At 40.4% G+C, this 114,963-nt stretch overlaps 1 protein-coding gene and 1 non-coding gene across 6 annotated transcripts; one reads left to right on the top strand and one right to left on the bottom strand.

Moving 5' to 3' along the window:
* Positions 1-20,846: 20,846 nt before the first annotated feature.
* CLINT1 (clathrin interactor 1) lies at positions 20,847-92,243 on the bottom strand. Of its 5 annotated transcripts, none has more exons than XM_055285455.2 (12): positions 91,967-92,243; positions 52,616-52,720; positions 51,905-52,001; positions 49,379-49,487; positions 48,260-48,424; positions 44,835-45,012; positions 40,762-41,008; positions 38,551-38,620; positions 29,487-29,561; positions 26,283-26,575; positions 23,905-24,109; positions 20,847-22,545 (listed from the first exon to the last, which is right to left on the bottom strand). In XM_055285455.2, the coding sequence occupies exons 1-12, from the start codon at positions 92,005-92,007 to the stop codon at positions 22,199-22,201; spliced, it is 1,932 nt and encodes a 643-aa protein (XP_055141430.1). In that variant the 5' UTR covers positions 92,008-92,243; the 3' UTR covers positions 20,847-22,198. The 5 variants fall into 5 exon arrangements, with proteins under 5 accessions (XP_055141430.1, XP_055141431.1, XP_063498728.1 ...); XM_055285456.2 differs by having other exon boundaries at positions 23,905-24,055; XM_063642658.1 differs by having other exon boundaries at positions 26,283-26,569; positions 91,967-92,192.
* On the top strand, positions 44,304-44,410 carry LOC129487016 (U6 spliceosomal RNA). Its single transcript, XR_008659158.1, has one exon. It is a non-coding gene; the product is annotated as a U6 spliceosomal RNA (small nuclear RNA).
* Positions 92,244-114,963: the final 22,720 nt, after the last annotated feature.

Genomic DNA, 114,963 nt, shown 5'->3' with positions numbered 1-114,963 from the left:
CTACACTCCAGCCTGGGTGACAGAGCAAGACTCTGTCTCAAAAAAAAAAAAAAAAGCTATGTTCATAAAAGCAAATGCAAGCCGGGCGTGGTGGCTCATGCCTGTAGTCCCAGAACTTTGGGAGGCCGAGGTTGGTGGATCACAGGGTCAGGAAATTGAGCCCTTCCTGACTAACACGGTGAAACCCCGTCTCTACTAAAAATACAAAAAATTAGCCGGGCATGGTGGCACGTGCCTATATTCCCAGCTACTTGGGAGGCTGAGGCAGGAGAATCACTTGAACCCGGGAGGCGGAGGTTGCAATGAGCCGAGATCACACCACTGACCCCAACCTGACGACAGAGCAAGACTGTCTCAAAAATAATAATAATAAATTAAATAAAAGTAAATGCAAATTTCTTACTAGAAATTGAAGAGGTTATTTTGGGGAAATTTTGTAAAACTTTAGTATTTAATGTCTTCTTTAAATTTTGAGCTCTATTTTCTTATATAATGAAGGCTTTTGCCAAGTCCCATATAGATACCCCAAGTCCTCTTCAATTTATTCCAATGTGTGGCTTAAAATGTTATTATTTTCCATGTGAAGCAAAAAATGTTGACAGCAGTATTCTAGCCAGCAGCTATCTCAGGAAGTCTGAAGACTATGAAGAAACTCATTTGCTTTTGCCCACTGGTGGTAGGAGAGGCTACTGGGCTTTGATTTGGGAAATCAAGCCATGTCAAAAACAGAATTCAATCATGGTGACAATGAATAGTACTTCATAGAGGTGTTGAAATGATTCCATGAGACACTAAATTGAAAAGCACTCAGAATGATGCTTAGAATGTAGGAAATACTCAGTGAATGAGAGTTGCTATTACCTGGTACCTTGATAGCTAAAGCATTGGCAAATTCTGTTGATTCTGTGTCCACGATGCCTCAGCTCTGCTCTAGACTTTACTTTCCATTCCTATTGTCTCACCCCACCATAATTTATTATTTTACTACTGCTCACCTGGACAGTTATATGAGCCTCTTAATTTGTCTTTTAGCTTCTAGGGTCTTTTTTGTTTTTTAAGTGACTTGAAGAAGAAGTTAGAGTCTTCATTTTTTACCTACCTGGTTCAGTTGAGATGCTTTAGACTTCAAGAAACAGAGTACCCAACTAAAACTTACTATTTCATACATTAAGACGTCCAAAGTTGTTATAGTTGGTTCAGCAACCAAACAATTTCAGGGCTCAGGTTTAGGGAACGTGTGTGTGTGTGGTGGGGGGCGGGGGAGCGGTTGTTGTTTCCTTGTGTTTTTTCAGACAGAGTCTCGTTCTGTCACCCAGGCTGGAGTGCAGTGGTGCAATCACGGCTCACTGCAGCCTCTGCCTCTTAGGTTCCAGTGATCCTCCTGCCTCAGCCTCCCAAGTAGCTGCCACTATAAGCATACACCACCATGCCTGGCTAATTTTTGTATATTTTGTATAGTCAGGGGTCTTGCCATGTTGCCCAGGCTGCCCTCCAACTCCTGGACTCAAGCAATCTGCCTGCTTCAGCCTCCCAAAGTGCTGGGATTACAGGTGTGAGCCACCACACCCAGCTGTGTGTGGCATTTTGTTTGTTTGTTTTGTCTTCCCCCTCATGGTCTCAATAAGGCTGCCATAGCTCCAGCCATCACCTTCACTCATGATAACATCCAAAGGTATGGAGGAAAGGAGTTTTCTCCCTGTGTATCTCTTTTTACCAGGAAGGGAAATTCTTCCACAAAGCCTCTTACATTTCCCAGAGTACATCGACCTTAAAGCAATCACAGGCAAAGAGGAATGGGATTACAATAACTGGTTAGAGCATTCATCATTCATCCCTGGGCCTGAGCCTACATTCCCTAGGCATAGCCTTGGCCCTATACCCAAACGAAATTGGGACTCCTGTAGGTGGGAAGGCATGATGGCTGTTGGTAAACAACCAACTACTCCAGCCAGTCCTTCCTACACCCCCTTGGCAGATTCATCAAGCATTTCCTGATTGAACAAGGGTCCTCTACTGTGTAAAATCCCAGTCCCCTGGCCTGAAATTAAGTGTTCGGCTCCTAATCTATCAGACAAGGTCATATTTTCCCAGAAAAATCCTCTTGAAGAGTCTGACACTTTTTTTTCACAGCCCCTCATCGCCTTTTCTGTAATTATGCATGAATTTGGGGACTACACGAGTAGTGTCTCTGCCCAACCAACTCCAAAATGCAACCTCCACGAGGATTGCGTCTTTTTCTCACTGTTATACCCGGTACCTAGCACAGTACTTGAGCATGAAAGGTTTTCACAAATATTTGTTGGATGAATGAATGTACGTACCTGTCGAAGGGAGCAAGAAGCAATTTCAACAGTTAGATATGTAATTTGGCAAAAGCAGGTTTCTATTTAGCTATCAAAAGAGGTCGAAAGAATTTGGTACCTCGACATCACCAACATTTTGTTGAAGGACTAATTGCCAAGCCCCGTGTACATGTGGGACCATTAGTAATTCTGTTGCTATGCAAATTAAAACAGTGATGTATGATTTATAGCTTTAATAACATTCTGAAGGCTCTTAAATTTTAATCACTTGCAACATCCTTTTTAATATTCAATTACTTTATTAACTAATTAGGTCACTTACTGAAAAAGCACATAAGGCTGGTGCTATTTTAATATCAGCTGAGCCTCACAAAATACCTTTGAAATGGTGCAAATGGTTTATTTATTTTAAACAGATCATTAAGATGCTATAATTAATAAACTAATTACAAAAAAAAGGCCCAATAGTGATAGATGCACTAATACAATAGCAATGTCCGATGGATTACTTATTTTTATATACATACATCAAGGGGCAAAAATTAAATGAAAACCCCCTGTAAAAAGTACTTTCCTAAATAATTAATTTTGCAATGACTGATAACCCTATCACGGCAAACCTAACTTGAGGCTCGTTCATTACACAAATCTGTAATGTGTACTTTCGTTTTATCTAATGACACTCTGGATGGAAAATCCACAGCAAGCGAAACTTGGTCTTCCTTTATTACTTACAAGAGCCCTAATTTGCAGACATAGTTGGGCACTTCACCACTTATCAGTGCGTTGGAGTGAAGCGAGCCTCCCGCGGGAGACTCAGGACGAGACATATACCGGGGCAGCAGCATCCCTGCTTATTGATTTCTCGGCACCGAGTTAAGGTCTTCAAAGCAAACAATGTGAACAAAGAAAGCCGGGGCCAACCCTGCAGGGATTTTTCACCCAATATTCTCAAAGGAGACTGTGGATCGCAGCACTAGCCCTGCATTGCTAATGTACAGAGCTGTTGGGACTATTGCTGGGGTGGGGACGGGGGCGGCTTTCAGGCTCAGAGTAGAATTTTATTTCTGAGATCAGGGTTAAGTAAGAGTAACTAAATCCTTTTGTTGAGTTGGGAAAGAACACTGTCAAATCCTGAGGCCAGGTCATTTTTCTAGCTCAGAATAATAATTTTTTTTTTTTTTTTTTGAGACAGAATCTCACTCTTGTTGCCCAGGCTGGAGTGCACTGGCACAATCTCCAACCTCCGCCTCCCAGGTTCAAGCAATTCTCCTGCCTCAGCCTCCCGAGTAGCTGGGATTACAGACGCGCGCCACCATACCTGGCTAATTTTTGTATTTTTAGTAGAGACAGCGTTTCACCATGTTGGCCAGGATGGTCTTGAACCCCTGACCTCAGGTGATCTGCCTGCCTCGGCCTCCCAAAGTGCTGGAAATACAGACACGAGCCACCGCACGCGGCCTAATAATAAAATTTTTGAAACATAATAGCCAGTCAGGTGTAGTGGCTCATGCCCGTAATTCCAGTGCTTTGGGAGGTTGAGGTGGGAGGATCACTTGAGGCCAGGAGTTCAAGACTAACCTGGACAACATAGTGAGACCCCCAGCTCTACAAAAAGTAAAAATAAAACAGCTGAGCGCTATGGTGCACACCTGTAGTCCCAGCTATTTGGGAGGCTGAGGCGTGAGGATTGCTTGAGCCCAGGAGTTCAAGGCTGCAGTGAGCTGTCACCACACCAGTGCTCTCCAGCCCGGGCGACACAAGAAGATTCCTAACTCAAAAAATAAAACAAAATGCTAGCCACCATTTATTGAGTGCTTATTATCTACTTACTAGACACTGTTGTGGATTGCCTGTAGTGTCTCCTTGAATATCCTTGCACACATCAAAATCTACCAAACAGCTTTTCTAGGGTTCCTTTCAATTCTAAATTTTGTAATTTTTTTCTGCTCTTATTTTCCCTGTGTTTTGCATATTCCATGGTATTTATCCTGTCAACATTGATTTCCTAAGCTCCTTTTAGGACCAGGCAGTGTTCTAACCTGGAGACACTGGGTGAACGGGACAGATAAGTTCCTGCTGTGATGGCATTTACATTCTACTGGGGGAGACGTACCATCCACTTAGAAACAAAATATAAATAAGAACTTTAGATGATGCAAAGTGCCATGCATAAAAAAAGAAACAGGAGGCTGGGCACAGTGGCTCATGCCTGTAATCCCAACACTTTGGGAGGCCAAGGCGGGCAGATCACGAGGTCAGGAGTTCAAGACCAGGCTGGCCAACATGGTGAAACCCCTTCTCTACTAAAAATACAAAAATTAGCCGGGCGTGGTGGTGGGTGCCTGTAATCCCAGTTACTTGGGAGGCTGAGGCAGGAGAATCGCTTGAACCTGGGAGGCAGAAGTTGCAGTGAGCCAAGAGCTCACCATTGCGCTCCAGCCTGGGCAACAAGAGTGAAACTCCGTCTCAAAAAAAAAAAAAAAAAAAAAAAAAAAAAAAAGCGAAAGAAAAGGAAAGGAAAAAGAAACAGGAGAATGTGATAGAAGGTGTCTGGGGTAGCTCTTTGTAAGTCATCAGGGAAGGTCTCTCCAAGGAAAGTGACATTCGCAAATAGACAGCAGGGTCTCGAACGACTGGAAGCTCTTGTTCCCAGTTTTACCAATTGTTTTCCGCCTTGTGTCCTTTTCGAGTGGGTGAATGCAGAAGGCAGCGAGGGGAGAGATACAGGGATGCCAGGTGTGGTGAGAGAGAGACTGAAGGGAAATGGTAGATAGCATTATGATGTCACCGTCGTTTTCATTATTATTAGTTGCTTGCAATCTGCCTATAAAATGAATGTATGTGCGTTTGGCTGTTAGTGTGTGTCCGGGTAGGTGAAAAACTGCAAAGAGAGCTATTTCTCATTCTCTTACTTCTTTCCTGTCACTGTCATGCTCTGCGAGTTGTAACAGCTATGTTTAATGTATTCCCAATCTGTTTCAGCACCTTCGCGATGTGTTGATGGAACTTTAAAATATTCATAAATTTCTACATTGCCCCACGGATGCTAAGTTCTTTGGAAGAGCAGCCTAGCCTAGGCGATAAATCTGACCCATGGGTGCTGCTCGAATATGTAGAAAAATATCGTTTCTCCTGGGTCTCAAAGGGAAGACATCAGAAAAGACACCCTTAATCTCTTAATTGGGAACTAAACAGCATTCCAGCAATGTATGGTGGACCAAGAGAGCTTCCTTGGTCCCTTATCTGGTGGGCTTACTGGCACTTTTTTTCTTTTTTACCCTTAGGAACCGATATATATATATATATATATATATATATATATGCAATTCTGAGCACAAGCTGAATTATGTCTCAGAGGTGGATTAAGAACATAGTTTTCAAATGAGACAAGAAAAGGTTAAATATAAGCAGACCCCTATATGAATAAATGAACTACTTTGGTAAATAAAGTTACTATCACATTCAAATAAATACACTCAGCCCTCTGTATCTGCGGGTTCCATACCCTTGGATTCAACCAAGAGCTGATGGAAAATATCCAGAAAAAAAAATTGCAACAACAAAAATAATACAAATAAAAATACAGTACAACTATTTACATAGCATTTACATTATATTAGATATTATAAATAATCTAGAGATGATGTAAAGTATATGGGAATTTCAGAACAGAAATCTCTGAGGAAAAGAAAGAAAGAAAAATTAAATAATAGGCCGGGTGTGGTAGCTCATACCTGTAATCCCAGCACTTTAGGAGGCCCAGCGGGGGCGGATCACTTGGGGCCGGGAGTTAGGGACCAGCCTGGCCAACATGGTGAAACCCCGTCTCTACTAAAAATACAAAAATTAGCTGGGCATGGTGGTGTGCACCTGTAATCTCAGCTACTCAGGAGGCTGAGGCAGGAGAATCACTTGAACCTGGGAGGTGGAGGTTGCAGTGAGCCTGAGATCACACCACTGCACTCCAGTCTGGGTGACAGAGCAAGACTCCATCTCAAAAATAAATAAATACTAATAATAAAGTGTATGGGAGGAGACACATAGGTTATGTGCAGATCCTACACCATTTTATATCTGGGACCTGGGCGTCTGTGGATTGTGGTATCTACTGGGGACCTGGAACCAATCCCCGACGGACACCGGGGACGACCGTAGTTGTGCTTTCCTTGTTCACCAACCCAAAATAGATGCTAATCAAGGATCTAAGTCAAAGGAGTGTGTTAGTGATTCTCTAGCATTAAGGACAAGAAGAGCTGTGAGTTTTGCCGTGAACTTGGAGAAGAAAAAGCTAGTTCTATACATCTTTCATGTCCTCAAAAGAGATGAGAAGGCCCTTTCAAAGTCTTCACAAAAGCTTCTATTTCTCATTGTCATGGTTTTCTCTAAGTACCACATGGTTTAAAATAAACTTTTTTTTTTTTTTGAGTTGAAGTCTCGCTCTGTCACTCAGACTGGGGTGCAGTGGCACGATCTCGGCTCACTGCAACCTCCACCTCTCGGGTTCAAGTGATTCTTCTGCCTCAGCCTCTGGAGTAGCTGGGACTACAGGCGTGCACCACCACACCCGGCTAATTTTTGTATTTTTAGTAGAGATGGGGTTTTACCATGTTGGCCAAAGTGGTCTCGAACTCCAGAACTCGTGATCTGCTCACCACAGCCTCCCAAAGTGCTGGGATTACAGATGTGAGCCACTGCACCCAGCCCAAAGTAAACTATTCTTATTCTACTTTTGTTTCATTTGATCACTGGCTCACTGGCGTTGTAACAGCATTATAATCTACAAATTGTCATTGCAAATCTCTGTGTCTGCCACTTTGAATATTATTAAGTAGGTCTTGTCTAAAGAAATGAACTACTTGTAAACCTTTTTTTTTTTTTTTTTTTTGAGACAGGGAGACAGGGTCTTGCTCGGTTGCCCAGGCTGGAGTGCAGTGGTGCCAACATGGCTCACTGCAGTCTTGACTTTCCAGGGCTCAAGCGATCTTCCCAGCTCAGCCTCCCGAGTAGTCAGTACTGCCGGCCTATGCCACCACACCTGGCTAATTTTTTTTGTATTTTTTGTAGAGGTGGAGTCTACAAAAACCAAGCTGTTGCCCAGGCTGGTCTTGAACTTCTGGGCTCAAGCAATCCTCCTGCTTCCATCCTTTTCACTTCCGATCCTCTCAGTTTGGCCTTCTAAAATGCTGGGATTACAGGCGTGAGCCACTGTGCGTGGCTTTGTAAACCATTGTTTTCGAAAAATAAATTCTGAATTATCAATAACTACTAAGAAAAATTGGGGATCACACTCCATCTGTGATCTTTCCTTTTTAAAATTTAGAACTGGATCAAGATGGTTGGGTTTTGAGATCTCCAAAGGACAGTAAAAAAAAAACAGCCTTCGAGCCCTCAGATGAGAGGGTGACCCCTGGACACACATTTTCTATGTAAGAGTGGATTCGTCAGGGTCCTGTGCTCTCTCTCACTTTGCCCTCCCTCTGGTGCAGCTAGGGTGTGAGAAAGCAAGTGTGCTGAGAGGAAACAGCCACAAACACAGTAGTGTGTGTGCTGGGGCTCAGTAACTCGTTTTCACAGCTGGTAGTGACCACACCTTGTTGACTGAACATCCTATCAGTAAAATAGTTTGTGTACCACCTCCAGGTATAAAATAGATACCTCGGTTATTTGTGGTGGTTCACACCTGTAATCCCAGCACTTTGGGAGGCCAAGGTGGGCAGATCACCTGAGGTCAGGATTTTGAGACTAGCTTGGCCAACCCCATCTCTACTAAAAATACAAAAAGAAAAATTTAGCCGGGCATGGTGGTGCATGCCTGTAGTCCCAGCTACTTGGGAGGCTGAGGCAGGAGAATTGCTTGAACCTGGGAGGTGGAGGTTGCAGTGAGCCGAGATCTCACCACTGCACTCCAGCCTGGGCGACAGAGTGAGACTCTGCCTCAGAAAAAAAGTAATCAAAAAGTTAGGTGTGGGGCTAAGTGTGGTGGCTCATGCCTGTAATCCCAGCTACTCAGGAGGCCAAGGCAGGAGGATTGCTTGAGCCCAAGAGGTTGAGACCAGGCTGGGCAACATAGTGGGACTTGGTCGCTACAAAAAATAAAAAAGAAATTAGCCAGGTATGGTGGCATGTGTTGTGGTACCAGCTACTTGGGAGGCTGGGGCAGGAGGATCACTTGAGCCCAGGAGGTTGAGGCTAGAGGGAGCTATAATGGTGCCACTGCACTCCAGCCTAGAAAAAGAAAAAAAGAGGCCAGGCGCGGTGGCTCATGCCTGTAATCCCAGCACTTTGGGAGGCCAAGGCGAGTGGATCACAAGACCAGTCTGGCCAAGATGGTGAAACCCCGTCTCTACTAAAACTACAAAAATTAGCCGGGCGTGGTGGTGGGCGCTTGTAATCCCACCTACTCGGGAGGCTGTGGCAGACAATTGCTTGAACCCATGAGGCGGAGGTTGCAGTGAGCCGAGATTTCCCCACTGCACTCCAGCCTGGGCGACAGAGCGAGTCTCTGTCTCAAAAAAAAAAAAAAAGAAAAAAAAAAGAAAGAAAAAGAACAGAAAAGAAAAAATTTAGTGTGTGATTATTAAATTTAAGAATATTCATCTACTAAAAATCACAAAACAAACAAAAACCAACCAAAAAAACCCCCAAAGTGCCATTCATTGGGCAACATTGCTTCAGCTACTGAAAAACCAGCACTGTATCTGCCAGGTCCTCCTGTAGTGGGTTTGTGCAGGCTGTCCTGATGACACCTGTAATCAAGCCGCAGACGGTATCCTCAAGTCCATCCTGTACTTTCCTTTTCCATTTGGAGGTGGTAAGATTAACAAGGCTTGGCAATCTGCCTGGGTTCCTGGGCTTTGATGTGATGTAAGGGGCCAGGCCTTGCTTCCTCCACCCATCCGCTGATTTGAATCACTGAGACGTAGCCCAGGAACCTCTTCCCATACCATAGATCTGTGCTTTTTGTTAAGAAAGATGATCTCATTTGGTGTTAATGGTGCTAAATATTTGAGAATTTACTTGCATATTCTCTGGAAATAGCCCATGTTTTTCTCCTCCATCTATCATACAGGTTATAAAACCTCAGTTTCATCTTCCGGTTAATGAGGCTAACACACTTACTACTTAGCCTAGTGCAACTGAAACATGGTGAGCAGAAGAGAGTCCATTCTTTTTTTTTTTTTGAGAAGGATAAAGAGGATATGCTGTATGGCATGGTGGCTCACGCCTTTAAAGTCAGCACTTTCTAAGGCCAAAGCAGGCAGATCACTTGAGCCCAGAAGTTCAAGACCAGCTTGGGCAATATGGTGAGACTCTGTCTCTACCAACCAAAAATATATATATACAAAAATTAGCCTGGTGTGGTGGTGCACACCTGTAGTCCCAGCTACTCAGGAGGCTGAGGTGGGAGGATCTCTTGAGCCTGGGAAGTGGAGGTTGCAGTGAGCCAAGATCGCACCACTGCATTCCAGCCTAGACAGGTAAGACCCTTTCTCAAAAAAAAGAAAAAACTCAGACCCAGTGCCATAAAATTGTACTCTCCTCAGTCACTTTAGTATATATTGTACAGAACTGCATAACTGCATATGTTTATACGTATATATTGCTGTGTGGAGTTATGAATACAAAACGACGTGCAATTTAAGGAATTTTCAGGGGCAATTCTGCCGGGCGCAGTGGCTCAAGCCTGTAATCCCAGCACTTTGGGAGGCCAAGGCGGGCGGATCACGAGGTCAGGAGATCGAGACCATCCTGGCTAACACGGTGAAACCCCGTCTCTACTAAAAATACAAAAAATTAGGCGTGTTGGCGGGCGCCTGTAGTCCCAGCTACTCGGAGAGGCTGAGGCAGGAGAATGGCGTGAACCTGGGAGGCGGAGCTTGTAGTGAGCCGAGATCGCGCCACTGCACTCCAGCCTGGTGGACAGAGCAAGACTCCGTCTCAAAAAAAAAAAAAAAAAAAAAGGGCAATTCTAATCCCATCCAATATCTGCCATATTCCTGCTTCTACAATCAAACTCACAAAAGAAAGTGCAACTTCACTCTGATACCAGCTCACAACTTATCATGAGAATTTGATGGAATAATGGCATAAACCTCTGAGCACAGTGCCTGGCACATAGCTGACAATAAAGGTTACTATAACCACAGTAATAATGTTACTGTTATTGTTTTCCATCCAGTAGGGAATGATCAGCTATGAGTGCCTACTCCATGGTTACTATTGATATGATTATCCAAGTGGAGGGAGAGAGGGAGCTATCCCTCCCCCTAGAGTTACTGAGTTTTCATAGAGAAAAATGGGTATTTCAACTGACAGAACCTGAGTCCAGGTGAAGCCCTCATGGTCCTGGTGACAGGACTGGCTGGGAGCAGTGTTAGGGGAGGAGAAACAGGCACTAGATGTGCCGAGAGGGTGAAGCAGTTTCCTTTGGTTGGCACATGTGAGAGGAGCTGGAGAATAAAAGCCAGGAAAGGTAGCCCATGGTTAGATAGCCTCGAATACCTGGACTTGATTCAGGTGGGAGTGAGGAGCCATCGATAGTTCAGGAGCTGGGGAGTGATGAACAAGACATTTGAAAAGATGGAGAGGCTAGAAACCTGGAGACCAGTGACGAGGCAGCCGCAAAACTGTGAGAAGTCATCCTGAGCTCAAATGAGAGCAGAAGCAGAGGGAATAGAAAGATACTGGCTGAGGCCGGGAGCGGTGGCTCACGCCTGTAATCCCAGCACTTTGGGAGGCCAAGGTGGGTGGATCACGAGGTCAGGAGATCGAGACCATCCTGGCTAACGCGGTGAAACCCCGTCTCTACTAAAAATACAAAAAATTAGCTGGGCATGGTGGCGGGCACCTATAGTCCCAGCTACTCAGGAGGATGAGGGAGGAGAATGGCGTGAACCTGGGAGGCGGAGCTTGCAGTGAGCCGAGATTGCATCACTGCACTCTAGCCCGGGCAACAGAGCGAGACTTTGTCTCAAAAAAGAAAAAAAAAAAAGGAAAGAAACTGGTTGATTCAGGGCAGTGATAATCCTGTATATTTTCTGAGCAGACTTTGTATATTTTATTGGCTTTTTTGTTTGTTTGTTTGTTTGAGAAGGAGTCTCACTCTGTCGCCCAGGCTGGAGTACAATGGCATGGTCTCGGCTCACTGCAACCTCTGCCTCCCGGGTTCAAGCGATTCTCCTGCCTCAGCCTCCTGAGTAGCTGGGATTACAGGCACCCACCAAGCCCGGCTAATTTTTGTATTTTTAGTAGAGACGGGGTTTTCCCATGTTGGCCCAGCTGGTCTCGAACTCCTAACCTCATTATCTGCCCGCCCTGGCCTCCCAAAGTCCTGGGATTACAGGCGTGAGCCACCACACCTGGCCCCTGCTGAATTCTTGTATGAATATTGCAATATTTACATGAATGGTACAACCCGTCCTTCCCTACAGAACCACTTCCCCCTGTCATTGAACTAATCCGTCATTTTAAGTTGTTGGTGTTTGGCCTTCCATCTGTAACATGGGCTTACTAGATAAGGTAGTCATGGTGGTCATTTTTATATAATTTTGGGGGGAAATGGGATCTTACATCCCATAAATACAGTAATAATCTCTGTGTAGAATTCAAGTGATGTTTTCTTTTATTTAACAAATGAGTCACACACAGCCGAGCGCTCTTACGCTTTTACACATTTGATGCCATGAGTTCTTTGAGAGACAACCATACTTCTCAGTTTGTGATAGCACACCACATTTGTTATAAATTGCTTTTCGTCTTGGGGAGTAGGTGAGCCTGAATTCCCATTTTCTTAACTTACTCCCATGGTGTGCATTTTCCCTTATTTTCTAGCCATGAAATGAATTAAAAAAAAAAAGAAATAATGAAGTCTAAAGGCATACTGAACTTTCCCCTTGAAAAGGCCAAGTCGAGAAAATGGAATCCGTTAAAGACCCTGTGTCGAGGTAAGGAGAACAGAAATAAAAAATAAGCCAAGGCTGGGTGCGGTGGCTCACGCCTGTAATCCCAGAACTTTGGGAGGCCGAGGCGGGCGGATCACCTGAGGTCGGGAGTTCAAGACCAGCCTGACCAACATGGAGAAATCCCGTCTCTACTACAAATACAAAATTAGCCAGGCATAGTGGTGCATGCCTGTAATTCCAGCTACTCAGGAGGCTGAGGCAGGAGAATCACTTGAACCCGGGAGAAGGAGGTTGCAGTGAGCCGAGATCGTGCCACTGCACTCCAGCCTGGGCAACAAGAAGAGCAAAACTCCGTCTCAAAAAAATAAGAGCCAAATGACAGTTCTTCACAATTAAACACAAAATTGCTATATGACCCAGCAATTCCACTTCTGGGTGTACACCCAAAATAATCGAAAGCAGGGACTTCAACAGATATTCGTATACCCATGTTCACAGCTCTACTCACATAGCCAGAAAGTGGAAGCAACTCAAATATCCATTGACGGATGAATGGATAAACAAAATGTGGTGTATTCATTCAATGGAATATTACACAGACTTGACAAGGAATAAAATTCTAGGTTGGGTGTGGGGGCTCATGCCTGTAATCCCAGCACTTTAGGATGCTGAGGTGGGTGGATCACCAGAGGTCAGGAGTTCGAGACCAGCCTGGACAAATTGGTGAAACGCTGTCTCTGCTAAAAAAAAATTACAAATATTGGCCAGGCACGGTGGCTCAATGCCTGTAATTCCAGCACTTTGGGAGGCCAAGGTGGACGGATGACGAGGTCAGGCGATTGAGAACATCCTAGTTAACATGGTGAAACCCCATCTCTACTAAAATAAAATAAATAAATAAATAAATAAATTAGCCGGGCGTGGTAGCACGTGCCTGTAGTCCCAGCTACTTGGGAGGCTGAGGCAGGGGAATTGCTTGAACCTGGGAGGTGGAGCTTGGAGTGAGCCAAGATAACGCCACTGCACTCCAGCCTGGGCAACAAGAGCCAGACTCTGTCTCAAAAAAAAAAAAAAAACTAGCCAGGTGTGGTGGCAGGTGACTGTAGTCCCAGCTACTCAGAAGGCTGAGGCAGGAGAATTGCTTGAACCTGGTAGGCAGAGGTTGCAGTGAGCCGAGATCGCGCCACTGCACTCCAGCCTGGGCAACAGAGCAAGACTCCGTCTCAAAAAAAGAAAAAAAGAAAAGGCCGGGCGCGGTGGCTCAAGCCTGTAATCCCAGCACTTTGGGAGGCCGAGGCGGGCGGATCACGAGGTCAGGAGATCGAGACCATCCTGGCTAACACGGTGAAACCCCGTCTCTACTAAAAATACAAAAAATTAGCCAGGCGTGTTGGCGGGCGCCTGTAGTCCCAGCTACTTGGGAGGCTGAGGCAGGAGAATGGCGTGAACCCGGGAGGCGGAGCTTGCAGTGAGCCGAGATGCAGCCTGGGGGACAGAGCAAGACTCCGTCTCAAAAAAAAAAAAAAAAAAAAGAATAAAAAGAAATGAAATTCTAGAACATGATATAGCATGGATGAACCTTGAGGACATTATGCTAAGAGAAATAAGTCAGTCACAAAAGGACAAATACAGTATGATTCTACTTATATAGCTACTTAGGGTAGTCAAATTCATAGAGACAGAAAGTAGAGAGGTGGTTGGTGGGGGATGCAGAAGAGAGGGCTGGGGTGTTAGTGTTTAATGGGTACAGAGTTTCAGTTTGGGAAGATGAGAAGTTCTGGAGATGGAGGATGGTGATGGTTGCACAATAATGTGAATTTAAGCCACTGAACTGGACTTAAAAATGGTTAAAACGGTAAAATTTCATGTGTTTTACCTCATTTATACACATACGTATTTACCACATTCTGCACTTACCACATTCTACACATATGGTATGTATATTTTACCACAATTTGAAAAGATAAGCCAAATGGCATACAGAAGGTGGTTAGAAGAACTCCCCAGGGCTTGAATTTCCAGTTTTCTTCCTTAGCCATAGTATTCTCCTAAAACATATCTGTGAGCACTTGGATGAGAACAGTGATGGGTACATGTTTGGCTGTGAAAGTGTAGGCTCACCTAGGTCTAATCTCCCCTCACACAGGATATAATCTCAAACAAGGCTTCTGTGGATACAGTGTCCCTCAAGACATCTCAATCAAGAAACTGGGGAAGTGTGCTCATCACCACACCACAGTTGGGGTAGCACTACTCACTCTAAGGGCCCATTTAGAACAGTAAACACCAGAATCGCTGTCTGCACAGGGAGTAAGGAATTTCTTCTGAAGGACTCAACAAATGATGTTTCCAACTTAACTGCAGATTTCATCCTAAGAATTTTCAAATTCACTGGAAGTCGGTCTTGCACCAATTTGATGCTGACATTTCCTGTCTTTCCCATCTGGAGGTGACTCCTTTGTTTTAAGAAGTCTTGGTGAACATGTGGTTTAGTGGAACAAAATGGAAGACGTTTTTGAGACACAGACGTTCTATGTAAGCCTCAAATCAGGCTCTCAGGGAAAATAAGTTGTACATCAGAAACACGGCCACCAGTATGGGAAGAGTGTCAGCACGAGTGTATAGATACAAAGACATGAGGAGCTAAGAGTTGATTGTTAACCTCCCAAACTCAATTCAATGTGACAGTGACACTTCACAGCACATTGCATCCAATCTCATTTGAAGCTGACAAAGATTATTTCTGCTTTACATCTATTGGTTTATTAATGGTCTACAGCCTCTTAAGCAGATGCATATTCATTAGGTAGCCAGCTGTTAGGAGGTTCCCAGATGTCGAATGTAACTCTGTCTTGGAACATATTTTTTTTCTTCCTTATCATGAAACAAAGTAATTGAGGCCTTATTAAAGAACCAGTTAATTACTAAAGCGGTACCTTATGCCACCCTTTTTATCATTCAAATCTGATAACTCTTGGGACATCTAAAATTTTTGGTGAAGAGATAGTATTTAACAGCCAATCTTTATTATGTATTTTATATAGAGATAGATACTGTATGGGTAGACAAAAGTTATGTGCAAAGTTCTTAACAACTGACAAATTCTTTTCCTTGATTCATCACAGGAATTAGGTCTAAGGGATAACACTGATAAACCTAGTAAATTAGTTAAAATTAAAATACTTTTTCTTTTATCTAACTTTATTACTTTCCTGTAAAAGACGACTTGAAAAATGGTTCTTTGTGTAACCCATGCTTCAAACCTCATTTTATATTTTTCATTAAACAGTATTTTTTTCCTCCATCAAAAATAATGTAGTTCAGCTACTGGCAATCCAAGTAGGGTTTTCAAATTGCCAGGTATTTCTAAATGCTCTTTAAAACCCTACTCTAAATATGTCAATTCAAATATTCCTTGAAGAACTTAAATCTAGAAATTCCATTTCTACTTTTATTTGGTAGCTGGACATCTCAATTCTATTTCTCAAGTGCAAGAATCACAGCAGCAGATGAAAAATGGCCGAGAGCACACAATATTTCCAATTCTTGAGTGCACTTTTTGAAATGGATTCCTCAGCCACGCAATTCCGTGCCATCCACCTTTAGCCTGCGGCTTACTCTTAACATATCTTTTGATCCCTTGAGGTGCCTTTGTGTTATATTACTACTCCAAATCTGCTGGATTTTTCTGCTCTCGGATTTGGCTAAGGTCTTTCTTATGCTAAGTTATATCACCATTTCTACAAGACAAAAGATTTACCCTTCAGATGAGATCAGTTTTTATTTGCTCTGTGGCCCATCTCCTGCTGTTGACCTTTAGAAAATGCAAATAGATTACATAAACATTTCAGGGCTTATTTTAAAAACATATTAGTTAACAACCCTTTACTAGCTGTCCACCATGTGTGGAACATTACATGGCACCTGGGGACAACGTGGTCAGAAGGCAGGGATATGCAAGAAAAAGCTGACTATCTGTGTGGCATGTACTATATTCAAAGATCTGAAATATTAATAGAGGTGAATGAGGGCAGTGCAGTAACACTGAACTTGGATTCCAGGGACCTGTCCTAGGAAATGTGGCTTTCATAACTACCTTGATCTCTCAGTCAGTCTCAGTTTCCTTGTCTATAACAAGGAAATAATAAGTGTCTTTAACTTTTTGGGTTAGAGTTATTGTGAAAATCAGGCAAGAAAAGAGTGTGAATCCACTCTGTAAGCTGTAATATGCAAATGCAAGTTATCACTATTTGAAATACTCAATTTGCATATAAAAACGGTCCCTTAGATACAAACAATTCATATCTTTCACATATAAATGAACTATTAATGCATTTCAGGTTAAATAGTGAATATATCAAATCAATATTACCAATTTTCCATTCAAGTTTCTTAAAGCCCAAGTAGAGTGAGCCCTATTCTATATGACAAGTATGGCAAGGAAAGCAAAAGGGGCCTTCAGAATATTCCATTTCTGGTGGTGATAGCCCCCTCTGGGGAACTTTTGAGGAAAATAATGATCTCAGCACGCCAAACGCATTACTAACGTCGTCCTTGCCTATCTCCCTGATTCCACTCCTTTTATGCAGAGCTCCAGCTACACCTATGAGCTTCTCTGGTAGCTCTTTCTCCACAAGGAGTCCTCACACGTGGAGTTCTCCGTGGCCAAACGGCACTCTCTCTGGCTTAGCATGGTTGTCCCCTTCTCATCATTCTTCAGATCTCTGTGTAAAAGCTCCCTTCTCAGAGGGGGCATCTGGAGTGATCCCACCTAAATTAGGCCTCTGCTCCTATTCTTTTCTAACAGCACCATGACTAGCTCCTTCAGAACACTTAACACCTGTCACACTTCCATGTGATCTTACAGGTTAGTTTCTGTTCCAGTTAGCGTAACACGTAACAGAACTATAAAACTATAAAATCAGTAGACATGCACTGTGTACCAGAAGAAATCATCTCAAAAACTGAGCAAATGCTATGTCACCAATTTTTCATATTCAGAATCCAGGGGGGCAAATCTCATGTGACAGGCATTTTGCTGATGACTGGTGAAAGGAAAAGCTAAATTCTTTGTACCTCAAGCAGGTCATCTTATAACCGGAAAAAATCAAGTAAATGGATACATAGTATACTAGGGAATCATCTTGTCTGATAATTCTCCATAGTTGCAGTTGCCAAGCCAGAATGGGGACCACTGAGGGGCCCTGCGACCATTCCCAGAAGTTGCAAGTTCCAACCTTTTCCAACCACCTACCCCTGAGACCAGACTTGTTTCATAAACTTCCTCCAAAATAACATATCACAGCAGGTTGAATGCGGAAACAAGTAAAAGAGCCCAGCTACATTCTATTATGTTGGTGCAAAAGTATCTGCAGTTTTCCCACTGAAATGCCAAAAACCACAATTACTTTTGCACCAATCTGATATTATGTCAGATGTGAAAGAGATTCGCAATAATGTACAACAATGCCGCTGTTCTCAGAAATTTTTATTTTGGAAAATATAGCTTATAAAGTTGCAGTTTGTTAACATGTAATAATGGGTTATTGTGAAACCAACGAATAATTTTAAATCTTTGCACTTTATATTTCAAATACAGTAAATATTGTTAGATGCAACCCATGTAAATAACAGCGCCTTGAAGTCCTCAGTTTTTAAGGGTGTAAAGAGGGATCTGAGACCAAAATGCTCCATAGACCAACTGTTAGCACTCTTACTTCATTACAAAGTAGAAAAAAGTGTGCTTGGAGCATTTAAAGACCACAACTGCAAGATGTACAGTTAAGAAAAATCAGGCCAGGTGTGGTGGCTCATGCTTGTAATCCTAACACTTTGGGAGGCCAAGGCGGCAGGATCACTTGAGCTCAGGAGTTCGAGACCAGCCTGGGCAACCTGGTGGGACCTTGTTTCTATTAAAGAAAGAAAGAAAAGAAGAAAAATCAAATGGAAAGGAAAAGTAGGATTTCATAGTTCATAATTCAGTTATTTAAAATGACATTTAAAGAACAGGAAACAAAACCCACTTCTGCCCTTCAGGGCTTCAAATCCCTGGGAAGGTACACCTTCAATTGGCCATGTGCTGATTTGCCGCCCATTGGGGTAAGCAAGCCCAGAGGAAAGGGCTGCGGTAGCTACTCATGGCTCCATGGGAACAATGTATTAGGCAACGCTGCCATTTAATAAAGAAGGAAGACACACAAGAATTAAGGTCATAGGCTGGGCAGGATGGCTCACAACTATAATCCCAGCACTTCGGGAGGCTGAGGCAGACTAATTGCTTGAGCCCGCGCGTTCAAGGCCAGCCTGGGCAAAGTAGGGAGATCCTGTCTACTAAAATTAAAAATTTAGCCAGGTGTGTGGCACACACCGGTAGTTCCAGCTACTTGGGAGGCTCATGCGTAAGGATTGCTTGCACCCGAGAAGTTAGGGCTGCGACGAGCCGTGATTGTGCCACTGCACTCCAGCCTGGGTGACAGAGCAAGACCTTATTTCAACAACAACAAAAAAAGGAATTAAGGTCATAGTGAGTTAAAAAATCCTTTCATGGATTTCATTTAGTCTTTATATCTGATTGTTCATCTGGGTATTAGAAGAATAGCAAGATCAGTCAACAAAACTGCAAGTCAATCAATTAAAAAACTGATCTCTATAGCTTGTAAAAGTGGAGAACATTCTAATGAGAATTGTGTGGCAAATCTTATACTAAGAGCTCACTTTAATAGCTCTCTGCCTCACATCTAAACTAATGTGGTAAGAAATGACTCAATACATTCACAGAACAATTCATTTACAATTTCCTTGACAGTTAAAAAAAAAAAGTGGAGTTAAATTCATGTAGCTAGTAAAACCCCTTAATTAGAAACCAACTTACAAGTCTCTCAGGCTTTCTTTACTATACTCTGCTTTTAGGAATAAAACAAGAATATGAACTTTTGAATTTGCTGTGTAAATTGACATGTGTTTAGCACAGTGACTGGCACAAAGAAAGTTGCTGATATGTAAGCATTTACATAAAGAATGGGAGGCAGAAAAACATGCACTGCACATATGCCAGTGCTGGTGGACCTCACTCATTTAATTATCCAACATTTCAAGACTTAAGTTCATTTTGGAAAAAATGAGGGCCCAGAGAGGTCAGGTAAATTCTCAAGGTCATGCAGATGGTAGGTAATTGAAATGTGCTTCCCAGCAGATGGTCTTTCCACAATGCAGTCAGGGCTGTCTTCAGGAGAGCTGAAACACACAGCATTTACCTCAGAAATCCATTTAATATAAGGTGTGCTCCAGGCTTAGTATAGATTTAGCTGTATTTCCTAATGTCTCAGCTAGGAAACTATACCACCGTGCTTTATCTTCAAAATGAGACACTGCAAAGTTCAGAAAGATGGCAAATTCTTTAATTCATCTGCCAAAACCTCTTTCATAAATAAATTTGAGAGAAAAAAAGTACTGACCCTTCCCTCCAAATATAACTATGGCCTCAACTTGCTAGTGATTACCCTCAAACCAACAGTATTATGGTTATCATTCAGGCAATTAAAAAAAAAAGGAAACATCTAACCAAAGTGCTATTTAAAAACAGTGTGTATGGTTCTTGAAGACATCAGAGAAGTGGAAAAAAAAAAACAAAACCCTAGAGGGAAGGAAACAAAAATGAATCTAGAGTGGCCGTGTAGACTCACCATACGTAAATTGCTGGAACAGTATTAACTTTCCCCTCACACCATTAGGCAGAATAAAAAATTGATACAAGCAGAAAAACTTTGGTTGAAGAAGGAAAGGGGTATAGGATGGGCTGAAGGAAATCCAATAATGAAAGAAAGGAAGAGTATTTTCTTCCCAACTCCGAATGATTTGCGGGTATTTGTGCCTTTCTTCAAGTATAACTTAGTAACCCCTTCGGAGACAAATCATTAAACTGGACAGACATTCAGTGAGACAACTGTTGTTTTTCTCTTTCAATGGGCTCTGAAAGAAAAATACTGATAAGAAACTATAGGTTGAAGTTCAAAAAAAAAGAAGATATAACGTAGGAGGGCATGATACAGAAAATGCTTTAGAGGTCAATCTGATTAGAAAAAGAATTAAAACACAAAGGTTCAGATAAACATTTACTTCATCTAAGAACCATACATATTTGAGAAAGTGCAGATATACTTCTTAAAGAAAAAATTTACTTAAGATTATAGGTTTTAAATATCAAGGACCATATTCTACTATGCTGCCACCAGAGGTTGGCTTGATTGCTCTGAAGTAACAACACTTGAAAGCTCCTATTCTTTGAAACTAAGTTAAACACACTGAATTGTTGAAAGATTAAAAACCGCAGTCAGCTAATTACACTCACTCTCATCTCTTATTCAGCAAATGAATCACTTTTCATTACCACTTAGCTGAAGTACATGAATTTCTGCCTAATTAGAAATGTTGTAGATGGAACATTAGCAAGAATGGAGCAGGTCAGGATATCTTTGCTGCTTCATTTTTAATTCCTAACAGTAGAGTCTGATAGGAAAGAATAGAGAAGTCATTAAATAATTTTAAATTATTTATAAAAATTACTTTGCCCAAATTATAATTATTTTTTCCCCAAATGGTCTCAAATGTCTAACAGAATGAAATAAAAAGCAGTTCAACATTGATTTTAATGAACATTTTAATGTTATGTATAACAGAACATTATGAATATAATGGAAATAAAGTTTTATCAATTTAATAAAAAAATTTTCAACATAACATGGGGAGGTAATAATTTGATATCTTATTATAGTATTTATTTTGAAAAATATTCCCAGCTTGAGGGTAAAACAATTAATTTTGCATTCCAAACTCTAGAATCATGATTTTCATGTGAGCTTAATGCAGAATTACAGCAGAAAAACAAAAACATTTTAATTAATTTCCTTTGTCATTAAATCAATAAAACCTTTGACTGCTACAGGTCTCCTTTAATAATATATATTTAACTCCTCTATTGGAACCATATTGCTAATGCTGTATTATATACACTCAAAACCAAAACAAAACAAATACTGTATAAAATCTGAAAGCAAACATTGAGTTGTAACATTTATATTTAACTTAAGGTTTTAATGGATTTTTACCTTTGCAGACACCCAAAAAAAAATAAAATAAATATTTTTCTGACTGTTCCTGACTTAAATGATGGCCACAGGGATAAACACGGAAGGAAGCCTTGCCAAGTTAATCACTGCAAATTGTAAATAATGACTGCCAAAAACAAACAGAAGTTTTTTTCTTTTAAAGGAAACCATAGAGCAGTCCTGAAAAAAAATTTTTCCTAGTTCTGCACAGGATAATTACAGCAGAAGACATGGGAAAAGTCCCATAGCGATCACCAATTGCTTAAAGAGGTTTTGTTACAATAAAAATTTGGATAGTATAATAGCAGTGTTGCTGGAACATTAGCAAAAGTATATACATTCCAGTTACCTTTGATTTAGCCATAATCACATATGTATGCTTTTTTTTGGACAAAAATATATATTTTTATAAAAAACTGATCATCCAACTTTAATGATTTCATATATGGACTCAAGAGTGGTAGTAAAAGGAACAGACCCAATTATGACAAGGCGATCCAGGGACAGAAAAATCAAGTTCCTCAGGAAAAGAAAGTATAAAATTAGAGATTCAAACACATTTATTCAGCCCTATTCCAGTCTTCCCACAAATTATGCTGTTAAATGGGCTCTTCAATTGATAAAGGCTTTCAGTGGTCTCACCACCCATTTGTGGTCTATCCTCACTGGAAAAAAATGATTCTGACTGCCTTATCTGAAGTGCTCTTGCCTGGCCCTCTGAAATACTGGATATTTCATTTTTATAAAACAGCCTTTTTGGTTCTTTATGTAGATTTACTTTAATTACTTGATAAAAGAAAGGGTAGTTGATTAGCATTTTCCATCCCAACATCACCTATCTGCACAGCTAAAAATTCTTCATTCAATCTGCTTCTTTTACAGTCTCTTATTTGCTAAAATTGGCGAAATTTGCAAAGGCATCTTGCTTGGGTTGCACAGTTCCAGAAGTCATGGCTATGTTGGGCATGCCCATTCCCATTGTGCCTGTCAAGCCCATCCCAGCAGCGGACATCCCTATGTTCATGTTCATGCCCATCATGCTCTGGTTCATCATCGGAGTATTTCCAAGAGGGGCCATTCCCATGGTGCCAGTCATCACATTGGGCATGCTCATAGGCATGGGTCCCCCTATCAAAGCATTAGTTTGGGGCCGGACAGGAAGCATGTTTGATGGAGAACTGAGGTTCACAGCTCCAAAACTTTGAGTCATCACATTCATAGGCTGCTGCATATCTACCAGAAGAAAACAGACAGAAGAACTTTACCACAATAAATTCTTAGGTTCATAGAACAGAGAACTAATAACTTCTTGACCATTTATACTTCTTTAACCCCAATAAAATTCCTTTACAGTGATTTTATTAGAAATCAATTACTCTGCACTGGTTCCTCTTGAGAAATATATTCAGTGACTATTGGCTCTGGTTCCCCAATGATGTAGAAACAGTAAGAGTAGACTGGGGAAAAACAGCCAACTTAAAAACATTCCTACAAAACCTACTGTTAAATCCTACTTAACAAGTTGTCAAGAGCTAGTGTGTATCAAAAATCTTAAAAAAGTTTATATCCTTTGACTTATTCTATTTTTAGAACATTCTATTAAAAAAATCAGAAGTATGAAGATTTATACAAAAATCTTTAAAAAGTTTATATCCTTTCACTTATTTTTAGAACATTCTATTAAGAAAAAAACAGAAGTATGACGATTTATACAAAATCTTGATTTTTAATAACAAATAGCTGGAAACAACTGAAATAATTAGCAAGGGAAATCATACACTAATATAACTATCAAGAGCTAATAATCATTTTCCTAAGAATATTATTCAACACAGGGAAAACGATAACTTAATGTTGAATAAGAAACAATATAGAGAGAATGATCCCAAGCATTAAAAATATGCTTAGAAAAGATGGAAAGCGGCTAGGCGCGGTGCCTCACGCCTGTAATCCCAGCACTTTGGGAGGCCGAGGCGAGTGGACCACCTGAGGTCAAGAGTTCAAGACCAGCCTGGACAACATGGTGAAACCCTGTCTCTACTAAAAATACAAAAATTAGCCAGGTGTGGCGTTGCATGCCTGTAGTCCCAGCTACTTGGAAGGCTGAGGCAAGGAACTGCTTAAAATTGGGAGGTGGAGGCTGCAGTGAGCTGAGATCGCGCCACTGCACTCTAGCCTGGGTGACAGAGCAAGACTCCATCTCAAAAAAAAAAAAAAAAAGAAAACATAGAAAGAAATATGTATTAACGGTAATTACCCCTCAACAGCAGAATCAGATGATTTTTGTTTGTCCATCGTATTTGCCTATATTTAAAAAAAATCTGTACAGCAAATTTTTATTTTAGTGATCAGGTCCTTAAAACTCTCCACAATACAGTAAATGTTATCAGGCCAAGAATAGAATATAAAGTAATTCATTGTGCCAGGAGGAATATCCAGTAAATATTATGTGAAAATATCTTAAGTGAACAGGCATTTCGTTAACTGTTACAATTTATGTGATATATTTTTATTTATAGTTTGAAGTAGTCCTGGCATTAAGGCAAAAGACTGCAAGTACACAAAGAAGTGGGACGTCTTAAGGTAACTTACTCTGTTGCTGAATCATTGTATTCAGTGATGGCTGCTGGGGTTTGGAAGGCTGCATACCAGGTAGTAAGTTGTCTAGGCTGATGTTTACACTGGGGTCAGACCAAGTAGAGGGCAAGGTTTTGCTGACTGATTTCTGGACCATATCTGTATTCTGATTATAGAGAGGATTAGGCTTCTGCAGCACTGTGCTAACATTTTGCAAAGGCTGGAAAATAGAAAAATTGCTCTAAAAATTAAGCATCTGTTCTATAAAAATTATCAGATGGCAATTTAATCACAACAATGAACTTCTGAAACAAAAAGAACCACTAATGTTCTATGCTAATGTCTTCAATACCCTGAATCGTTAGTTTCCCAAAGAGGTTCCTCTGAAGTAGCTTCCCAAAGAGGTTCCTCTGAAGTCCCAATCAGGTTTGAGGTAGATAAAACCAACAACTTACCTACACTAACAATTATTCTCCCATCACTCAAAGTCTAGAAGCTACCATCCCTGGCAAATGCCTAGGGGAACTACCAACTTTAGGTTAGTATAGCTTTAAGGAGATACACAAGTGGAAATTTATTCTTTCAAAACAGAATTCAGAGGCCAGGCGCAGTGACCTATGCCTGTAATCCCAGCACTTTGGGAGGCTGAGGTGGGCAGATCAGTTGAGGTCAGAAGTTCAAGACCAGCCTGGCCAACAGGATGAAACCCCATCTCTACTAAAAATACAAAATTAGCCAGGCATGGTGGCACACACCTGTAGTCCCAGCTACTTGGGAGGCTAAGGCAGGAGAATCGCTTTGAACCAAAGAGGTGGAGGTTGCAGTGAGCAGAGATCGTGCCACTGCACTCCAGCCTGGGCGACAGAGCGAGACTCTGTTTCAAAACAACAAAACAAAACAGAATTCAGGATATGATGTCTCACATTATACAAGGATATAAGGCAAAACCGTCAAAAAGCAATTTATATTTCACATATCCTGACTGACATTTCCCTGTTCTGTGTATACTTTTACTACCTAAAGTGAGCAACACTAACTGAACTGATTAGTATATGGACCAATGTAGGAGAAAGAAGAAATCCAGGAGAAAGAAGCAGAGGTTCCTAGTGGTTATTGAGGATAAATGTGTAAAGGACAGAAAAAAGGAACAGGAAGAGGAAGAATAATTAAAAATGTACCAATGCAAAGAATTACGACAGTTACAATTAAGACTGCAAATAAAGTAGACTGACTTTATGCTTAACTCATACATTAGGTCTTATTTCTGTTATACAGAGCAGTCACCTTTCTGCTTCTTTCTTCTTTTCCTTCATCCTAATACCCCAAAGATGAGAATCTACACATTAAAATGAGTAATTAGCATCATAAACACATATTCTCAATAGTTTGAGTCAAAAACAGCAAGTTCCTGGTACCAGACACATATTTTCCAAGCCTGCACTTGTTTGAATTCTAAGCTAGTACTAGGTAATTCGGATTTAACTATTAAATAGTGAATTAAGAAGCTCCCATTTTGGTTGTTTTTCTTTATGAAAATGAAAGTTGAAAGATGAGCCTATAAAACATTTATATAACGTAGAGCAGGTCCAGAATTGGGAAGAACATTCACCATTCGAGAGAATGATTTTCCATATTAGCAATAATTATTTACAACCAATGAATGATATTTCTTTAGGGACATGACCAGAAATTTTACTAAGTGGATACTTGCCATGAGTGAAACAATATCTCTATTTCTTTCTCTTTTCTTTTTTTTTTTTTTTTTTTTTGAGACAGAGTCTCACTCTGTTGCCCAGGCTGGAGTGCAGTGGCACGATCTCAGCTCACTGCAAGCTCCACCTCCTGGGTTCACGCCATTCTCCTGACTCAGCCTCCCAAGTAGCAGGGACTACAGGTGCCTGCCATCATGCCTGGCTAACTTTTTGTATTTTTAGTAGAGACTGGGTTTCACTGTGTTAGCCAGGATGGTCTCAATCTCCTGACCTCGTGATCCACCCACCTCAGCCTCCCAAAGTGCTGGGATTACAGTGGTGAGCCACTGCGCCTGGCTTATTTCTTTTTCTTAAAGACAATTTAAAAAAACTATCAAATACCAATTTGTTATAACAATAAATTTTTGCCATGTTCCTCCTCTGTACAAAGGCACCATGTTTGGCTTTACAGTGACTACAAGATGGGGAAGAAGGTCTTGCCTTCCAGAATGCAAATGACTATGCTAGGGGAGAGTATAAGGTAAATGAAATGTGCAAACGCGTATATATACACACACAGACACATGTTCATACACATAAAAAGGACTTGCTTATTCTTGTTTTATACTAATCTATCATTAGATGAGTTAGAGCATCTCAAAGATTATAAATAACAAATTCCAAGGGAACCAGACAACTTACCTGTGATCTTGACATAGGCAAACCAAGTCCCACAGTATTAGTGCTCATCATAGAGAAATTCATACTCTGGGAAGATGTCATGGTTGCCTGGGATGAGCCCATAAGATCAAACAGGTCTGAAGAATTCGAGGCAGCAGGAGGTGGGCCTAGAGCTGATTGGGAGCCACTAACAAGTTCTACTGCTGGCTGTGAGGCACTGCCAAAGAACTCGCCACCGGAAGCAACAGGGCCTGATGGGGCTTGGTTGAAGGCACTCCAGTCACCAAAGTCTCCATTCCCACTTGTTGCTGTTACTAAGACAGAAATAACTCTAAGGGTAAGAAACTTCATGAAATGCACAGAACAAATATAACAATCTATGAACCGAAACAAATTAGAGCTGATCTGAGTCCCCCCAGATTAACATCTGCAGGTACCATCTCCATCTGGACAGTATTCTTTCTCATGAATATTACACGAGAGTTAACGAGGTGGCAAAGAAAAAACAAACCTCCCAAATATAAAGTAAAATCCATCTCTTGGCAGCTCTGTAGGTGACACATTGAATTTACCATAAAAAAAATGGCCAGGCATGGTGGCTCATGCCTGTAATCCCAGGACTTTGGGAGGCCGAGGCAGGTGGATCACAAGGTCAGGAGATTGAGACCATACTGGCGAGCACGGTGAAACCTTGTCTCTACTAAAAATACAAAAAAATTAGCTGGGTGTTGTGACACACGCCTGTAGTCCCAGCTATTTGGGAGGCTCAGGCACAAGAATCACTTGAACCCGGGAGGCGGAGGTTGCAGTGAGCTGAGATTGTGCCACTGTACTCCAGCCTAGGTGACAGAGCAAGACCCGTCTAAAAAAAAAAAAGAAGAATTTCTCACTTATTTGGCCATACTTCCACTGACAATACAAGGGCTATAACCTTAGCACATTGCCTGCTTCAACTGGGACCATTTATTTACAATCAAAGAGAGGAGGAAAACTCATGTAATATTAAAAAACACAACCAAGCCAGAAACAAGCAAAACCCTATCATTACACTTTGCAAGTTTAAGGTTGAATGCATAAAATCCATACTCTTAATCACTACAGCCTTATCAATTTACCTCTAATCAATTTTTATATTGAAAGGAACAAATAAATATGAATAAATGGAAGCTGAAAAAGCAAAATGTGAACAAAGAGTTACATAAAAACTGTCATCTGAAAGCAAATAGTAAGTGTGTACCTTCCAAGTTAACACCATCTCTTTGCACTCCATGTTCATTTACAACTTGGAAATACATTTTGTCTAGCCTAAAAAGTGACCAACCACTACAATACCATGTCTCATTATGCTAAATATCAAAAGAGAATAATAATAGGGTGAAGTCTTTAAAATTACATTCTTCTATTACCATATTAAAATGTAAGCACCCTTGAAAGAGAAAATAATTCACTTAGAAACTCCAAGTTCTACTAACAATTTAATATAAAAATTGGGCTAATTTCTTTACCTCAGGGTTTTACTAATACATGTCTTTGATCTTTTTTTTTTTTTTAAGTGACTGCATTAAGAGTTTTACAGTTAAGTTCTAGATATTAAACAATTTAAACTAAGTAAGGCTGCTAGATCAACGTAAACTTTTATGCTGATTTTCTACGTGCTTGATCTATAATGCAGAATATGAATGGAAACTGGGGCAAAATGTGTTGCCCCACCTGAAAAGTTCATATCTGAAATGATTAAACACGGGAGGAAAAGATTTCTAGTGGGGCATATATTATTCAGAAATGATTAATCATTGTTGCAATGGTTTCAGCCCCCTGCGTAGTGGTGGTCAGGTTATATTAATCACATGCATACAGATGAAGAGATGTATCTCTTAGGCAACATTAACATATTCAAATTATTTGCATAGTAGGCAACTTTATATACATAAAAACTTTGAGAATTAGACAGGGAAGCTGTAAAATAAGGGTAACGTTTACGTTCCCTTTGGTTTGCCTAAAGTAAACCCTTAGAGGGCATAATCTTACTTTCAAAATGAAGCAGAAAATTATTCAACAATTCTAGTTTCTGGAAAATACTTGGAATTTACAAAAATAAGTAGTCAAAATAATCCCAAACCATTTTACAAGCTATGTATCTTTTTTCCTAACTCCTCACGAACCTAACCAAATATTATTAAGTATAAATTTTAATCCAGTTTAATATAACAGCAATAGATTATGTGACTTGTGATGAGTAACAACACTAATTCAGTTAAATTACATCTTTTCTCCCTGCCTCACCTCATGCTTAAGATTCTCATAGCTAAATTTTAAAAATATTCTCAAACTTCAGACTGACCAGATTTTATAAAACAAATACCACAACCTCTTCACAACCTTAAAAAAAAAATTAAAAGGACACTTAATAATGAATGTAGCCCCTATTCTATTAGGTTGGTGCAAGAGTAACTGCGACAATTGCACCTAATACATACCTCTATAGACACTATCCTCAAAAAGAACCATGACAAGTAACACTGTTCCCAGTTTTAGAAAGTTGAAGGCTCAGAGGCTTTCATAAAGTTAAACAGCTACCATATGGAAGGGGTAATAAGATAAAAATATTAATTAAAAAAAGAAATAGGCCTTTCACCTCAATCCTTGATGTTTAAGCCCATATTCTGTTTGAATGCTGTTTGTTTTAAAATTCTATTCTAATAAAGAATGAGAAAGTTTTGCCTGAGGTTCAACTGCTCATTTTAGGATATGTCAAAATGAAGTTCAGTTATTTTTCACATAAATGCTTTTAAGGCATCTAAATTAAGAAAGGAATGCATTTTAGTAAGATAGTTGGCCTGATCCCAATGTTCCTAACTTTCGTTCATGAAAATCATAAGCTAAACTAAACATAAACTATAATATTCTTGCTGCTATTAAATAAAATGAGATGATACAGAGATACTCACATCCTCCTTTCCCTTTCAAAAAAGCTAAACAAGAGTCACCTATGAATACGGGCAATTTTCTTTAGATGTACCTGAGTCTGTGACCAAAATAATTCATCTGGCAAATTTAAGGCATCTGCCCAATAAAATACCTTGCGAATAAATTCTTTAGGAATTATGAATTATGAATACTACAAGGAGAAAAACGACAGAAAGAAGCTGACTTGGGGGGAATGGGAGTTGTTTTTAATAACCTTTTAACCACCCTAGACTTCTGGCCAATCAAATCGAATCATACCTTGGGAAGGGAAACTGCCTGATGCAGCAGCTGAGCCAAAGTCAGCAAATCCTCCGAATAAATCAGCTGATCCTCCTAGAAGTTAAGAAAAAGTGAAAATTGTTAGAACTAGAGAAAAATTGTAAATAATTTCCGGAGGCCATTTTAGTGCCACACAAAAAGTACCTACTATTAGAGGCCCAGATGCCTCATAAAAGCTAAAGCTAGTCTGTTGACCTAGATTTTCATGTCACTATGTTCCCTATGAGCTACCATAGACTCTTTTCCCTTCCTCAGTCCTGTATCTAGTAAGATAAATGACACTGTATCTGTGGTTAAAATTATCTCACTAATATTTCACGAGCATAATGTGGAAAGAATACAACTTATCTAGCCAATTATGCTCTTTATAAGGAGTCTTCAATGGATTCTAAAACCTGAGTAAAATCCTGCTGGGGAATAAGATATTCACAAGACAAGTAAATAAAATGCAGGATCCTTGATTGGACCCCGGATTTTTTTTTTAATTGCTATCCTGAAATGACAGAATTGAGACACTAGGGAAATCTGAATGTGGTCTGTATATTAACAATACTGTTTTAATGTTAAATCCCAAGTATGATTATATCACGATCATAAAGGAGAATGTCCTTGTAAAGAGATATAGGCTGAAGTATTTTAGGGGCAAAATGTCATGACTGCAACTTCCTCTCAAATGATACAGATGAGCCAACAGTACACAACAAACAAATAAAAAGAACGAGAGAGAGAGAGATAAAGAAAATGGGGCAAATTTTCTGTACGTTTGTAATTTTTAAAAATAAAAAGGGAAAAGATGAAGTCCACTTCTATAAAATCATTTTAGAGTCTGGTGTGGTGGCTCATGCCTGTAAATCCCAGCACTTTGGAAGGATGAGGCAGCAGGATCGCTTGAACCCAGGAGTCGACAGATCAGCCTGGGCAATATAGTGAGGCTTCGTCTCTACAAAACCTTAAAATATTAAACTGAGCATGGTGGTGCGTGGCTGTAGCCCCAGCTACTCGGGAGGCTGAGATGGGAGGACTGCTTGAGCCCAGGAGGCAGAGGTTGCAGTGAGCCAAGATTTCTGCGCTCCAGATTGGGCAACACAGTGAGACGCTGTCTCAAAAAAAACAACAAACAACAAAACAAAACAATTATTTTAAGCAGAGACAGGGAGAAATATCAATACAATAGTTTTGGTGGACGTTTTCCCCCGTAGTGTTTACTACATAAAAGAGTAAATACTTGTATTTTGTATTTTTAATGCATGGAAAAAAAATAGCTTTTTTGCTACTTCTACATAGCTGTTTTTAAAAGGGTAAGACCCAAATTATAAGTCTGCAGATCAATCTCTGTGTGCGTAACATTACGTTCTGACATAAAATTTTATTTGTAAATACATGGGTAAGAATATTTACTTTTACCTGTAATTTCAATTATAACATTATTTCAAGTTGTAATATTCCTTTTTTTCTCAACTTTGGTGAAATAGACCAATATCCGAAACTTTAAATAGTTGTCCTTATTTTTATCTGTCCTTAAAGATTTCACCTCTTAATAGTCACAACCTTAGAAGTCTACAGCAGTTCAATGATGGTGCTTTTAGTGTTATGTGAACATTGTATGTGTTACATCACAGCTGCTTAGCCCGCAGTGCTTAGAAACTAGCCAGGTGGGACTGGAACATCTGGGCTGCACTCAAAACACCACCAGGGACAGCTTCCAACATCTGGTGCCATTTCTGAATTGTCTTATCGCTGCAAGACATTCTGCCCCATCTGCTACACTCAACTGGGTTAATTAAACTAGAACCATCTCCCCTTCTTAATATATGGCCAACAGTAATAAAAGGAACAAATCAGTTTCTGATATGTGTGCACTTGGTATTTCTTTTTAATGCACACTTACTATAGTCGACTAGCAGCAGGCATAACTAATTCCTCATTTCTTCACCACAGATGCACATGCTCATATATATATATATCTCCTCACTCACCAGTTGACTAATGCCAACCAAAGTGAAGGTGCTTCAATTCTATCTACACTACAGCTTAGTCTAATTTTTACTTCATCTAAAAGAGAGTATCACAGTGATCTGGTTTTCTCTTCCTTAAAGGTACATACATCATGATAAAATGTGACAAGGAACACAGAAGTTCAATGAGTTATATATGTTTAAACCATTTAAACAAGCACACATGTTAATAAAATCTAGCAAGTAAATGAATGCTTCAAACAGCTGCTGCTTAATATTCATAAGTTTGTTTTCTGTAAAGTTCCTTTATGTTAAAAACATTGGTCAAGTATACTGTTGGGTAACAGAATGACAGTTAATCAATTAATATTAACGGATTTAAAAATTAAAGATTATTTTAATTTGCTTCACTTAAGCAGTGAATAAACATCAATATATAACTTATTATACCAAACGAGTTAGGGATTTTCTTTTCTTTTTTTCTTTGTTTTTGAGACAGAGTTCCACTCATCACTCAGGCTAGAGTGCAATGGTGCACTCTCAGCTCACTGCAACCTCCACCTTCTGCCTCCCAAGTAGCTGGGATTACAGGTGCCCGCCACCACGCCCAGCTAATTTTTTTATTTTTAGTAGAGACGGGGTTTTGCCATGTTGGCCAGGCTGGTCTCGAACTCCCGACCTCAAGTGATCTACCTGCCTCAGCTTCCCAAAGTGCTGGGATTATAGGCGTCAGCCACCGCCCCTGGAGGGGTTAGGGATTTTCAAATCTTATTCAGTCTAAGCTACAAAGAAAATACATGTTGAGGATAAAAGCTGTAGATCACAACTTCAAACTGGCAAGAAATTTTATTTCTGACATATCCTGTATTTAGTATTTCAGATAATTACCTACCTTCTATCACCAAAACAGAAATTATATGATGTTCATAACTTATCTATAGCAAATAGTATTCCTCTCCATCTACTTTACAGGGATTTTGATTTCAACATGAGTAGCTTACGAATATTGGGAGCAAAAATTGGAAAGATGCATGTAACTATTTTACAAATAGAAGTTGCCTTTCTCTGAAAATGTTTTTTCTCTCTAATCTTTTAAAGTGCCACATACTATGCTTTTACTGGTACTTTAAGAAATGTGATCTTCAACTTTGAAAACGGTCTCAAAAATTAAAAATCTCTTTATTTAGAAAATGTTTCTCTCTCCTAGGACTATCCATATCTATATGTATGATATGCATACCAAATTCCACATTCATTTTCTATACTTAAGCATTTTCCCAGATAACTTCTATCTAAATTTATATTCTAAAGGGATATAAATAAGAGTCTACCAAAAATTGCTGCATGTGGAAGACTGCTAATTTTCACAACAAGTGCTATCCTTCAAGATTCCCACATGAGAACTGTCATTATAAATGAACCATTTCCATCTGCCTTTTCAGGGCAGCAAGGAGGTTATTTACAGTCACCAGCTGGGACCATGTATTTCCCAAAGCAACATTGTGAACAAGAAAATACAGCTAAACTAGACAGTACTTAAATGACAAATGGAAATTTTCTTTGACAAAAAAATTTAATCTAGATTACATTAAGACAAACTTTTGCATGAAGAATTCTTATACAACATTAAAGCAATGGCAAAGTGCAAAAAAATATGTAAATACATAACAAAGAATTATTATCTATAATACACAAGTTTTAGAATATCAATAAGGATGAATACTCCTAATAAAGAACATGAATAGATAGTAACAACTGGCCTATAAAAATACGAAGTGTTCAAACTCAATCATCAATGCAAAATAAAATGAAATATTATTTTCTCTTTACCAAACTGAAAAAGCTTTAAAAGGTGCTATTGTACTACAAAATTTTGGAAAAAATAAAAAAAAACTAATGTCTAGAAAACAAGGGATTAACTGGCTAAATTATAGCCACCCAATGTAAGATTATAAAGCAATGAAAAGTATTATAAAAGAATACCAACTATCATAAGAAAATGGTCATGAGGGCTGGGCACGGTGGCTCACGCCTGTAATCCCAGCACTTTGGGAGGCCAGCGCGGGCAGATCACGAGGTCAGGAGATCGAGACCATCCTGCCTAACACAGTGAAACCCTGTCTCTACTAAAAATACAAAACAAAAAAAATCAGCCGGGCATGGTGGCAGGTGCCTGTAGTCCCAGTTACTCGGGAGGCTGAGGCAGGAGAATGGCGTGAACCCAGAAGGCGGAGCTTGCAATGAGCCGAGATCGCGCCACTGCACTCCAGCCTGGGCGACAGAGCAAGACTCCATCTCAAAAAAAAAAAAAAAAGAAGAAAATGGTCACGAGATCTTAGGTGAAAAGCAGTTTATCAAAATATATAAATAAATGACTAAAACCCAGAAAAACCCAAACAAATGAAAAGTCATATCTAAAAGCCTGAAAAAGATTTGCCACATAATAAATGCTTAAATAACTACATTAATGGAATATGTAGAAAATGTATTTTAAAAAGATATTCACCAGATTAATACTTTATGTGTCTAAATTATGGTAAATCACTTGTTTCCACCAAATTGAGCATGCATTACTTTTAATAATCAGTGAAAAAGAGAATATACTGAAAAAATTTTATTTTCAGGAAACTTAGTTTAAAACTAGAGACAACCCCTACTCAAATGATAAGTTAATGTAATAAGAATGGAACAAGGTGAGTATTTACGTGTTCATGTAAATGTCTTCAACTAACTAGCGATTACTGGGTACAAAGCAGCAGGTTCAAATGTAAATGTAATACACATTTTGGATTTGATATACCTTAATCCTTTTAAACGTTTCTTTTTAACTTAAAAAATTCAAAATATATTGCAAGTCATTTAAGTTCTATCTGTATTGATTATGCTGAATTTTCTCTTCAACCTCATTTATTGTACTAGAAATATCTAGTGTAACAGTATGTTAATCAAGACCTAAATTTCTTAATTACAAAGGGACAAAGGAGACAAGTTGGACTTCTTTTTAAAGAGATGAGATAAACTAAAAAAAGAAATGGGACAGTTTTTGGCATTCTATTTCTAATTGGCTTATTTTCTAAATATAGTCACACATTTCTCAATGACAGAATGCACTGGGGCGTTAGGCAATTTTGTCATTATGCAAACATCATAGAGTGTACTTACACAAACCTACTTAGCCTACTACATATCTAGGCTATAAGGTATAGCCTATTACTCTTTGACTTCAAATCTGTACATCATGTCACTATACTGGATACCGTAGGCAACTGTAACACAATAGAAAGTGTTTGTATATCTAAACATAAGAAAGGTACGGTAGAAATATAGTATTGTATATGGGACCATGGTCACATACTATGCAGTCCATGACTGTACTTTAAATTATTTTTCATTTCTTAAAATGTTTACTTAGAAATGTACTTTATGTAAAAGCAATTGAAACACCATGTAAGTACAGGTTTTAAAAGAATATCACCACAATGGGACATTTATTAAGATATAGTCTCAAGTAAATCTTGATAGTTAGGTTTTACATATATACTTTTAAACTTGGTAAGATATTCTACAATGATTTTACCATATATACTTTTGAGAATGCTAAGAACATGTAATCACACACACACGAAAATCTGAACATTTTCTCAGAGGATATATTTAGCTCGTGACTGGTACAGATGCCATATCTGCTTAGCTTTACAGTTTGTACCCACATTGCTTGCATGATGGTACTATTATAAATATGGGCACATCTGGTAAATGACACCCAAATGACATACCAAATAGCAATGTTAATATGGTGGATTCTTATACCTTCTCATGTGTAAGTGCTAAAGATTTAATGTCCAATTTCCTTTCACTGCTGAATTCAATGTAAAAGATATTATTAAAATATTTAAGTAGAGATTGGGAGTAACTAAATTTATGTACTGATTGAAGAGGGAACTGCACAAACTGGTTAAACATACAGTTTCAAATAGGAGATAGCTTTAATTTTAAAAAATCCTTCTAATATCAATCTCTATTAGTTGCTTTTAATTAAGACAAAATAAACTTTAAGGCAAGAAACCTTCTAGATTTCATTCAAACTTTCTCAGTTACTATACTAATATCAGTTGCTACTTCTATTTAATTAGTCAAACTACTGTTTGCACTGGAGAAGACAAACCACTCAAAGGTTCCTTGTCAAGTAAAGGAAGCATGTTGGTATTTAATAATTCTCTCTGTTCAAAGCAATCTTGATGTCATGGAGGAAAAGTTACATCCATCCATCTGACCTTCCTAGTTAATTCTTCTCTGATTGCTCCATTAAAACTTTCCACAGATGCATGAAAGGGGCCCTTTAAATATTTCATGCCAGGAAGTCCAAAATAGTTGATATTCTGTGACACTATATCTGTATTATATGACTACATGCTAACTACCAGTTAATTCTACAGTTCAAATCTTAAACATATAAAAATACATCACATAAGTTGTTACACAACTAATGTAGCTGTCTGTAACCTTGGGCATTACAGTCCAAGTTTAAAGAATAATTTTAGGAACAGTTTGCAGTTACAGAAAAAAGGGAAAGGGAATTGAAGAATTTCAGAAAGTAGGCCGGCCGGGAGTGGTGGCTCACGCCTGTAATCCCAGTACTTTGGGAGGCCAGAACAGGTGGATCACCTGAGGTCAGGAGTTTGAGACCAAGCTGGCCAACATGGACAAACCCTGTCTCTACTAAAAATACAAAAATCAGCTGGGCGTGGTGGCACATGCCTGAAATTCCAGCTACTCGGGAGACTGAGGCAGGAGAATTGCTTGAACCTGGGAGGTAGAGGTTGCAGTGAGCCAAGATTGTGTACTGCACTCTAGCCTGGGCGACAAGGGCAAAACTCTGTCTCAAAAAAAAAAAAAAAAAAAGAAAAAGAAAGTAGGTCAAACCAGATGTCTGGGCCAGGTGCAGTGGCTCACACCTGTAATCGCAGCACTTCGGGAGGCCGAGGCAGGCAGATCACCTGAGGTCAGGAGTTCAAGACCAGCCTGGCTAAAACAGTGAAACTCTGTCTCTACTAAATATACAAAAATTAGCCAGGCATGGTGGCAGGTGACTGTAATCCCAGCTACTCGAGAAGCTTAGGCAAGAGAATTGGTTGAATAAAGTTCATGCCTAGTCCAAGAATTTTAACATAGTAGGTAAAGGAGGAAATAACAGAGGGCTTTATATTATATTAATTATACTAAACTATCAATGAAAAGTAATTTCCAGAGGGCTTTATATTACATTAATTATACTAAACTATCAATGAAAAGTAATTTCCATCACAGACTTACATTTAAATGTTAAAGTTTTGTTTTTTTTTTTTTGAGAGAGTCAAAAAAGAATCACCCCAGCTGGAGTGTAGTGGCATGATCTCAGCTCACTGCAAACTCCACCTCCTGGGTTCAAGCGATTCTCCTGCCTTAGTCTCCTGAGTAGCGGAGATTACAGGTGCCCATCACCACGCCAAGCTAATTTTTGTAGTTTTAGTAGAGACAAGGTTTCACCATGTTGGCCATGCTGGTCTCGAACTCCTGACCTCAGGTGATCCGCCTGCCTCAGCTTCCCAAAGTGCTGGGATTACAGGTGTCAGCCACTGCGCACAGCTGCAATTCAGCTTTGAAAAATCATTACACACAACTGGGAATAATACATTTACTTTGCACATGAGTCATACCCCCATCTTACTGTCTACATTTTAATGTGAAATGAACTTAGGCTTGGAAAGACTGTCTTTAAACAGAAGTTGTATTTGTTAAGCTATTTTGACACGTCATACAATAGTTTATTAAAACTCCATAATCATCAAATGCAACCCTAAAAATATCAATTTTCTTGAAAACAACTGATCAGAAATTACTCAAAATCTAGCACATACTGGAAATCAAAGTGAAGAAATCATCAATCCCATCTATGAGAAATTCAAGGTAAACCGTTCTTTTGCTGTAGCCCTCTCTCTTTTTTTTTTTCGAGATGGAGTTTTTCGCTGTTGTCACCCAGGCTGGAGTGCAATGGCGCGATCTCTGCTCACTGCAACCTCCGCCTCCTGGCTTCAAGAGATTCTCCTGCCTCAGCCTCCCGAGTAGCTGGGATTACAGGCACCTGCCACCATGCCCGGCTAATTTTTGTATTTTTAGTAGAGACAGGGTTTCATCATGTTGGCCAGGCTGGTCTCGAACTCCTCATCTCAGGTGATCCACCTGCCTCGGCCTCCCAAAGTGCTGGGATTACAGGGGTCAGCTACCACGCCCAGCCGCCCTCTTTAAATATGTTTGATAGTTACATACTTTCAGAGAATGTCATTCCTCTGACTGAAGCACTTGCCATTGTTTATCACTAGACAACTATTTGTGACTCTGATTAATGATTATTTTCTCCACTTGACCTTTGCATGAGGACAACAACTCTGTTTTTTACAAGCACCCAGATCAGTGTCTGATTCAATGAATATTTGTTCAATTAAAATAATAAAAAGTTAAATGATCTCTAGGCATGCCCAAGGTGACAGCCGCAATTAAAATTTAGGGAAAGACGGTAAAATGTGCAGAGCAGTACCTTTTGTTTATAAAGAAAGTAAAGGCAACAGTTTAAATGCAATTTTTTGTTTCTCCAAGTTAATCTTAAAAAATTAAAAATGGAAACTATAGATTCCAAAATCTATGATGAAAAATTTCTGAAAGTACATGATGCCTTGAAATACTATTTATTATTAATTAGGGAAGACACAGTACATCAGGTATGAGGAGTCATTATAATCTAAGTATGATAATGATTTGAGGATACTATTATTAACCACCAATAAGTACTGACCACAAAGTTTTGCTAGTCTGAGGGTGGGTCAGAAAAAGGTATAAAATAGGGATAGAGAAATGGGTGTACATACAAAAAGATAAGCAAAAATAACACAATGATTCCAAATAATGCTCAAGACTCACTAATTTCACATAAAAAATGAACCCAATGCAAATAAGTGATTTTATTTTTCAATCTATCTTTTATTTGGCATTTTAAAAAATGACTCTCAAACCAAGGTTACCAAAAAAAAAAAAAGGCCAATGTAGAAGCTTACCTGTTGACTGGCTGGTGCCATCAAACAGATCAACAAGGTCACCAGATGACTTGCTGCTAGGCACTGAAGTCTGCAAACACACACATAACTCAGGAGCTTAGAAATGCTTGCTTTTCTAAAAATCAGCTCTATCCATCTCTAATTCTCAACTTAGACATACACACCTGTAATTAGCTTAATAAGGGTAGGGTTTTCTGGAAAAAGAGTACTGACCTTGAATCCTTATGGAGAGGCAGCAAGCACTTTTAAGTACCTCCATTCCCAGCAGTGTAAAAGTCTCTTAACATTGACACTTTTTTTCCTACCTCACTTTTCTGACTGCATTTCACTCTGGAAAATGCAATTGCCAGATCCCACTCAAATCTTAATGGTAAGTATCAGTTCATTAAAAAAAAAAAAACAAAAAAACCCTAGCATATGTACCAGTCCCGTACAATATACTGAGTCATAATTGCCCAGTATAAAAAGGCCAAGACATTGGCCTGTTAAAGTCTTACAAGAAAGCTCCCTAGATAATTCCAAGGCTTGAGATCCACTGGATTAGAGGTCAAGATCCTAAACAGCTCTAAATTTTTATGAACCTTAGCAATACTTATTGTTTGTATATCACATAAGTTAGTATAATTCTATGTTATTTGATATATTCTGATATGTTTCATATTTAGTTCCCAAACTAAACTGAGGCCTATACCTGTAATACTATTTTTATCTTCTCCACAGAGCTAAGCACCCTGATACCTAAATACCTATGTCCAATATGTTCGATATATACATGCTAAATTAGAACTCAATTAGGCAATGGGGAAACACTAAGATCCTAGGCATGTTGATTTGAACTTTGAAGACTAAAATACTGTGATTCCAAAACACCTTTAAAAAGAGATCCAAATGAGTTGGGTAACTTTCTAAGAATTTCAACCTTCTAGACTTTTTTTTTGAGGGGAGGAGGGTAAATGAAAACAAAAAAGAAAAAGCTTGTACTGCCGGGCGCGGTGGCTCACGCCTGTAATCCCAACACTTTGGGAGGCCGAAGGAGGTGGATCACTTGAGGTCGGGAGTTCAAGACCAGCCTGACCAACATGGAGAAAGCCCCGTCTCTACTAAAAACACAAAAAAATTAGCTGGGCATGGTGGCGAATGCCTGTAATCTCAGCTACTCGGGAGGCTGAGGCAGGAGAATCGCTTGAACCTGGGAAGCGGAGGTTGCGGTGAGCCAAGATCGTGCCATTGCACTCAAGCCTGGGCAACAAGAGTAAAACTCGGTCTCCAAAAAAAAAAAAAAAGAAAAAGAAAAAGAAAAAGCTTGTACTACAAATATAAAATATTTATTGCAGATTGTCATATATTCAGGCCATACGACAAACTGTTATTTAAAATCCTTTAAGACATGTGATAAAAGTCTCAATCTATTATTAAAAAAATTATACAGATATTTGGCAAAAGCTGACGTGGTATTTGTTATTGCAACTAAGCAGGCCTGGTTTTATTTTCAGAGTCACCTACAATCTGCTGGATACATTAGAAAACTGTTTTTCCCAGCTTTTAGCTATTTCTCTTGCAAAGACACAAACTGGGGAGACAGTAGTTGGGGAAAGCGACAAAAACAATAATTTAGTCTTTTGAGGCAAATCTCCCTATTTGGCAGATTTCTGTTGAAAAGACTAGGGTTTGGCCAGGTACCTAGCAGGCGGATTTCATGTCTATGGTAAATAAAAACAAATGGTAAAAGAGGCAGTGCTTCTTCTGATACTGATCAATAATGACTGTGAGGCAAACACGCCTCCCTTTATAGGCAATGTTTCTACATTAAATGAGATAACTTGTCCCTATATATCTCTTCTTAACGCCCTCGTTTGTCATTTCTTAAAACTTTCAAATACTTCCAATGTTTTCTTTAGTGAATCTACTTGTGGTTGGTAACCAGTATTGCCTAGAAGGGAACAGATGCACTACATTCTGATTCACAACCTTCCCCAAATGAACCAAAAGTGTCATTTCTACTTTCACAGAAAGTACCCAATCATTCAGCAATTGGACAGGTTTCTCCCCTCAAAGAGATTTCTTATTATTAATGTCTCTGGGTAATACATGCCAGATGATCTATAATTAATATGATTGCCTAGAAATGCCCAAGCCTACTAATGCAGGAATTCTAAGAGCGGTTTATAAAAATAAAACCATGTATAATGTGTAAACTACTGCCATTCCCACCTTAACTGAAGACTGAGGTGTGTGGGTTGAAGCATTCTGATCTGGACTTGCTTTGTCCCCTGTGTAATGTGCTGCTGCTCCAAGATCAATGGTTTTGGAAGGATTTGCTGTGCGCTTGTGTCTGGTTGTGGTGGTCTCTGTGGCCTGTGTGATATGAATATGCTTTGTCGTCACAGTCTCCTCTTCATCTTTGAATTCACCTTTGGGAGATCTGCCTCTTCTCGCTTTCTTTTCCTCATCGCTGTCGCTAAAAGATATTAAAAATGAAGCAAAATAATAAGACGGGATTATTTTAAAATGGGTCCCTCAGTGATTTGAGCTAAAGAATTTCAAATGCAGTAACTCCAAAATTTCATACTTTGACTACTTGACAGGGATCAACAGAATGTTATCTAAGCTGTCTGAATAATGATATGTGTGCGCTGGGGAGGGGAAGTGGAAACACAGAGAATATCCTATATAAGTCTAAAATACTGCTACAAAAAAGTATTTACATAAATGTGTATAAATAAAAAATGTCAAAATAACTCATTTTTGTTTATTACAGATTTAAGCTTAATTTAAAAATAAAATAGCAGGATTTGATATCAGAATCCACGATAAGACCCTGAGAGTTCAAACACTTGCATTTGATGATTATTTTCTTGACACGGATTGTGTGCGAATAGCTATAGTTCCACTTTTATAACACAATTCTGCATCAACTCTCAAAGACTAATGTGTGTACATAATAAAATATTAAAAGTTCAATGGATGCTAAAAAAACATACATCTTAATTCAAATAATTAAACTCTCATCTGTAAATGCATGAAAATGTAAGGGAATGCACTTTACAACTGTGCTATTTTACTATAGTATCAGGAGATCAAACTTTTATATAACTATAGAAAATGCTTTCTAGAAAACAACTATATTTAAAATATTTTAAAGATAATTCTCCCTCAGCCACATTCAACAATTTTTTCTTTCCTTTTTCTTTAATAGTGAAAAAGATTTTAAAAACTAAAGAGTAAAAACCTGGGTTTTTCATATGCTAGGAATGAAAATATCAGCCCTAGTCTGTTCTCTAGTAACAAGTCATTGGGTTTTTTTCTTTTTTTTCTTTTTTTTTTGAGACGGAGTCTCGCTCTGTCGCCCAGGCTGGAGTGCAGTGGCGCAATCTCGGCTCACTGCAAGCTCCGCCTCCTGGGTTCACGCCATTCTCCTGCCTCAGCCTCTCTGAGTAGCTGGGACTACAGGCGCCCGCCACCACGCCCGGCTAATTTTTTGTATTTTTAGTAGAGACGGGGTTTCACCGTGGTCTCGATCTCCTGACCTCGTGATCCGCCCGCCTCGGCCTCCCAAAGTGCTGGGATTACAAGCGTGAGCCACCGCGCCCGGCCCGTCATTGGGTTTTTTTCTGATGTAAGTAGGAGACAGAGAGAGAGAGAAAGAAATATTACTTGAAACATGTTCCATTACCTGTATTACTTAATTTTAGAGCAGGTGGTTTAATTTATAAATATTCCGGAATATAATGTTTAAAATTCTCCTTTAAACTATGACTACTGCTGATGCAATTTACCTCAGACTGAACTACAGCAACTTGTACTTAAATATAAACCAACCTGGAACTTGTATAAATCAAAGATCAAAAAGAATGACTTCCCACACAGAGCAAAGGGGTTAAATTTATTTTTATATATAAACATTTTAAGGAACCTTCAAGTTCTGATATGCATTCAAAAGCCCTTACTAATTTCTCAACAACAAATGACCTGAAGATTCCCATTAGTCCTACAAGTAAAACCGAAATTTCTTACTTTTTTGGTGTCTAATTTTATTTCAGCACAAAATAATTTATTTACAAGTTGAAAATATAAATCTGACTAGCACACGATGAAATGGAAGCTCCATATCTGATCAATGTTCAAGAATTCCTGAATGTAATAGTGAACTAATAAGTATGAAATTCAGGTAACATGCCATCGAGACTGAGGTCACATGCAACTCTGTCAAAAAATCTACTCTTCTCTCACAAATACTTTAAGATAAAAAGTTCCTGGTGTGCCCTATCATTATCACGATAAATCACGTTCACTGCATTTTCACTCTTTTAAACCTAAATACTCTTTAAAGATTTAGAAACTCTAGGAGATCCTGTTTTACAGACAACACAAAAAATAAAAATCATGGGAGAAACAGAAATAAAAGAAGAGTAGAGAGACAAAGAAAAGAAAAACTAAGGATAGAAGGGCAAAGGAGAGAAAGTAACAACACAGAACACACAGATATCTAACCAGCCTACATGGCCTTATTGTTTATAAGTAAAACCTAAGACCCAACCAGACTGTGTGGATCTGCCTAAAGTAACACAGTTAGTGGTGGAACTGAGCCTGCCCTGAAATGTCTCTTTTTCAAGACTGTTTGAAAAACTGGAACGTGATCTTTGAAGAGCCAGAACTTATTTTTAGCACTTTGAATAAATCTATTTTACAAGTATATATCTAGCTTTTTTATTACTGAAAAAGGATGCATATGATAATTATAAATACTAAACACTGGGAGGGAAATGGTGCCCATTTCAAATATATGGAGCTGTTTCCCTCATTCATGTTTTTGTGGCCTGTGTAAGTTTTGGCTTGGTTTGGAAAACATTATTGAAATTATGGCCATTATTCTGTTGGTATTTCCTGAGCAGGCATTCCAGGGATTTAAAAGATATGAAAACATCCTTAAAATACACTAATTAGATTGTATTTTTGTTTGGACCTCTTTTTAATGATCCCTAATTCTGAACTATTAGGATTTTTGGCGCAGGGTAAAGAAAAAGAGATGGTATTTAGTTACGAGAACTCACTTGAAGGCTTGGTTCCATCACTAACTGTGTTATTTACGCAAGTCCACACAATGTGATTGGGTTTTAGGTTTTACTTATAAACAATAAAGGCAAAATTCTTACTCTACTCTAGTAGAGACATTGTGAGGCACAAATGATAAAGGTCAAATTTACAAAGTAAAATTTGCTCTGTAAATTAAGTGCTTACATGCATTACCCTTTACATTGTCTAGAAAAATTGGTTTATAATAATATTGGTAAGTAAGAACAAAAGTGACTGCTGCAAAGCTCAAAGTATTGTTTTATGTAAAACTAAATACTAACGTCCTACCATCAGAAAATGCAGTTTATAAAAATATAGCTCTATTCTCAAAAACTGGTTCAAAATCCATTTGGATTGTTTTTCTGGTACACACTGGCACAGAATCATAATGAAATGTCAAGGAAGCATTAAATTTCAAATCCTTTGACTTATGTTTAATTAAACTTAATATATAAACTTCATTATCCCTCAGTATCTTAGGTCCCTGGATCACCTAAGGTCCAAATGCAAAATAATCTATACGAGTTTTTACTGGGGAAAAAAATCTAAGGAAAGACTACTAGCTTGAATAAAAATACACAGGATCAACTTCAAAAATAAGTAGACAGAGGCAACATGGAAAGTATGTCAATACTAATTGCAAGTAGTGTATAACCTAGTATCTTAAAAATAGTTGCACAGTGCTTGCTTCGGCAGCACATGTACTAAAAACAGAACAATACAGGGAAGATTAGCATGCCCCCTGTGCAAGGATGACTTGCACATTTAAGACTTGTTCCACATTTCTGCACAGGGCATATTTAGGGCACTGAAACTATTCTATATGATACAGTAATGAGGAATATTATGCATTTGTCGAAACCCATAGAAGTGTACAATATAGGAAACTCCAATGTAAACTACAGACTTTAGTTAATAAGTGTATCAATATTGGCTTTTCAATTGTTAACAAATGCACCATAGTAATACAAGATGTTCACAGAACCTGTTACGAAGGGGAAATGGGTAAATGGCAACTCTGTACTTAATGCACAATTTTTCTGTGAGCTTAAATTGCTCTAAAAACAAATGAAGTCTATTTAAAAAAAAAACAAAAGGCCCAATTTCAGATAATGTTAATACCCCAAACAAAACCAACAAAAAACCAAAAACCCAGTGGCATAAATTCAGGGCTCTTTCTAAGAGACCCGGGAAACAAAGTGTTAAAATACCTGCATCTTTCTGGAGAGTCTTCTCTATCTTTCCTCCGGAACTTGCTGATGGTGTCATCAATTGTGCTTCCAATTTTATCACTCAGCTCACCTAATTTATCACTGAATGGAAAAGCACTCTTGTTTTTATCCCACTCCTCATCCCATTTTGATTTGGGCTCAGGATCATATCTTTCACCTAGATAGAGCATTAAAAAAAGAAGCAATTCTAAGGACATTAAATTCAAAAGGTATCTAGAAGTCCTTATTTCTCAGGCTTTTCCTCATAATAAAATCATTTTCAAAGGAAACAGAAAGCTCCCACAGTGCTGAATCAACACAATTACAGCAAGGCATAGCATGTAATGCCAGTCATTAAGTGGCAGGAATGCAGATTCAAAAGATTTTGTTTATGAATACTTACACAACCTTAATGCATAGCACAGCATATCAGGAAGTTCTTAAAGGCTACTGAAAGGAGTAGTGGAAAACACAAAACCAACACAAGCTATATAAGCAAAAGAGAAATGAAAATCTTTTTGTTTTCACAAAAGACACTTAATATGTTACATTTTATTCCTGTCCCTTAATGGTTTCCCAATTTTCAGAGAAGCATTGGATAGCAACAGTATCTTAAAAAATACAAACTGAAGGAACTCCACTCTGAATGCTACATGTCCCAATAAGCTAAAAAGTCTCAATAACTGTCACTCCTCAGTATCAAACTAAAAAAATAATTCAATGAATTTTCCGGGGATTGGAAAGCATTCCGTAATTACTGTACAAAGAAAGGATTACTCTAATTACCAAAAACTACACACACTAGAATCAGGAAGTATGCTCAAACAGTAGTTCAGAACAGTGTCAACCAATTCAAACACCCATTCCAAACATTATGCCAAGACTGGCGAAACGTAGAGCCTCTGTGTGAATTTGGGAATGCAGAGAATAGATCATGGCAGTAAACAAAAAACCCAAAATGTCAAGATTTGTTTTAGTCCTTGCCCCTAGGGACCCGAAGGAGACATAGGAATTACGGACACAAAATGAAACCCTTCCATTTCCATGTCCAAATCCAACTTAAGAAGCAACGGTAGAAGGTACAGAGAGCACGTGAAGTATTTTTAAAAAAGAAAACATTAAAAATTAAGGCAGGTTGGAAGAAAAGGAAAAGGACAATGAGAAACAACAAAATAACTGAAAAGTGGCTAATGGAGCTTTTGTTTTGAACTTTTGTTTATAGGATCTAAAAGGATACATAGCCTTTGGAGATTGAACAAAACCATTTTGCTGAATTGCCTGCTAAAATTGCAAGGCTGAAATTTTCTGTTAAGTGTTTAAGGATTTTAACATATTTACTGAATCTGGAAGTGACCATCAACTTAAAGAAAACATGACAAAATGAAGTTTTCTAGACAAAATTTAAACCAGGATGGTTTTTAAAAAAATAAGTGATTTTCCAACAATGTGTATGTACATTTCAACAACAATGTGATGAACTAGACTTCGGAAAGAAACAAATTTACACGAAAAATGGAAGTGGATGAAAACCAAACTGCTTAGCATGGCATGGTGAACATCATACTGAATTACTGCTAAAGATACTGGATATTGGCAAGACATTATCTAATGTCAGAATGAAAAAACACAAAACTGGCCAGGCGTGGTGGCTCATGCCTGTAATCCCAGCACTTTGGGAGGCCAAGGTGGGTGCATCACTTGAGGTCAGGAGTTCAAGACCAGCCTGGCCAACATGGCGAATCCCTAAAAATACAAAAATTGGCGAGGCATGGTGGCTCACGCCTGTGGTCCCAGCTTCTTGGGAGGATGAGGCAGAAGAATCACTTGAACCTGGGAGGCGGAGGTTGCAGTGAGCTGAGATGGCGCCACTGCACTCCAGCCTGGATGACAGAGCGAGACTTCTCAAAAAAAAAAAGAAAGAAAAAGAAAAAACACAAAACTGCTGGTAGTGATTAGTTAAGTCTGAATAACATAAAGCATGAACAATAACTTAGCAAAAGAATGTGATGCAAACACACAGGATATCCAACTCTTTAATACAGATGCTGCAGTTAGTGCATTGTGACTGAGTTTGAAAACGTATTCAATTTTCTAAGTTTAGCTGATATAATTATATATCATGCTGGCAAAAAGAAAGATACAAGCAAGAATAGTGTGGAAATAAGTTTCAAATAGCAATTTCTATTAAAAACACATTAAGTTGCTATAACTACTTTGGAAAAGCTAAAGAATAAAGTTACTACTTGGGTAAATAATCCAAAAACTTTGGACTTCCCCAAATAGAAACTCCAAAACATTATTTATATGCTTTAGGAGAAATATTTTTGCCCAATTCAAAAACTGACTTGAGGCCAACTCTGGTTGCACTGCCTATGAGTTAGCCCTATTAAAAAAGAAAAAGAAAAAACTGACTTGTATATGATGCTTCAATACAAAAAATGGAATTCTTCTGCTGTTAGAAACATCCTTAAATAGCTAACTAAATGCAGTATTTTTTCTTTGAGAGCGGGAAAGCAGAGGAACAAATGAGTAAGGATATTTTATATGTTAAGATTTTTACATGGTTCCACTGAAGGAGATATGAGAGCTCAATATAATCCAAATATAAACATATATGGGTGGGGGGAGCTGGAGAGCCTCAGTGAACAGCTGCTAAGATACACAGCACTGGCTAGTCTGCATATACGCAAAATGACCACGAGATTGTCGGAGCTCACAGAAGACAGAACAAGTCCAAAGGGACATGCAGTGAAAGACAGTTCTTATTTTGTGTATCTGCTTCAAGCACCTATGCCCTATTTTAGAGACACTATATTATTACATTAAAAACAAACATGAAAGATGAATGTTTTAGCTGCTTTTAAGTGTATTGGGAAGAATAAACAAAGCGATAGGCCTAGATGAAAAACTGAAAGTATCGTCAGTCTTCTTTTATATGTCAAATTATGCAATGCTTAAATAAAGAAAGAGAGACTGAGGCTGGGATGACTGTCAGGAAGCTTATCTGGTTTGGGCCAAAAATACAGCTAAATTGGTTTCAAATTAGAAAGATGAATTTCCTGATCAAACTTTATATTTTTATACTCTAAACTCTGAGTTATAGAAACTTTCTTCCTCCTTCTTTTTAAAATGGCAATCCTAAGAGGGAAGGGCATACATCTGTTTTAATCTCTGGATGACACCTCAAAGTATGCAGTCATATAATTAGCCATTAATGGTTAAAATCCTATTGCCGAACCCACAAGTTAAAAATAGGAAGATTCATGTGATAGTAGAAGCCAAAATTAGTACTGCGTGTATTTTAGTATTCTATGTATTCCTAGAAAAGAAAATTAGCATTTTGGTCTTTGGTATTTCACTGATTCTTAAAATATACTCAAGAAGCTAAGCTGATGCTTAGGTGTCAGCTTGTCTTTGATACTCACTGTATCTGAATCCTCCAACACTGTCTGAGGAAACCCCAACATACTTGTCTTTGTTCTTCTTTGCTTTCTTTCGCTCTTCACGAAGCCTGTCGTCATCCTGGGCAAATTCAACCAATTCCTTCACCTTCTGTCGAATATTTATACCCTGATCCTTGCCATGCTCATCTATGAGGATGGTAAGAGATAAGCAAAACCTAAGAATTCACTTAATATGTATCAAGCTCTTTAAGATAAAAAAAGACACAAAAACTTCAACATAAGAAACTAACTTCAATATTTAAAAAACAACAGAAAGAGGCAAGTTGTGCTATTTAACTTTGTCATTTCCTCTTCAGCAAATTCTAAGTTCTAAAATGGAATTTTGGCTTATAGAGCATGTAAAGGTGAACTAAAAAGGACCACAGATAATGGTACTATGCAAGGTCAATTAAAGATTCACTAAAAAGGATTACTGATGATGACCACACAAAATAGAAATATCCATAAGTACTATTGTGTTTTTCTATCATATTTTAAGAAAACAAATCAAAAGAACCCCTTTAGCATGTTAACAACTGAAAAGCATACAAATGTCTTGGTTTCTCCAGTACAAGTCTGAAACACTAATTATGAAGTTTTAGCGTAGCTCAAAAACTGAATTTTTAAAGTGCTTACAACTGGGGTATGCTACAAAATGAAATGTGCTTCATTCTCTAGCCTCTTTCACATTCAAAACACACTGTGGCCTTGCTGCCTTTGCACAGTAAATATTATTTGGTGGGAGGGAAAAAAAACCCAGCTTCAAACAGATGTGTGTGTTTTGGAGCTCTAACCTTTTCTTCCCATATGATTAAAGCTATTCCTTTATGGACACCACAGGGGACCAGTCTCCAGTGCATATTTTAATATAAACCCGAACACTCATGTTGTGTTGGTTCTGTTGTTATTAGCCAGTCTTTTCTGCAAGTTCTTGTCTTCACTAATTAATACTCTAGGGCCCCACGTCTTGGATTCTGCACTCGTCACACAACCAGCAACAGTCACATTCTAATTAGAGCAGAGAAGCTTCTAAGCTGGTTCAGGTGACTGACAACTCCAACTACTGTTTTAATTTGCTTATAAGGTTTTTCTATTGCTCACCTACAAAGTGGTAATTTTCCAGGGATCGTAAATCATAAATGTGTTCTCTGGCACTTGTAACAACACGCTCTGATCCATTCCTTATGAGGTAGGCTAGGAGCAGCAACGACTGTAAAAATACAAAGCAATAAATGATTTAATGAAATAAATTCCAGTAGAGCTTTGGTAAATGGTTAAAAACAAATAATTCTAACATTAGCAAATAAAGAATCTTCATGCTGGTGGTGAGGTTTCTTTACATTAGACTTTAAACACATAATCTAGAACTTACATAATCAATTTGAAGTTCCTCTTATATTAAGCATAATAAATAATTATAAATCATCTACTGGATACTATGTGTCAAAGACTTAAAAGAATAACTCTGATGTTCAAAATATCAGAATGTATGATATAAATAGACAATAAGGTTTCAGAAAGCTGACTCAGTTTTTACTTTTCATCTGAGCATTATGGAACTGAATTGCCAGAAATTATTTGGTAATTAAACAATCCTATAGTATTTTCCCCAGATAAAATTTAATTTTGAGGTTAATTATGTGGCTTTTGTTTTAAAAGGCTGTGGCCAGTCTCAGTGGCTCATGCCTGTAACCCCAGCACTTCCTGGGAGGCCAAGGTGGGCGGATCACTTGAGGTCACGAATTTGAGACCAGACTGGGCAACATGGTGAAACCTCGTCTCTACTAAAAACACAAAAATTAGCTAGGCATGGTGGCCCATGCCTGTAATCCCAGCTACTGAGGTGGCTGAGGCACAAGAAACACTCGAACCAGGTAAAGGTTGCAGTGAGCTGAGCCCACACCACTGCACTCCAGCCTCGGCGACAGAGAAACTCTGTCTCAAAAAAAAAAAAAAAGATTGTTACCAAAAAATAATAATTAAAAAAACCTGAAGGTAGAAAATTTTGCAAAACAGAGAGACATCTTCAAACACACACACAAAAAATAGCTGGGTATTGTGGCGCACACCTGTAGTCCTAGCTACTTAGGAGGTTGAGGCAGGAGGATCTCTTGAGCCCAGGAAGTCAAGACTGCAGTGAGCCAAGGGCACGCTACCACATTCTGGCTTGGGTGACAAAGCCAGACTGTCTCAAAAACAAACAAACAACAACCAATCCCCACTCCCAAATTAAATTTTGTTAAAATGTAAATTTAGAATGACTGCTAATGGGTATAGGGTTTCTTTACAGGGTGATAAAAATGTTCTGGAATTAGACAGTAGTTACTCCTACAAAACTTTGTGAAAATACTATATAATAAATTGTACCTTTTGAACTTAACAATGCTTGGAACAAACTTCACTTGATCAGGTATATGAAAATCTAGTTAGGCGGAGAGTAGGGGGCAGCAAAAACAAAAAAAATCTAGTTAGGTTGGTGAAACTGAGGGACACAAAACCTCCTTCTACCAGTAATTTACAGCCATGTGTCACTTAACGATGGGGATATGTTCTGCGTAATGTGCCATTAGACAATTTCATCATTGTATTAATACCATAGAGTGTACTTACACAAACCTAGATGGTATGGCCTGCTACACACTGACAATCTATGGGACAACCTATTGCTTCTTGGCTACAAACCTGTGCAGCGTTGTTACTGTAATGACTACTATAGGCAGCTGTAACACAATGCTGAGTATTTTTGTATCTAAACATAGAAAAGGTACAGAAAAAATAGAGTATTATATTCCAACGGGACCACTGTCATATAAGCAGACCATCATTGACTAAAATGTCCTTATGTGGTATATATGACTTTAAAAAAGGAGTTTACCCAAGAATTTTTAAAAAACCAAAAAACTAAAAGGAAATTTAATTTACAGAAATTTCAATTATTTCATCACACCTACCATACAACCTGAGGGAATGACACTGAATGTTTTCAGAAAGAAATAACATAAAAAAAATGAAACTAACACATAGATTTTCAATCCTAAAAGCCAAACTATGTCATTTTGGATAGCAAAGAAAAACATTCTGAAGAAGCAAGAAAATATGATAGGTTATAGAAGCATAGATGACTATATTATTATAGAATTCTGCATTATATGAGATCAGAACAAAAAGAATCTGATAAAAAGTTCATATTCATAAATTTAAAGTTAGAATTATATTTTGAACATTTTTGATACACAATACTGTGAGAATACTATCATAAATTAGGTAAATTTCTATGTCGATGACAAATCATATCAGACTGTGGTATTCATCTTAACTGCTCATACACTAAACATGCACACTACTCTACTATAGATTCATTATTTTTGATATGCACAAACATTCTAGTAGGAAAAATTTTAAGAAATAATCAACATTTAGAAGTATTATTAAGAATTTCTCATTCAGAACAATTGTTCATGATGACTAGAAAACAGAACACATATAACAAATCTACTTCTTTCATGTGTTTTCGATTATTCTATTCTAGGATTTAATATACTTCAAAATCACCTATGTATATATACCTTAAATTTCCAGCATTTGTTTTCAGCATGTCAAGTAATTAAAGCAGACTTGTGTCCATACCTTATAAACTCTTCTCCAATTCTTTTTGTTGTCTTTTAACATTCGTGACCAAAGCATGTTCATAAGTTCTGGAAACTGTTCATACATAAATGTAGCCCTGAAAAAAGAATCATTTTCTTTAAGAGTCTGCAATATATTAATTTTGACAGTAGATGGCAGACTTGTTCTAATTTGGTGTTTCCCCGAAGAGTTTTTACAAATTAATAAACTTAATTCAAAAAATTTAGAAGATATGTACTTCCTTGAAAATGTTTTCCCTATGTTTTATACACTACCTGGCACATATGTAAACCCCACTAATTAATCAATACTTTGTAATTAACAATTAATTTAATTAATTAATATACTTTGCAAGCTCTTCGTTCACTGGTACAATGGCCCAGATGTTCACAGAAAAATTTTTTTGTAACTTTCACTTCAAGTTATTTTACATGCATTTGTCAAAATTTTACATGGTGAGCTACAGCATATCTCAAAACTTCATTGAAAAAGATACATTGTGGGTTTCTTTTTTGAGCCAAATTTTTAAGGGGAATGGATTGCATAAAACTTTCCACATTAGTATCTGAAACTTTCTACATTAGTATCTGAATGATTATGCAAAATTTATATTTTGGCAGCCAAGTAGTTTAAATCTGAAAGCAAATTTCACATTTCTGTGTTAAGACACTTTGATTTTTTTCTGCACTGCTGAGTCAAATTATCACTTACTTGGCAATCTCTCCCATGAGTTGCCCAGAAGGTCCCCAAGGATCATCGTTCGTTGCCTCTCGAACCTTAGACTCGATCTCTGAATAATTCATAACCACATTGGTGCTGTAGAGAAAAAAAATGCACGCACACACGCACAAAGATTAGCATTAAAACTGAGAAACACATGAAAACTTAATAATGACACTACTGGGTGTCCTAATGAGCTACCTCTACAGGATGGGAGAGAAAACATCTTTTGTGCACAAGCTACCCCAAGGACACTATGTAACACACTTAAGTTATCTTTAAGCAGATTTTACTATTCCATTAGCCTTCAAGAATACAGATGAGAGATTACATTAGAGCTGGCGTAAGTCCAGTAAAAAATGGCTGAGGGTCAAATTAAAAAAAAAAAAAAAACTGAACATGCTGGAGTCTTATTTATAAAACGAAGTTGTCAGTTTCTTGACCAGATCTGGTTTACATGCAATGCAGGCTTATGTTTCCTGCTTATAGAAATTCTATAAATTAGGCAAAATTATGTAACAGCTGAACAGTATCTATACCACATTTTTAAAAAAGAATAAATCAAAGATATCTACAGATGTTTAGAACGACTATAAACATTGAACTGTAATCCTTGAGACTTTTTTCCTTACTCTATCATATGCACTTCTATGTCATATATTCACTGTAACCCTCACTTTTACTGGCTGCATAATATTCCATCAGGAGATTGTATGATGGACACTTAACTTTCCCTTAGGTCTTCGGCAATAATCAAGAACATGGGCCTCAGGAGTCAGAAAGATCTGATTCCAATCACTTACTATGTGACCTTTGACAAAATTATGTTAATTATCTTAATCTCAGTTTCCTCAACCAATAAATAAGAATACTACCTCAAAGGCTAGCACAGCAAATGGTGTTTATTTAGCACAGTGTCTGATATATAGAAAGTACTCAATATATGTTAGCTATTATTACTATTAAATATAATAACCAACACCAGCCTGGGCAACACAGTGAGACCTGGTCTCCAAAAAAAATAAATAAATAAATAAAAATTAGCCAGACATGTTGGCATGCACCTGTAGTCCCAGCTACTGGGGAGGCTGAGGTGGGAAGACTGCTTGATCCCAGTAGGTCAAGGCTTCAGGAAGCCATGATCGCCCAACTGTACTCCAGCCTGGGCAACAGAGCAAGACCCTGTCTCCAAAAAACAAAAGGAAATATATATAAAATAACCATCTATTAGGAATATTTCAAAACATTATGTAATATTTTTATATGAAAGAATTCACTTTGGGAAAAATCAGATTAAGACATGAGATGGCAAAATATTTGGTTAAAATGGAATTTCTCAGGCTTATACGAATTTAAGAATCCAAAGACACTTTGAGAATAAAGAAATACTGCAAAAATCTGACATCCTAGAGTAGTATTCATTTGACATCGAAAGCTCCAATTATTACCAAATAATTGTTATAACAGGTATCTGTGAATATGGTAATTCAATTCTTCCACTTAACATTAAGTCTTAGAAATAGTGAAAAATCAGAATTTGGTAACTATTACATACATATACCCCACTTTTGCTATATGGTTTTTCAGTCATCAAAAAGTTCTATTTTTAAAATAAGGAAGGTTTGGTTGAAATTGGCACTCAAATCTCTTAAATATAAATTTCAAATTTATTACAAACACTTCAATTTCTTCATGTTTAAAGAACAGACCAACAAACAGGTTTGGGTCAAATTTTAAAGGAACAATTATGCATATAAGTGTGACTTGCCAAAAAACTGAATCAATCTGGCTTTCAGATTTAAATTCAGAACACTGTTCTACTATGGAAGAAAAGCAAAATACTATTATTTTCTTTCAAATCTTGGAGAAAGCTGCCTCCTAAGATATCAGTTAATGTGATGAAATAAATATAAATTCCTTCCCCAGGACTAAAATAAATCCACAATCTCCACTGCCCACCCCCCCTTAAAAATGTTAAGACCACTAAGGAATACATTTTCGTTAAAATCCAGTAATGGTTCTATTACAACAGTTTTATGTATAAATGTAGAATAATTTTCCTAATTTTATCAACCATGGAACCAAAATAAAACTAAGGCAGCCAATAACAGATTCACAATTTAAGATGCCACAAAATGATGAATTTCAGAATGCTTTTGTTTATCCTGGTGGCTGAAGAATGCTTGGCTTAGGCAGTTAAAAGTGTCAAAATGCAGCTGTGAAAATGAACAATAGCAATTAGGATTATAATTCACCCAAGCATTTCATTACCAAGAATGCACTTGAAATCTCTTTGCATTGTTTAATTTGTTGGAGAAAAAGATGAAAGAAGTTAATCTCCAGTCCATGTACATGAAATATTTTTACCAGAGCCTTCATAAATGCTGTAGCTTTCAGAACACTGCTTTCCTTGTTCAAGTGACAAAGGCTCATGGGTCAAATAAGAAAGGTTCTGTTTCCCTAACCCTTCACAAGATTCTTAGCTGAAGGCCTGTGTGAGTGCTCTGTGTTTAGAGGGAGAGGTGGCAGAGAGCCAATAATCTAAGAATCTCATTTCTTTGGTTGAAAAACAATGGGAGCCATCAGAACATACTCACAATATAGTTATTAAGTATATCCACAGAAGGATATGGCAAACATAAAACAAAAAAATAACAGAATGCTTACACAAAGAATCCAGATCTATTAAAAGTTATTTTCTAGGCCAGGTGCAGTGGCTCCTACCCGTAATCCCCAGCACTTTGGGAGGACGAGGCAGCTGGATTGCTTGAGCCTACAAGTTCCACACCAGCCTGGCCAACATGGCAAAACTCCGTCACTACAAAAAATACAAAAATTTGCCGGGCGTGGTAGCGTGTACCTGTGGTCCCAGCTTCTCAGGACCCTGAGGTGGGAGGACTGCATAGGCCCAGGAGGTTGAGGCTACAGAGAACAAGACCCTGTCTCCCATTCCCCTCCTCACAAAAAAGCTATTTTCCAATGAAGCTGTTGCTTTCAGAAACTGCAAAGAACTCCCTCAAGATGAGATTTGATGGCACAAAGAATTCCAAAACAAAGTATTTTAAGCTTCAATTAATTCAGAAACAAATGTAAACTAAAAACAACACTGTATGGTTTGGCCTTATTCCAGGTCATTTAAAAATAACTATTTCTAAAAAGGTAGAAATGGCATTTTGATTGTTCCTTTCTCATGTTTTCTACTGCCCTCAATCTATGCCCTACCCATAATTCCAGTGACCTTGTTTAAAAAGGAAAACAATCCCTCCGTGCTAAAAATAAAAATAAAAATAATGTCCAGATTTGAAAGGAAAAAACAGCTAGTTTAATTCTGAAAACTTCTGACACAAATGTTTTAAGAGTGTATCACAGACGCTAGAGGGGGCACTCTCAATGGTTTCTTAAACACACACAACAATCCAGACAAAGGTCTAGAATTTGATCTGCAAACAAAATTACAGAAAAAGACACTGCCCCTCCCCAGTAAATTTCATACCATTTAAACTAACACTACAGTCAAACAAGTGACTTATGGACTTTCACCAATCCTAAATTGAGATTCCTAACTTGAAATTTTAAAAAGTTATCTCTTTACACTTTGTTGTTTTCTTAAAGTACAGGCAACCATTATTATGACCTTCTGTTGAAGGCTGAAAGTCTTTGGATACAGGCTTTTCTACTTACATTTCCTTTCATGTAATTATCATTATAACACTTAAGAAAGTAACCAAGAATACTTTGATAACACCAAAAAATTTTTCTGTATATTATTTTAAACGCGTCTGACAGTAATATCAAAAGAAAACTTGACTCACAAAATATCTAATGATTTTTAACATTTCTGCTGTCGCCATCAATAACTACCTTTTATTTAGATTTTTATCTGTATTTAATTTCTGCAAACATAAAGAGACATGAGAATGTAATAATGGAGGGAAAGTAAAAGAAGAAAAATAACTTTAAGAAATGCTGCTGTTTCACAAGAGAACATAAACCAGGAAAAAAAATGTTGCTGTAATTTTTACATTTCTTCACTAGTTTAAATAGTATCTGTAATTTTGAGAACAATCTAATAGTCACCAGAAAGTACAAAATGAGCCCTTCTCACATGTGTTCTATCTAGGCTTACTCAACATATTAACTTTCTCTTTGCTTAAAACAAGAGTCTTGAAAATGAGTAACCTGAAGAGTAGGTTTCTCTGTCCTGATAAAGATAGGTAATTATTAGGATCACACTGTTTAAATTTAACAGTTACAACTACTGGGTAGTTCAGCAGTATAACTGGCTAACAATACCAAATCTTAAGGGACTCTAATATTAGGCCAAAAAGAAAGTTAAGAGAGGGAATGAAAGATGGAAGGAATCACCAAAGAACGAAGAATACAAGAATAAAATCCACAGACACAATCATTATTGTTTATATTGGTGAAACTGTTTGTTGTTTCCACAGTGCTTTTACTCGTTTTCACATCTGTTTCTCAGAACACTCCAGCAACTTAACTCTGCACAACTCAGCAACACTGACTCACTAGATCTTTAGTGCCAACTGCGAGAAGTTACCATCCTCAAGTTTTGCACACATGATTTGATATGGTTTGGCTCTGTGTCCCCACCCAAATCTCATCTTGAATTGTACTCTCATAATTCCCACGTGTTGGGACGGACCTGGTGGGAGATAATTTGAATCATGAGGGCGGTTTCCCTCATACTGTTCTCGTGGTAGTGAGTAAGTCTCATGAGATCTGATGGTCTTTTTTTTTTTTTTTTTTATACTTTAAGTTCTAGGGTACATGTGCACAACGTGCAGGTGTATACACGTGCCATGTTGGTGTGCTGCACCTGTTAGCTCGTCATTTACATTAGGTATATCTAATGCTATCCCTCCCAAGACCTGATGGTCTTATCAGGGGTTTCCGCTTTTGCCTCTTCCTCATTTTCTCTTGCTGCTGCCATGGAAAAAGTGCCTTTCACCTCCCGCCATGATTCTGGGGCCTCCCCAGCCATGTGGAACTGTAAGTCCAATTAAACCTCTTTTTCTTCCCAGTCTTGGGTATGCCTTTATCAGCAGCATGAAAATGGACTAACACATGCTTCTAGAGCTATGTAAACACAGCCAATATTCAGTTAGTCAAGGGTCAACTATTCAGTTTATAAATTACTAGTGTTCATTGTAGCCCTCCTCTTTATTCTCCATTTTCTGCTTATTTGACTACTTGATATTCAGGTAATATCAAATTATTTTACTTGGTAAGTTTCAGTCCAGTTTTTAGAGGTAGAATTGGTTAAAAGCTAAAATGAGGCTTTTACTTACAGATAGTCAATACTTCTTATCTACATTAAGAATCATCAGTAAAATAATTAACAAGAAAAAACTTGAGCAGTCCTTATTGGTATTTTTTCCTCTTAAAAGTTCAAGAATATGCTTTGCTAAAACAAAACTATATACCAAGAGAAAAGGTAAAGTATAGGTATAATGTGTTACTAACTGCTAACAAAGGAATAAGGAGGAAACTGAAACAGATTGAGAAGTATTTTTCCCAGTTTGCCTTTTAAATTTTATTCCTTTTAAAAAAACTGAAGTCAAATGAATCTATATTTTTTATATGGTTTCTCTTTGTTTTAAGCTTATTGTCAAGATTTCACTCATCCTGAGATCAGGCAATCTTTTATTTGAGACCTCTAAATGTGTTTTGATGTATACATGCATACACACACCCATACTAAGATAATTTAAAAGACAGAAACATCTGGAGACAGAAATAAACATAACTTAGTTCCAAGCAACAGTTTTAAATAATGGTTTTTTTCTTTATATTAATACTTTCCTGTATTTTCCAAATTTTTTCAAAGTATTATATTGTAACCAAGGTTAAACTACTAAAGGCCATTAAAAATACAAGTACTGTATCATCATTAGCTACATTTTAACTATTTATAGGCAAGTAAACATCATGGTAGACCACATGAATATTATCTGCACTTCCAATATCTTGTCTTATCAGGTTAATAAGTGCAGCAAACAGTAACTAAAATATATACATACAGACTAAAATATGTACACCAAGTGCTATGTATGCAAAACCACAGAGAACAATTTAAGTACCCAATTTTGGAATTAATATGATTTTTAAAAACTGTATTAGGGATGAATAATTCTTGACATCAAAACCTGTATTTAAAAGTCACCTTTTATCCTCAATGCCACAAAGGTTTCAGAAAAGATACTTTTATAAATTAAGTGTTGTAGAACGGTTACGCTCTTATTAAGTATAAATCTTAATATTTTTTTAACCATAAAACACCCATAAAATTAACATTGTAGAATAGGGGTACCCAACCCCCAGAGTTGTGGACCGGCCTGTTGGGAATGGGGCTGCACAGCAGGACGTGAGCAACGGCGAGCGAGCATCACTGCCTGAGCTCTGCCTCCTGTCAGATCAGTGGTGGCCTAAGATTCTCATAGGAGCGTGAACCCTGTTGTGAACTGTGCATGTGAGGGACCTAGGTTGTGTGCTCCTTATGAGAATCTAATAATGCCTGATGGTCTGAGATGGAACAGTTTCATCTGGAAACTATCCTCCCCAACCCCTGGTCTGTGGAAAAATTGTCTTCCACAAAACCGATCCCTGGTGCCAAAAAGGTTAGACCACTGCTGTAGAAGACAGTTTCCTCAGGTAACAAAAGTCTTAAACCAGAAACATTTGCTCTTTCTTTTTATGTTTCCATCCATAACATTAGAGAAATAGTTTTAAGAATAACTCTAGAAGCTAGATAATGAATCTTGTGATATTCATTTTTTATCAGGGGATAGCCTCCACCACATTACCCTTGTTTGCAAGCTGAACATTTTATAGGTTCAATACTCATATTTTAATACCAAGTTATATCTCATTACAGTCCTGTGAACAGTATCAAATGTACTGTCAATGGCCAAGAAGTCTACTCTTCCTAAATTCAACAGGTAGATTACTTTCATTGTTAACGGAATATCTGGGGCTCTATAGAAATGATGTGGGGAGGTGGAAAAACTGATTCGTCCACATAGTGGGATATTCACCACCCATCAAAAAAAAAAGTCTCTCATTGATCTGAAAATGAAAATGAAATACAATGCAATGAAAAAGTCTTAACACAAGTGACAACATAGCACAGTAGAAGAGATAATTTTGCTACAGTGAACATGTTATAAAATAGCCATACTGTTAAAGCAATAATAAACCATAGTACTCCCCCATATTGCAAGAATTCCAATAAAATAAAGTTTAGAAAAGCACAGAAGAAACAAATATCACAATCCTGGACGCTTCCTCTAAAGAAACTCACTCCAAATCCCACAACTAGTAAATGGCAAATTTAAAAACTATTAGATCTTTTAATTCCAAAGCCCATTTTCTATTATGTCACACTGTCCTAAAATCATAGAATATAATCTGGTCTAAGATGACATCAAATGTAGCATCACAAATTATGCTACAGAAGAGCTATATGCCAAATTAATATTTAAAAAGATACATTCTCAGTCATGGAAATTACATTTTCTTTGGTTTTAGTAAATATTAAATACAAACCATCTAATTGAAAGGGAGGAAACCGATGTCTCTCCTCTTAAACATGTACTCTTAAAAGTAAAGAAAATACCAGTTTGATTAGGGAAAAACTGAAATCAGAGACATCTAAAATCTGAAGCTCTCTTACCCATTCTGCAATAACAAGTTTTCAGAAAAGAGTAAGCTAGTTATTAAATACTTAAAACAGATAACCTATTCAATCCAATGATATATGTATATGGGGTACATATTATTTATGGCTTCAACTATGTACACAAATGACTATGCTGGATTATGCATCTTCTGTTTTCCTCTTTACTTTTCAATAGGGAACTCTAAATTCCTAAATGCTGAAACACAAAACTTTGCTTTTAAAAATAACCATCAGGAATTTGCACAAAAATATTATACCCCATCTTTTAGCTTTCTCAGTCAAAAAAAAATTATGATCAAATGAGTAAAAAGCAGCTTACTACCAGGCTTTGAAGGAGGAGGGGAGCCCCATAGTACTTTTTAAATCTATTTAAAATAATTCTGGATACTCAAAGAAAGATCAAGTTAGTTACTATAACTGAGGACCTAAAATATCTTTAAAACATGGCAAACTGCCTGAGTCCAAACTCTAGCTGCCTGTTCATATGAGATTAAAATTACAGAAAATGCTGTCTTAATGTTAAAAAACAGCACTTTCAATTGTTTCCTCCTGACATGATGTAAGACCATAGAAACTGGTATAACTATTTTTAAAATTATAATTGTTTTAAGTTGTCAGAAAATTAAGGACTGTATTCTTTTTTTAAACCAATCCTACTGTCACATCAATTCTACTTCCAAATTCTTTGTTTCATTCTGACTAATGCTGGCCTTCAATTTCAGTAATCGTTGAGTCCAGTATTATCATGAAGGCAGAGAAATGAACCACAGAATTGTTATCACTCTTGGTGTTTTAATACTACTGAACATTGCTGATTGATACGGCTCAATATTCTTGTAACCTTAATTCAAATTTTTAGACTGTATTATACTACTTATAGATAAAATAGATAAATATTATGGAACTGTTTTATATGTAAGTGTTTTTCAGTTTGAGGAAGGGAGAGGAGGAAGGGGGAGCAAGTGAAACACCAAACAATACTCTGCAAGTAGGAAAATTCAAAAAGCTGTAAACTCCTAACATTTTTGGAAGATTAAGGACCCTTGTGTGTATCTTCAAAATTATGAAAATGGAAATGTCTGTACAGACTGTTAACAATCTCCCACATTCATCCATAAATTAAAGATCCTGTGCTTATCCTCACCACCGGGTAATGAATACACATCGCCACCAAAGTCTTATTTCTCAGGTAAGAAACTTTTGCATAGCAGAACACTTCTCATAAATTTACTGATTCCACATAGATTTGACTGTGTCATCAATCCAAGCTATTGCCAACATTGATGTGTTCCTCTCTAAATATATGTAAAGTATTTATTTTCTGTCCATGAATTATCATTTTCTCAGACTCTATCACATTAACTACCAGCACGAGAGGCTGGCTTTGAGTCATTTTTTTTTTAATACAGAAATAATTTGGTACCACAGCCTCAAAGCTGGAGAACAAAGCTAAGCTGTGAGGTGGATGTCAGGGACTGGTTTAGCCAAGTGACATGTTTCCATACATGCATGTGAGATCATAACAAAATTATAAATTTCCTGTGTCAAACCTTCCAGATGTTTTAAAAAGTCAACACTTTGTACAGAAAAATCTATCAAAAACTTATTGTATTTCACAAAGAATGGTTTCATAGCAGGAAACGTAACGCGAGAAATTTAATCTGAGCAATTTGATGAGTAGCTGACATTAACCTATTTATACCATACTTTCCCTTCTAATCTCTAAAAATATCCAGTACAGATTATCAGTATTATAAATAGTCTTTATCTAAAAATTTCAAGCTTAAAAACCAGTTTCCAAATCCTGACAACTGCAAACTGTACATTTAGGAAACACATGGTACCTTGCTTACAGAAGAGTTTACCTAACATTCGAAGAAAATTTCCAGTATTGATTCAATTAATAGTTTGGATGGGGCAAAATTAACCAGACTCACATCTAAAATTTCTGAGATTTCTAACAACTAATATGTTTGTCCTAAAATATAACCAGCAGAATAAATCTTAAAATTTTTTTCCAAAAGCAAGCCACGGAAAATAATTATTTTACGAAAAATTCGAGGTCAGAAAAGATTACCTAATACGAATAATCACTAAAGAAGTCAACACTCCAAGTTTAGTTTCAAACGACAATTTGTCAGACTAAAATGTCTACATAAGAGGATAATTGAAAAGATAGGAACTTATAGAAGCAAGGACTAAAATAACTCATTTTATATAAAAGGTCATTAAATGTTTATAGTCCAACATAAACTCTTCTGGGAAACACCCAAAACCACATAATTATTTTAATGCCTCAAAAAATATAGGGATTGATCCAAAACAAAAAATAATATTTAAACCAGGATAGTGGTGGGATTTCTACCCCTTAAAGTCTGTCATTTAATTCTTCTTCCCCAAAAGCAACAACTCTTGATCGCTATTAAACATGACTTAAACTGGCAACTTTTCAAGGAAATAGTTTAGTAATTTATGTAACAGATGTGCAAAGAAAACTACACGAATGCGATAAGCCAAGAAAAACATCCTGATGTCCATAACTAAATTATGACCTGTGGAAGGAAGAAACTATGAAAACTATTTCCCCCCCTTACAACTTCAGTGGTTACCAATACCAAATTTTCAGATTTTGCCCATTTTCAGATATTAAAATGAACTTAGACCCCAGAAACTGTTCCAAAAGACAAGGCCACACTAAAGGAAAATATTGCACACTTACGTATTTTTCATAAACTGCTTCATCTTTCATGGCTATTTTGTGGCAAATGCAAAGTAATATTGTATATTAGTTGATCAATAATTTTTTAGAGATTTTTAGGGCCTGAATTTTGTCTCTGGCATATACTACCTGATCCCTGGACACATCAACCACTGTGTGACTCTGCTTCCTCATCTGAAAGGTACCTATGTATTATTATCATTATGGAGATTAAATGAAATGACATGTGTAAAGCATTTAGTTTTCTGTTATTATTTATTATGCTGTATATGGAAGCCCTTCTACTCCCTCTCTAGCACAGGTGCTGCTGCTATTATGACCTGGGCAGATGACAGGCTTACAGAAAAACTGTCTCAAGATAGGATAGTCCCACAATGGTGTTTTTATTTTCCAGAGAGGCACTCTAGCAGCAGTAAGACTGCAGGAGGGGCTGTTTTGTGGCTGGCAAAAGTGAAAAACAAATTGTGACGTTAAGGGAAGTAGGATGAAAAATAGCTTCCAAAATGTGGCAGCAATGATGCTTGGAACAATGTAAGCAACAGAGAAGGCAGAGGCAGTCACCACTAGAAAATTCCTTTCCTTCCATGGCCATAGAAGAAGAGGCCTCATAACACAGAAGTATATGAACACTAACAACTATATAAAAACACATGTACATGTGAGCAAAGCCTGGAAGAACCAAAAAAACCATATGAAAACAGCTGTGTTTGAGTGGTAATAACTAGAGTGGGTTGAAGGGGGAGCATCTGTTTAAAAATTTAAAAATATTTTTTATTTATACAACTTTAAAACTGACTTTTTAAAATAAAACTAAAATAGCACTTGTAGTAAAACTTCTCTCAAATTGCTAAGGAAGCATCCCTGGGCTGATTTAATTTTGCTGGGGATCACCCCTAACTCCCCTGACTCAGCAGTCTGTATTCTATCAGTGCACCACCTGCACAGATAAAAACTAAAAAGGGCCGGGCATAGTGGCTCACACCTATAATCCCAGCACTTTCGGAGGCCGAGGCGGGCGGATCACTTGAGATCAGGAGTTCGAGACCAGCCTGGCCAATATGGTGAAACTCCATCTCTACTTTAAAAAAAAAAATTAGCTGGGCATGGTGGCGTGTTCCTGTAGTCCCAGCTACTCAGGGGGCTGAGGCAGAAGAATTGGTTGAACCCGGGAAGCAGAGGTTGCAGTGAGTGGAGATCACACCATTGCACTCCAACCTGGGCATGGCAGCAAGACTGCGCCTCAAAAAACAAAACAAAACAAAACCACTAAAAAGACAGCTCTGGGTGGAGGAAGGGCCAGAAGGTAAGGGTGTCAAGTTGCTCTCTGCCCCTAGGCTAGCTGTGGAACACTGTGCCCTCAACAGGAAAGACTGGGAATGACAGTCTCAACTCAAACTATTTCTGTTTCCAGCTGATTTCTCTTATCATGTTTCTTTAAAACTTCCAAGATTTTCATTTTTAATTTTTTTAAAACAGTAGTCTAAATGATGTTTTGTGAAAAATACTCTGCCTGGAAGATATAATAGGTGCTATGTCAAAAAAGGGTTCCAGGGAAGGTCTGGAAAATGTTTAAACAAAGGCAACTTTATTCGTGTAACACTTCTCAGAGACTATTATTTTAATGGTGCATTCTGAGTCTCCAAGAGAGATATTACACTATTTTTTTGAGACACAGTTTCATTCCGATTGCCCAGGCTAGAGTGCAGTGGTGTGATTTTTCAGCTCACTGCAGCCTCAACCTCCCTGGGCTCAGGAGATTCTGCCACCTCAGCCTCCCAGGTACCTGGGACTACAGGTGCACGCCACCACACCCAGCTATTTTTTTTTTTTTTTTGTATTTTTAGTAGAGACAGGGTTTCGTCATGTTGCCTAGTCTGGTCTCAAACTCCTAGACTCAAGCAATCTGCCGGCCTCAGCCTCCCAAAGTGCTGGGATTACAGGCGTGAGCCACAGTGCCCCGCCAATATTAAACATTTCTAAAACTTTTATGACAACTTATCCTTTTCCTGGAATATCTTGTTAGTATCCCAAGAAACTCATTTTGGTATATGCTATTCTAAAAAATTGCCCTTTTCTTCTTTCTTTAGAGACAGGATCTTGCTCTGTCACCCAGGCTGGAGTGCAGTGGTGCGATGATGCCTGAATACAGTCTCGACCTCCCAGGCTCAAGCGATCCTCTCACATCAGCCTTCCAAGTAGCTGGGACTACAGGTGCATGCCACCACACCAGTTAGTTTTTGTATTTTTTGTAGAGATGGGGTTTCACCATGTTGCCTAGGCTGGTCTCGAACTCCTGGGCTCAAGTGATCCACCCACCTCTGCCTTCCAAAGTGCTGGGATTACAGGCATGAGCCACTGCGACCAGTCGTCCTTTTCTTCAAACTTCCAAAAATATTTTTAGTTTATACTTTCATCTTGCCATTCTTGTTTTTGGTATCAGTTATTTCTTATGTTTAACCTAATGAATAGGTTTTCCTTTAGTCTTTTATTTTTAAGTTTTTATATTCTTGTTAGCTAGCTTTCAGCCTCTTATTTTGCCTTAAATCTCATTTTTTAAAACTCTTGTTTTTTACTGTTAATCTTAGTTTCCTACCTTGCTTATTTGCAACGTCATCTGCTTTATTCTTTTCGTTAAGAGTAAATGCTTCGCATTGCTTTTTAAAAATACTGTACTTCAAAACCATGGGTTTTTGTTAGGTTTAAACAAAATACCTAAGGGCTGGCAAGATGGTTCACGGCTGTAATCCCAGCACTTTGGGAGGCCAAGGTGGGGCGACTGCTTGAGCCCAGGTGTTCAAGACCTGCCTGGGCAAAATAGAGAGACCCTGTCTCTACACACACACTCTCTCTGTCTCTCTCTCTCCCTCCCCCCCCCCCATATATATAAACACATTTAAGCCTGGGCAACAGAGTGAGACCTCCATCTCTACAAAAGATTTTTAAAAATTAGCCAGGCGTGGTAGGACACACCTGTAGTCCCAGCTACTGGAGGTGAGGGTGGAGGGTGGGGCTGAGCTGGAAAGACTGCTTGGGCCTGGAAGGTTGAGGCTGCAGTGAGACATGGTAGTGCCACTACACTCCAGACTAGACGACAGAACAAGACCCTGTCTCAAAAACAAACAAACAAACAAAAAGTTTAAACTTTATTGTAATCCTTTCAAAATTCTTACCTGTTTTTAGCTTTAAGTTTTAATTTCTTAATAACCCTCATTTAATAACCTTATGTTAAACAGCTTTCTTTTTTCTTCGTGTTTTAATTTTTTTTTTTGAGATGGAGTCTCCCTCTGCTGCCCAGGCTGGAGTGCGGTGACAGGATCTTGGCTCACCACAACCTCCGCCTCCCGGGCTCAAGCAATTCTCCTGCCTCAGCCTCTGCGAGTAGCTGGGGCTACAGGCACATGCCACCCCGCCCAGCTAATTTTTTTTTGTATTTTTAGTAGAGACGAGGTTTCACCATGTTGGCCAGGCTGGTCTCAAACTCTTGACCTCAGGGATCTGGCCTCGGCCTCCCTAAGTGCTGGGATTACAGGCGTGAGCCACCGCGCCCGGCCTTACTTATAACACATAGCAGGACAAAGAAACAACAAAAAGCACAATAAAAAAGATGGATGATCTCTCACTCTCACACCAGCAGCTACTTCTTTGGGTCCCCTCATAAAGAGGTAACATTGTTCATAGGGGCCAATCAAATATGTATAGGATATAGGAGATAATCAAAAGAAACTAGCTTTATCAAGTCCCAAGAGTGAAAATATCCTTTTTTCTTTTTTTTTTTGAAGACAGTCTTGCTCTGTCGCCAGGCTGGAGTGCAGTGGCATAATCTCAGCTCACTGCAACCTCCACCTCCCAGGTTCAAGCGATTCCTGTCTCAGTCTCCCGAGTAGCTGGGACTACAGGCGTACATCACCATGCCCAGCTAACTTTTGTATTTATAGTAGAGACGGGGTTGCACCATGTTGCCCAGGATGGTCTCGATCTCCTGACCTCGTGATCCGCCCCTGCCTGCCTCAGCCTCCCGAAGTGCTGGGATTACAGGCAGGAGCCACTGTGCCAGGCCACTTTTTTTTTTAAGACAGAGTCTCGCACTGTCCCCCAAGCTGGAGTGCAGCGGTAGGATCTCGGCTCACTGCAGTCTCCACCTCCCAAATTCAAGCGACTCTTGTACCTCAGCCTCCAGAGTAGCTGGGGTTACAGGCACGTGCTGTCACGCTAATTTTTGTATTTTTAGTAGAAATGGGGTTTTGCCATGTTGGCCAGGATGGTCTTGAACTCTTGACCTCAAGTCATCCGCCCACCTCAGCCTCCCAAAGTGCTGGGATTATAGGCTTGAGCCACCGCCCAGCCAGAGCTGCTTTTTAAACAATATTACTTTCTATGTATATTGAGAAGTAACATAAAGGTAGTTTCACTACTTTTTGTTCTGAAAAATGATCTCAGGGGCATATCATAAAGCTGAGCAGGCTGCAAGCTGTCACTGGGATATTTGATACCATCTTTGGGGAACTATTTGCTTGGTGTCTACTTCCCATTACTTTCCCACACCTGTTAGTTCTGCACTAAGAATACAGACACTTCTAGCTGAGATTCCTACAAAAGCCATTTAACTCTCCCTCCACTTCTGAGGTATCTTCTTTTCATTCATCTTCTAAACCATGACCACATTAATCTTTCTAATATTTAGTGTTGGCAATGTTAGTGCACCACAAATTCATTACCACTTTCCCTCAAACATTTTCCTTCTACTTTATCAGTGGACAGTACCATCCAAGGTTATGGCTTGAGCATCACTTGAGAGATTACTTCCCTCCCTTCCTCCCACTGAATATCCAATCTACTCCCAGGTCTTTGCAGTTCTATTCCCTAGGTACCTCTCAAATATGACTGTCCACTTCTCCCTACCCACACCAATACTACCTTAATCCAGGGTCACCACTATTTTTCACCTGGATTATTGGGAACAGCTTTGTAACTAGTCTCTCTGCTTTGACTCATCTACCAGACTAGGGCCAAAGACAGCTCTTGATGAAATACAAATCCTTACTAATTGAAATTGAGCTCCTATTTTAAATCTAGTAAAGGCTTCCTTATTGCCTTTAAGCAGAAGTCCAGGCCAGGCGCGGTGGCTCACTCCTGTAATTCCAGCACTGGGGCAGGCCAAGGCAGGCAGATCACTTGAGGTCAGGAAATCGAGACCAGCCTGGCCAACATGGTGAAACCCTGTCTCTACTAAAAATACAAAAATTAGCCGGGCGTGGTGGCACATGCCTGTAATCCCAGCTACTCGGGAAGCTGAGGCAGGACAATAGCTTGAACCTGGGAGGTGGAGGCTGCCATGAGCCGAGATGGTGCCATTGCACTCCAGCCTGGGTGACAGAGAGAAACTCTGTCTCAAAAAAAAACAAAAAAAACAAAAGGAGGAAGTCCAAAATCCTTAATAAGATATAAAAGGTCCTTCATGTGAGATACCAGTTTACTTCTTCAGTCCCATTCATGTGTCATTCTCACCTGAAGAACAGGCCTTTTGCACAGGCTGTTCTCTCTGTCCCTGCTCTCCAGCTAACTCCATCTGATCATCAGGTCTTAGCTTGAATGCCATTTCCTCCAAGAAACCTTCCTTAACTCCCAAAACAATTGGGAGTCTGCGTACACACTCTTCATAGCACCCTTTGCTTTCTACTACCTAGAATTACAACTAAAACCAGTGTATTAGACCGGTGTGGCAGCTCACACCTGCAATCCCAGCACTTTGGGAGGCTGATGTGGATCACTTGAGCCTCAGGAGTTCCGAACCAGCCTGGGCAACATGGTGAATCCTTGCATCTACAAAAAAATACAAAAATTATCCAGGCAAGGTGGTGTACACCTGCAGTCCCAGCTACTCAGGAGGCTGAGGTGGGAGGATCACTTGAACACAAGGAGGTCAAGGCTGCAGTGGGCCGTGATCATGCCACTGCACTTCAGCCTGGGTGACAGAGTGAGACCCTGCCTCAAAAACAAAAACAGTGTATTGTAACAGGCATGTTTGTTTATTTACCCATCTCCCCCTCTGGATTCCATACACCTGGGGACACAAAATAATCTTGCTCTCTTAAAGAGCTCCAGTTCTGGCCAGGCACGGAGGCTCACACCTGTAATCCTAGCACTTTGGGAGGCCCAGGCAAGCGGATTGCCTGAGCTAAGTTTAGGAGTTCGAGACCAGCCTGGGCAACCTTGTGAAACCCCGTCTCTACTAAAATACAAAAAAAAAATTAGCCAGGCATGGCAGTGTGCACCTGTAGCCCCAGCTACTCAGGAGGCTGAGGTAGGAGAATTGCTTGAACTGGGAGGCAGAGGTTGCAGTAAGCCGAGACTGTGCCACTGCGCCACTGCACTCCAGCCTGGGCAACAGAGCGATTTAAAAAAAAAAAACCTCCAGTTCCTGGATCAGTCTTGGTGACAGCAGATGTTCTGTTACTCTGTTCTGAGTAACAGAACAAAGGGACAAAAATTCTTAAATAGCTTATTTAGGAGTATAAAAAAAGTCCTAATTGAACTGGTAATCAGAACCTGCATGATCAGGCCTCAACTTACCTATCTAGCCTTTTCTCTCATTCCCTCTGTTTCATTTCCTTTATGGGATAATTAAACTGCTTTACTAGCTGATTAGCATTACTGCATTAACAATATGCCCTTTACTTTCTTATCTCAGTGACTCTATGTGCTTCCAGAATCCCTACCTCTTTTCAAACCTAGTTTTCAACAAAGATGCAAAAATAAAGCCTTCGTGTTCTTTCCAACCCATAATTTCCCCCTTCCTTTGATCAAATCCAACATTACATTTTAAACTCTTATGTATTATATTCTGCCTGTACAATGGCTATGTATGAATTTATTTTAATTACCTTAATATATTGTCAGTTTTAAAAAAGCAAATAGAGTTGATCCTCTTTATTTATGGACTCCATATATGCAAATTTGCCTACTCACTAAAATGTAACCTCAAAATCTGTATTCACGGTGCTTTCATGTTCATGAACATAAGCAGAAGAGCAAAAAACCTGAGTTGTCCAGAGCACACATTTCCATCTGAGGTCAAACAAGGTGACACTTTGCCTTCTTGTTTCCATTCTCAAACCATAAACAAGTGTCCTTTCTATAATCTATTTGGTGCAACATATTTCACATTTTTATGCTTTATGTTGGCAATTTCGCTGTTTAAAATGGCCCTGAGCATAGTGTTCAAGTGCTATGTAGTGCTCCTAAGCTCAGGAATATTGTGATATGCCTTACAGAAAAAAAATGCGTGAGATAAGCTTTGTTCAGGCATAAGTTATAGTGCTGTTGGCAGTGAGTTCAATGTTAAGAAATCAGCAATTTTTTTATATATTAAAAAAGATGTCTTTAAATAAAAACACACATAAAAAACAAAGTGATGTATTGACTGGCTAAAGAAAATGCTGTCACCAGAGGCTCAAAGGAACCTACCCCTGTGTTTTCCCCTAGGAGCAATCGTTCTGCTTCAGGTGACTTTATAAAACATAGATACCTCATACAACCAGAACTGACTACACTGTATCTTATGCAGTTTTCTTTCCCTCTCGGTGCCTAACAATGAATGTCTGACATAAGATGGTTTGTGAAAAACTGACTAATGAATATGTAAGTGAACTCCATGATATCTTGGGAACAGAGAAGGGAGAGGTGGAAAGGAAGAAAGGTGAGCTGAGATCAAGATATGAACAAGGGAACTAAAATAAACACCCTCTACTCAACAAACACACAAAGCCAGGTCTTTTGGGGGCATGACTAGAAAGATTTATTAATTTACCATATCCTCTGAAATTAACTCACTGACCCCTTGCCAAGACTTAAAAAGCTAAGATAACTTGGCACAAGATTTCTGTGTCCCACAGAAAGATTTGAAGAACTAAATAAAATCTAAGGTTAAAAAACATACTTCAAAAACAAGAAAACTTCTCCTACCCATGCTGAGTGTAAACTATGGATTTGGGAGCCATCATGAATTTCATTTCTATAGATATAGCAATTCTTTTATATAGACAATTTTCACTTTTCTGGCAGGTTAACTGAAACTCGTACATACTGGAACCCTCTCCTTTTTTTGCACAATCTATTACCACAGAAGAACTGTACAAAGCCAAGACTGCTTGTATAGGACACTTTTTCTCATACTTCACACTCTATTCCACAATACAGCCATATTTGTTTGGTTATTGGTTTTTAATACACATAACTCTAATGGGCCAGGCATTGTCCTAAGCCACTGACAATTCATTTAATCCTCCTAACAACTCTAAGAGGCAGCTACTATTATTATCCTCATTTTACAGATGAGAAAACTGAGGCACAAAGAGGTTAAGCATCTCACTAGAGGTCACACAACCATTAACTGTCAAAACATGAACCCAGGCAGTCTGATTGCATAGATGAAGGTCCAGAGACCATGCTGTTAATTGCTATTTATAATCATGATTTCAGCCACTATCACCTTCTACTCTTGTTCTCCCTTCCAATCCCCTATCCAACTCAGCACCAAGAGTAAGTTACATGGCCCTGAGGATAGTGGTGTCATTAAGTGGTGTCATTTCACTCCCTTATCAAAATTCCTCATCAGCTGCTTCTGACCCTTAGAATAAACCCAAACTCCACACAATGACTTACAAACCTCTGAAGCTACCCCTCTTCTTCCATGTTCTTGCCACACTGCAGTGCCACTTTCTCACCAGCTCTTTCTTTATCCAGGACCTCGCTCATTCTAAAATATCTTCTCCTGGAACACTTTCTTTGACTTTCTTCACTCTACTTTTCAGTCTTAATGTAGGTGCCACATCCTCAGAAAGGCCTCCTCTGGCCACTCTATCTAGAATAATCCCACTCATCGTTCTTAACTGCAGCCTCTTTTCTTCGTAACACAGAATGTATAATTATTTTGTTTACTTGTTCTTTTTATTTACATCTCTCTACCAAAACTTGTTTACAGTTGTATTTTGAAGTACCTACAAGAGTTGCAGACGATCAATAAATACTCATTATATTAAAAAGCCAGGTTATTGTGTGGCTTCCTGTTACTTCTGATGATAACACTTTATTCCCCTTGAGATATGAGTATCTGACATGAGATACATACCTATAATTTGAGTCTTCTTTATCAGAGATTATGTAAGCATTAAGAATATACTGGAAGCTATAATCCCAGCACTCTGGGAGGCTGAGGCAGGAGGACTGCTTGAGCCCAGGAGTTTAAGACCATCCTGGGCAATATGGAGAGACCCTGCCTCTACAAAGAATAAAAAAATTAGCCAGCCATGGCGGCCCACACCTGTGGTCTCAGCTACATGGGAGGTTGAGGTCAAGACCGCAGTGGGCTAGATTGTGCCACTGCACTACAGCCTGGATGGCAGAGTGAGACGCTGTCCAAAGAAGGAAGGAAAGGAAGGTTGGAATATATGTATATATATATACACATACACACACACATACTGTAACTCATTAACTAAAAGATGTTTATCATCATGTATTCTAAAAACTCATACTTGAGAAATGCAACCGGTCTAAAGGAAATGTCAATTATGTGTTGTTATTTTCAAATTACTCCTTACAAAATCCAAAGGCTACAAAGATACTACTTACATTAAATTCAAAATCAGTGTTGTCCTGCCAGCAAATTTCTCAAGCTCTTTTACTTTTTTTTTTTTTTTTTTTTTTTTTTTTGAGACGGAGTCTCACTCTGTCCCCAGGCTGGAGCACAGTGGCGTGATCTTGGCTCACTGCAACCTCCGCCTCCCAGGTTCAAGAGATTCTCCTGCCTCAGCCTCCCGAGTAGCTGGGACTACAGACACGTGCCACCATGCCCTGCTAACTTTTGTGTTTTTAGTAGAGACGGGGTTTCACCATGTTGGCCAGGATGGTCTCAATCTCTTGACCTCATGATCCACCGGCCTCGGCCTCCCAAAGTGCTGGGATTATAGGCACCCTATAATCCCAGTCATTGCATAAGCCACTGTGCCCAGCCAAGGTCTTTTACTCTTAATGTTCAAATTAAGAACTTATATTTGTTCTACTTAAAATTATGTAAATTTTCAGCTTTATATACATTTTTTCTTAATTGCTGGAAAAATGCCACTTTTAACAAATGGCCAATTTAATACAATTTAAGTCAAGGTTTTTTTTTTTTTTTTTTTTTTTAGATGGAGTCTTGCTCTGTTGCCCAGGGGCTGGAGTGCAGTGGCATGATCTCGGCTCACTGCAACCTCTGCCTCCCAGGTTCAAGTAATTCTCTTGCCTCAGTCTCCCTAATAGCTGGGATTGCAGGCACCTGCCACCACGCCAACTAATTTTTGTATTTTTAGTAGAGTTTCGGTTTTGCCACGTTGGCCAGGCTGGTCTCAAACTCCTGACCTCAAGTGATCCGCCTGTCTCGGCCTCCCAAAGTGCTGGGATTACAGGCGTGAGCCACAGCATCCAGCCTAAGTCAAGGATTTCATATTTCAAATGAATTATGTATTTACTCTGTGAGTAAAGCCAGCCTAAGTACATGCTTAATATGTACATCTTAAGATTATCTATAAATTCTCAATACTTTTTTCTACAAATTTTGCAAACGTGAATAGTTTACACCTCTATTTTCAAAATAAAGTGCCAACGTTTAATTAGAATAGTGCTGCCATAATTGAGACTCTTAAATTACTCAGTAATCAGTTGCTGGTATAAACAATTCAAAAGCCAAAAGCAGTTGCAATATAACAGAACCATGAATTACAGGTGAAAGGCTGTAACAAGAAATATTGTTAGGAAGAATATATTCTATGGGAGCATGTTATTGCCATAATCACAACCATTATCTACAATACATACTCTTGTGTAGCATATGCTTTTTGTCTGTTTACACTTAACTAATTTTAAAAAACCAAATAGCATTGCTAGAAGCAGTGAAAATAAAACAGAAATGTAGTGCTCTTACAAATCTTACTCTCTTTAGATTTAATAATATGAAAACAGACCAGGTGTGCTGGCTCATGCCTATAATCCCAGCACTTTGGGAGGTGGGCAGATTGCTTAAGCCCAGGAGTTCGAGATTTTTCCTGGGCAACATGGCGAAACCCCATCTCTCTACAAAAAGTACAAAAATTGGCCAGATGTGGTGGTGTATGCCTGTAGTCCCAGGTACTAGGGAGGCTGAGGTGGGAGGATCACCTGAGCCCAGGAGGTCAAGGCTGTAGTGGGCCATGATCGTGCCACTGCACTCCAGCCTTGGTGACAAAGGGAGACCCTGCCTCAAAACAAAACAATCAAAAAAAGAAAACAAAACCTTAAGCTTTACCCAAAAGAAAAGTATCATTACCACACTTCCAAAGAACTTTGTCCCAGGCCAGGTGCAGTGGCTTACGCCTGTAATCCCAGCACTTTGGGAGGCCAAGGTCAGTGGATCACTTGAAGCCAGGAGTTCGGGACCATCTTGGCCAACATGGTGAAACCGCATCACTACTAAAAATACAAAAATTAGCTCAGCGTGGTGGCAGGCAGGCACCTGTAATCCCAGCTACTTGAGAGGCTGAGGCAGGAGAATTGCTTGAACCTGGGAGGTGGAGGTTGCAGTGAGCCGAGATCGTGCACTGCACTCCAGCCTGGGTGACAGAGCAAGACTCAGTCTTAAAAAAAAAAAAAAAAAAAAAAAAAAAACCACAACTTTGTCCCATGTGCCAACTCTGGATACAGGTGATCCTGCATACCAAGAAGTTCTAGTAACCTCCTAATTACAACAAAAATCAATCTATCTATCTATCTATCTATCTATCTATCTATACATAAAATCAACTGTATAATCTCTATTTTAAAAATATGCTTTACCACTAAGTGGAACCAAAACCAGGAATCCTCAGAGAAACGGCTGATGCCAGGGCTGAAGCAGTCAAAGTTTCAGGATAAGCCTAAAACATCTTTGTACCAGAAGTTAAGGGTGCTCAAAAGAAAAAAGAGGAGTTCGGGCACCATGGCTCCATCCTAGCACTTCGGGACGCCAAGGCGGGCAGACTGCCTGAGCTCAGCAGTTCGAGACCAGGCTGGGCAACGTGGTGAAACCCTGTTTCTACTAAAAATACAAAAAAAATTAGCTGGGCATGATGGGCCTATAGTCCCAGCTACTCAGGAGGTTGAGGCAGGAGAATAGCTTGAACCCACAAGGCAGAGGTTGCAGTGAGCAGAGATTGTGCCACTGCACCCCAGCCTGGGCAACAGAGTGAGACTGTCTCAAAAAGAAAAAAAAAAAAAAAAAAGAAAGAAAGAAAGGAAAAAGAAGAAGAACTGAGGAATAGTCTATTTAAAAAAAAAAACAAAAAACTGGCTTGTAGTTTCCAAAATGCCTGTCGTCAAAGACAAAGATAGGTTAAGAAACTCTTCATTAAAAGAGACTAGAGAATCATGACAATTAAATAAATGAAATCCTGGAATGGGACAACTGACAAAACTGAATATGGAAGAGGTAAAACTATTGTTTCAGTGTCAAATTTTCTGAATTTTTTAAAAATATACTGTGGTTACCTAAGAGAATCATCCTTATTCTCAGGAAATGCACACTGAAGCACTGAAGCAAAGGGGGCATGATGTATATAACCTACTTTCAAATGGATGAGGGAAGTAAGTGTGTGTGTGTATGTGTGTGCGTTTGTGTAAATAGAAAAAGATGGGGGTGGGGGAGGGAGAATGACAAGCAAAGATGGCAAAATCTTAAAAACAGATGAATATGGATAAAAGGTATACATGTTTTCTTTTTACTACTCATTGTTAATTTTATGTGTCGTTTATCTCAATAAAAAATCTATTTTTGGCTGGCATGGTGGCTCATACTTGTAATCCTACCACTTTGGGAGGCTGAGATAAGTGGATTGCTTGAGCCCAGGAGTTTGGAGTTCGAGAACAGCCCGAGCAACACAGCGAGACCCCATCTCTTAAAAAAAAAAAAAAGTGTATATATTTTTTCTTTTTTTTTTTTAATATGCCTCAATAAGTAACATACACTTGGAATAAAGTCAAACTTCATGAAAAGGATTGGTTGTAGTCAGGTGCAGTGGTTCACACATGCAATCCCAGCACTTTGGAAGGCCAAGACAGGCAGATTGCTTGAGCTCAGGAGTTCAAGACCAAGCCTGGGCAGCACGGCAAAACCCTGTCTCTACAAAAAAATACAAAAACTAATTAGCCAGCATGGTGGCATATGCCTGTAGTTCCAGCTACACGGGAGTCTAGGGTGGGAGGACTGCTTGATGCCGGGAGGTTGAGGCAGCAGTGAGCCATGATGGTGCTACTGTAATCCAGCCTGGGTGACAGAGCAAGAGCCTGTGTTTAAAAAAGAAAACAAAAAGGTCAGGCACGGTGGCTCGCACCTATAATCCCAGCACTTTGGGAGGCCGAGGTGGGCAGACCACCTGAGGTCAGGAGTTCCAGACCAGCCTGGCCAACATGGTGAAACCCCATCTCTACTAAAAACACAAAAATTAGCTGGGCATGGCAGTGCACGCCTGTAGTCCCAGCCACTCGGGAGGCTGAGGCAGAAGAATTGCTTGAACCCGGGGAGGCAGAGGTTGCAGTGAGCCAAGATGTACCACTACACTGCAGCCTGGGTGACAGAGTGAGACTCAGTCTCAGAAAAAAAAAAAGAAAAAGAAAAAGAAAAAGAAAAGGAATGGTTGGGATTTTCTTTTCATTCTGAGCCATAATTTTTTTTTTCCGGTTTTTTGTGTGTGTCTTGTTCTGTTGCCCAGGTGGAGTGCAGTGGCACAATCGGGCTCACTGAAGCCTCCACTTGCAGAGCTCAAGCAATTCTCCTGCCTCAGCCTACTGAGTAGCTGGGACTACAGGCGTGCATCATTACATAATCTGTGAGCCTCGCTAATTTTTTATTTTTTGTAGAGACAGGGTCTTATTATATGGCCCTGGCTAGTTTCAAACTTCTGGGCTCAACAAATCCTCCCTCCTCAGCCTCCAAAAGTGCTAGGATTACAGGGATGAGCCAGCACGTCCAGCTGAGCTGTCATTTTCTTGATTTTACAATTTGAAGAATATTTATTTCAGAGCTGAACTAGCCAATAAGTAGCTCTCAAGTGCAACCATTCTTCCACTAACTCATTGAAGAGTTAAAATGCAGCATGAACATTATAAGCTTTTAGATACAGACGTTAAGTTTTAATGTAAAGGAAATTTTACTAGAGTTAAAACACATACTTTTACCTAATGTTGATAATTAAAATCTTATTTTATAGTTAAGTTACAGTAAAAGGAACAATCACTATTGTGTAAGTTACGCAAACTTTATTCTTATTCTTTTGGGACACCCACTACCAACAATATCCCAAAGCCATGTTAGTATGTCAAGCAGTCTTAAGTACTTATGAGTAAAAAATCTTAAGTCATTTTACTTAACAATACGCAAAAATACCCTCCAGGGACTGAGGCAGGAGAATGGCGTGAACCCGGGAGGTGGAGCTTGCAGTGAGCCGAGATCTGCCACCGCACTCTAGCCAGGGTGACAGAGAGAGACTCCAGGACACTTTTAAAAAGTTCTTGTAATTGTTCTAGTTAATGACAGAAGTTAATAAACACTAGCAAAATGTTATAATTGGATATGATGGTAACAGACTATTTATGACTCTACATCACTAGAATATCCACCCCACTTATTAGAAAAACTTTATTAAATATTTACCATAAAATATTTATTTGAAAGTTGCTTTGCAAATACTAGCCATTACAAATCCAACTGCATATCTTGCGGTACACATTATCTATTCCAGTCCAAGTTCCTCAAATGCAATTTCCAATAAATTTTAAAAGCTTAAGCACCTAGGGTCCATTTACAGAAACAAAGTATAGAAATACTATTTCTATTTAACAAGCAAAACACTCCTATTCTGTACTTACAGCAACTTCAGACTCACATTGTTTTGTATGTAAGTTTAACTGTGAAATATTCTTTCCTACTGCTGGCAGTTGCTTAAGGCCACTTGCACAGCTTATTTGCTCTTTAAAGTTAATCGATTTTGTTTTATAAAAGAAAGGATGGTGTGGTGTTTTTCTTGCCAGAGGTATCATATGTTAGACTGGTTTCACAAGAAGATCAAATATCCAAGGTACTCAAAAATGAGTAGAGCCTAAGGGTTTTATCTGTATTTCAGATCCCAATTCTAGTTTCCACAGGTATGATAAGATAGCCACTAAAATAATTTTCAGAGTAAAAATTTTACTGTTAAAGGGGTTTAAATTTTATAAAAATTTACTTCACAACTTAATTCCTATTAATTGGAACCTAAAAATGGCCTTTGTTCATCTAGATTTTAAACTTTTTAAAACTTCAGAACATGCCTCGCAATGACAAAACTAAGGAAATAAAACAAAAGTAAACTACAATAATTTACTGACAACACAATGGTAAATGTTTTCACAACATATTAGCTTATTTAATTCTCTTAACAGACCTGGAAGGTAGACCTTATCCTCATTTTATACAACAGAAGTACAGGAAGTATCTTCACTCATGTCCCTCCTCCACTTACCCTTCCCACTCTTCATTTAAAAACAAAACTAAAACTCAAAGAAATTTGATCAACTGTGGCACACTCACAACCAGTTATCTTTTTAAATAGGTGGTGCTCCATTTAAAACACTCTATTAAGGTAATTTTATGAAATGTATTATCTTGTTCCTCAGGACAACATCTAAAAAAGGTAGTAAAATCAGTTAGCCTTAAAAAAAGCCATAAAATCCTTCTACGAAAATGGTAATATGAGACATCCTGCACTGGCACAATATGTGAAAATTATGTCTTTGCAGACACAGGCTTGATATTGTACAGTCTGATTATATCATCTATAGATTTTGCTTCTGCTTGATTAAATTCATATGTATTGCCAAATATCAGATGCTAATCAAAAGTATGTAACTCTAAAAAACCTTAACAGAATGATAAAATGAAAAATCCTATATCTCAACAGTGGTAAGAGTGATACCATCTCTCTGTGAACTCAAATACTTGATGTTCTGTTTAAATTAAGTAGGCTACAGTTTTTTTTCATTTTTCACCAGTAATTAAACTTAGATGTATTATCCAATCTCAAAAACTAGATTTGACTTTTCTGACATGAAGGAAAACTGTTTCTGGAACCTGTCTACTGAAATTTTGAAGATCTTTATAATATATTTCCCCCTCAAGTTCTCAAAAAAGAAACATTTATATTTCAAATTATTTAATCTGCACTATTTGATTAGGGTATAATATGGACCTTCTTTCGTTTATGACAGAACTAGCTTCTAAAAAAGTACTCACTGATATATCATCTTGTGTCATTTTCTATTTCTTTTTCATGCAGTTTTCATGTGCATATGCCTTACAGAACTGTAAGCTGCCTACTGGAACCCTACGATCTGTCACATGTCTTATAGTACTCTACAGGGCTCGTGGTTGCTATGTAATAAGCACTCAGTGAAGGACCCTTACAAGGTCAGCCAAGATTAGTAAGGATATCAATAATGTATTCTGAGTTACTGTATAACGTCTAGATGTTTACACCCTATGCCAGAAATACAGTACTTAGATGGTACATAAGCGATTAAAGAACATTATTCCAAATTATCCACTCTGAACACAAGAAAAATTGGAAAAAGTTGTGCATAAATCCTATTCATATGACATAGCACATACTGAGGCATGTCGAACTGACCACAAGGATCACAGGATTATAAAATTTTTAAAAGCTGGTCACAGAGGACCACGGATTCTGAAGCACATAATACAGCTCAACAAATGTAAAAATATTTTTTACAACTGCTTACAGAGAACACCTTTATAATAACAGTGAAGATTTTCTTTTTCACCTACGGAAACATCTATTTGCTTCTCTCTCATTAAGGGTCACCAACCTTACAGACATTATTCAGAATATTCCAAGAGGTCAGAAAAAATTCCTTCTATGATAGGTGCGTATGTGGAAAACAGAACACACTCTAACTGAATTTGGTTCAGAATCTTAAGTACTGTAGCCTGGGTGCGGTGGCTCACGCCTGTAATCCCAGCACTTTGGGAGGCCAAGGCAGGCGAATGACTTGAGGTCAGGAGTTCAAGACCAGCCTGGCCAACATGGTGAAACTCTGTCTCTACTAAAAATACAAAAAATAGCCTGGCATGGTGGCACATGCTTGTAATCCCAGCTACTTGGGAGGCTGAGGCATGAGAATCACTTGAACCTGGGAGGTGGAGGTTGCAGTGAGCCGAGATCGTGCCACTGCGCTCCAGCCTGGGCGGCAGAGTAAGCCTCCATCTCAAAATAATAATAATAAAAAAATAAAATAAAAATTAAGTACTATAAATTTTTCCCAAGTAATTCAAGTCTAGCCTCAGCAACATAGCAAGACCTCGTCTCTACAGAAAACTTAAAAATTAAAAATTAGCCGGGCGTGGTGGTGGGCGCCTGTAGTCCCAGCTACTTGAGAGGCTGAGGCAGGAGAATGGCGTGAACCCAGGAGGCAGAGCTTGCAGTGAGCCGAGATCGGGCCACTACACTCCAGCCTGGGCGACAGAGCAAGACTCCGTCTCAAAAAAAATTGTGATTCATGGTCAAAATATCAACATTTACAGGAGTCTGGAAGTTGATTCCAAACCTCACGGATCACTTTGAGGGGTTCAAGACTTCAGTGACAGAAGTCACTGCAGATGTGGTGAAAACAGCAAGAAAACTAGAATTAGAAGTAGAGCCTGAAGATGTGACTGAATTGCTGCAATCTCATGATAAAGCTTGAATGATGAGTTGCTTCTTCTGGATGTGCAAAATAAGTGGTTTCTTGAGACAGACTCTACTGCCAGTGAAGAACATTGTTAAAATGACAACAAAGATTTTTTTTGTTTTTCTTGAAACGATGTCTCCCTCCATCGCCCAGGCCGGAGTACAGTGGCACCATCACTGTTCACTGCAGCCTTGACCTCCTGAGCTCAAGTAATCCTCCTACCACAGCCTCTTGAGTAGCTGAGACTACAGGTACTTGAGACCACACCTGGCTAATTTTTGTATTTTTACCAGAGATGGGGTTTCACCATATTGCCCAGGTTGGTCTTCGACTCCTGGGCTCAAGTGATCCATGTGCCTTGAACTCCCAAAGTACTGGGATACAGGTGTGAGCCACTGCACTTGGCCAAAAAAAATATTTTTTTTTTTGAGATGGAGTCTCGCTCTGTCACCCAGGCTGGAGTGGCACGATCTTAGCTCACTGAAACCTCCACTTTCCAAATTCAAGCAATTCTGCCTCAGCCTACCGAGTAGCTGGGACTACAGGGGCCCGCCACTACCCCTGGCTAATTTTTGTATCTTAGTAGAGATGGGGTTTCACCACATTGGCCAGACTGGTCTTGAACCCCTAGGCTCAAGCAATCCACCCACCTCTCCCTCACAAAGCACTGGGATTACAGGTGTGAGACACTGCATCCGGCCTAAGAATTTTTTTTTTTTTTTTTTAATTGAGAGGCAGTCTCGCTCTGTTGCCCAGGCCAGAGTGGGCAACTTAGCTGATAAAAGCAGTAGCACAGTTTTAGAGGACTGACTCCAATTTTTTTTTTTTTTTAGGTGGAGTCTCACTCTGCTCCCCAGGATGGAGTGCAGTGGCGCTATTTCGGCTCACTGCAACCTCTGCCTCCCGGGTTCAAGTGATTCTCGTGCCTCAACCTCCCAAGTAGCTGGGACTACAGGGGTGCGCCAGAATGCCGGCTAATTTTGTTTTTGAGATGCAGTCTCGCTCTGTTGCCCAGGCTGGAGTGCAGTGATGCAATCTTGGCTCACTGCAACCTCTGCCTCCGGGGTTCAAGTGATTCTCCTGCCTCAACCTCCTGAGTAGCAGGGATCACAGGCGCCCACCACGACGCCCAGCTAATTTTTGTATTTTTAGTAGAGACAAGGTTTCACCACGTCGTCCAGGTTGGTCTCAAACTCCTAACTTCAAGTGATCCACCCACCTCGGCCTCCCAAAGTGCTGGGATTACAGGTGTGAGCTACTGCGCCTGGCTTAATTTTTGTATTTTTAGTAGAGACAGGATTTTTGCCATGTTGGCCAGGCTGGTCTCGAACTCCTGACCTCCAGTGATTTGCCCACCTTGGCCTCCCAAAGTGCTGGGTTTACAAGTGTGAGCCACCGTGCCCAGCCTGACTCCAATTATAAAAGAAGTTCTACTTTAGGTAAAATGCTATCAAGCAGCATTGCATGCTACAGAGAAATCATCTGTGAAAGGAAGAATCTATGATGCAGAAAACTTCATTGTTATTTTAAGAAATTGCCATAGCCATCCCAAACTTCAGCAATCCCACAACCCTGATAAGTCAGCAGCCATCAACATGGAGGCAAGATTTTCCACCAGCAGAATGACAAATATCTGCTGAAAGCTCAGATGGCTGTATTTTTTAGCAATAAAATATTTTTAAATTAAGGTACGTACTTTTTAAAATACAATACCATTGTGCATTTAATAGACTACCATATAGTGGAAACATAACTTCTATATGAACTGGGAAACTAAAAATTTGTATGACTTGCTTTATTCCAATATTCACTTTATTGCAGTGGTTTGGAACTAAACCCGTAATATCTCTGAGGTATGCCGGTATAACAATTTTTTTGTTTACATGATGTCTTGTAAAATATTAGCATAAACTGCTAAATATATATTCTGAAAGTATATCATCTAGATTTAAATCTAGACTATCTTCTAGATGTGTTATCTGTGGCACACTCTTAGCATTCTGTGCCCAATTTCCTCATCAGAAAATTGAACATAACAATGTTGTCACCTTTGTTCTTGGCACATGGCAAATGCTCGATAACTATTAGCTTTTATTATTAGAAATATCTGGATTTAAAGGATATCCTCTGTAATAAATATCAACTTACCAAATTTAATGTATTCATTCAAAAATATTTGAGCGCCTACTATGTGTCATAATTGTTCTAAGAGTTAGTAATACAGCAGTAAACAAAACGAAGTTCCTGCCCTCAAGGAACTTGCATATCAAGGCAGCAGATGAATATGTGTAACAGAGGAAGGCAAGCACAGAAAAAAATAGTGACGAGTGTGAGTGCATATTGTGTAATATAGGAGGTCCACCGAACAGAACACAGAAAGCGAGGGACAGTGGTGGGAGAAGAGATCAGAGGAGGGCAGCAAAGAGCCAGATCCGTACAGGCCAGTAAGCAATGAGATGCTGAACCCATTTGACTTAGTATTTTTAAAGAATCCCTCTCGCTGCTGACTGGACAGCAGATGATAGGGCTAAACATTTTACATGCTTCATGAGAAATAGGACATCCTTCAAAGTCCCATTCAGTACCGAACTTATAAGCCAAATACATCAAACTAAGGATATTACTGGCTGGGTGCAGTGGCTCACGCCTACAATCCTAGCACTTTGGGAGGCTTGAGGCAGGCGGATTGCCTGAGCTCAGGAGTTTGAGCCCAGCCTGGGGAGCATGGCAAAACCCTATCTCTACAAAAAATTAGCCGGGCATGGTGGTAAGCACCTGTAGTCCCACTTACTTGGGGGACTAAGGTGGGAGGATGGATTGAGCTCAGGAGGTCAAGGCTGCAGTGAGTCAAGATCGTGCATGCCACTGCACTCCAGCCTGGGTACAAGTGAGACCCTGTCTCAAAAACAAACAAACAAACAAACAAAAGTATTATTTAACCATGGGAGTTTAACTACAAATTAAGACATGTAGTTTCAACCGTATAACCTAAGTCACTTTAAAAAGTGACAACTGAAAAATTAGTATAAGAAAAATTAATAGAAAAAGGCTCAGTATGCCTATTTGCATTGTTTTTTTTTTTAATATTAAAAAAATTTTTTTTAGAGACAAAGTTTCACTCTGTTGCCCAGGCTAGAGTGCAGTGGCACAATCACAGCTCACTGCAGCTTTCAACTCCTGGGTTCAAGTGATCCTCCCATTTCAGCCTCCCACGTAGCTGGGACTATAGGCATGCACCACCATGTCCAGCTAATTTTTTGTAGAGACAAGGCCTGTGTTGCCCAGGCTAGTCTTGAACTCCTGGGCTCAAGAGATCTTCCCTTCTCAGCCTCCCAAAGTGTTGGGATTACAGGTGTGAGCCACAGCACCTGGCCTCGCACTGTTCTTTAATGATTTACTAAAAATGCATGAAAACAAATGGCAAACAAACAAACAAACAAAAAACCCAAAATTGAATTTTCAATGCATGTCTTTTTTCTACTATAAAAATATAGGCTATTTGAATGAGAATTCTTGAATGAAACATTTCATTCAATAGTTGTTGAAAAAGCATGCATGTATGTTTACCACATAATGGTGTTTGCAAAATTATAAAAGATTATTTATATTAAAGTTATCTAGAACTTAAATACTGTCCTAAGAATTGAGAAGCTAAATAAAATTCACGTCAAAACAAATATTCTAGGCCAGGCACAGTGGCTCACACCTGCAATTCCAGCATTTTGGGAGGCCACGGTGGGTAGATTGCTTGAGCTCAGGAGTTCAAGACCAGACTGGGAAATGCGGCAAAACTCCATTTCTACCAAAAATACAAAAATTAGCTGGGCGTTGTGACATGTGTCTGTCATCCCAGCTACTTGGGAGGATCGCTTAAGCTACTTGGGAGGATCGCTTAAACCTGGGAGGCTGAAGCCAAGATGGCACCATTACACTCCAGCCTGGGTGACAGAGCAAGACCCTGTCTCAAAAAAAAAAAAAACCAGAAATGAAATATTCTAAAATTGGCTAACTAGACTCTTCTTAAATGAAGTACAAATCATTCATGTGCACTGTTGCACATTAACAAAATCACTCACATTTAATAATTCGTTAGCTAAATCTATCCACAAGTAATAAATAGCTATAAATTGGCTCAAACATAGGAATATATTATGTTTCTTTACCTGTACTTAATTTTCAGGCAAAAGAGCCCTGGTAAGCCAAATAATTTCTTGCCAATTTGAAAGAGGGATTGAATAACCAGAAAGCCCTTTCTCCAATGTGCTTTCCTTGTACATACTGTTCGTCCATTGTCAAACACCATGAATTTGGTATCACATATTTTAGAGGATTCTTTTTCTTGATATTGTTCAGTCTCTTAAGAATAAATTGTCTGCTTCAATTTGCATTTATAAATCTTTTTATGTTTTAGAAATGTTTTACATTAGCAGTTACTTTAAAATCTTGAGAATACACAAAACAAGTTGAACAAAATATTAAGAATTGGCAGATGGAACTCGCAATATCTCTTTCCAAAGACTATTCCTCAACATGTCTTTTGAAAGGGTATTTCTGCAATATGCTTTGCAATATTCAAGTAGAAGCCATTTATGATTTAGCAAAAATAATACAAGGCACAAACAACAGAGGTATTTAAATGAGCTGTCCTATATGTAGGCTAAACTGAGTCTTAAGAGAGAGTACTCACTGAAAATAATGATTTCATGGATGAAGATACAGTTCCTACATACTTATAAATAACCTAGTCTGACAATGATATCTTTATTTTCACAAACACTGCATTCCTGTGATTTTTCTAGTGTTATACTGTTTTGTGTGTAACAGTAATAATAGTAATAGATGTTTCCAGAGTTTACTGTATGTCAAGTACTATACTGTTTCACATTTAATCCTCATAATCCTAAAAAATATCATCTCCATTTTACAGAAAAATAAAGATACCATTCTAACACATAAGATCACCGTTTCTAGTAGTAGACCTAAGATCTCAATCCAGTTCTCACCTCTGAACCACTAGCTATTCCCAGATTTATTAAACACCATCTGGAGGCACCTAAGAATAGTGGCAAAGCATATTTGGCTAGCAAATTATTATAAAAATACATAGGTGGACAAACACACATAATTAAGCTAAACAAGGAAAGCTCACATGAAGTGTTAACCTGAAAAACACAGAAGAGTAAACAGTAAAATATGTTGTCACCAAAGGTAGCTGAGACTAAAATGTTAACTGTATATAAGAACCTTCAAAAGTACTAAAAATGTACTTTGAATCTGTGAAGTGATCTTCACTAAAACAAACATTGGAAACAAGTAGGAAAATAATATAAGAATACAAAAGGCCAGAGGCAATGGCTCATGCCTGTAATCCCAGCCCTTTGGGAGGCCAAGGCAGGCGGATCACATGAAGTCAGGAGTTCGAGATCAGCCCGGCCAACACGATGAAACCACGTCTCTACAAAAATTAGCTGGGCGTGGTGGCGCATGCCTGTAATCCCAGCTACTCGGGAGGCTAAGGCAGGAGAATTGCTGGAACCCGGGAGGCAGAGGCCAGTCGCAGTGAGTTGAGATCACACCATGGCACTCCAGCCTGGGCGACAGAGCAAGACTCCATCTCAAGAAAAAAAAAAAAAAGTCCAGAAAAAGATTCAACCGTGGAGCCATATTGTGAAACCTTGGAGTACTAGCAAATGGCACTCAAAATAAAAAAGGCTACGTACTTCCAATGGACATATCAGTAAACAGATGAAAAACTGCCTTGTAGGCCGGGCACGGTGGCTCACGCCTGTAATCCCAGCACTTTGGGAGGATGAGGCAGGCAGATCACCTGAGGTCAAGAGTTCAAGACCAGCCTGGCCAACATGACGAAATCTCGTCTCTACTAAAATTACAAAAATTAGCCGGGCATGGTGGCACGTGCCTGTAATCCCAGCTACTCAGAAGGCTGAGGCAAGAGAATTGCTTGAACCCAGGAGGCAGAGGTTGCAGTGAGCCGATATCGCACCATTGCACTCCAGCCTGGGCAACAAGAGCGAGACTCTGTCTCAAAAAAAAAAAAAAAAAAAAGGAAAAAAGGAAAAAAAAGAAAAACTGCTTGTAAACTAATACTAAAGCGTGCAAGAAAACATAAGAGGCAGTTAAGTGCTTTGTAAAAGCACCCTGACAGCAGTACTAAATAGATTAAACTACAGAAAATTACCCTAAGAAATGCTAGCAGAGATAAACCAAACTCATCTTTCTTTGGAATTAAATTCCTAATATCTATTTGTGTCCAGTTACTAGAAAAGGAGAATAATTAATTCATTGTTTCAGCAATAACAATTACTTATAATTGGTTCAAAGAAAAGTTGACATGGGAAGACTAGAAAGCTGACAACTATCTTACTATCTCTGCTTTCAAATTCCAAGAAGCAAACTGAACAGACATTTACTGGTAAGATAAAGAAAATAAAGGGGATGATATCTGAAGACTGAAAGAAAAGAAAAGAAAAATAATCCATTCAAGTTGTAGCACATTTGTAGTGGCAAGGTTCTTGAAGGCAGGTATTGTATGTTTCAAGTTCAGAAAATAAAGTACTAGACCAGGCGCAATGGCTCCCGCCTGTAATCCCTGCGCTTCAGGATGCTGAGGCAGGCAGACTGCCTGAGCCCAGGAGTTCAACACCAGCCTCGGCAACATAGCAAGAACTCTTCTCTACAAAAAAATTTTTTTAAATTAGCCAAGCATGGAGGCGCAGCTGTGGTCCGCTGCAGTGTGCATGTTTGCGTCACTGTGCTCCAGCCTGGACAACTGAGTGTGACCCTGTCTCAAAAATAAAAAATAAAAAGAAACTAGACTACTAATCCAATAAATAACAAATGTATTGCCTGTTAAAATAAATGAATGTACTATTCTTTATAAAAGCAAAAGTTTCTCACTCTGGAATCAGGAGACTAGAACAGCAGTTTCTACAGCTCTATTACATTATCTAAACATTTAGGAACTAAAACCAAGCAAATATACATCAATAAAAATCAACTTATCAGGAAAAATGCAAGCTATGCTTAGGAGAATAACTTAAAATGGACTACCCATAGCTGTTGCCTTAGGACCTTAGCCAGAGCTATTTGAATCACTATCATAAAAAGGGCCACTGAGGCTGGGCAAGGTGGCTCATGCCTGTAATCCCAGCACTTTGGGAGGCCGAGATGGGTGGATCACCTGAGGTCACAAGTTTGAGACCAGCCTGGCCAACATGGCAAAACCTCGTCTCTATTAAAAATACAAAAATTAGCCAGGCATGAAAGTATATGCCTGTAATCCCAGCTACTCGGGAGGCTGAGGCAGGAGAATCATTTGAACCCGGGAGGTAGAGATTGCAGTGGGCCAAAATCACGCCACTGCACTTCAGCCTGGGGGATAGAGTGAGACTGTCTCCGAAAAAAAAAAAGCAGGGGACAGGCCACTGATGAAATAGATTTACCACTAATATTACTCCTTGCAAGGAAAGAGAAGGATTCACTGAGCTTGAACAAATAAGTAGCAGTTTTGATCTACCACTACCGTGTCACCTTCATTACATTCCTCAAATCTGGAGAGAAAATAGAACTGCAGCAACTTTCAATTTTACCATGTATAGGATGACAAAATATAAACATGTCCAATTTTATTACACCACAAGTAAAGATAGGTCATAGGATGACAACGGTTAAGCTAGTGCTCCTAGTTGGTGGGAATGGTGCCACTTATCCTTTCCTGCCACATCGCCTTTTATGCAACTTGACGAGTGGGAAGATACTGGCATTCCAAGCTCTGGCAGGCCTATGGCTTTATCTGCTTCCCTCAGTTCCACAATGTTCTGCAAAACAAATCCCTCTACCGCCACCAGGAGGTGCAGCGATTGTGGAAAATATACCCCCACTTCCAGAAAAAGTCTTCAAGGTCTCAAAAGCCAGTGTTTGAAATACATCATTATCACTTTGAGTGGCTGAGATGAGTGGATCACCTGAGGTCAGGAGTTCGAGACCAGCCTGGCCAACATGGCGAAACCCCGTCTCTACTAAAAATACACAGATTAGCCGGGTGTGGTGGCAGGCACCTGTAATACCAGCTACTAGGGAGGCTGAGGCAGGAGAATCGCTTGAACCCCCGAGGTGGAGGTTGCAGTGAGCCGAGATCTCACCACTGCACTTCAGCCCTGGGAACAAAAGCGAAACCCCATACTGAATCTAAGAGTGGCTCCAGGAAACACATTTTTCAAAGAGTACATTTCTTTTTCTGAAGTAAAACCTCACTGGGTATCAATATACACTAAAAGTCCTAGTCTTCCTGAGTCATGGTCTTATTGCATAAAATATTTAAGTATAACATTTATTGATTACCACTTCTAAGAAAATTTCCCTTTTCAACCTAAATTGTCTACAGAGGATAATGGCTCCAAAATTTGTCTGCTATTGTAGAAACTAGTTCCAACTATTTTTCCTTGATGGAAACGCATTTCTCCAATAGCCATCAAAGGTGGAAGAAGTCTTACTCTAGCCAGGTCCCCTCATTTTACAGATAAGGAACCCAAAGTCTGGAGATTCATGTGATTCTGCCTCAAATCATACATACAGCTAATTAAAAAGGTAATGCCATTATATGAACCAGATAGTTAAACCCCCTAACCTTTCTCTCATATAAGCCCTCATTCTATTGATCCATTTATCTGAATAGCCCTTAATCACGTCACTGTTTCTTCATTTCCAAGTTCCTTCATCATTTTATACCTCTGATAATCAGACCAGCCATTCTATGGATATGCTGCACATCTATTATGGCATTATAAGGTGCACAGTCTAACAGATCCACGGTTCTGTACGATGCTTACATTTGGGGGGAATTTCTTCTCTTCTTGCCAGTGAAAGATGAAAATTAAAATCCCGAGTACTCATCAGTAAATTAACCTCATGTTCTAATCTTAATATGTGTCAGACACCCACAAAAGCCTTAAAAAGTCTTTGGTGACAACATTCTTCTATGTTCTTGAATAATTTGGTTCAAGTCTACATCCTAAATTGGGTAGTAAAAAGATAGATAATATTTTTCAACAATAGCTTTTCCTTTAGATAATTACTTAAATGGCAAATTTAACCTAAAGCACGTGAAGATTAGTAACAAGTATGATAAGCACATATGAAAGGTACAACAATAGTAGGAATATTGCCTCGATTTCTGTCTTATGAACAATGTACAGCCCCTTCAAATTTTTGAGTACCACAAATTTAGTCCTCTAAGACAACAAGGTGTTTCTTAATGGTTTTATTCTGCTGACCTCTGACTTACAAATAAAGAGGCAGTGCCAGGCACGGTGGTGCACGCCTGTAGTCCTGGCCACTTGGGAGGCTGAGGCGGGAGGATCACCTGGGCCCAGGAGTTGGAGGGTGCAGTGAGTTATGATCACACAAAAGAATAAGACCCCGTCAAAAAAAAAAAAAAAGAAGGTAGCTTTTAGTCTTCTTTTGGCCTTTAAGAAACTATTTAAGTTGATATCCTAATCTTTACACAATATACTAAAAAAATGCCAATGAACCTAGATCTGGAAAAGAACTATGAGTTTATTTCATCTATGGTAAGCAAAAGCAAAGAATATATAAATAGCTAAAAATAAAAAAAATATATAAATAGCTAAATAGTCCAAAATAAATAGCTGAAGCCTTAATAGCCAAATGAGTTGTTATAAAGGAAAATTATTAAAGCAAATCACTTTTCAAACTTGAAGCTTAAGAGGTTTATTTCACTCTAAATGCAAAACATTTGCTAGTTTCAAAAGTACACGAAACATATTATGTTAAGGGCTTTATATGCAATACAATCCCTTAACCCATAAGCCTCACAACAACATTCTAAGGTAGGTGTCGTTGCATTTTCATTTTGCACCAGAGAAAACTAGGGCACTGTGAGGATAAGTAACTTCCCCAAGGTTACAAAGCTTGAACCCAGCTTTGCAGGTTCTGAAACCTGTGCTCCTTAGGCACTCTGTTGCCTTCTTGGTAGCATAGAAAACATAAAAATATGGTCAAGCTCTAAGTTCCATCTGATGTATCAGACAAGGCACTGGAAATTACTTTGTTTCCTGGTGTCAAGAAAACAGTTTGCTATCTATACTTCCTGATTTTAGGTTAGGTAGGTGGCACAAATCAACTGTTTTTCTCACCACACTTATTGCATAATCATTAAAACCCAAAGGAAGAGGACTGCTTAAATTCTTAAACTTTATTTCCTGCTGGCCTAGAAGACCTTAACCACTGTTATATCTGATATACTCATTTTAAAAGTTAAGGTTTTCCTTGGGCAAGTATGAGACTAAAGTTATTTCAGTCTTAAAGGAAATCAACTACGTACTGGTCGTTTTACCTGCTTTTAAAAGCAGATCAACAGGATATAAACCAGGGTTGTTTTTTTCTTAAGAGGAAATTTCTTAATGACCTCTTAATTTAATCGAATGGAACAAGTAGCACACCAAAAATGATGTGTAGTGGAAAAAGAAACAGAAGAAAAATCGCAAGAAGTTATATAGTGATCTACTTTCACTAGTGTTAGAAAAGCAAAGGATGAGTCTCTTCTTGAGTAACTTCAGGCTGACCACAATAGCCACTTGTTACACTACTACCACCCACTCCAACACTTCAGGTTCATTAGGAATTAAGAGGAGGCAAGGAAGGTAAAAGACACACCCCAACCAGGTCTAAGGTCTCTCCGTACTACATCGTGAGGGACACAGGGAACCAGTGCATTGTGTCCCCAACCCCCAAACCTTCCCTGCTCCCCAGGAGGCAAAGCCCACAGCCTGAGAGCAAGACAGTCCTCCGGCCAGGGCAGTGACCCAGCGCCAAACAACCCGCCCCTTATGACCAAAGCGTCGGCACCCAGGGGTTGGAATAGGGGAAGGGATAGGAAGGCCTGGAAAGGAGAGACGGGTGGCCAAGAGGATGTTTTTTAAAACGAGGGAGGGTCCCTCCCCAGCCTCGCCAGCGGGGATGAGGCCCGGGGCCGGGAAGGAGCGGGCCGCCGCCATGATGGGGCTGGCAGAGCCGGGGGGCGTGACGTGGGCAACCCCTAGCCCAAGGCCAGCTCCGTCTCCCCTTACCCCCTCCCCCACGTGGGCCTCGGCCATAACTGCCCCCCGATACTCACGCTTTGTCCACCAGCTCGCGCACCTTCCACATGTTTAACATCGTGCCCCGCCGGGGACGGGCCGCCGCCTCCCTCTCCTGCTCCCCACGGACCCCGGAACACTTCCGTACCGGGGCAGTTCCAGGCCGGGGTCACCGCCGCCCGCCGCCTCGAACTCCCCCAGTCAGCAGCTTCCTTTGCCACAGCAGCGACGCCGCCGGTGACACGTCGAGACGCGGCAGCAGAGGCGCTGCGTGGAGCGGAAGTGCCCGACAGGCCGCCGCTGCGCGCGGTGCACGCCGGGACTTGTAGTTTTCCCTGAGTGCCGAGCGGGGCAGGTTCAGTTGCGAGAGCTGAGAGGAGTTGGGTTGGTTTCTCTTAAGCTTTCCCAGTCCCCGGCACCATACCTACCGAGCCAGAAATTTTGGAGGTGGGGCCCAGCGATCTGTGCTTTTACAAATCCTCTAGGTGATTCTGATCACGCTCAAGTTTCAGAACCACTGGTGCGGAATCTAGTCACACTCAAACACTTTTCAAATGTAAGGCAGTATTGCTGTTATTAGTAATGATTATACAGAAGTATGATTGGCATATGTATTCCTCATCGACAGACACATCGCTGTATTTATTTCCCAATACCCAAGTACACTTAGATCTCTAGGCCTTAGTTTCCACCCCTGTAAAATTGAAGAACTTGTATTCTAAATCCTCTTCCGCTCTAATTCTATGATACAATGTTTTATATTTAGACAACTACCTGAAATCCTCGTTAAATGCTTTACTATAAACCTCAGAAACTCAGTTCTGGGAAACTAAAAAGCCAACATTATATATACATGCACACAAACACATATATATGTCAGGTTTGTGTTTTTTAAGGATAAATATGCACATTGCTTCCATTGCTTTGTTGCAATGGTTGTCATCGTTTCCTTCTCTACTTACTCATTTTTATCAATGCTCACGTTAAAGCTACAAGCAACCTTAAGTTTCATTTGATCCATCTGCTGAAATTTTACAGTTCTTTTCATCCTACAAATATTTATTGAGCATCTTGTATGTTCCAGAAGTGGGGAATACAGTTAAAGACCCAGCTCTCTTGGAATTTTAAAGGTAATTGGAAGAAGCATATAATAATCAAGGAAACATTTAAGATAATTTCATATAGTGTAATTGTTTAGCGGGTTCTTTCTGCCCACTTTACAGGTAAAGTCAGTTCACTGCGACCAAGTCGTTGCAGTGAAGAGTTTGACATGAGGCTGGCCACGCCACTTGAGAGACAGAGTTATTACTCAAATCAATCTTCCTGAACATTTGGAAGCTAGAGTTTTTCAAAGATAGTTTGGTGGGCAGAGGTTTAGGGCATGGGTGCTGCTGATTTGTTAGGGATGCAATCAGAGGAGTGTGGAAAATGGTTCTCCTTTGCTGAATCGGCTTCTGGATGGAGGGCCAGCAGAGGAGTGGCTGGTCTGGGTGGGGCCATCCATTTTTCAGAAATTGCAAAAGCCTGAAAAGACGTCTTAAAAGGCCAATCTTAGGTTCTACAATAGCTCATTACAGGCCAGGCAGTGGCTCATGCCTGTTATCCCAGCATTTTGGGAGGCTGGGAGGCCAAGGCAGGAGGATCACTTGAACCCAGGAGTTTGAGACCAGCCTGGGCAACAAAGTGAGACCCTCCCCCTCATCTTTACAAAAAAAAAAAAAAATGGCCAGGCATTGGGGCACACACCTGTGAGGCCAGCTACTTGGGAGGCTGAAATGGGAGGATCCGTTGAAAGGATCAAATAAAGACTCCAATTCACAAAGAAGTGAAATTGATAGCTGCTAGTCATGAAGCTAGGTAACAATAATCCCAAATAAACAACCTCTGACCCGGGTCCCTCAAGTGAAACCACCTCTTTTCTTTCTTTCTTTTTTTTTTTTTTGAGTTGGAGGTCTCACTCTGTTGCCCCAGCTGATCTGAAACTCCTGGGCTCAAGCAATCCTCCCACCTCAGTCTCTCAAGTAGCTGAGACTACAGGAAACCCTCTCCAAGTTGTATTCACTTAATTACCGAAAGCAGCTTTGAAAAAAGTTTCAGTAAGGCTTTCGGATTGAGGCCCCAAGAGAAAGAAGCAAGGTTGAAGGAACTGACAGGCAGAAAAGTACAACAAGCAGAAATCCAAAGTTATCTCAGAGCTTTGTAATGGTAGGAGTACTTGGCCTGATACGAAGTGAGTTGGAGAGGTGGGTGGGGGGAGACAGGTAAAGATGAGCAGAGATGGGTAAAGGAATAGGGCTTTCAAATAAGAAGTTTGTGTTTTTTTGTTGAAAAGACTATCCGGCTCAAGATCCCAGAGATGGAATGTGGCCAGAGGAGATAAGAAAGAGAAACTATTTTGCATAAATAAGAGCTCAGCAAGTTAACTTTCAAACAAGTGAGTCCAGAGTACACCTGCAGAACGGGCCTGGCCCAAAAACAACCACCTTCCCTCCCCTGGGCCTGTTTGGGTGTTCACAGCAGGGCACTGTCAGCCTCTTTCCTCCTTCCAAAACCAAGTTTGCGTATGTCTAGACCCATCCTAGAGTTGTCACCTGTGACATTTGCACAGTCGGCTTGAGTCATCTGGAATGGAACGCCAAAAAATCTGCCTGTCCACTTCTAATGCAAGAGACCCTTTAAAGGACTCAGAAAAATCAGACCAGGAGACTTTGTTAAAAAGTGATCTCCAGAGACTATTTGCATGTCAACAAAGTGTTCCATTTTTACCTTTTATCTTGCAAGTTCGAGAGCAGTTTCCATAGTAACTTCTTTGTGGTAATTCAAATATGTTCATGGTAGAAAAATAAATGAGAAAATGCTCCACCCACTCCTCTTCAGGAAAACATATATTTTTTACTAAATGAGCAGACACTTTTAGTAAGGCCAAAGCAACACATGTTTTGAAGGAAAAAAAAAAAAAAAAAGGCCGGATGTGGTGGCTCACGCCTGTAATCCCAGCACTTTGGGAGGCCAAGGTGGGTGGATCACCTGAGGTCGGGAGTTTGAGACCAGCCTGACCAATATGAAGAAACCCTGTCTCTACTAAAAATACAAAATTAGCTGGGCATGGGGGCTCATGCCTGTAATCCCAGCTACTCAGGGGGCTGAGGCAGGAGAATCACTTGAACCCGGGAGGTGGAGGTTGCAGTGAGCTGAGATCACATACGAAACTCATCTCAAAAAATATATATATACACATATATACTCAGTTATGTTAATGATGTGTGTTGTGAGAAGCAGTGTAGACAATGGACACTGACTGCTTATCTCATGTGGTCACCTCTCTAGAGTTTCCTTGGCGGAGTTTAATTCATGGTACATGGGTATGGCAGCCATGGAAAAGCACCATCCAGACCTACTTTCAAGAGAACCAGTTGCAAGGAGTGTGGTTGACTGACAGCTTCCTGCTGTCTTCCTCTGGGATCATTTATGCCAAGGGCATACTCTCTGTAGGGCTATTCCCAGCAATGACTGAGAAAGGTGTGCTGGAGCCAGGCCATTTCTGCCCAATGCTGGACTCCTTCACTGGGCAATCATTGACCTGGGATTCCCATTGACTTGGCCCAGATTTCCTGAAAGCCTTGCTGCAATCAGACGCTCTTCCTACCCAATCTTCCTTCCTTCCTTCTCTTCCTTGACAGGTGTCAGAACTTCCTTGTGGTCTCAGACCCTCCGCACCTGCTCTTGCTCTCGCTTCCCTTTTTCCTTCATAGTCATTTCCCCTAATATATCTTATACTTCTAATTCCATCTTGGCTTCTGTTTCCTGTAGTACCCAAACTGACACAGCAGGTGAACATTTGCACCTTGGTTTCAGTATTTGGACTCACGAGTCTTGTTTTTCATCACACCTGACTGCTCATCTCCAGAGGTCAGAATATTGGTTTCTTTTTTTTTTTTTGAGATGGAGTCTCGCTCTGTCACCCAGGCTGGAGTAAAGTGGTGCAATCTCGGCTCACTGGAACCTCCGCCTCTTGGGTTCAAGTGATTCTCCTATCTCAGCCTCCCGAGTAGCTGGGATTACAGGCGTCTGCCACCAAGCCCAGCTAGTTTTTTGTATCTTTAGTAGAGACAGTGTTTCACCATATTGGTCAGGCTGTTCTCGAACTCCTGACCTCAGGTGATCCACCCACCTTGGCCTCCCAAAGTGCTGGGATTACAGGTGTGAGCCACTGCTCCTGGTCAATTTTTTTTTGTATTTTTAGTAGAGACAGGGTTTCACCATGTTGGCCAGGCTGGTCTTGAACTCCTGACCTCAGATGGTCCACCTGCCTCGGCCTCCCAAAGTGCTGGGATTACAGGCATAAGCCACCGCACCCAGCTGTAACCACATTTTCTATTAGGCATCCAAGAGAGAAGAGGCACTTTGGTCTTTCATCCACTGACTCTGACACCTCAAAAGATAACTCTGATTGGCCCAGTTTGGACCATGTGCCTATCTTGGGTCCTATCACCTCTAGAGAGGCCTGCCTTACAGAATTTGTAGCCCTAGTAGAACCACATGGAGTGGGGAAAGAAGAAAGAATTCTCTGAAGGAACTCTGAAGAGAATCATGCCCTGGCAGACAAAAGCAAGAGTTCTTTACAACTGTTAAATGTAAGATGGGGTCTGGGACTTGTACTTTGAAAAAACCTTCTAAGTGATTTTGCTGGGGTTTGTGATGCCCTGGGCTAGATGACACAGGTCCTTCCCAGCTCTTGGAATTCCACAAAAGTAGCTGGGTTGGGAAGAGCAAAACAGAGAAGACTATCATAGGGGAGGCCCGGCGCGGTGCCTCACGCCTGTAATTCCAGCACTTTGGGAGGCTGAGGCGGGCAGATCGCCTGAGGTCAAGAGTTCAAGACCACCCTGTGCAACATGGTGAAACCCTGTCTCTACTAAAAATATAAAAATTAGCAGGGCATGGTGGTGCATGCCTGTAGTCCCAGCTACTGGGGAGACTGCGGCACGAAAATCACTTGAACCCGGGAGGTGGAGGTTGCAGTGAGGCGAGATTGTGCCATTGCACTCCAGCCTAAGCAACAGAGTAAGACTCTGTCTCAAAAAAAAAAAAAAAAGAAAAGAAAAGAAAAAGAGAAAGAACAAAAGAAAAAAACTGTAATAGGGAACAGCATAAAAGAAAAGGAAGCAATGCAGAGGGAAGGAGTTAAGTGGTCTGAGGCCGCTGTGGCGCTGCTGGCATTCTGCAGCAGGTAGACTGATGGCGGGGCATGCCTTCCTTCCTGTTCTGCCGACAGTTGGGCTCTTCTTGGCTGACATTCAATCCCCTTTCAGGGCTGTCAGTGGGGCTCAGGTGGGCCTATTCAGAAAGCTTGATAGGTGCTCTAAAGGGCTAACATACTTGCATTCCTTCTGTGAGAATGGGCAAGCTCCAGCAGGAGGAGAGATAGAGGCAGAAATGCTCTTAGAATCATTTCCCTGCCTCCTGGGATGCTCTGTCTTCTGTCTCCCGAAACAAGTGAGCCTGGAGTGGATGTACTGTTCCTAGAGTCTAGGCCTCTGAAAATGCCACTCACAGGAAAGTGCCATCAGTGAAGCAACGAGGCCACTTGTGACTGTGGGAATTTATCCTGCATGGTCAAGTCAGAGTCAGGGGTGAGTGGGGTAGATATCAGAAAGGATGGGCTGGCTGGTTTTTGAGGCAGGGTCCTTCTGGACAAGGTCAGAAAGCTCCTACGTGTCCAGAGTTCATACTGAAGCTCCAACAGAACCTGAACTCTATCAGTTCATCAAAAGAATTGTGCTCTAGGCCCGGGCGCGGTGGCTCACACATGTAATCCCAGCACTTTGGGAGGCCGAGGCAGGTGGATCACGAGGTCAGGAGATCGAGACCATCCTGGCTAACACGGTGAAACCCTGTCTCTACTAAAAAATACAAAAGAAATTAGCTGGGTGCGGTGGCGGGCACCTGTAATCCCAGCTACTCCAGGAGGCTGAAGCAGGTGAATGGCATGAACCCAGGAGGCAGAGCTTGCAGTGAGCTGAGATTGTGCCACTGCACTCCAGCCTGGGCAACTGGGCATCAGAGCAAGACTCTGTCTCAAAAAAAAATAGAATTATGCTCTAGACCGGGTGCGGGGATCACACCTGTAATCCCAGCACTTTGAGAGATTGAGGTGGGTGGATCATTTGAGCCCAAGAGTTTGAGACTAACCTGGGAAACATGGCTAAAAAAAAAAATTAGCCGGGCCTGGGGACTTATGCCTGTAGTCCCAGCTACACAGAGGGCTGAGCAGGAGGACTGCTTGAGTCTGGAAAGGTAGAGGCTTCAGTGAGCTGTGATCACGCCACTGCACTCCAGCCTGGGCGGCAGAGTAAGACCCTGTCTCAAAAACAAAAAAACAATTTCTTTGAAAAAACAATATTTAAGGCCGGGCACAGTGGCTCACACCTGTAATCCCAGCACTTTGGAAGGCCAAGGCAGGTGGATCATGAGGTCAGGAGATCGAGACCATCCTGGCTAACACAGTAAAACCCCGTCTCTACTAAAAATATAAAAAAATTATCCAGGCATGGTGGCAGGTGCCTGTAGTCCCAGCTACCTCAGGAGACTGAGGTAGGAGAATGGCGAGAACCGGGGAGGCGGAGGTTGCAGTGAGCTGAGATCACGCCACTGCACTCCAGCCTGGGCAACACAGCGAGACTGTGTCTCGAATCAAAAATAAAAAATAAAAATAAAAGAAAAAAGAAAAAACAATATTTAAAAAATATATAAGTAAGAAAATAACTGTGCTGTAGAGAAAGAGCTTACTAAAATGGAGCTCAAAAGAGACGGATGCACAGACCACTGCTCTTTAGTAAACAGAATGTGTGTGGCTAAAGACTTGGGTGGGGTGTGAAAGGGGCCGGGCAGAGACCAAACTACACCGGTCGTGGTCAAGAGATCTTTATTGGAGGTATCGAGCGGCACCACGCAAGGAGAAGGAAGAGAAGAGAGAGAGGGCTGCTGGTGTGCTGGGTTTTATATCCCTTGGGCCTATGTGGATTGGGCTAGGGGCGGGCCCAAGGGAAGGTGAGAGATGCTTCTTTCTGATTGGCCCTCCTTTGGCGGGTTCAGACAGTGCCCGGTCAAGGAGGGGAGAAGAACCCGGAACCGGTCCCATCTTAAGGTACGGCGCCATTTTAAGGTACCCCATGTTACCTAACATTCTCTCTTTTTGTTTTCTTAAATGGGGGAAAATGGGCATCGTGTTTCATCTGGCTGCTTCCTGCTGAGTGGGGGCGCTGTGGGGAGGGGGCACAGGGAGAACTGTCAGGGTTGTGCATGGGGTAATGTTCCTTGTAGGTATAGATCCTCCAGTGCTGTGAGCCAGTTGAGGGGCAGGGATGGGTTGGCAATGAGCCAGCTGTCGGTGCAGAGATCGTTGAGAAATTTGTGGAATTGGTTGGCGGTTGTCATGACTGGCTTGGGTTAGCAGGTTGTGAGCCCGTCTGTGGAATCTGTCCTGTCCTCGCTGGTGGCTAAAAGTTGGTAGTTTCTGAGGAGAAGCTGGTTAAATGTTTGGTTAGATATGGAAGAGAAACTTAATGAGGCAGGGGAGTAGTGCGCAGAAAGCGAGGACACCCATTAGGGGGGCTAAAAAGGGAAGGAGCCAAGCTAAGAGGGGGGTTTTGAGCGTTTCCCAAAGGGAGGGAGTAGTGCTAGCATTCATTAGTTTACATTTTATCTGATGTAGGTTTTAATGCTAGTTTCGATTACTTGGGACTCATTAATGTAATAACAACAGTTCTCCTGTAAGAAGATGCAAATACCGCCTTTTTCGGCTGTGAGTAGGTCGATGGTGCGGCGGTTTTGAAGGGTGACACCAGCTAGAGATGTGATTTGTCGTTGGAGGGCGGCCAGAGTCTGAGCCATTTCCTCAATGGCCATCTGCATCTGGGTTTGGAAATCTGAAAATTGGGATACGCTGTATCCTAAAGAGGTGGCTCCTAGTCCTGTACCTATGAGAGAGGTTGTTAGAGAGATTCCAAGCATGATAGGTAGGAAGATTGCTCTTTTTTTCCGACGGTCCTCAGGAGAGTTGGGTTTAGGGTGATCAAACTGATAGGCTTGAAGGCCTTCAGAGAAGGAGAGCAATGTGAGTTGAGGGACTAGTGTGGTGGGTATGCAGGGGCCAGGGATAGAGGAATTAATAGCCGTTAAAAGGCCGTCTGGAGCTGGAAAGTTGGGGGGGGTGACAGTTTGTTTGCATGTTACATTGTGGGGCGATGGGGGGTGGTAGCTGGTGTTGTTACAGGTAGGAATAGGGACGCTGAGGTTGGCAGGGAGGGGGACATTGGAGATTACAAAGCCAGTGGTCGGAGGGGGGAGGAGTTGCTTGTGTTTATGGAGCTAGATAGTGGAACCACAGCAAGAGGGGGTTTGTTGATGTTTGCACATAAGAAACAATCGGAAGTAGGAACCTGAGAGGTGTTGTGTTAATTTCGGCTAGAGCCTGTTGGGAGTCAGTTTTTAGGGTACGGGTGATGGTTATAGTTTGTGCTGGATAAGACCAGGCGTTGCTTGGGTATATTCCCCCTGTGGCTGCCTGGCCCCAGATTGCGTTGGCTGGGTCGGAATTGCTCGAAATGATGCATTGTTTTGGTGACATAATATATGAATGGGGTCTGTCTGGTTTTTTTTGGTGATTTAATTCATAACACAGCTGGTTCAGGGACACCCATAGTTTTGGGGCCATTCAGTTTTACAGGCGCTGCGGGATTGTTGGTGTGGAAAGCAAATGGCAAAGTGGAACATGTGGAAATAAGGGTCCTAACCGCTATTTATTACGGTGAGTTTAGGGAGGGGAAGGTTTACTGAGGATGCGTCGATGGAGCATTGGGTGTAACTGATGACATTGGTGTGTGACCTCCGGTTAGCGTTGTAGGTTTCTTTGAGGGTGAACAGGTAGTAGGGTTGTGAAGGGGGCCTGTTGGCGGAGGAGGGTCCGTAGAAGAAGATGTAAGAGGCGGAGAGCCAAAAGAGCCAGCTCGGAGCAGGCATGAGGGCGGCAGCTTATGCCTTAGGAATAGTAGGAAGGGAGGGCATTTTAGAAATGCGAACTTTGAGAGGGTTGTGGGGTATGGGCGTGCCTGGCTTTAGAGGGGTTTGTGGGCTCATGTTTAAGGAGAGACAGGCAGGAGGGTGGTGGGATTGAGGGGTGCACATGTTTGGAAAGTTACAGCAGAATCGTGCAGGAAGGAAACTAGGAGAGACAGTACGCGGCAAGGGGGAAGGGTTTGTAGACTTTTATAGGTCAAGAGTTCCTTGAGTTGATGGGGGGAGGTAATGACAACAGCTGCCCTAAACGTTAATTTCTTTGACTCTTGAAGTAGTAGGTAGGCTGCAGCCAGGGCCCGAAGGCAGGGGGCCCACCCTCGCACGGTGGGGTCTAGTCAGCTGGCAGGAATGCAGAGCCTCCCATAGTGAGAGAAGAAGGGGTATATGTATACGGGGATGGCTGAACAGGGCGTCCCCTATTAGCCGATGGCCGCGTTTCGAGTCAGAACCTTCGAGCCTGTCATCACCAAAACGAAAGAACTGATGGGCCTCTGTAAGGCCGAGGGTCATGGGTTACCTGGTACCAAGATTTTTTGAGCGAGAGAAGGGAGGAAACCCAGGCCGGACGAGTGAGGAGGGAAAGGAGAAAACTCAGTTCCCTGCGGGCCAAGTTCGCTCTCAGAATTGTTTGGATAGGTATGCAACTGCCGCAAAGGTGGGTCCGTGCATCTGACCTAGGACTCCAAGAGCCAAGCCATTGTGCTCACGTACATATAGAATGAAAGTTTGTTTTAAGTCTGGAAGATGTAGGGCTGGGGCTTTGAGTAGTGCCTGTTGGAGTGACAGGAAGGGCTGCTTGACTGTGGCCTCTACAGGCTCGGATGGGGTACCTCGGGAGAGATCATATAGTGGCTTTGCTAATAAAGAGTAGTTGGGGATCCAAGTTCTAAAGTAGCCTGCTAGTCTTAAGAAGGAGAGTATCTCTTGTTTGGTTTTTGGGATGGGAAGACTTCTAATGAAGCACTTTCAGTCTAGGGTGATGGCCTTTGAGTCATGGGCAAGGAGGACTCCTAGATAGGTGACTTGAGTTAGGGAGAGCTGGACCTTTTGGGGGGATACTCGGTAGCCTCGGTCAGCAAGGAGGTTGAGAAGAGAGGTGGTGTCAGTTTGTGAACGTATTGTAGGAGGGTGGACTGGGGAAAGTGTGATTTTTGTGGGTCTGAGACAAGAGTTCGACCAAAGATATGGGGGCTATCTCTGAACCCTTGGGGAAGCACTGTCCACTTGAGCTGTTGTGACTGTTTAGTGTCTGGGTCAGTCCAAGTGAAGGCGAACAGGTCTTGTGACTGAGGGGAGAGGGGAATGGTGAAAAAGGCATCTTTAAGATCTATGACTGAGAATTGTGTGGTACTAGGAGGAATAGAGGGTAAGAGCTGAGGTCTTGGACGAGGCGGAACGTACCATTGGGTTTTTTAGGGGTGTTAAATGGAGAATGGGTTGGCCTGAGGAACCCTTTTCTTAAGAGGTCTAAAATAATTGGCTGTAATCCTTTCAGGCTGGAGACGGGGAGAGGATATTGGGGTTGGCTGGGGAAGTGGTGTGGGTTTTTAAGGACGCTGGCTCGGAGCGAATCTATGGAACTCGCCACCAAGGCAAGGAGTGAGGTGGATTGCGGGAGGGTGATTGGGTTGAAGGTGATGGAGGTAAAGGTGATGGGACGTCCATCCACTGTTAAAGAGACCCTGGGCTTCTGTGAAGTGATGACATGTGTCGGGGGAGGAGTCCCAAGGCCCCGTCAGTCCTCAATGGCTATTCCTAGAAGGTCTGGAGTTGGGCTGAGGGCCAGCTCGGCCCCCCTTCAGGGACCGGGACAGTCCACAGCCCAGTGACCAGGCTGGTGGCACTTTGGGCAGGGCCGACTGGGGGCCTGGGATTTGGACATTCTCAAACCCAATGTCCTTCTTTACCACATTTAAAACAGCGCCCAGGGGGCTGCCGTTGTGGATTGACAGATGTTGATTTGCTGCCTGAGGTGGACTGGGGAGAGGCTTGGAGCACTTGTGCCAGCATTTGGCACTTTTGTCTCCTGGCCTTCTCATCCCGATTGTGGTAAACTTTGAATGCCGTTGCCAGGATCTTGGGTTGAAGGGTGAAGGGGCCTCTGTCTAACTTCTTTAGTTTTTGTCTGATGTCGGGAAAACTTTGTGCAAAGAAATGGGACATGAGGAGTTGCCTACCGTCTGGGGTTTCGGGATCTATGTTGGTGTATTGTTGGAGTGCCTGTGTAAGGCGGTCTAGAAAAGCGGACGGGTTTTCATTTTTATCCTGTATGACTTCATGAAGTTTTTCAAAGTTAACTGCCTTTTGAACTGCCCTCCGTAGACCGGCTATGATGCAAGTAGCGAAATGGTCTCGGGCTGATACTCCATTTTGGGTGTTATAATCCCAATTGGGTTCATGCTCAGGTACTGCCTGTGCTCCCAGCAGTAGGGCTGGGGTTGTTTGATGAACCTCATCTGCATAAGTTCGAGCTTGTTCCTAGACTCGCCTACACTCCTCGGGGAGGAGGGTGTTAGAGAGAATCATATAGATGTCATGGAAGGTAAGGCTATAAGCTTGGATGAGGTATTGGAGTTCTTTGATATATAAAGCAGAATTGGAAGTGTAGGAGCCTAGGCGTTTTTCTATTTGTGATAAGTCAGCGATAGAAAAGGGGACGTGGACTCGGACAATACCTTCAGCTCCTGCTGCCTCTCTAAGGGGGACAAGGAGGGGAGGGGTGACTTTGAGCAAGTGGTGGGGGGCTGAAGGCCGGGGCTGACGGGATAGGCGGTTGAGGGCATGGGGGGCAGCGGGATGCTGGGTGACTTCCGGTTGTGTGGCGGCCGGAGGGTGCGGCAGAGGGTGGTGGTATGGGGGGGCGTTCGTAGGCTGGGTCGAAGTCAGGGGCAGAGGGAGAGGTTGGCGCTTTAAGAGTGGCAAGGAGCTGCTGCGGTTTGCAAGGGAGACAAAGGTTAGGTCTATCCCGTAGGAGAAAGAAGCCGTGGATATATGGGATCTCTACCCATTTTCCTGTTCGCTCGCAATAATTGTAGAGATCCTGGAGAATGTTAGGATCGAGAGACCCATAAGTGGGCCATTTGCTTTGGTTGTCTAGGGGATATGTGGGCCAGTTTTGCTATTTGGGGTCTACCGTGGCCTTAGGGGCTTGAGGCGAGGCGCTTCACGGGGTCTCTTGCCTGCCTAGAGAGGTAGACCCCGGAGGGAAAGACTTACCGAGACGAGGCCGGTGTTGGGCGAACAGCTTGGCGAACAGGAGAATGAGTGAAGACCGGCCGGGGTCTGGACTGAGCCCGAAAGGGATCGGGGTGCCACCGGGGGGGGTGGGAAGTCCTGACCCGAGTCACGGCACCAATGAAAGGGGCCGGGCGGAGACCAAACTACACTGGTCGCTGTCAAGAGATCTTTATTGGAGGTATCGAGCGGCACCATGCAAGGAGAAGGAAGAGAAGAGAGAGAGGGCTGCTGGTGTGCTGGGTTTTATATCCCTTGGGCCTATGTGGATTGGGCTAGGGGCGGGCCCAAGGGAAGGTGGGAGATGTTTCTTTCTGATTGGCCCTCCTTTGGCGGGTTCAGACAGTGCCCAGTCAAGGAGGGGAGAAGAACCCGGAACCGGCCCCATCTTAAGGTATGGCGCCATTTGAAGGTACCCCATGTTACCTAACAGGGTGGGGAGGTCAGTCAGCATAGCCATACTCTGTTGGTGGGAAAGAGTCAATATTTAACATTTATCGAGCACTTGCAAGGTGCATGGGGGTTAAAGAGGTAACTAACACTTGTTACTCAAGGAACTTACAGTTGCAGGGATGAAAAACTTTTCCTCTACCTTCTGACGTTTGTATACGGGGCCTGTGAATTTAACTGACAAACAACAGATTACCAGGAAAGAATTTGTTTATGTGTACAATGTGCATACAAGAGAGAGTGCTAAGTGATAAGTAACTGGAGTAACTCAAAGGGGTGGTTAGAATGTGAAGCTTAGATACCTAATTTAGTAGGGGAAGAGGAGCAGGGAGAAAAGATTCCTATGGGAAGAACAAGTAGGTTTCCCCAGGGAAGACAAAAAGTTTTTTTTGGAGAACAAATGGGAGATAAGAAAGTTTGTGATCATGTTTTTCTTTAAGCACAAGTATATATTTTTTTGTAGAGACATATATATATATATAATACATATGTAGAGGGAAATATATATATATATATATATATATATTTTTTTTTTTTTGTAGAGATGAGTTCTCACTATGTTCAGCTCTCACTATGTTGCCCAGGCTGGTCTTGAACTCCTGGGCTCAAGCAATCCTCCTGCCTCAGCCTCTCAAAGTGCTGGCATTATAGGCATGAACCGCCACATCCGGCCATGTTTTTCTATATAGATACGAATAGTCTTTCTGTCTCCTTTAGGGCCATGAAACTTCCCAGAGAAGGGCTTTCTGGTAGATTTACTCTTGGTCTGTCTCATAGAGGTAGAAGCTGCCCCAGAAAAGGAATTTATGGCAGTCTTCACTACTCAGACAAACAACCAATTAGCAAGGAAGAATTCGTTTATATGTGTATATGTGTATATGTGCAATGTGCATAGAGTTTGTGCCTTGAGTCAGACAAGAGAAGCTCCAAGAAGGCTCCTTTCTGCATCTGTCAAATCTCAAATGTCTTCAGCTTAAAATAATCTTTATATCAACTCTGGGGGGCCACGTGGGTCCCCACATAGTCTAATATGGAAGATAGACATATAAGCCAACCCAAACCACAGTAAGATATTTAAGGAGGCAGTGCAGTGTGTGGGGAGGAGTTCAGAACACTAGCTTTGGTGTCAGCAGGACTTTGATTCAAACCCAGGCTCTACCACAGAGCTGTGTGACCTTGGCCAAATAACTTAACCTTTCAGGTCTCAGCTCCCTCACTGGAAAAATGGGGCTAATAAGAGTCCCTGTCTCATTGGATTGTTGTGAGGAGTGAATGAGACAACATAAATTTCTAGCATAGCACCTGGAGTGTAACAGGGACTAAGAAAGATCCATTACTGCTAAACTGTTTGTATCCGGAGATCTCAGCAATGTGGGAGAGAGTATTAGAGCAGGTTCATTAAGTATTTCAATAAATATATATGTTTGGGCACTTGCCCATTGCTAAGAATTGTACTGTGAAAAACAGACATAATTCCTGTTCTCATGGAGTTTATAGTCTAATAGAGGAGATGGATTTCAAACAAATAATGCCATGATAAATCTATCATCGCAAACCATGATGAATGCCATGGAAGAAAAGAACAAGGTACTATGAGAGACTATAACAGTGATATTTTATCTAGATTGGGGAGGGGCGTGGCCCAGGAAAGGCCCATCTGAGAAAGTGACATTTAAGATGAGAGTGGAAGGATAATTTTGAGTTGATGAGGTAATGAATGTTCCAGATAGACAGACCAGCCTGCACCAATGCCTTGGGGAGGATGTAGCTTGGTATGTTCTGGAACCTGAAAGAAGGCCCCTGAGGCTGGGGGTGGGGAGATGGGCAGAGATGAGCCTGGGAGGTGAGCGTGGACCTGCTGGTTATTTATGCAATCCATTCTCTATCTTCTGTCCTGCCCCATGCACTTCTGACCTCTAAGAGCTCCATGACCTGCATTCTCATGGCTTCTGGCTTCCAGAGGCTTCTGCCAATTTTGTGAGGGGATCCAAAGATGGAAGAAAGAGAAGTCATGGTACTTCTTCCCCTGCACACCTGCTTTGTCACATGCTTCTGGCATTGGGCCCTCTGTGGCCACTGCTGGTGTCAGGCAGCTCCCCTTCTGAGCTTCCTTCCCTTCTGTCTTCAGGCTTTGGGTGGCAATGTCTTCACTGTGATGTGAACTCCTGAATGCTTCCCCAAATGCTGTTGCCTTCCTCACCCTGCTGGCACTGCAGTAAACTGTCTCCTCACTACGGGGTCTGTGGCTACACTCCTGAGAATGCCAGTGTTTCCTGCTGGGACGCTGACTAACATAAGGGGTCACCACATGGAGGGAATTGTATGTCAAGTTAAGGACACAGCTTTCTTAGATTATTTTAGGTGCAACAGGAAGCTACAGACATGTGATAGTCACTTCCGTGTCCCTTTATCTTCTCCCAGCTATAGCCCCATTTCTCTGCTCCCTGTAACAGAAGGCTGCCCTCTTCACAAACAGGCTCCTCTTCATTACTTCCTAAGCTACAGTTGACCACTTCTTCCTTCTCAAAACTCCTCTCTTAGCTTTCATGGCCCCAGAATCTTCTGGTTCTTCTTGTATTTCAGGCTCCTTGAAAAACTTTCATTTTTTCTCTCCCAGCTTCTAGATATTGGCAGGGTGGGGTCTCTAGGGCTTACTTTTCTCCTTTGCTGCCAGTGTCAACCACAATCATCTTTCTAGATATCTGAACTATTGCAAATACCTGTATTTGTCTCTCCAAAAATCTTTTATTTTATTTTATTTTTTGAGACAGAGTCTCACTTTGTTGCCCAGGCTGGAGTGCAGCCATGCAATCGGCTCACTGAAACCTCCGCCTCCCGGGTTCAAGCAGTTCTCCTGTCTCAGCCTCCCAAGTAGCTGGGATTACAGGCACCCACAACCACGCCTGGCTAATTTTTGTATTTTTAGTAGAAATGGGGTTTCGCCATGTTGGCCAGGCCAGTCTCGAACTCGTGACCTCAAGTGATCTCCCCATCTCAGCCTCCCAAAGTGCTGGGATTACAGGCGTGAGCCACTGCACCTGGACTCCAAAAGCCTTTTGAATCACAAATTCGACCACATTACTATCTGCACAAAATACTTCCTTGGCTCCCCATGGCACTTGGAATTCAAACTTGATTTACCAGGTGTCTATACCTGATACTGTGACCCCTTGTGGATTGGGACTCAAGGCCAGTTCCCAGAAAAAGGAGTGGTGGTGGCCATAGGCTTAGCAGTTACCACTAACATTTGTCATTGACAGTGTGGCAGTACAGTATTTCCCCCATCCTGAGAGGATATATTCCAAGAGATGCCTGAAACTGCAGATAGTACCAAACCCTCTATATACTATGTTTTTTCCTATACATACATACCTATGATAAAGTTTAATTTACAAATTAAACACAGTGATGTGGTTTGGCTATGTCCCTACCCAAATCTCTTCTTGAATTGTAGCTCCCACAATCCCCATGTGTTGTCAGAGGGACCCAGTGGGAGGTAATTGAATCATGGGGGTGGGTTTTTCCCATGCTGTTCTTGTGATAGTGAATAAGTTTCAGGAGATCTGATGGTTTTATAAAGCGCAGTTCCCCTGCACACACTCCCTTGCCTGCTGCCATGTAAGACATGCCTTTGCTCCTCCTTTGCCTTCCACCATGATTGTGAGGCCTCTCAGCCATGTGGAACTGTAAGTCCATTAAACTTCTTTTTCAGGCCAGGCACAGTGGCTCACACCTGTAATCCCAGCACTTTGGGAGGCTGAGGTGGACAGATCACTTGAGGTCAGGAGCTCAAGACCAGCCTGACCAACATGGTGAAACCCCATCTCTACTAAAAATACAAAAAATATCCAGGTGTTGTGGTGGGTACCCATAAGCCCAGCTGCTTGGGAGGCTGAGGCATGAGAATACCTTGAACCTGGGAGGCGGAGGTTGTGGTGAGCCAAGATCATGCCACTGTACTCCAGCCTGGGTGACAAAGCAAGACTCTGTCTCGAAAAACATGTCTTTTTCTTTATAAATACCCAGTCTCGGGCACTTCTTCATAGTATGAAAATGGACTTGGCCGGGCACAGTAGCTCACGCCTGTAATCCCAGCACTTTGGGAGGCTGAGGCGGGCAGATCACCTGCAGTAGGGAGTTCGAGACCAGCCTGATCAACATGGAGAAACCCTGTCTCTACTAAAAATACAAAATTAGATGGGCATGGTGGCACATGCCTGTAATCCCAACTACTTGGGAGGCTGAGGCAGGAGAATCGCTTGAACCTGGGAAGTGGAGGTTGCGGTGAGCCGAGATCGCGCCATAGCACTCCAGCCTGGGCAACAAGAGCGAAATTCCATCTCAAAAAAGAAAAAAGAAAATGGACTAATACATGCAGTAAGAGATTGACAACAATAATAACAAATAGAACAATTGGCTGTATGTGGAGGCTCATGCCTGTAATCCCAGCACTTGGGAAGGTCGAGGCAGGAAGATGGCTTGAGCCCAGGAGTTTGAGACCAGCCTGGGCAATGTGGTGAAACCCCGTCTCTACGAAAAAATACAAAAACATTAGCCTGGCATGGTGGCACATTCCTGTAGTCCCAGCTACTTGGGAGGCTGAGGTGGGAGAATAGATTAAGACTGGAAGGCAGAGGTTACAGTGAGCCAAGACTGTGCCACTGCACTTTAGCCTGGGTGACAGAATGAGACCCTGTCTCAAAAAGTTTAAATAATAAAAGAGAACAATTATAACAATATACTGTAATAAAAGTTATGTAAATGTAGTCTCTCTTTCTCTCTGTCTGCCAAAATATCCTATTGTTGGCTGGGTATGGTGGCTCATGTCTGTAATCCCAGCACTTTAGGAGGACAATGCCCAGGATTGCTTGAGCCCAGGAGGTTGAGACCAGTCTGGGCAACATACCGAGACCTTGTCTATAAAAAATAAAAATAAAAAATTAAGAAAAAGATCCTGTTGTACCATACTCACCCTCCTTGTGATGATGTGAGATAATACAATGCCTACTTGATGAAATGAAGTTAGGTGAATGTCATAGGCCTTGTGGTGTAGTATTAGGCTAGTATTGACCTTCTGATGATTCATCATAAGGAGAAGCATCTGTTTCAGATGATCCTGGATCATCCAGCCATGACAATATCCATGGTTGGATGTCAGGAGCAGAAACTCTCCATGACTAATGGGCAGTGGTAGAGTGGATCCACTGTCCAAAGGAACGATTCACATTGCGGGTGAGACGGAGCTGGATGGCATGAGATTTCATCATGCTACTCAGAACGGCTGCTCAGAACATTGAGCAATTTAAAATGTAGTATTCTTTCTTTCTGGAATTTCCCATTTAATATTTTCAGAGTGCAGTTGAGCGTGGGTAACTGAAAGTGTGGAAAGCAAAACTGTGAATAAGAGGGGACTTCTGTACATTCTTCTTTTACATCATATTTATATTCTAGCCAATCCTTCCTGAGAATCAGTCTTCAGGGTATTGACTGAATTTTTGTAGCACTTTAGACTTTCTGTTTAGATTTGGAAGTCACCAAGGTTTGGTTCATAATTCGTTTACAAGCCCTCCCTGCAGTGAGGTTACTTCTTGATATTCTCATTCTTTGCTGTGTTAATTTGACTAATTTCAGAACATACTCTTTTCTTCTTTTTAATGCTACGTATCTATTCTGGTGACACCCTGTTATTAGAGAATACAAGTGTCATGACTTTCACTTTGCTTTGTTTGCAAGTGGTGTCTGCCCACGGAAACTGATTTTCCTGTGTGCTGGCAGTTCTCCAGGATGATCACTTGCATCTTATGGCCTCTGGTGGGTGGTATTCAAACCTAGTTCCTCTTGGGAAGGTTTATTAGAATTTCCCCGTTTTTGATGATTCATCCTGAAAAGCGGTGGGTCACTGGTTGAAATCCAACATCTGACAGATTCAAACAACTATGGGGAGGGGAGGGAGTGGACAGTAAGATAGCAAGTAGTAGTAGTACCATTTTTAATACAGATTTATTCCGTTTCTTCAAATTTTTTCTTTGAAATGTTTTTATTAGTTTTTTTAATTACAAAAGTAAAATATGGTCATATGTCCTCATCTATCTACCCTTTGATGCAGCAATTCAACCCGTAGGTATTTATCCAAGAGAAATAAAAAACTATATCAAAATTCTCACGTAAGAATGTTCCATAGCAGCTTTTTTCACAATAGCCAAAAACCAGAAATGACCCAAATGTCCTTCAACAGGGTATGGATAAACAAATTGTGGAATATTATTGGAATAGACTATGACTTACCAACAAAAAGGAATGAATGACTGATATATACAACAACCGGGATGAATCTCACAGACAAAAGTGAGCAAAGAAGCTGAGCATGGTGGCTGTGTAGTCCTAGCACTTTTGGGGCTGAGGTGGGTGGATCACTTGAGGTCGGGAGCATGAGACCAGCCTGGTCAACCTGGTGAAACCCCGTCTCTGCAAAAATACAAAAATTAGCTGGGCACTGTGGCACGTGCACCTTGAACGCCAGCTACTCAGGAGGCTGAGGCATGAGAATTGCTTGAACCTGGGAGGCGGAGGTTGCAGTGAGCTGAGATTGCGCCACTGCACTCCAGCCTTGGTGACAGAGCAAGACTCTGTCTCAAAATGACAACAACAACAAAAAACAAACAAACAAACTAAAACCAAAAATTAGCCAGGTGTGGTGGCAGGCGCCTGTAATCCCAGCTACTTGGGAGGCTGAGGCAGGAGAATCACTTGAATCCGGGAGTTGGAGGTAGGAATGAGCTGAGATCGAGCCACTGCACTCCAGCCTGGGCAACAAGAGCCACACTCCATCTCAAAAAAAAAAAAAGTGAGCAAAAGGAGCTGGACACAAAAAGTTATGGCTCCGGTTATGTACAATTCTAGAACAGGAAAAACTAATCCAAGGTAAAAAAAAAAAAAAAAAAATTACCACATTTGCCTGAGGTAGATGGAGCAGTGAGAACAAGAGAATTAAAAGTAGGCTGGGTGCAGTGGCTCTCGCCTGTAATCCCAGCACTTGGGGAGGCCTAGGCGGGCGGATCACCTGAGATCAGGAGTTCAAGACCAGCCTAGTCAACATGGTGAAACCCTTTCTCTACTAAAAATACAAAAAATTAGCCGGGCATGGTGGCATGCACCTGTAGTCCCAGCTACTTGGGAGGCTAAGGCAGGAGAATCATTTGAACCTGGGAGATGGAGGTTGCAGTAAGCTGAGATCATGCCACTGCATTCCAGCCTGGGTGACAGAGTGAGATTTCATCTCAAAAAAAAAAAAAAAAAAGTCAAAGTAGAGCCAGGTATAGTGGCATGAGCCCACAGTCTTAGCTATTTGGGGGGCTGAGGCAGGAGGATTTCTTGAGCCTGGGAGTTTGAGATCAGCCTGAACAACACAGTGGAATCCTGTCTCAAAAATAAACAAATAAATAAAAGTAATATACATTCATTTTAACAAGCAAAACAATCCAAAGCTGTATAAAGAAAAATTTAATACGGTAATTTTGTTAAAATCTCAGTATTTTTTTTCACACTCCATCCATGCTCAGACAGATATAAACAATAATACATGCGCATATGTAAATTTTGTTTTGGGATCATGCTAAAGTGCTTGCTTTAAAAAATACTCAGTAGTTTATCATGGATATGCCTCCAGTTTGATAAATATAGATGTAACTCATTCTTTTTCTCATATCTCAATAATGGTGGGATACCTTAATATGAATGTACCATAATTTATTGAACCATTTTCCTATTGATGGATAGTCAGATCATGTATTTATTTATTTATTTATTTATTTATTTATTTATTTTTATTTTTATTTCTTTTTTGAGACAGTGTCTCGCTCTGTCGCTGGGCTGGAGTGCAGTGGTACAATCTAGGCTCACTGCAACCTCTGCCTCCCGAGTTCAGGCGATTCTCCTGCCTCAGCCTCCCGAGTAGCTGGGACAACAGGCGTGCACCACCTCACCCAGCTAACTTTTGTATTTTTCGTGGAGACGGGGTTTCACCATGTTGGCCAAGCTGGTCTCAAACTCCTGACCTCAAATGATCCACACGCCTCAGCCTCCCAAAGTGCTGGGATTACAGGCGTGAGCGACTGTGCCCAGCCTTAGATCATGTATTTATTTATCAAAAATAAAAAAATAGAGATGGAGTCTTGCTGTGTTGGTCTCTAATTTCTGGGCTCAAGTGATCTGCCCACCTAGGCCTCCCAAAGTGCTGGGATTACAGGTATGCGTCCCCTTGCCTGGCCAAGTCAGATTATTTCTATTTTTGGCTTTGCTATGGTAAATAATGTTGCAGTAAAATAAATATTTCTTGGCCAGTCACAATGGCTCATGCCTGTAATCCCAGCACTTTGGGAGGCCGAGATGGGTGGATTGCCTGAGGTCAGGAGTTCAAGACCAGCCTGGGCAACATGGTGAAATCCTGTCTCTACTAAAAATACAAAAATTATCTGAGCATGGTGCCACATGCCTGTAATCCCAGCTACTTCGGGAGACAGGAAGGAGAATTGCTTGAACCCAGGAGGTGGAGGTTGCAGTGAGCTGACATTGCGCCACTGCACTCCAGCCTGGGCGACAGAATGAGACTCCATCTTAAAAACAAAAAGGGATGTTTCTACATTTATCTTTACATATGGTATTTAGAATAGATTCTCAATCTATTCTAAATAGAGGAGGATTTGTGTTTATTTAATTGGATATTGGCAGGCTGAGTACCGAAGAAGTTATAGGGCAGTTCTGACTCTCACCAAGCAACACATTGAACAGCCTGTTTTGTCACATCCTCACGAGCACTGGATGCCATCGATCTTTGGAATGCTTGCCAATTGGATTGATAAAAATAAGTTGCTTTGATTTCAAAGTGTTTATAGTTGAGGCAAACCTGTGTTTTTATACCTTCTGTAGAAAAGCCTTTTAACATCTCTCCTGTTTTTCAGTTCTATTTCTTCTTGGTCAATATGGCTCAGACCTGTCAAAACTGCTCTTTTAGGTGTATTGGGAGATGGAAGGCAGGCATCCAGGGAAGGAGTCATTCCCATTGTTTGTTTTTCTTCTGCTTCAAATACTTTGCCTAATAGAAATAATGAAATGAATGATACACCCAGAGATCCGAAAGCAGTCGCAGACCCTAGTCCAGTGGCCAATGGCAGAGACACCAGAAAGAAAAAGAGTGACTTACATCAGAAGCGGGTTCCTCCAGTGAGATTGCCACCACCTTGCCCACTCTAGCACTGTGTTTCCAGCCGCCTCTTTGCTGTAGATGTAAACTGGCTCAGACAGAGTGAGTCAGAAAGGTCCTCCCTAGCTACTCTGCCTGAGGTTGGTTTTCTCTGTCATTCCCTGTCACAGTAGCCTACGTATTTTCATCCTGGTGCCAACAAATATCTGTGATTATTTAATGAATTTATTAATTTGCTTATATTGAGCAGGGCCACAGCAGAAAACAGAACTCAAAAGGGTTTTATTAAACAGAATGATGGGAAGGAACTATTTATGGAGGCGAGGTTAGGGTTAAGGGTCTTATCAAGGATGTGGAGGCACTTGTGAAGCCATTACTTCCTGTTTCAGTTATCTATTGTGAAAGAGACCACCCCAAAACCTAATGACTTTGAAAAACAAATACCTGGCTGGGCCTTATGCAACCTTCAACTCCCAGGGTTAAGTGATCCTCCCACCTCAACCTCCTGAGGAACTGGGGCTACAGGCACGTGCCACCATGCCTGGCTAATTTTCTGTATTTTTTTGTAGAGACTGGGTTTTGCCATGTTGCCTAGGCTGGTCTTGAGCTCCTGGACTCAAACGACCCACTTGCCTCAACCTCCCAAAGTGCTGGGATTACAGGCATGAGCCACCGTGCCCAGCCTACTATAGTTTTTATCTGTCTTTCATATAAGAATATAAGCTCCTTGAAGGCAAAGGCATGGCCATCCTGATTACAGCTGATTCCCTAGTGTCTAGCAAATGTCTAGCACTTCCCAAGTGCTCAGTAAAGTAGTAAAATATACAGAATTAAGTTCACTTATCTGTGAATGAATCATAAACTCGACCTTTCTTCTTTCTGATGCTACAGAGGAAATGCCTGAAAGACTGAAGTAGGAAGATTAGTGAGGAAGAGAGTCGGTTGGTCCTGAAGCTAGATTTCAGCCACAGTGTCACTTTGGGGCTAGTCATTGTATAAAGTATAAATGCATACTCACTAGAGATTGGCATGGGTGCTATTAGAATGCTTCTAGAGTTTCAAGAACCAATCTGG

This window comes from Symphalangus syndactylus, chromosome 7 (genome assembly GCF_028878055.3).
Source record: "Symphalangus syndactylus isolate Jambi chromosome 7, NHGRI_mSymSyn1-v2.1_pri, whole genome shotgun sequence".
Taxonomy (NCBI): domain Eukaryota; kingdom Metazoa; phylum Chordata; class Mammalia; order Primates; family Hylobatidae; genus Symphalangus; species Symphalangus syndactylus.
The sequence above is the reverse complement of the archived record's forward strand: the minus strand, read 5'-3'. Positions and strand labels throughout refer to the sequence as shown.

Excerpts from the sequence above, each read along its gene's own strand:
- CLINT1 (XM_055285455.2), bottom strand. The coding sequence starts at position 92,007 with ATGTTAAACATGTGGAAGGTGCGCGAGCTGGTGGACAAAGC. Across the intron at positions 49,488-51,904 it reads ATTGGAGAAGAGTTTATAAG|TCGTTGCTGCTCCTAGCCTA; the intron begins GTATGGACACAA and ends GTATTTTTACAG. Across the intron at positions 22,546-23,904 it reads TACAATGATTCAGCAACAGA|ATATGCAGCAGCCTATGAAT; the intron begins GTAAGTTACCTT and ends TTCTTCTGGTAG.